The sequence below is a fragment of the Phocoena sinus genome, chromosome 11, assembly GCF_008692025.1.
Source record: "Phocoena sinus isolate mPhoSin1 chromosome 11, mPhoSin1.pri, whole genome shotgun sequence".
In the NCBI taxonomy this organism is placed as follows: Eukaryota; Metazoa; Chordata; class Mammalia; order Artiodactyla; family Phocoenidae; genus Phocoena; species Phocoena sinus.
Genome location: NC_045773.1, coordinates 51,048,993 through 51,193,171, shown reverse-complemented (window position 1 = coordinate 51,193,171; position 144,179 = coordinate 51,048,993). Strand labels below are relative to the sequence as shown.

The 144,179-nt window shown below is 39.5% G+C and overlaps 1 protein-coding gene and 1 pseudogene across 3 annotated transcripts; one reads left to right on the top strand and one right to left on the bottom strand.

The window, feature by feature from the left end:
- Positions 1 to 50,926: 50,926 nt before the first annotated feature.
- On the top strand, positions 50,927 to 113,021 carry PDCD6IP (programmed cell death 6 interacting protein). Of its 3 annotated transcripts, none has more exons than XR_004352068.1 (18): positions 50,927 to 51,280; positions 63,648 to 63,702; positions 65,180 to 65,249; positions 71,515 to 71,642; positions 73,829 to 73,982; positions 75,160 to 75,260; positions 77,526 to 77,642; positions 83,951 to 84,173; positions 85,742 to 85,865; positions 87,897 to 88,074; positions 92,409 to 92,520; positions 93,627 to 93,796; positions 98,506 to 98,754; positions 99,106 to 99,240; positions 100,426 to 100,520; positions 107,036 to 107,163; positions 108,288 to 108,481; positions 109,391 to 113,021. XR_004352068.1 is itself a non-coding variant. In XM_032647551.1 (18 exons), exons 1-18 carry the CDS (start codon positions 51,072 to 51,074, stop codon positions 109,589 to 109,591), a joined length of 2,613 nt encoding a protein of 870 aa, XP_032503442.1. In that variant the 5' UTR covers positions 50,928 to 51,071; the 3' UTR covers positions 109,592 to 113,021. The 3 variants fall into 3 exon arrangements, 2 of the variants coding, with proteins under 2 accessions (XP_032503442.1, XP_032503441.1); XM_032647551.1 differs by having other exon boundaries at positions 50,928 to 51,280; positions 107,036 to 107,159; positions 109,417 to 113,021; XM_032647550.1 differs by having other exon boundaries at positions 50,928 to 51,280; positions 77,511 to 77,642; positions 107,036 to 107,159; positions 109,417 to 113,021.
- Positions 113,022 to 132,751: 19,730 nt separating this feature from the next.
- On the bottom strand, positions 132,752 to 133,531 carry LOC116762920 (annotated as a pseudogene).
- Between the last annotated feature and the right edge of the window lie 10,648 nt (positions 133,532 to 144,179).

The window sequence follows — 144,179 nt, the reverse complement described above, 5'->3', positions numbered from 1 at the left end:
CATTACAGCTGTAATTTTTAAAACAATATTTTCTCTTATCCCTAAAACACTAGGAACAGTGTTCCTACAATACTCTTAACAACAAAGGAGTATTAAAACTATCTTTTAAAAATATTTATTTCATGTGTCTTTCCACAAGGGATTCAAACATCTTAAGGCATAATTAGGTAGCTCTAATTTATATAACTCTATACTCTCCAAAGATACATCTTTTTATGTGTCCAGGATATATTCACAAAATGTGATTTTAAAAAGTTAATAAATTTCAAAAAATAGGAATGATATAGGCAACATTCGTTTTTGACCATATTATTTTGTGCCTAATGCAATTAAATTAGAAATTAATAACAAGACTATACCAGTAAATCATAAACATTTATTGGATCAAAGAGGAAATTGAAACTGAATTTCACATAGGAAAACATGAGATACATACAAAATGCAAAGTCCTAATACTTACATTAATTTTTTAAAAAAGCAAAACTGACAATAAAAGAATTAATTGTTCAAATCAAGAAATTAGATGCAAATCAATCAATGTGATACACCATATTAACAAACTGAAGAATAAAAACCATATGATCATCTCAATAGATGCAGAAAACGCTTTTGACAAAATTCAACACCCATTTACGATAAAAACTCTCCAGAAAGTGGCATAGAGAGAACGTACTTCAACATAATAAAGGCCATACATGACAAGCCCACAGCACGCATCATTCTCAATAGTGCAAAACTGAAAGCATTTCCTCTAAGATCAGGAACAAGACAATGATGTCCCCTCTCACCACTATTACTCAACATAGTTTTGGAAGTCCTAGCTATGGCAATCAAAGAAGAAAAAGAAATAAAAGGAATACAAATTGGAAAAGAAGAAGTAAAACTGTCACTGTTTGCAGATGACATGATACTATACATAGAGAATCCTAAAGATGCCACCAGAAAACTACTAGAGCTAATCAATGAATTTGGTAAAGTTGCAGGATACAAAATTAATCCACAGAAACCTCATGCATTCCTATACACTAATGATGAAAAATCTGAAAGAGAAATTATGGAAACACTCCCATTTACCATTGCAACAAAAAGAATAAAATACCTAGGAATAAACCTACCTAGGGAGACAAAAGACCTGTATGCAGAAAAGTATAAGACACTGGTGAAAGAAATTAAAGATGATACCAACAGATGGAGAGATATACCATGTTCTTGGATTGGAAGAATTAATATTGTGAAAATGACTATACTACCCAAAGCAATCTACAGATTCAATGCAATCTCTATCAAATTACCAATGACATTTTTTACGGAACTAGAACAAATCATCTTAAAATTTGTATGGAGACACAAAAGACCCCGAATAGCCAAAGCAGTCTTGAGGGAAAAAAACAGAGCTGGAGGAATCAGACTCCCTGGCTTCTGACTATACTACAAAGCTACAGTAATCAAGACAATGTGGTACTGGCACAAAAACAGAAATATAGATCAATGGAACAAGTTAGAAAGCCCAGAGATAAATCCACACACCTATGGTCAGCTAATCTATGACAAAGGAGGCAAAGATATAAAATAGAGAAAATACAGTGTCTTCAGTAAGTGGTGCTGGGAAAACTGGACAGCTACATGTAAAAGAATGAAATTAGAACACTCCCTAACACCATACACAAAAATAACTCAAAATGGATTTGAGACCTAAATGTAATACTGGACACTATAAAACTTAGAGGAAAAAAATAGGAATAACACTCTTGATATAAATCACAGCAAGATTTTTTTTTTTTTCGGTACACGGGTCTCTCACTGTTGTGGCCTCTCCTGTTGTGGAGCACAGGAACGAAATTTGGTCATTTGTTGAGACGTGGATGGATCTAGAGACTGTCATACAGAGTGAAGTAATTCAGAAAGAGAAAACAAATATCGTATATTAACGCATGTATGTGGAACCTAGAAAAATGCTACAGATGAATCGGTTTGCTGGGCAGAAGTTGAGACACAGATATAGAGAACAAACGTATGGACACCAAGGGGGGAAAACCATGGTGGGGTGGGGATGGTGGTGTGCTGAATTGGGTGATTGGGATTAACATGTATACACTGATGTGTATAAAATTGATGACTAATAAGAACCTGCAGTATAAACAAACAAACAAACAAAAAACAACCAATACTAAACTTTCTTTGGGTTATTTGTATGGAAATATGTTAATATAAATGTTTCAGACATTACATGAAATTTCTAAAAATCTTATATGTTCTGGTATAATGTTATAAGTCATAATTCTAGTTATTAGGTTAAAATGTATATCTCAGAAATAACTAAATTTCCTTGTTAATTGCATTATTATGAACTTTTATCAAATCTTTAACCATGGTCTTTTGTCATTTACAGACAGTTCTGGGTGTACTCTGATGCTTTTGCAAATATGTTCCTATAAAAGTTTCATCTTCAAGGAATTCATGGAAATGACTCTGACAAGTACAGGTTTCTGGTAACTGACTATACTGCTGAACTGAATGAATAAGCATTTTCAGAACTCTATTGGAAATCTGATGAATTCATAAAAGTGCTAATAAAAGATCAAGATGAAAAAAAAATTAATTACGTGGGACTGAGTGAACTGATGAGGATGATTATAATTTTTGTGACTTTGTTTGAATAGAAAAAAATATCCCACAAGGACTCAGAGGAAAAAATATAGAAATTAATTTTCACTGCAAAGTAAAGGAGCTGTTACAGTGGAGGATTACTGGACTGAATGTCAATATTATGACATAGTATGAGTGTGTCTCATGTTTGGTAATTGCAATCATTGTTGCTTTTGTTGTTGTCATTCATTTACAATGCTTGGTGTCAGTTTATCTCTTCTAAAAGTAAAATACAGTGTGTGTGTGAAAAAAAAAAGAAATTAGAAAAACACAAGAAAACAATCCTAGTGTTATAAAAATTAATGAATTAAAGATAAAAGCAAAATTAATAACTTTTTAAAAAGTGTCAGATCTGAGAAATAAATCCAAAACTGAATTCTTCAAAAAGTAAAGCAAGATTAATGAACTGTTTTTTAATTTAATTGAGGTTAAAAGAGTGAAATCATAAGTACATAAAATAAGAATTTATATGAGGGAATTAAACATAGATACAGGAGAACTTAATAGATTCAGGAGAGACTAACTTGTATATCACTAGAAAAGAAATTTGAGAACCAGGTTCAAATGAGGGATTGCCAAAACTGATCTTAGAAGGGATAGAAAATATAAATAGACTGATTACCATAGAAAAAATGGGGGGGAAATATTAAAGAGCTATTCCCCCAAAACCACCCTGGCACAAATATTTTCACTGAACTTCTACCAAACCTTTAAGAAATAATGACTCTGTGCTGCTATGTTCTAAAGTATGGAAGGAAAAGACTTCTAAATTTTTAATGAAGTGAATATAACCACAAAGATAATACCAAAAAATAAAACTATAGCTCAATATCACTTATGAATATTTATATAAAAATTCAAAACTGCATATTAGCAAACAAGGAGTACATTAAAAGAATAACACAACTTCACTGAGTGGTATCTACTGCAGGAATTTGAAAATTGTTCAATAACTCACCATTCACTACAGAAAAAGTGGGAAAATCATTTCATTTCCACAAGTGCTGAAAGCGTTTGATGAAATACGACATTCATTTTTTATAATAGCTATTAATAAGATAGGAATAACAAGGTGGATTATTTAATAAATTATATTGAGATTACTGGCTATTCATCTGAAAAAAAGAGAAATGGATTTTTTCTTCTCAGATTAAACCAAAACAAATTACAGATGCATTAGATTAAATGAAAAAAAAAAGGAAATTCATAAAAGTATTAGAAGAAAATGTGGGAGAATTTCCAAAATCATTTGAACCAGGGAAGAACTTGCCCAGTAACACAAAAATCAAGAACCATGAAACAACAGGTTTATATATTCAAGTACCTAAAAACAACAATAGCAAAGAATTCTGCATAGCACTGAAACTTCATAAACAAAAGAAAAGGATAAATAATAAACTTGGAAAAAATATTTATGTCACAGAGTTAATTTTTCTTAAATATAGAGTGCCTATAAATTAAACAGCAAAATCCAATATAAAAATGGAAAAGAACATAAATAGTGCACAGAAAAGGAAATACAAATGGCTCTTAAATGTATAAATATATACATAATCTCATTCATTATAAAAGATACCATTTTTACACGTCAGATTGGCAAATATAAAACATATAGCTCTACATCATGTTGGTGAGGGTTGGAGAAACAGCCATTCCCATATATTTTCAGTGGTAGTGAAAACTGATTTAACTTCGGTGGAAAGCACTTCCGCAATATCTGCCAAAATACAAATGCATGTACCTTTTGACCCAGAAATTCCACTAATAGGAAATTATCCTACAAAAATATTCATAATTTATGATATTTCACACAAACAAGGATTCACCGTAGCATTGCTGTATATATTTATTTAATAGCTAAACTTTGGAAACAACCTACATGTCCATAATTAGGAGACCAATTTCCTAATTACAGTAGATACATACAACAGAATACTGAACAGCTTTCACAAATGGAACAGCACTGTGTATACTGGTTAGGAACTACTTCCAAGATACCTTATCAAATAAAAAGGCAACACAGTGATAGTGGATGATACCATTTGTTTATATAAAACAAAAATAAACCCACAAACATGCATATTTCATATATCTATTTTATATTTACATATTATATATATATATTTTAATATTTCTGTTAGTTTACCCAAGACACTGGCAACCTGGTTACTTCTTATGAGTGAACTGGGTGCCTGAAGGGAAGATGCAGAAAAAAAAAAAAAAAAAAAAGGAAAGAAGCTTACTATTCACTCTATCCTCTTGTCTTACATCAGGTTCCCTAGATGCAGAGATAGGGATTCTTGAGTATGTGCTTTCAGGGAAAAGGGGCGTGCAGGAAGCAAGATAGGGCAAGGGTCAAAAGCTAAGCAAGAATGTGTCCTACCTGGAGTCTAGCTTCTGCCTGACACCTTGAGGAGCTCTGGAGTGTTAACTGTGCCTTGAGACAGAGGGTACAGGCTTTTGTATCCTTATCAGTCAGTCACTGGTTGTGAGCTGCCTTCAGGTGGAGGAAATACCCTCTCAGGAGAAGTGGCTCCGAAGGCAATTCTCCAGAAAAAGGGCCGCTCTAAGCAATTCACAATCAATCTTTAGATCGGCCAAGGAACTAAACAAGAAAAAGGGATCTAGGCCCAATAGGTGTCTACTACAAACTCATTGTACTACCTCAGATCTGTAGAGTATGTATTTACGTCCTCAAGAAAAAAAAAAAATCAATTAAAAAATCAATATTACAGAAGGATCTCTTATTGTGCTTTGTCTAGATTCTAAATCCAGCATGAATGCCAAAATTTAAACAGTAATAGTTAGCCTTAGAAATCCTTAGCAAGTCTCCAATTTCAGACAACATGTTAGTCAATTTTCCCACCAGTATTGGAACAAACTGTTTTTCTGGATGAGCACCACATGAAATAGTTGGCTTGCATTTAGGGGACCTTCTGTTTGAAAACCCCACAACTTTAAACACTGGACTCATATTCATTGACCAGAGTTGCCAGCATACAAAGAGGAACTGAGTGAAGGGTAGATTTTTATCTCCTTTCCCAGGCTCACCCCAGGACGAATGGTAGGGGGACCAAGCATATGATTTGTCTCTATCCTTTATTTTTCCATACCAAATATAATTATGAATGTAGTAGATGTTGCACAGAAAAAAATTATCCAGAAATTGGACAAAAGGCAAAAAGACAATTAAGGGACCTTTTAATATCATGTTAGAGCATTTTCTAATAGACTCACGTGAGATCATGTCTCTCAGAAAGTGTAACTTTTTTGGCTAGCAATTGATTAGGGCCTAGATGTCTCACAACTCTGTAAGGTTAGATGTTAACTTGCAAAAACTGGTAAGATAGGCTTTTTTCCCCCATATGGTAGAGAAGACAATTCAAAGGCTTTGGTTTTATTGCTTCATAGGAGATAAACCAGCTTCATATCTAACTCAGCAATCTGATCTCAGCATTCCTTTTCCCACTGACATTTACACCCCGGGTTCTCATATCCTTATCCAACTATTTTCTCTGTCTTCTGGTTCCTTCATTAGTGAGTTAAATAAAACTTTGACATGTGCTCACTATTTATATGAGGATCATGCTTCTTAAATAATTTGAGAAAATATGCTTTTTCAGTGTAAATTAATATAGTGTAAAATTATATGGTTAAATTCACATACAATGTAGCTTGCTATAAAATAATACATCGAGTGATAGTGAATCCCTGTGGAATAAAATGCTACCAGATTCATTTTACATTATCTTCTCTCTTGAGGGCAGGATTGTATTTGTGTTTAAATCTGGGTTTGTACACTAACAAACGTAGTAAGGTAGATAGCTAGGGGGAAGCAGCCGCAAGGCACAGGGATATTAGCTCGGGGCTTTGGGACAGCCTGGAGGGGTGGGAGGGGGAGAGTGGGAGGGAGGGAGACGCAAGAGGGAAGACACATGGGAGCACATGTATATGTATAGCTGATTCACTTTGTTATAAATCAGAAACTAACACACTATTGTAAAGCAATTATACCCCAATAAAGATGTTAAAAAAAAAAAAAAAAAATCTGGGTTTGTGACTGTTAACCTGGCTGCTGAAATACTTAACATACTGATATAGGTAGTGCTTTGAAAAATGGCTTCACCAGGAAAGAGAATAAAAGTAAAAAATATTCATATATTTTTTCCTGGTGCATTTTCCCCCCAAATCTCCTTGGCAGAGCCCTGGAGCTAGGGTTGCCAAATTTAGCAAATACAAATACAAGACGTCTAGTTAAATTTGAACTTCAGATAAACATTTAGTAATTTTTAAATATGTCCCAAATATTGTAAGTATTTTCTGTGAAGAGCCTACCTGGAGCATCTCAAAGTACAGGGGTTGTAGGAAGCAGGTAAGTGGTTTCCAGTAGTGCCAGAAATGCAAAGGATCATAGGCAGAGTTTGAGTCCTGTGCTAGGGAATCCCAAAAGCCAAACCCAGCAAGTGGAATCCTGTTGTCAATTCCAAGGAGTGAAAGTTGAAGCCTTGGGTCAGAAGCTGGGTGACACTGTAATAGGGCAAACAGCTAGAGCCAGGAATGGGGCCAGTCAGGGGAACTGACAAAGCTGCTTTGAAGGTTAATGTGTTTAAAGTGGGCTTTTACTGCTCAAGGACTCTGGAGAGTCCATCCAGATGAGTGAGTTGACTACACATATTTAAAAAATTCAGACTCAAAGAGGATATATTTTTTAAATTGTGGTAAAATGTACATAACATAAAATTTATATGATGCCAACCATTATTAAGTGTACAACTCAGTAGCAATAAGTACATTGACAGTGTTGCACAACCACCAACACTATCTATTTCCAGAACGCTTTCACCTTCCCAGATAGAAACTCTATACTCATAAACAATAATTCCTTAGCCCCTGGTAACCTCTATTATACTTTCTGTCTCTATGAATTTGCCTATTCTAGGTAGCTCATATAAGAGGAATCATACAACGTTTGTTCTTTTGTGTCTGGTTTATCTCACTAAGCATAACATATTCAAGTTTTATCCACGTTGTAGCATGTATTAGAATTTCATTCCTTTTTAAGGCTAAATGACATTCCATTTGTGTTTGTGTGTGTGTGTTTGTTTATCCATAAAGAGGACATATTTTTGTGGACATTTCATTTTTTCAATTTGCCTATACAGTAAGTCTCCTACGTACAATCTTTCAAGTTACGAACTTTCAAAGATGCGAACATGTGTTCATATGTCCAATCACATAAATTAGTTCTCGTGTCTGGTGTACATTGACACATGCGTGCATCCTCTACAAGTAGTTGTGCTTTTGTGTACTTTACTGTACAGTACTGTATAGAATACAGTAGTACAGTATCTTTATTTCAAGCCCAGGATGTCTGGAAGCAAGTGTAGAAGCAGTGGTGATGAAGCTGGTAGAGCTAGGAAGCGCCAGGAATTGGAGGCCCAGAGAAAGGACGAAGAGAGACAAGAGGAAGATGTAACTGAAGAACCAGAGAGATTCACGATGCAGGAAATGGCAAGGAGATTTTCTTTATTTGAGGAGGCACTGTTAGTTTTTGAGGCACAGGACCCGAACGTAGAACGGTACATGAAGGTTGCAGCAGCAGTTCAGAATGCAATCCAGTGCTACCATGTCATCTATGACGAGAAAAAAGGATCTACTACCCAGACATCACTGGATCATTTTTTCAAGAGGGTAGATAGAATTGAATCCAGCAAGGAACCAGAACCTGTGCCATCAACATCAGGCGTGAGTGAACCTGCAGCTTGCCCTCCTCCTATTGCTGACGATCCTTCAGCTCTACCATCTCCCACCTCCTCTCCCTCCCCTAGTCAGTAACTCTTCTTGCCTGTTCACCTGATGCCAGTCCCTGTATGCCAGCTGCTGTAGTGTACCATTGTACTTTTCAAGGTACTGGACTGTAAGATTTAAAATGTTTTCTTTATTTTTTTTGGTGTGTTTTTTATGTATTATTTTTGTGAAAAGCATTATAAATCTATTACAATACAGTACTACATAGCCAATTGTGTTAATTGGGTACCTAGGTGAACTTTGTTGGACATACAAACATATTGGACTTATGAATGTGCTCTTGGAACGGAACTCGTTCGTATGCAGGGGACTTACTATAAACAGTTATTTATTGCTATATACAAAAATCACACCATAATTAAGTGTATTAAAATAACAACTTAAAAACAATTGCTCTTGAGTCTTTGGATAGACTGGGCAGTTCTGCTGATTTGGGCTAGGCTTCAGTGATCTCAGATGGCTTGCCTGTCATATCTGCGATACTTTCTAGGTTGGCTTGGAGCTGGCTGGTCTGGGGCAGCCTCATCTGGGTGGTCTGTTTCTGCTCCATGTGCTTTCTCATCCTCCATCAGGCTAGCCTGGGCTTGTTCATATGGTAGTAGAATAAGAACTGTACAAGGTATCTTTAAGCCTAGCACAATGTCACTCTTACCTCATTGTTTTTGGTCAAAGTGAAAAGGCCAGCCTGAATTCAAGTGGTGGGAAATAGATTCCACCATTTGATGGGAGGAACTAAAATATCATAGCATCTATCCATAGGTATGGGAAAGAGGATAACTGTGGCTATCTTTGCAAACAGTCTGCCATGACCTAGTAAGCTAGAGTAAAGTTATTTTAAAATTTTGTTGTGTATTCCCCAAATTGATCTACAGATTCAATGCAATCCCTATCAAAATTCTGTTTTTCTTTTTTTGCAGAAATGGACAAGCTGATTCTAAAATTCATATAAAATTTCAAGGGACCCAGAATAGACAAAAGAACCTTGAAAAAGAAGAACAAAGTTGGAGGACTCACATTTCCCAATTTAAAAACCGTAGCCAAGACAGTATGGTATCAGCATAAGGACAGACATAGAGAACAATGGAATAGAATTGAGACCCAGAAATAAACATATACATCATTGGTTGATTGAAATTTGACAAGCATGCCAAGACTATTCAATGGGAGAAACAAAAGTGTTTTCGACAACTGGTGCTGAGACACCTGGACATCCACATGCAAAAGAATGAAGTTGGATCCCTATCTCACATCACTTACAAAAATTAACTCAAAATGGATCAAAGACCTAAATGTAAGAGCTGTTAACTACAATGTTCTTAGAAAACATAGTAGTAAATTTTCATAACCTCAGATTTAGCAATGGATTCTTAGATATGACACAAAAAGCATGAGCAACAAAAGAAAAGATAGATTTTATCAAAATTGAAAACTTCTAGTGTCATGCTTCAAGTGACACTACCAAGAAAGTGAAAAGACAACCCACAGAATGGGAGCATACACTTGCAAATCATATGTCTAATTAGGGATTTATATCTAGAATATACAAAGAACACTTAAAACTCAATAATAAAGACATAAAACCCATTTTTAAAAACGGCAATGAGTCTGAATAGACATCCAAAGAAGATATTCAAATGGCCAATAAGCACATGAAAAGATACTCAACATAATTAGTCATCAGGGAAATGCAAGTCAAAACCACTAGGATGGCTATAATAAAAAAAAGTCAGATAATAACATGTAGGTGACAGAAAATAATCACAAAAGACCACATATTGTATGATGCCATTTATATGAAATGTCCAGAATAGGCAAATCTACAGGGACAGAAGATAGATTATTGATTGTTTGGGCTGGGAGGAATAGCTGGATAGGAGGATCATAGCTAAAAGGTACAGAATCTCTTCTGGGGGTGATGAAAATATTCTAAGATTAACCTTTATGATGGTTACATATATCTGTAAATATACTAAAAACTATTAAATTCTACACTTTAAATATGTGAATTGTATGGTATTTCAATTATGTACCAGTAAAGCTGTTATCTTTAAAAGGTCATATATTGTATGATTCCATGTATATGAAATGTCCAGATAGGCAAATACATAGAGATAGAAAGTAGATTAGTGGTTGCCAGGGACCAAGGGAAGAGGGAACCAGGATTAACTGTTAAAAGGCATGGAGTTTCTTTTGGGGATGATTTAAATGTTCTGGAATTAGACAGTGGAGATGGTTGCACAATATGTGAATATACTCACCATCACTGAATTGTACACTTTCATATAATGAATTTTATATCATAGGAATTTTATATTAATAAAAAAATTGTAGCTTGTTTTGTTTGTGACACAGAAAGACTAATGATTCATATACTTCTATTTAAGGTGAGTTATTGAGTAATTGATTAATTCATTAAATTGAAACAAATCTCAAAAAGTTTAAGTAGGGCTTCTCTGGTGGCGCAGTGGTTGAGAGTCCGCCTCCCGATGCAGGGGACGCGGGTACGTGCCCTGGTCTGGGAAGATCCCACGTGCTGCGGAGTGGCTGGGCCCATGAGCCATGGCAGCTGAGCTGAGCGCGTCCGGAGCCTGTGCTCCGCAAAGGGAGTGGCCACAACAGTGAGAGGCCCGCGTACCGCAAAAAAAAAAAAAAAAAAAAAAAAAAAAAAAAAAGTTTAAGTAAATCACTCTAGTTTTCTAACTTTCTGACTTAAACAGATTATAATTTGCATCACTATACATTCTTTTTTTTAAACATCTTTATTGGAGTATAATTGCTTTATAATGGTGTGTTAGGTTCTGCTTTATAACAAAGTGAATCAGCTATACATATACATATATCCCCATATCTCCTCTCGCTTGCATCTCCCTCCCACCCTCCCGATCCCACCTCTGTACGTGGTCACAAAGCACTGAGCTGATCTCCATGTGCCATGTGGCTGCTTCCCACTAGCTATCTATTTTACATTTGGTAATATTTGTAAGTCCATGCCACTCTCTCACTTTGCCCAAGCTTACCCTTCCCCTCACCCCGTGTCCTCAAGTCTATTCTCTACATCTGCGTCTTTATTCCTGTCCTGCCCCTAGGTTCTTCAGAACCCTTTTTTTTTTTTAAGATCCAATATATATGTGTTAGCATATGGTATTTTTCTGTTTCTGACTTACTTCACTCTGTATGACAGACTCTAGATCCATTCACCTCACTACAAATAACTCAATTTCGTTTATTTTTATGGCTGAATAATATTCTATTATATATATGTGTCACATCTTCTTTATCCATTCATCTGCGATGGACACTTAGGTTGCTTCCATGTCCTGGCTATTGTAAATACAGCGGCCATGAACATGGCGGTACATGACTCTTTGAATTATGGTTTTCTCAGGATATATACCCAGTAGTGGGATTGCTGGGTAACATGGTAGTTCTACTTTTTAGTTTTTTAAGGAACATCCATATGGTTCTCCATAGTGGCTGTATCAATTTACATTCCCACCAACAGTGCAAGAGGGTTTCCTTTTCTCCACACCCTCTCCAGCACTTATTGTTTCTAGATTTTTTGATGATGGCCATTATGACTGGTGTGAGGTGATACCTCATGGTAGTTTTGATTTGCATTCCTCTAATGATTAGTGATGTTGAGGATTCTTTCATGTGTTTGTTGGCAATCTGTATATCTTCTTTGGAGAAATGTCTGTTTAGGTCTTTTGCCCATTTCTGGATTGGGTTCTTTGTTTTTTTGATATTGAGTTGCACGAGCTGCTTGTAAATTTTGGAGATTAATCCTTTGTCAGTTGCTTCATTTGCAAATATTTTCTCCCATTCTGAGGATTGTCTTTTTGTCTTGTTTATGGTTTCCTTTGCTGTGCAAAAGCTTTTAAGTTTCATTAGGTCCCATTTGTTTATTTTTGTTTTTATTTCCATTTCTCTAGGAGGTGGGTCAAAAAGGATCTTGCTGTGATTTATGTTATAGAGTGTTCTGCTTATGTTTTCCTCTAAGAGTTTTATAGTGTCTGGCCTTACATTTAGGTCTTTAATCATTTTGAATTTACTTTTGTGTATGGTGTTAGGGAGTCTTGCAATTTTATTCTTTTACATGTAGCTGCCCAGTTTTCCCAGAACCACTTATTGAAGAGGCTGTCTTTAATCCATTGTATATTCTTGCCTCCTTTATCAAAAATAAGGTGACCATATGTGCGTGGGTTTATCTCTGGGCTTTCTATCCTGTTCCATTGATCTATAGTTCTGTTTTTGTGCCAATACCATACTGCCTTGATTACTGTAGCTTTGTAGTATAGTTTGAAGTCTGGGAGCCTGATTCCTCCAGCTCCATTTTTCTTTCTTAAGATTGCATTGGCTATTTGGGGTCTTTTGTGTTTCCATACAAATTGTGAAATTTTTGTTCTAGTTCTGTGAAAAAAGCCATTGGTAGTTTGATAGGGATTGCATTGAATCAGATAGTAGATTGCTTTGGGTAGTACAGTCATTTTCACAATGTTGATTCCACCAATCCAAGAACATGGTATATCTCTCCATCTGTTGGTATCATCTTTAATTTCTTTCATCAGTGTCTTATAGTTTTCTGCATACAGGTCTTTTGTCTCCTTAGGTAGGTTTATTCCTAGGTATTTTATTCTTTTTGTTGCAATGGCAAATACGAGTATTTCCTTAATTTCTCTTTCAGATTTTTCATCATTAGTGTATAGGAATGCAAGAGATTCCTGCGCATTAATTTTGTATCCTGCTACTCTACCAAATTCATTGATTAGCTCTAGGAGATTTCTGGTGGCATCTTTAGGGTTCTCTAAGTATAGTATCATGTCATCTGCAAACAGTGACAGTTTTACTTCTTCTTTTCCGATTTGGATTCCTTTTATTTCTTTTTCTTCTCTGATTGTTGTGTTAAAAACCTCCAAAACTATGTTGAATAAGAGGGGTGAGAGTGGGCAACCTTGTCTTGTTCCTGATCTGAGAGGAAATAGTTTCAGTTTTTCACCATTGAGAATGATGTCGGCTGTGGGTTTGTCATATATGGCCTTTATTATGTTGAGCTAGGTTCCCTCTATGCCTACTTTCTGGAGAGTTTTATCATAAATGGGTGTTGAATTTTGTCAAAAGCTTTTTCTGTTTCTATTGAGATGATCGTATGGATTTTATCCTTCAATTTGTTAATATGGTGTATCACATTGATTGATTTGTGTATATTGTAGAATCCTTGCATTTCTGGGATAAACCCCTCTTGATCATGGTGTATGATCTTTTTAATGTGCTGTTGGATTCTGTTTGCTAGTATTTTGTTGAAGATTTTTGCGTCTATGTTCATCAGTGATATTGGCCTGTAGTTTTATTTTTTTGTGATATTCTTCTCTGGTTTTGGTATCAGGGTGATGGTGGCCTCATAGAATGAGTTTGGGAGTGCTCCTCCTTCTGCTCTATTTTGGAAGAGTTTGAGAAGGATAGGTGTTAGCTCTTCTCTAAATGTTTGATAGAATTCACCTGTGAAGCCATCTGGTCTTGGGCTTTTGTTTGTTGTTAGATTTTAAATCACAGATTCAATTTCAGTGCTTGTGATTGGTCTGTTTATATTTTCTAGTTCTTCCTTTTTCAGTCTTGTAAGGTCATGCTTTTCTAAGAATTTGCCCATTACTTCCAGGTTGTCCATTTTATTGGCATAGAATTGCTTCTAGTAATCTCTCATGATCCTTTGTATTTCTGCAGTGTTGGTTGTTACTTCTCCTTTTTCATTTCTAATTCTGTTGATTTGAGGTTTCTCTCTTTTTTTCTTGATGAGTCTGGTGAATGGTTTATCACTGTCATTTATCTTCTCAAAGAACCAGATTTTAGTTTTATTGATCTTTGCTATTGTTTCCTTCATTTCTTCTTCATTTATTTCTGATATGATCTTTATGATTTCTTTCCTTCTGCTACTTTGGGTTTTTTTATTCTTCTTTCTCAATTGCTTTAGGTGTAAGGTTAGGTTGTTTATTTGAGTTTTTTTTGTTTCTTGAGGTAGGACTGTATTGCTATAAACTTCTTAGAACTGCTTTTGCTGCATCCCATACGTTTTGGGTCGTAGTGTTTTCACGGTCATTTGTTTCTAGGTATTTTTTGATTTCCTCTTTGATTTCTTCAGTGAATCTCTTGGTTGTTAAGTAGTGTATTGTTTAGCCTCTATGTGTTTGTATTTTTTACAGATTTTTTCCTGTAATTGATATCTAGTCTCATAGCATTGTGTTCGGAAAAGATACTTGATATGATTTCAATTTTCTTAAATTTACCAAGGCTTGATTTGTGACCCAAGATATGATCTATCCTGGAGAATGTTCTATGAGCCCTTGAGAAGAAAGTGTATTCTGTTGGATGGAATGTCCTATAAATATCAATTAAGTCCATCTTGTTTAATGTATCATTTAAAGCTTGTGTTTCCATATTTATTTTCATTTTGAATGATCTGTCCACTGGTGAAAGTGGGGTGTTAAAGTCCCCTACTATGCTTGTATTACTGTCAATTTCCTCTTTTATGGGTGTTAGCATTTGCCTTATGAATTGAGGTCCTCCTATGTTGGTGCATAAATATTTACAATGGTTACATGTTCTTCTTGGATTGATCCCTTGATCATTATGTAGTGTCCTTCTTTGTTTCTTCTAATAGTCTTTATTTTAAAGTCTATTTTGTCTGAGAATTGCTACTTCAGCTTTCCTTTGATCTCCAGTTGCATGGAATATCATTTTCCATCCCCTCACTTTCAGTCTGTATGTGTCCCTAAGTGTGAAGTGGGTCTTTTGTAGACAGCATATATACTAGTCTTGTTTTTGTATCCATTCAGCCAGTCTATGTCTTTTGGTTGGAGCATTTAATCCATTTACCTTTAAGGTAATTTTTGATATGTATACTCGTATTACCATTTTCTTAATTGTTTTGGGTTTGTTATTGTAGGTCTTTTCCTTCTCTTGTGTTTCCTGCCTAGAGAAGTTCCTTTAGCATTTGTCATAAAGCTGGTTTGGTGGTGCTGACTTCTCTTAGCTTTTGCTTGTCTGTAAATATTTTAGTTTCTTTGTCAAATCTGAATTAGATCTGTGCTGGGTAGAGTAATCTTGGTTGTAGGTTTTTCCCTTTCATCACTTTAACTATGTCCTGCCACTCCCTTCTGGCTTGCAGAGTTTCTGCTGAAAGATCAGCTGTTAGCCTTATGGGGATTCCCTTGTATGTTATTTGTTGTTTTTCCTTTGCTGCTTTTAATATTTTTTCTTTGTATTTAATTTTTGATAGCTTGACTGATACGTGTCTTGGTGTGTTTCTCCTTGGATTTATCATGCATGGGACTCTCTGTGCTTCCTGGACTTGACTATTTCCTTTTCCATGTTAGGGAAGTTTTCAACTCTATAATCTCTTCAAATATTTTCTCAGTCCCTTTCTTTTTCTCTTCTTCTTCTGGGCCCCCTGCAGTTCAAATGTTGGTGCATTCAATGTTGTCCCAGAGGTCTCTAAGACTGTCCTCCATTCTCTTCATTCTTTTTTCTTTATTCTGCTCTGCAGGAGTTATTTCCACTATTTTATCTTCCAGGTCAATTATCTGTTTCTCTGCCTCAGTTATTCTGTTATTGATTACTTCTAGAGAATTTTTAATTTCATTTATTGTGTTCTTCATCATTGTTTGCTCTTTAGTTCTTCTAGATCCTTGTTAAATGTGTCTTGTATTTTTTCCATTCTATTTCCAAGATTTTGGATCATCTTTACTATCATTATTCCTAGTTCTTTTTCAGGTAGACTGCCTATTTCCTCTTCATTTGTTTGGTCTGGTGGGGTTTTACCTTGCCTCTTCATCTGTTCTGTGTTTCCCTGTCTTCTCATTTTGCTTAACTTATTGTGTTTGGGGTCTCCTTTTTGCAGGCTGCAGGTTCGTAGTTCCCATTGTTTTTGGAGTCTGCCCCCAGTGGCTAAGGTTGGTTCAGTGGGTTGTGTAGGCTTCCTGGTAGAGGAGACTAGTGCCTGTGTTTTGGTGGATGAGGCTGGATCTTGTCTTTCTGGTAGGCAGGACCACGTGCGGTGGTGTGTTTTGGGGTGTCTGTGACCTTATTATGATTTGAAGCAGCCTCTCTGCTAATGGGTGGGGTTGTGTTCCTATCTTGCCAGTTGTTTGGCATAGGGTGTCCAGCACTGTAGCTTGCTGGTCATTGAGTGGAGCTGGGTCTTAGCATCGAGATGGAGATGTCTGGGAGAGCTTTCACTGTTTGATATTACGTGGAGCTGGGAGGTCTCTGGTGGACCAATGTCCTGAACTCGGCTCTCCCATGTCAGAGGCACAGACCTGACACCCGGCTGGAGCACCAAGACCCTGTTAGCCCCATGGCTCAGAAGAAAAGGGAGAAAAAAAGAATGAAAGAAAGAAAAAAATAAAGTTTTTAAAATAAGAAATGTAAAATAATTATTAAAATTTAAAAAGTAATTTAAAAAAGAAAGAAGAGAGCAACCAAACCAAAAAACAAATCCACCAATGATAAGAAACATTAAAAATTGTACTTAAAAAAAAAGACAGACAGAACCCTAGGACAAATGGTAAAAGCAAAGCTATACTGACAAAATCACACTAAGTAGCATACACATACACACTCACAAAAAGAGAAAAAGGAAAAAAATATATATTAAAAAAAAAAGGAAGAAGAGAGCAACCAAATCAATAAACAAACCTACCAATGATAATAAACTCTAAATACTAAACTAAGATAAACATAAAGCCAAGAACAAATTAGATGTAGAAAGCAAACCCCAAGTCTACAGTTGCTCCCAAGCTGTACCGCCTTAATTTGGGGATGATTTGTCATCTATTCAGATATTCCAGAGATGCAGGGTACATCAAGTTGATTTTGGAGTTATAATCCGCTGTTCCTGAGGCTGCTGGGAGAGATTTCCCTTTCTCTTCTTTGTTTGCACAGCTCTTGGGGTTCAGCTTTGGATTTGGCCCCGCCTCTGTGTGTAGGTCACCTGAGGGCGTCTGTTCTTCGCTCACACCGGAGGGAGTTAAAGTAGCAGCTGTTTAGGGGGCTCTGGCTCACTCAGGCTGGGGGGAGGGAGGGGTACGGAATGCTGGGCAAGCCTGCAGCGTCAGAGGGCTGTGTGACGTTGCAACAGCCTAAGGCACGCCGTGTGTTCTCCGAGGGAAGTCGTCCCTGGATCACGGGACTCTGGCAGTGGCGGGCTGCACAGGCTCCCGGGAGGGGAGGTGTGGATAGTGACCTGTGCTCGCACACAGGCTTCTTGGTGGCGGCAGCAGCAGCCTTAGCGTCTCATGCCCGTCTCTGGGGTCCGCGCTGTTAGCTGCAGCTCGCGTCCGTCTCTGGAGCTCCTTTAAGCAGCCCTCTTAATCCTCTCTCCTCGCGCAGCAGGAAACAAAGAGGGAAGAAAAAGTCTCTTGTCTCTTCGGCAGCTCCAGACTTTTCCCGGACTCCCTCCCGTCTAGCTGTGGCGCACTAGCCCCCTTCAGGCTGTGTTCTCGCCGCCAACCCCAGTCCTCTCCCAGAGATCCGACTGAAGCCGGAGCCTCAGCTGCCAGCCCCCGCCCACCCCGGCGGGTGAGCAGTCAAGCCTCTCGGGCTGGTGAGTGCTGGTCGGCACCGATCCTCTGTGCGGGAATCTCTCTGCTTTGCCCTCCGCACCCCTGTTGCTATGCTCTCCTCCGCAGCTCCGAAGCTTTCCCCCTCCGCCACCCACAGTCTCCGCCCGCAAAGGGGCTTCCTAGTGTGTGGAAACTTTCCCTCCTTCACAGCTCCCTCCCAGTGGTGCAGGTCCTGTCCCTATTCTTTTGTCTCTGTTTTTCCTTTTTTCTTTTGCCCTACCCAGGTACGTGGGGAGTTTCTTTCCTTTTGGGAAGTCTGAGGTCTTCTGCCAGCGTTCAGTAGGTGTTCTGTAGGAGTTGTTCCACATGTAGATATATTTCTGATGTATTTGTGGGGAGGAAAGTGATCTCCACGTCTTACTCCTCCGCCATCTTGAAGGTCTCCATCTGAATTCTTTAAATGACCGTGCTTACTTATGGGAAGAATAAGAAACCCAACAACCATTCTAGGCAAGTGGTTTTAGTTAATGTAATTATATCAATCTGAGATAATTTTTAAAAAGCATTTATTGGACATTAAAGTGGGTGTTAATAGTTATAATTTTCAGATTTAATCATTTGGCCTAAATATCTACTTACTTTTTTTTTAAGTGTTTAAAAATTTTTTTAATTTATTATTTATTTTTGGCTGCGTTGGGTCTTCATTGCTGCGTGTGGGCTTTCTCTAGTTGCGGTGAGCGGGGGCTACTCTTCGTTGCAGCGTGCGGGCTTCTCATTGTAGTGGCTTCTCTTGTTGCAGAGCACAGGCTCTAGGCGCACGGGCTTCGGTAGCCGTGGCACGTGGGCTCAGTAGTTGTGGTGGGCTTAGCTGCTCCATGGCATGTGGAATCTTCCTTGACCAGGGATCTAACCCGTGTCCCCTGCATTGGCAGGCAGATTCTTAACCACTGCGCCACCAGGGAAGTCTCTCTACTTACTTTTTTACATATATAAACTACCAAAAAGAAAGAACAAATTATAGTTACTTCTGTTTTTGGAGTCCTTTCCTGGGTCCACATTTTGACAAAGTTCTTTTATATTTAGGACAAAGAAGATCAATATAGAGTGGCTCAATACCAAATTGCTCTTGAATTCCAAGTATTGTCATAGTTACTTTACAGCTAACATTACAGAGTAATAGCATACCCTGCTTTGTATGAGAGGTTATGCAAATAAAATTTTAACTTGTTACTTTTTCCTTAACTAAAGCTTATTGCCTGAGAATTGCATCTATTGAAACTTACCTTGCTGAATGTTTGAGCAACTATTACTATTTTATACATTTTTTAGTTCTTTTTTTAAAAATTGAAGTATAGTTGACTTACAAAGTTGTGTTAGTTTCAGTTGTACAGCAAAGTGATTCAGTTACATATATGTAAGTATATATTTATCCATTTTTTAAAAAGTATCACTGGTATCTGGGACTGGGAAGATTCTTAACATTTTGAGTAAGAAATGAATTTGTTAATTTAAAAAATGATAATACCCAGAATTAATTAGAATGTGGAAAAAATAGACACTGTTAATACTTTGTTGCTCAAATATAAATTGGTACTAAACTTCTGGAGAACTTGGTAGTAAGCATTAAGATTCTAAAAATTTCTGTAATCTTTGACCCAACAATTCCAATTTTAGAAATATATCCTAAGAAAATAATTGAATTAGTGTGCAACGTTCAATGTTCATTGTATCACTGTTCTATACAAAAAGTCTCTGCAAGCAATCTACATTTCTATCAAGAGGCATTAAGTTTGACATATTTACAAAAGGAAATACTTTGTGGCCATAGATTGATATTCATTATCATGAAAAGATGTCCAGAATATATTATGATGAAAAAAGCGGGTTATCAATCAGTATTTGTCAACTAATCCCATTAAAATGCTACACAGAGTTTATACTTTTCTATTATTTTCTTAATTTTTGCAGTGAGCATGTGTTACATTTACAATTCTAAATCAGTAAACTAATTGCTATCTGAAGAAAAAGATGCCTTTCTTTGCCTTATCCTCTGTAACTACTAGACAGCATTTATATTCTGGCACTTCTCTGAGCTTCCCCACTACACTACCCTTCAAGGAAGGTAAAGTAGTATCTCCCTCCTCCATGACATCTTAAGAGATGCCAAGATCAGGCCAAAGGTCACACCAGAGAAGGGCAACGATGGCCAATTCCAGGGTCAATTAGCCAGCTGCCCTATTCAGGGTTCTTCAGTAGAAGGTTGCTGCAGTGTTTCACAATTAAGTGTGGGTGACACCCTCTCAGGAGCTTTAAGAAGCTAAACACAGGTCACCCCACTGACCTCACCAAATCCTATGCCTCCCTCAGCCTTGGGGACTCTCTGCATCCCCCTACATCACTCTCTACTAAACTGGTCCATCCCATCCCTCCTGTTCTCTCTCCAGGGGAATCCTGCATAAGCTTCCTTCAAAGAGCCTTTAATAACAGTGTTGGCTTCATTTTGGGGTTGGGGGCGTGTAAGAGCAGACAACTCTCTTTCCATCCTGGTAAGTACCAGGTATACTGAAACCACATATTAAATGCATTTGGTCACCTGGATAAAAAGTTCATTTCACCTGGCTACTCTCAGGAAGAGAAAATCCTATCCCTATGATTTTTTTCTGTAAACTTAAGCATGATTTATAAAATGTAAAAGGATAGGATATTCCCAAGTTTGACATAGCTGTATTAGTCATAGCTGTCCCTCCTCCCAGAAAGAAAAAAAAAAAAAACAGAAAAGAAAAAAAAGAAGGGGGAATGGTAGGGAGCAGATAGATCAGACTCAGAAATGCCATTTGTGCAAGAATTATGTGCAAGTCATCACTGTTCTTATACATTGTGGTACCCCCACTGTTTACTTTCAGTGAATGTCTATTAAATATAAATGGAGGTAACATTGCAGAGAGACTTAAGATGTATTTTACATATTCAGTTGTGCACCACAGTTGGATCTTGATATGCTGAATGTTTGCAAAAAGGGCTCTACTGTAACCAAATCAGATCCAAATCTGTAAACAGACTGACAAAATTTCTATTTATTAAGAAGAAAATTGCATCCTACAGAAAAGACCAAAGTCCATAATTCTGTAATTAAAAGCAGGATTTAGATAAGAGAAAAAAGTTTTAGTGATCAGGAGACATGAAAAAAGTGTAAAGTTTGTTTGGCTCAAAATAGCCAAGCTTGGGCATATTTCACAAAGCTTCCGCCAAAAATGGGTTAGAAAGCTGAAAATTAATGCAATTGAGTCCTAGATTATAAAAATGAGGCAAATCTCAGTTTTTAATGAACTATTATAAGCAGTGTCTTAGTGTGATTTTTCATGCTCACTCTGGGGCAGTCTGAAATAGGTAGTGTCTCCCTTGGGCTCCTCTAGTTTGCCCACCCAGTTATCTTCCCAGAACTGCGCTCTTCATATGACCTGTGATGCACTCTTTTCCTATCGCCTTTCCTGGATAACCTGATAAACAGCCCCAGGTTAATGGAGAGTAGACTTCTTTCACCTAGTGATTAAGTGCATTTTAATCAGGTGATTGTTCTTGTCAATGATAATTTGAAGTTTGTTACTTTCAGTTTGTTTCTGGACATGGGCTCCCTGTTGTGGTTCATAGGATAGGACTATGACATACAAGATATAGGAAACTATATCTTCATTTTTGCAGCTGCAAAGATTACTTGGGCCCTGATAGAGAAATGATTATAGCTGAATAGATCAATAATTTTTAAGGAAACATTGTAAAGACCTAAGTTAACTTATTTCATCCAGAATTATACATGTATAAAGACCCAGTATGTAAGAAATTAAACCACTTGAATAAAGAAAAATCTGGCTTATTCATCCTTCCAAAAATAATAACCAGCATTTATTGACTGTTTACTATGTTCCAGGTACTGCTATAAACGTTTTATGTAAAAAATTATGTAACTTTTTATTATGGGAAATTTTAAACTTAAGAAATAAAGATTATGAATAAACAGTAAGATCCTCCTGTATAGTACAGGGAACTATATTCAATATCCTGTGATAAACCATAATGGAAAAGAATCTGAAAAAGAAAATATATATCTATAACTGAGTCACTTTGCTGTACAGCAGAAATTAACACAACATTGCAAATCAGCTATACATCAATAAAATTTTTAAAAATTAAAGATCATTAAAAAACCTTTATGTATGCATTGCTCACTTTATTTATTTATTTATTTTTAACATCTTTATTGGAGTATAATTGCTTTACAATGTTGTGTTAGTTTCTGCTGTACAGCAAAGCGAATCAGCTATATCTATACATATATCCCCATATCCCCTCCCTCTTGCATCTCCCTCCCACCCCTCTAGGTGGTCACAAAGCACCGAGGTGATCTCCCTGTGCATCGCCCACTTTAAATCATTATCGGGGTTTCTCTGGTGGCGCAGTGATTGAGAGTCCGCCTGCCGATTCAGGGGACACGGGTTCGTGCCCCGGTCCGGGAAGATCCCACATGCTGCGGAGCAGCTGGGCCTGTGAGCCATGGACGCTGGCCCTGCATGTCCGGAGCCTGTGCCCCGCAACGGGAGAGGCCACAACAGTGAGAGGCCCACGTACCGCAAAAAAAAAAAAAAAAAAGAAAAAAAATCATTATCATCAACATTTTGCCATATATGTTTTATTTACCACCAACATTCTCCTCCCTCAATTTTTTTTTCTGGAGTATTTAAAGCAAATGCCACATGTCCTATAATTCACTCATAAATATCTTAAATACATTCTTAACTTTTAAAATATATTAGCTATTTTAGTCGTCAAAAGCAGATACTATTATTATTCCCATTTTACATATGTATAAACTGAGGCAAAGGTTATTGAGTGATTCAAACCCTGGAGTCTGATGGCCAGCCTCCAAGGTGGCCCCCGCCCCTGGCCTCCTGGTATCTATACGAGATGCTATGTCACTTCTGAGATTGGACTTGGGTGCCTCTCCCTTTTTTGGGAGACACCCACGTCCAGCTGCCATGTCCCGCAGCCCCATGGCGGGGTCCCGCATGGTGAAGAATGCAGGCGTCCAGTCAACAGCCAGCGAGGAGCTTAGGTTTGCCAACAACCACAGCAGAGAACTCGGAGGCAGATTCTTCAGCCCTATTTGAGCCTTGAAATGACCGCAGCCGGAGCTGACAGTTTGACTGTATCCTCATGAGAGACCCTGAACCAGGACCATCCAGCTAAACTGCTCCTAGATTTCCGATCCACAGAAATTGTGAGATAATAAATATTCATTGTTGAAGTCGCTATATTTTGGGGTAATTTGTTATGTAGCAATAGATTACTAACACATCCTGTATTCTCAATCACTGTTGTATCCTGTCCCCAGATACAAGTCTGGGGTGGCTTTTGCTTTGCCAGTACTCTGATACTTAAATGACAATGCTGAGGCAATGAACTGAAAGGATATATTTAGGGAGTTTAATATCACACACTCATTTAACTGATATTCTAATCTGTGAGTGGTGAATGTAATAAGGGGACTAATTAATTAAACCAAATATCCCACTTGCATATAATTTCCGTATCAGCACAAACTAAACTACTTCATAGTTTAAATTAAAAAAAAAAGACTGCAGAATATTCTCTTTTTTTTTTTTTTTTTTTTTGCCATGTGCCTTGCCGGATCTTAGTTCCCCAACCAGGGATCCAACCCTGCCCCTCAGCAGTGAAAGTGCAGAGTTCTAACCACAGGACCACCAGGGAATTCCCTTTCTATTAGTTATTAAAACAATACCCTATTAATTGCAATTTGATTGTTTCCAGGTTTTTTTTTTTTGTGGTTGTTACAAATGATGCTTCATTGAACATCTGTATACATCCTATCTTAATGAACTTTTGCAGGTATAGTCTTACGGAATATTTCTAGCAGTGAGCTTGATAGGCCAAGGTTATGTGCTTTCTACATTGGTAGTGACTGCCAGATCACCTTCACAAAAGTCCCACTAGTTACAATACCACCAATCCTATGCGAGTTTCCCCACCATCCCACACATTTGTTAGAACTAGATACCATTAAACTTCTCAATTTTGCCAATCCAAAAGGTGTTAAATATCTTCCATTCTTTGGATCTACATTTTTTTTTTAACTGTGGATGAAGTTAAGCCTCTCTTTATGAGTTTATTGATCATTAGTATTTCTTTTTCTCTGAACTATCTGCCCTTACAAGAGCTCTAGTAAAGTATGGACATGTTAATATTTTTCTCAGTCATTTGACCCTTGACTTTGTTTATGATTTATGGTTTTTGGACTTTAGATACTACTTAGTAAGGCTCCTTCTTCTACAGTAGCAAATATATGTTCCCATGCTTTCTTCTAGAAGTTTCTGTTTTTCATTAGTTACATAACATCTTTGCTCCCTCTGGAATTTACTTTGGTTTAAAGAATGAGATAGGGATTCAGTATTTTTGTCCTCCTCCCCATATGTATAATAATATAGTTGTTTTGATACCATATACATAATAATCTCTCATTCCTCATCAATTTGACATGACACCTTTATCACAAACTAACTCTCCATATATATTTGGATCTATTTTGGACCCTTTATTCTATTCCATGGATCTACCTATTTCTTTACAAGTTCTAAAGTACTTCAATTATTACAGCATCAATTTGTAGTAGGACCATCCATACCTTGTTTTGAATTTTCCTGGCTACCATGAATTATAGAACTATTTTTCAAGATAAAAATATCCTTTGTATTTTAATTGGGATTGGATTGAATTTATATGACAACTGAGGAAGAATTTATATACTTAACATATTTAGTCTCTTGCTCCAAGAAATGTTGTCTTTCAATTTACTTATCTTCTTTTATGTCCTCAAATAGAATTTTGAAGTTTTCTTCATTTAAATTCTATATATTTTTTGTTTGTGAATGCTTAGATATTTGATCAGTTTATAGTTTTTAAAATAAAATATCTTCTTCCACTAAATTTTGTCATAGTTATTAATTAGGGATATGTTGCTGATTTTTATATACTCAATGTATAACCTTCCGTTTTGATGAATTCTATGATTGCTTCTAATCATTTTTAGTAATTCTCTAGGGTTTTTATTTTCTAGATATATATTGTAAACACTGTTGGTGTCCCACCCAGACTCCCTTTACGTCCCCCAGCTGCTGTGAATGTTGACTACTAACTACTCACAGTTAGCCCCTTCTCTGGAGAATTGCCTTTGGTTGGATGGGAGCTGAGTTGCCTAGGAGATAACATTTCCCTCCACCGTAACCAAGCAGCTCGTAGTCAATAGCTAATGACTAATAACTAATTAATTTGGGTGAAAAATAAAAGCTTGCCCCCTTGTTTCAAAATGCAACCAACTCTGTGGTGCAATTCATAGTCTAGAGCTCTCTAGGGATCAGGCTGAGTATAAACTTCAGCTGAGACCACATCCCTCCTGAGTTCCTCTCCCTGCCTTACCCTGCTCCTTGAACTACCTTTCTCCAAAGAGCACTCCTCCAATAAATCACATGCTTGTGCATCCCTCTCTCAGGCTTTGCTTCTAGGAAACCCAATCAAAGATGATATACAATTCTATGAATTAAACAAATATTTATTAAACAAATATTATTGGGCATCCGTAATGTGCTAGCACTTTCTAGACAGGCATCTGAACAGACCAAGTTCCCTGTCTTGTAGAGCTTACACTTTAGTGGCAGACATTGACAATAAACAAGTAAACAAAGAAATAACTATATAATAAGGAGGATGAGGGGGCAGAGTGTTCTGGGGTGGGAGCACTATTTTTAAAAGAGCAATGAAAGGTGTATCACTTATTTTACTTTTGGTACAAGTAAACAGAAAACCCAACTCAATGTGGCTTAAGCAAAAAAGGCAATTTATTTTATCACAAAACAAAAAGTCCAGAGGTAGGAAGGCTCCATAGTTAGTAAAATACAGATATCATCAAGGAACCAGGTTTTTTGTCTTCCTGCTTTGCCATTCTTGGTGTATCAGTTTTGACCTGCCAACAAAAGAAACAAAGATTCCGAGGCAGAGTAAGTGTTAAACTGCAAAGAATACTTTGGAGACAAATTTAGTGTGAAGTCTTTGGGATTTACTCATTTATAGGTATATAAGAGAGAATACAGCCTTCTGAGATGGTGTCTCTGATCAAGGGCAAGGAGGGGACCTATAAAGGCAGAAGTCACAAGTTTTCACATAGAATAATGATTACGTGGTTTCAACAACTACTTCGATTGCCAGTTCAAAGTTGATTGGTGATAGTGGAGCTTGGCACAGCTGACTGCTATGCCCCAGGTCAGTTTGTTGAGTCTAGATAGTACAGTCACAAATTCCCCATCAGGTCGCTTTTCTACTGACTGACTAGTTTTCTGAAAACCAGTTGCTCTGGTTTCTTCTACTGCGGAAGCAGTTGCTCTGATTCTTTGCCATATTACAAGCTCAGGGTCATGCGGTAAGCAAGTCTGAATGCATATATTCAAGGTTCAGCAAAAGTTTCTTTTATCACTTTCCTCATGGTCACAAGATGGCTGCAGCAGTTCCAGAGGCCAAATCCATACACACAGTATTAGGAGGCTATCTTGTGTCATGCTGTAGCATAGCAATTTATCAAGTCTTCACAATTTCTTTCAATAGTTAAGACTAGATACAGTAGATAAAATGTGCTGGATTCAAAATGCAGTACTCATTTCCCCCCCAAGCAGTGAAGCAGAAAAATATTGGTCAGAATGAGAATCATGGTGACTCATAGTTTTACAAAGGGCAGGCTGAATCATGAAAGGACAGAAGATTCTAAATAAATTGCCCAAAGAAATACCCAATTCTGTTTGCATTGAATTATCTTCTTATCTAAGTAAATTTTTTTTAGGAGCTGTTGATTACACATTGAATAGTCCCTGAACCCCAGAACTTTTGTAATCGCTGAACATTTTAAAAGGCTAGGGCTTCCCTGGTGGCGCAGTGGTTAACAGTCCGCCTGCCAGTGCAGGGGACACAGGTTCAAGCCCTGGTCTGGGAAGATCCCACATGCCGCAGAGCAACTAAGCCCATGCACCACAACTACTGAGCCTGAGCTCTAGAGCCCGCGAGCCACAACTACTGAAGCCCGCGTGCCTAGAGCCCGTGCTCCACAACAAGAGAAGCCACCTCAAAGAGAAGCCTGCTCACCACAACGAAGAGTAGCCCCTGCCCGCCGCAACTAGAGAAAAGCCCATGCGCAACAGTGAAGACCCAACACAACCAAAATAAATAAATTTATTTTAAAAGAGGCTATACTTCTCTGCACTGCCTCCCCTAACCAATCCATGTCAAGTTCTAATTGCACTACTTGAGGAGGGAGCTGGGCTTTCAACAAGCACACTTCTGGAAAAAAAAAGTAGGAAATAAAGGCCAGAAATCCCAGCTCTTGCTTCTAGGAAAAATACTGGATTTTATTTCAACTCATCGGTGATGCCTTTACTGTCTATAGCCTGGGAAATTTGCCCTGAGGCCAATGCAATACATGGATTAGGGGTATTTTTGGAGCTAATTTCAACCTATCACCATTGCACTTTCCTTGTAATGTTAAAAAAAAGTTAGTGGGAGAGTGGAGAAAACCTGAAGGTATTGTTAGCCTGGAAAAGGGTTGAAGGAAAGAGAAGTTTGGGGACCACACAGACCAAACCAGTTTCATAGTTTTACCTGGGGCCAGGTTGAAATGGTTTACTTCAAATCTCCTGTAACTGGTTGAACCACTTCTTCTCTGTCCTGACTTTATAATGTCTTTGGTTATAAACTGCATTCATAATTGCAATGTGGCTTGTCATTAGCTAATTCAATTCTTCTTCTTAAAGTTCTTAAAGCTTCTTATCAAATCTACATTTCTAGTTTGGGTTATGTTTTTGTCTCCTTTTCACATAAGCAACACTTATCTCTTTCAAAAGATTTAAGAGCTTTATAGTCCAGTTTAAATTCTGGTTAACAAGTTACGAAGACTGTACTGGCAGAACAGATAAAACAGTTGGCCTAACATTTATTCATTCAAGAAATGTTTGCTGAGTGTCTGCTGTGTGCCAGCAGGGGTTGAGACAAGCAAGATAGCTCTTTCTTTCAGGTGTTCAGCAATTATTCTTTATTGCTACTGGAGTTGATAGATAATAAATCATTTAGGAGACACCATTTCATAGTGAGTATACATCTATTAGTAAACTTCGTTGTTTTGGGGCTAGAATTCAAAAGAAAGAGCGTCGTGCCAGCCTCTTCGGCTTTCCAGAGGAACTTGGTGCTTTTCCCCAAGGTATCCACCTCCATCATACAGTGAGGGCACAGCAGCAGGAAGCTTGGGTCTGAACGAAGTGGCATTATGCAGATGTACTGAATAAGTCCGTATTACGTATCTTTAGTTGACTCAGTCTCCCATCAAATAGTTTAAAAACTTCAGTTCACATGTGGGAACTTTCATTCGTTCTTCTATTTATTCATCCAAAAATATCTATTAAGCACCATTTGTGGATGGATGAGAGCTATCAGCATCATTCCCAAGATGGAGGCTTTTGGGAAACTGACCATTTCATTTCTGGTACCTCCACAGGCTGACTGGCTTTAGTTTGAGATGCTCTTTGAAATAAATGTTATCTCCGCAGGTCTGAGATTTGGGATGGGTCCCCTCAGCTTCCTGCAAATGAGTATATGGTAGTAAAAAGGAAGAGGGGGTGTTTCTGATGAAATCTTGAAAATATGCTGACCATGCGTATATCACCACTAGAAAGACATTCATAAGGAAGAAATGATATGCTGGTTGTTGTATATTTTCAAGCATTATCTCTTACTGTGATGTCCCTGGTGTCCTCCAAAGACCATTTTCCTTGATTACTGTACCCCAAGACCCAAGCTACCAGGTGCTTTGGAGACTTCCTGCCATATCCTCTTTCTGTCTCTCCTTAGTGTGGAAACCTGTAGTGATCAATTGTGTCATCATTGTCGTAGGTGCCTGGTTGTATAACCATCTTCCTCACTTCTGCTGACCTCCATCTAAAAGACATAGATGGCCAAACTGTACAAAATAACCAATCAGCATCCAAGCTCAGACAAAAAAAAAAAAAAAAAGGCAATGGATTTATTTGCTTAATTGTTTTCTCTTTAGGTTGTAAGAGTGAATCTTTATCTGTTCAATAAACTGTTGAGCATTTTTATATATAAGGCAAAATACTCTGCCTTTAGTAACAGTTTCACTGTCAAAAGTACCTCTTAGAACATTTACTCCTGTATGTGGGGCAACAGCAAGAATCCAAGATGGCCTTCCAGTGATGTTCACCTCCAGGTATTCCCACCTTTGTGTAGCCCCTTCCCATAGTGCATCAGGTCTGGCCTGTGAATATGGCAGAAGTGATGGTAGGTGGATTTCCAAGGCTCAGCCATAAAAAAAACTGTGGCTCGGCCTGGCCACCCATATGAACTATAACATAATCAATGTTCATTGTTTTAAGCCACTAAATTTTGGGGTAACTTGTCATGCGGCAATAGTTACCTCAGTATGGTGTGTGAGGCCAGAATTAATCCATTTGAAGCTTTAAAATGGGGTTTAGTGGGTCAAAATGATTTGCCACAGTAGAAATAACAAGTTGATAATTGCTTATAACAAAAGTAGTTTAGCAAGCTATATAGCTTTGAACAAGTAATTTATCTTTTATTGCTAAAGATGCCATGAAAAAAATGACTTTTTTCCTATAATAATCAACATATAGGAAGTACATAATGAAGTTATATATGCCAATTTTATAGGAAAAATTACCTGAAGATTTTAGAAATTGTAATAAATGGAGCCTGGTTTAGTGGACTTAAAAAAGATTTTTAAAGCAGTTAATAGTAAATATGAAAGAATATCAAAAAAGAAAATTGATATTCAATTTTTCAAAATTTAAAAATCAGTTTTCTTCTCTTAATAAGAGCTATCATTTTTATTAAGTCCTTAAAATAGCCTTGTGAGGAAAGTATTATGATGCCCAAATTTTAGCTAAGGAAACAGGCTTGGACAGCTTAAATAACCGGTTTAAAGTCACCCAGATAGTAGGTAATTGAGCTAGAATTTGAACCCAGTTTTGCCTGTCTCCTTATCCTATACTTTTTCCATTATAACAGGACACTTTTCTAAAATTAGCTTTAAGGTTTGACATGCATTGAATGTCATTTAGTCTACCACTACACATGGAAAATGAGTAGACCTATCAAATACTTATAATCTGGGTTTAAAAAAAAGTCCTACTGTTAAGTGCAAAGAAAGGGGTTGTTATTCTCAATTATTCAAAATGTCTTCATCTTTTATCCATTCCTTCCACTGGTTAATTGCTCATCTTCTTGTTTACCACATACAACTGTAAAACTGATAAGAACTTAAGCTTATATAGAGAGTACTTACCCCCAATTAACATTTAGTTGATAAAGATACTCTTATATAACATGTATAATATATGACCTATAACATAATTTACACATAACAAGAAATTATTCCCCAGCTAACATTTAGTTGCTACACTCTTATTATCTGCCTTTTTTTTTTTTTTTTGGTAGCAGATGTGATATTTTGATGCTTGGTAATCCATGCACAAGGAAACCTCAGAAGTGGCCACGTTAACCATGATATACTCATATGAATTAACAAACTTTCTCTTGCTTGTTTAGTTTTACTACTCTGAATATAATAAAACAATCAATGTCTATTCTGTAAGTATTTTTGTGAGTAAAATTGTCTATTCAATAAATATAGCATAACCATAGTATATATTTCATGATCCTATTTCTACAGAGAACTTCTGTTGTTTCTGTATGATGAGAACACCCTGAAGATGATGTGCTTTGCTGAAATGCTTTGGTTTTTGCTCATGAATTTGGCTTTTACTTTCTCTCAATGTGTCGTACAGTCTTCTATATATTTTTCCACACTGCTTTCTCTAGGAAGGGCCCACATTTTAGTTTTTTTACATCAATCACAAGTAAGTACTTTGAAGTACAATACTATGCTGTGACATTAATATAGTTTAGAGAAATAAATACAGTTTCACAGTGTTTGTGACCATAAGATGTAAGTTAAAGGCTTTTTGTTGAATAATTAGAATGTTCACTTAACATGAAACTCCTTTTCCTCCCTCCCTCCATATTTAACACCATCCATTACACCAATCCATCCCTTACTGCCAGCCTCAGTAGATGTGCGTTTTTGTTTGATGCATAAATCTGTGTGCTTGGCCTCACCTCCCCCATCTCCCTGTGGACTTTGGTTCATCAATTACCCCTTTCATTCCTTGGCCTCATTCTATCCCTCTCTGCTAGCTTTTGGACTGCTGCTTATAATTGAGCTCAAAATTCCCAGCCTGATAACAAAACCAAAGACCTCTCTACAAAAACTAACTCAAGAAGAAGTAGAAAACATTTGTAGGTCAATAACTAATAGAAGAAATTGAAAAAACCATTAAAGAAAAAAATAATTGATGATCATTAATGATAGTAACTACATTTAATGGTAGTGGAACATTTAGCCATATTTAAGTGCCATGCTGAACACAATATAAATTATCTTATTTAATCCTCAATAACAATATGAGTTAGATATTAACACCATTTTACAGAAAAGGAAATTGAGGTTCAAAGAAGTAATGTTGCCCAGTGTTAAACAGCTTTATAATTTCACTTACTGTGAAAGAGCTGGAGTAGGACTCAAGTTTGTTGGATTCTCTTACCTGTATTTCTTCACTTGGTCCAGCCAATCTAATGAATAACTTAACATCTTTGTGTGTCTTTTGAACACAGAAAACAATAAATATGTTTCTAATTTTCTTAGGAAAACTAGCTTATTCTTCCAAAGCTATACTATACATAGATGCAAAAATTTAACAAATTAAATCCAGGATCATTTTAAATGATTAATGCTGTCTAACTTGAGTTTATTTCAGGCATATATGTATATAAATCACATACCTGTCCTATAACATAATAGGTCATTCCCATCAACATTCAAATATTTTCATTTGAAGCCATACACACAGACTCACACTTAGATGCACAAAGCTCCCTGTTGACATACAAATACTCATCCTCTTTTCCTTACCAGTGAGTCGCTGTTCTTGCTGTTTTTACTTGTCATTCTCACTATACTCTGTAGAACTCACTTAGATGAGGCTTTCACTCCAACAAAATTGCTCTTGAAGATTACACTTGATGGTATCAAATTCAATGATCAATTTTCATTCTTTTCTTTTTAATTGAAGTATGAAGTACAGTTGATTTACAATGTTGTGTTACTTTCAGGTGTACAGCAAAGTGATTCATACATATATATATTTGAATAATACATTAATATATATTACATATATTAATAATATAATATATATAATTATGTTACAATTACAATACAATAATTATTTTATATTAATTATATTATAATTATATACAATAATTATCATTATAATATATTAAATAATATAATATATATTAATGATATATATATTTGAATATATATTTATATTCTTTTTCATGAATTTTCAGTCTTACTAATCGCACTTGGCATGCTTGACCATTCCCTTCTTCTTGAAATATTTCCTTCACTTGGTTTCCAGGCCACCACTCTCTTAAGTCCTCCTGTGATTCTGGCTGCTCCCTCTGTCTACTTGGCTGGTCCCTCTTCATCATCTTCCTGAGCTCTAAACATTGCAAGGGCCCTGGCTCAGGTATTAGAGTTCTTCTGTTCTCTGTCTACCTCATGATCTCATCCAGTCCTGGTTTTTTCATTTTTACTTTTTAAATTAATTTTTGTTTTATTGAAATAATATGTACATATTTAGAAAAGTCAAACAGTACTTGTGAGATAATGGAAAATATATATATTGGCCTCTGCCCCCATTTCCTGACACACAGCTCCTAAAACTGTTGTAATTTCCTAAGTGATAAGAACACTAGGAGCATCTCTTGTTTTACTATTTGTCTTTGATCCTGTCCTGACACAGGGCTCCTAAAACCCTAAGTGATAAGAGCCATAGGAGAATCTTTTGTTCTATTGAGGTGACTCTGAGTGAGCTCCTGGCTGGCTCCTGAATGGGGGCTGGTCACCAGGATTAGAAGCTTGGAATTTCCAGCCACACCCCTCATCTCCCAGAGGGGAGAACATAGCTAAAAACAGAGTGTATAATTGATTATGCCTACATGAGGAAGCCTCCATAAAATCCCGACAGTATGGGATTCGGAGAGCTTCCACGTTGGCAAACTCATGTGCACCTGAAGGGTGACATACCCCAATTCCATGAGGACAGAAGCCCCTGCGATCCGGACCCTCCCAGACCTCGCCCTATATATATCTCTTCATCTGGCTGTTCATCTGTATCTTTTATCATATCCTTTAATAAACTGGTAAAAGTGTTTCCCTGAGTTCTGTGAATTGCTCTATCAAATTAATCGAACCCAAGGAGTCTCTAATCTACAGCCAGTTGGTCCGAAGCACAGGTGACAACCTGGGCTTGCCCCTGGTGTCTGAAGTGCGGGGGGTAAGAACAGTCTTATGGGACTGAGCCCTTAATCTGTGGGATCTGACACTACCTCCAGGTAGATAGTGCTACACTTAAGTTGTAGGACATCCATCTGGTGCTGGAGACTAGCTTGCTGTTGTGGGGAAAAAAACCTCAAACATCTGGTGACCACAAGTGTCAGAAGTGAAGTATTCTCTGTGAAGGTAAAGGCAACACACAGGGAAGAAAGACACAGTAGGGAAGAACTGGGTTTTTCCCTACATAGGAAAGACAACAGCAACTGAGTTTTTCCTTTTCAGGACTACAAAGGCTTACGACAAACTACAGCATTTCCCTTTTTCCATCCCTCCCTACTTTCTTCATTCCTCTTCTCTGGAAGCAACTAATTTTTACTCCTTTAGCTGTCTCCTCTGGCATTTACATCTCTACCTATTTGTGAAAAACATGCACATGCTACTTTAGACGTTATCTACCAACTTCATATTATGGTAGATGCAAATTTATTCTCTCACAGTGCCATTTCCTCTCCTACTATCCTTCATCTTCTTTTCTTTTCTTTACAAAAAATTTTATTTTATTTTATTATCTTTTTACTGAGGTAATATTGATTTATAACATTATGTTTCATGTGTACAACAATCTATCTCTGCTTCTGTATACCCTACAGCATGCTTGCCACCTAAAATTTAGTTTCCATCCTTCGCCAGACCATTGATCCCCTTTACCCATTTTGCCCACTCTCCAACCCCTCCCCCTCTGGTAACCACTATTTTGTTCTCTTTATCTGCATGTTTGTTTTTGTTTGGTTTGTTCATTTATTACAAAAAGTTAATTTTTATTATTAGCATGGAGTCAATATTCAATAAGTTTATATTAAAGTATTTGGAAAAAATGTTAAATCAATCATTGAAAAAGACTGTACTCTTAAAACTGAGCTATCAAAATTTTGATATATTAATTGAATACTTTTTTGAATATCATTTTACCTTTGAATTCTTGGAATAAACCCAACCTGGCCATGATGATTATCCATTTTATATATCACTGCATTCAATTTTAAAATATCTTAAAAGAATTTTAAAATTTATTTGCATCAGAGGTATTGACATGTAATTTTTCTTTCTTATAACGTCCTTGTCAGATTTTTTTTTTAATGTGTTATTTTGATAGCATATAGTGAATTGGTAAACATTCTCCCATTTTCTATTCTTTGAAAGAGTCTGTGTGACGGTGGTGCTATTTCTTCCTTAAATGTTTTCAAAAATTCACTGTCATCTGGGGCTGGAGTTTTGTATGTGTGAAGGGGGGGAGTTTTTAACTGCAAATTCAATTTCTTTAATACATATAATACTATTCAAATGTCCTATTTCTTGCGTGTTTTGGTAAGTTGTGTTTTTCAAGGAAGTTTTCTATTTTATCTAAAATTGAAATTTATCATGTTTAAAATAAACTGTTATCTTTTTAATAACTGTAGGATCCTTAGTGGAATTCATTTTCTGAATATCATTATAATAGTTGGTCAAATCAACATGCAGTGTTTATATTATTATATATATGCAAATGTAACTCTCACCAGACTGTTGTAGTGCTTTATGATTCGGTTTTTAACATCTCTTCCAGTTTATCTGCTCGTAAACTCATTCACTTAACAAATTTGGTTATAGTATTTTTCTCTTGTCAAATTCTATTTGGTTCTTTTATAAGTGTGGTATGTCACTATTTATAGTTTCCAGTTTCCTGTTGAAATTTTCCAACATGGCTTGTGCGTCCTTTAGCATAGGAAGTGCCCTTGTTTTACTATTTGTGTTTGATAATTCCAAGATTTGGAGGCATCCAGGGCTGTGTCTGATGTCAGTTATTTCTGCTGGTTCTTGTTCATTTTTTCTTGGCTCCTCACATGTCTAGTTATATTTGATTGTGTGTTGAACAATGTATTTCAAAAATTAGTTCTAGAAATAAGTTAAGACTCAGGATGATGTTATCTCTCTCTAGAGAGGATTTCTATTTGTTTCTGCCAGGCTCCTGGGACCGCTAGTAATCTAGGATCACTTTAATCTGATTTCAAAGTCTTAGATTTGGGGCCCACCTCATCATTCAAAGCTGGTGACAATCTGTGTGAAGGCTGGTTTACTGTCAATTTACTCTGACTTCTAGGGTGCAGTACTTTGAGATCCTAATCCAAAGCAGGAGACTATTTACCAGGGTACCCCACCCTCAGTGGGCTCTGAACTCTGATTTGTATCCTCTAGTTCTGGGAAGCTTTCAAAAGTATCACAACTCAGCCACCCCTTTAGACTGGCAAATTCCCAGGATGTAAGCGCCCTGTGTACTATGTTCACCTTCCAGATTCCATCCTCTCCTGCATCCTACTGTAACCGAGCAGGACCCTATGGGGCCTTCCCAGGACAGGACCCCACCCCCACCATGTCTTCCGCCTGCCTTTTTGTCTGTAAAAAAAACTTTAGTCAAAGAATAAATGTAATCAGAGAAGTGATAAAATGCAGAAAGAAAGGGAAACAGTCAAACAAGACAAAATAATAATAGTTTAGCCGTTAAACAAAGTCAAGCACTTCTAGTTCCTCCTCAGGGGCTATAGAGAATATTCTGAGCCATGTCCTTTGAGCTGTTTTGCAGACACTGAAATCCTGACCGGGTGGAAGAAGAGAACTGTATGCTGCCCACAAGCACAGAGACCTCAGACCTGTTGGAACCAGAAGGTTGACGATGTTGACCCCCGGTGACCTCACTACCAACCAATCAGAAGAACGTCCATGAGCTGATCATACACCCCACACCCCACACCCCACCCTGTCTTTAAAAACCTTCCTTTAAAAACCTTCCCCTAAAAGCCTTCGGGAGTTCAGGTCTTTTAAGCACTAGCTGCTCTGGACTCCTTGCTTGGTGCCCTGCAATAAAGGCTACGCTCTCCTTCACCACAACCCTGTGTCTCCTTCACCACAACCCTCCCAGTAAAGATTGGCTTTACTGCGCCAGGGCAAGTGGACCCACATTTAGTTGGGTAACACAACCTCAGAATGTTGTTAGCTCATTAGTGCCTTAAGAAGTTTAATTTAAATATTCTATGCAGATGTTTTATTTGTCTTCGGTGGTAGGGTTGATCTGAATAAACCGGTTCTGCTATTAACAGACACTTAAGTCTTTATTTGGTTTCCTTTCTCAGTTTTTTTCCTTGGATATGTTAATTGCCTTGAAATGTATTAGTTCCAATCTTTTGGGAAATGTTTCCTCTGTAAATCTCCTTTTCTTGTCTCTGTTGGTTGCTCTCTAGGTGTTCTGTACAACCATAATGCTAGGACTTTCTTCTGATGTCAGTCTTGGAATTCCCTTTGTTTTTCTTCTGGGCTAGATTCCCTGGGTCCTTGATCTGTATTTTTACATTTAGATTTATTCCCTGTTTGGTGAAGCAGATCCTCTAGAAGTTTCATCAGGTTAAAAGTAAGTTACAGGGCTTCCCTGGTGGCACGGTGGCTAAGAAACTGCCTGCCAATGCAGGGGACACGGGTTCAAATCCTGATCCGGGAAGATCCCACATGCCGTGGAGCAACTAAGCCCGTGTGCCACAATTACTGAGCCTGTGCTCTAGAGCCCGCGAACCACAACTACTGAGCTTGCGTGCCACAACTACCGAAGCCCGTGTGCCTAGAGACCGTGCTCTGCAACAAAAGAAGCCACCACAATGAGAAGCCCGCGCACCGCAATGAAGAGTAATCCCTGCTTGCCGCACCTAGAGAAAAGCCCGTGCAAAGCAACAGACCCAACACAGCCAAAAACTATATATATAAAATAAAATAAATTTAGAAAAAAAAGGTAAGTTACAATGGCAGAACCATGGTGAGGACCACAGTCGATCCGCCTGTCACACTGCCCCAGTCAGGACTGTTGTGCAGTTGTTATCTGGACATTGTGACTTCACCATCATTTGTGACAACATGGATGGACCCTGAGGGCATTATGCTAAGTGAAATAAATTAGAAAGACAAATACTACATGGTACCACTTGTATGTGGAATCTAAATGCTTCTCTTCACAACATGTCCTTTAGTACAGGAGTTTGAAGGTTGATAGAAGAGGGTCAGCAAATTTTCCCAAAGCCTAAAGAGTCTTCTGGGAAGGAAGTTATTGAGATCCTGACCACTTTCTTTGGGAGGATCAGTGTTAATACATCACCTCTGATGCACTGAAGCATCCCTGACCTGAGATGGCAGCAAAAGACACCAAGGCTTACCCAGGAAAAATTCACCACGAAGGAGAGGGAAGCCTGGGCTGCTTACCTGTGCTTAACATTGCTGGTTGTGAGAACAGGTTTCTAGCTCAGCCCTTATAAATTTCCCTCTAGCACCACAGGTGTGCCCTAGGAAAAAGAGTCCTTCAGGTTTGTAACCTCAGACTATCAGAGCACTCAAGTTTTAATAGCTCCATCTTGTGAACAGTCCTGATATAGCAAATCTTCTGTGTTTCAATAGTGACACATTGTGGGGCAGGAGAGACTGGGGTCTGTGTGAACTGCAGCAGTTTTCCATCTTTTAGTCTTTCATTTTTCATCTCTCCATTTTTCACTTTTTCCCAGCCTTATTGAAGTATAATGACAAATAAAATTGTAATATTTTTAAAGTGTACCTACACACTGTGAAAAGTTTCTCACCATCAAGTTAATGAACACAGTCATCCTTTTTTTTTGTGGGGGGGCAGTGAACACCTAAGTTCTACTCTCTTGGCCTATTACAATCATACAATACTGTATTATTAACTACAGTCACCGTGCTGCACATTAGATCCTTAGGCATTATTCACCTTATAACTGAAAGTTTGTACCCTTTACCAACCTCTCCCTATTGTTCCCATCTCTCCTGGCAACCACCATTCTACTTTGTTTCTATGAGGTCAACTCTTGTTAAAATTTTTTTTTGATTCCACATGTAAGTGGTACCATGCAGTATTTGTTTTTGTCTGGCTTATTTCACTTAGCAAAATGCCCTCCAGATTCATTCATGTTGTAGCAAATAGTGGAATTACCTTCTTTCTTAGTGTATATATATATACACACATATATGTTATATATAAAATGGAATATTATTTGTATATATTATACATATTTTCTTTATCCATTCATCCATCAGCAGAAACTTAGCTTGTTTCCATACCTTGACTCTTGTGAATAATGTTGCAATGAACATGGGAGTACAGATATCTCTTTGAGATGATAATCTCATTTACTTTGAATATATATATCCAGAAGTAGGATTGCTGGACCAGATGGTAGTTCCATTTTTAATTTCTTGAGGAACCTCCATATTGTTTTCCTAAGCGGCTGCACCAGTTTACATTCCCATCAACAGTGTACAAAGGTTTTCTTGTCTCCACATTCTTGCCAGCATTTGTTATCTCTTGTCTTTTTTACAATGGCCATTCTAACAAGTGTGAGGTGATATCTCATTGTCGTTTTGATTTGCATTTTCCTGATGATTAGTGAGCATATTTTCAGACACTTGTTGGCCATTTGTATGTTTTCTTTGGAAAAAATGTCTATTGAGGTCCTTTGCCCATTTTAAAATTGGGTTGTTTTTATGTTTGAGTTTTTTATATACTTTGGATATTAATCCCTTATTGGATGAGTGGTTTGCAAATATTTTCTCCCACTCCATAGGTTGCTGCTTCGTTTGGTTGATGGTTTCCTTTCCTGTGAGGAAGTTTTTAGTATAATGCAGCTCTACTTGTTTACTTTTGCTTTTGTTGCCTTTGCTTTAGGTGTCAATTAAAAAAAAAAATCACTGTCAAGACCAAGGTTAAGGAGTTTACTCCCTATGTTTTATTCTAGGAGTTTTATGTCTTACACTCAAGATTTTAATCCATTTTTGAGTTGATGTTTGTGTACAGTGTAAAACATGGATTCAGTTTTGTTCTTTTGCATGTGGATATACAGTTTTCCCAACACCACTTATTGAGAAGACTATTCTTTCCCTATTGTATATTCTCATCTCCTTTGTCACAGATTAATTGACATATATGCATGGGCTTATTTCTGGGCTCTATTCTGTTCCACTGATCTATGTGTATGTTTTTATGCCAATATCATAATATTTTGATTACTATAGCTTTGCAATATAGCTTGAAATCAGGAAGTGTGTTATACCTCCAGCTTTGTTCTTCTTTCTCAAGACTGCTTAGCTATTCAGGGTCTTTTGTGGTTCCATACAAATTTTAGGATTTTCTATTTCTATTTTCTATTTCTGTGAAAAATGCCATTGGAATTTTGATAGGAATTGCATTGAATCCATAGCTCACTTTGGGCAGCATGGACATTTTAACAATATTCATTCTTCTAACCCATGAACACTGAGTTATCTTTCCATTTATTTGTGTGTTCCTAAATTTCTTGTATCAATGTTTAATAGTTTTTAGTGTACAGAGCTTTCATCTCCTTCATTAAATTTATTTCCTAAGTATTCGTTTTTGATTCTATTGTAAAATGGGATTGTTTTCTTAGCCCATAGTTCATTGTTAGTGTATAGGAATGCAACTGATTTTTATATATTGATTTTGTATTTTGCAACTTTACTGAATTCATCCATCTTTCATTATTAAAGCCAGTTATAAGCAAGATTAAGACTTTGGACTCTCTTCCTGAGTCTACTATGGAAGGACACAAACATACAGTACACATACTACACTGTGTACACCTGTTCTTCATGTATATTATTAAAGCCTACAGCACCAGATATTCCCACCCATGAACTAACCAGGTCCAACCCTGCTTAGCTTTTGAGATCAGGTGCATTCAGGGTGGTATGGTCATAGACACACCAGTTTAATTTCAATGTTAAAAACAGATATGTATACCAAAAGACAAATGACAAAATGGTAATGCAAAATATATGACAAAAGAATGATTTTATTAATAAAGAATACTTTTTTTTTTTTTTTTTTTTGCGGTACGCGGGCCTCTCACTGCTGTGGCCTCTCCCATTGCGGAGCACAGGCTCCGGACGCGCAGGCTCAGCGGCCATGGCTCACGGGTCTAGCCGCTCCGCGGCACGTGGGATCTTCCCGGACCGGGGCACAAACCCGTGTCCCCTGCATCGGCAGGCGGACTCTCAACCACTGTGCCACCAGGGAAGCCCAAGAATACTTTTAAGTCAATAAAGATGAGTAATCCAATAGAAAAATGGACGAAGGATAAAAATAAGTATCTAACAGAAGAAAAAAAAAACACTTAAAGAGTTTTAATTTTACTTATTAAATACTAAGACTAAAAGCATAATGAGATACTACTTTTCATCTAACAGGTTAATAAATATTTAAAAGTAGGATAAAGTGTAGTGTTAGTGATGGTGTGAAGAAACTCTCACAAACTGTTAGTGGAAATAAACATTAATGTAAAATTTTGGAAGGTAATTGACTAACATATATCCACATTTAAAATGCACATACCCTGTAATCTAGTAATTCCATTGTTAAGAATTCAGGAATATTTTCCAATTATTTTTTGTTTACATATCGCTTTGGATGCATTTATTTGTAAGTAACAGAAAATCCAATTTAAACAACAATGGAGGTTTACTAGGCCCTGGACATAGATCCCAGACACAAGGTGGGCTTAGCTCTGGTTTGATTCAGCATCTCAGTGATATCTTTGTTGACCCAGTTTCTTTCTAGCTCTCCTCTCTGACTTCTGGCATGTCAATTTCATCTGAAGCCTAATTCTCCATCAAGGTCATAAGATGGTTGTCAACAGCTTCCAAGGTATAGTGGACATATGCATGCTTAATGGCTGCAAGGCACCTTTGAAACCTTTCCTGGGGTTGTGGGGAAGTTCTCCATCTTATGAGTCCTTACTTCACCAATGTGGAATTCAGAAATTGTTTTCCAGACTCTCCTGTAGCTCTGCCAGTATGTTCAAATGGTTCTTGGTGTCAAAAAGTTGCAAAAACCATGCAGAGACTCCCTGGCAGAGGTGACAGTACTACCTTCAGAAGCAGCAGTGGTGGCGGTTCAGGCCCCCCAAGGGCCCCTCATTATCTGCTAGCGGGGTAGTCGTGCTCAGTGGGGAAGCAGTGGTGTTTTCCCCGGAGCAACAGGATATATTCTGCCGTGTGTCCTATAGTTCTCTGGCTTTCCCAGAGATTCTGCGAAGTTTCTGATATCTTTTAATAAATTCTCTTGCTGCTTAAACTATCCACAGTTCATTTCTATTGCGCACAATAAAGAACTCTGACGTACAGAAACATGTTTCCTCATCCACATCTAGGGAAAGAAAGGTCACTTTCAGAAATTCTCTCAAAATAGCAAAGAAATTCCCTTCTCTGAGACCTCTGGCAAACCTCTTTCATACCTCAATAGCTAGAATTGGGTCTTTTTTTTTTTTAAATTACTGAGGCTTGAGGATGGGATTATACTAATGATCTAAGGCCTGAGCCACATCCTTATCTGTTAAGGTTTAAGACAAAGGACAAAGAAAAAAAAAGGACAAAGAGAAAGGTGAGGATACCCAGATGAGGATTAGGATACTTAGAGAAGGGTGAATAGGTGAAGGTATACAGGAGGTAGGAAGACCTCAAAGTCTACTGGACAGAGTACAGTGGTCCCTTGGTATCCATGGAAGATTGGTTGCAGGACTCCCATGGATATCAAAATCCACAGATGCTCAAGTCCCTTATATACAATGGTGTAGTACTTACATATATCCTATGCACATCCTATCATATACTTTAAATCATCTCTAGATTATTTATAATACTTAATACAATGTAAATGCTACGTAAATAGTTACCATCATGGTAAATTCAAGTTTTGCTTTTGGGAATTTTCTGGAAGTTCTTTTCCAAATATTTTCAGTCTACTACTAGTTGAATCCATAGATGGGGAATGCGCAGATACAGAGGGCTGACTGCATGACTGCATGATTCTCAAGAGTGACTCTCACCCTCAGTACAACTGACATTTTGGGCAGGATGCATTTTTGTTGTGTAGGACTGTCTTGTGTATTGTAGGTAACATCCCTGCCTTTACCCACTATACACCAGTAGCAACCCCCCAAGCCCCAAGTTGTGACAACCAAAAATGTCTCCAGACATTGCTAAATGTCTCCTGGGGGGCAAAATTACCTGAAGTTGGAACCACAGGGCTAGATGAATACCCTGGGGGGGAGTGTGGTGGGTAAGGGCAGTGGAGTCCTCTCATACTCCCAAATTAGGGTGGGGAACTTCGACTATTCAGATCCTACAAAGTACAAGGTAGGTGAACAAACTCACTGCTACTGGGAGTTGTAGATGAGATTCTTTTTGTTTCTACGAAAGGTGTTGCAGGTGGCTGTTGAATCACCATCTCCAAAAAAACAAATATTATTTTTCATAGAGAATACAGCCTAACTGCAAAGTGGAAAATATATACTTTCTCAACTGCCCTATAATTTGCATGGCCACATCTCTCATAATGAGGTATTACACATTATTCAGAGAGGACATTATTCATCTATCTTGCCTCCAGATGTATCCTCTTTGCATCACCCCTGAGTGATATTCCTTTTAATTCTCTTAGCTACTCAAACATTTGGCCAAAAGGTTTGAAATTATTAGTTCAAAATTTAATCTTGTAGTTTCTCTTTTGTGATGGTGGTTGCTGTGTTGATACATAGATTTTTTGGGTTACCCAACACATAGATATTAAAAACCTGTAACTGTAGCTTTAGTTACACTTTTTTTCTGGACAATTTTATCCTTTAGCATTATGAAGTGTTCTTATTCATATTTATATCCTCTTGGCTTGAATTGTCTGATATCAAGATGATAACCTCTGCATTCTTATTGTTTCTATGTGCCTGGCATATCTCTATTTCTATTTATCCTTTCTGAATCACTTTGTTTAGGTGTACTGCTTATATGTGCCATGTTGGGGTATCAGTTAGCTTTTGCTGTATAACAAACTGTGACAAAACTTAGTGGCTTAAAACAAGAGCCATTTATTTAGCTCATGATTCTGTGGGTTGGTTGGGCATTTGTGGTCTAGGCTGGCTCAGCAAAACTCTGATGGGCTTGCTCATGTAACTAACATCAGCTGGGGGTTGGCTGGTGGCTGAATGATCTACAATAGCCTAATTCTCTTGTCTGCCAGTTAGTAGACTATTGGCTGAGGATAGGGGGATGACTGGGCCATCTTTCATAATCCAGCAGGCTGGTCTCTACAGAGAGATCACAGGGTTTCAAGTGCAGCAAGAAGGAACAAGCTCTGATGGCTGAAGTGTCGGCTTGCATCACGATTGCTAATGCCCCATTGGCCGAAGCAATTTACATCAACAACCCAGACTTAAGGGTGGTCAAACAAACTCCAGTTCTTGATGAGAGGATCTACAACATCACAATGCAAGTCATAGACGAAGGGAGAAGAACTTGTAGCCAATTTTACAATCTATCACATTTGGGTTTTCCTTTTTGATTCAATCTAAAAGTCTTTTTTCTTTCAATGTTGATTTAAACCCAATTACATTTATTACATGACTGTTAGGTTTGATCTCAATTTTTTATATCATCCTGTGCTGTATTTATTGTGTTGCTATTTTTATTATGTTTTTGCCTGTGTGGCCTGTTTGCTCTTTTAAATTTTCTTTTGGTTTTAGGAAAGTTTATATTTTTGTTTCAATGGTTATCTTTATAATAATGCCTTTTAGAAAATTATTTGGTCCCCTTTTTCTTTACTTCCTTATACTATTTGATTTGTCAGCTTTAAATGATATTTGTTGATATAATTTAGATAATATCTTTTGACTCCCATCTATTATCTATTCACCAATCAAGTTACTTATTTTACTTTTCCTGTCTGATGTTTGCAATGTACTGTGAAATGGATCCAAAAACGTAAGGCAGATTAATGGATGGATGGATAGAGGGATGATTAGATAGAGAGAGGTGTGATAAAGATAGATATGTGTGATAGTAAAATGTTAATGTTAGAAGCTAAGTGGGTGGGTATGTAGGTGTCTTCACTGTAAAATTCTATGCTGTGTTTGAAATTTACAAAATTAAAACGTTGGGAGAAAAAGAACATAGGAGCCAGCCTAAAGGTGCTTCCATTGGCCAACTCCTGGACAAGGTAGAGCATCAAAATAAATAATGATAGCAGTGGATTATAATCTACTGAATAAAAATCCATGAGTCTGTACTGATATAAATAAATATGTAACTGAATAAATTAATAAATTGGAGAGAAAGGAAAAGTTTTCCTTATAGAATAATGCCTACTAATAAACATAGGAGAAATGATGGATTAGAAAATCACCATTTTGCCACTATCATAGCAATATAGTGTCAGGTGAGAATCATCAAAGGATGCTAAAACTAGTAAAAAAAAGTTTAATGAGGAACAACACATTAATATAGTCTCAAAGTATATTTCCACAAATTATTTATTAATTACAAAGAGAATATAGTAATTTTTCAAACAACAAGGATTTACTATATAGTACAGGGACCTATATTCAATGTCTTGTAATAACTGTATTCAATGTATAATGGAATAAGAATTGAAAAATGTATAATGGAAAAGAATTGAAAAAAAGAATATCTATCTATCTATCTATCCGAATTACTTTGCTGTACACCTGAAACTAACAAAATATTGTAAAGCAACTATACTTCAATAAAGTATACTTCAATAAAAAATTTTTAAAAATAGGAATTTTTCTAGAAAGAAACCTGGTAGACACAACCTTAAACAATTAGTGTTTATTGTGACTGTAAACACCAAGAGATGCACAATGATTTTATTTCCTTTGCTTTCCTTAGTGTCACAGTCTTTTCTTCTTTGTAATAACTCTTAGTTTTTTCTGAAAGCTCCATCACATCAGGTATTCTATCTAATCCCCCTAATCTTTCTTTTTTTATTTTTTTGGCCACGCCACGTGGCATGCAGTATTTCAGTTCCCCGACCAGGAATCGAACCTGTGCCCCCTGCAGTGGAAGCATGGAGTCTTAACCACTGGACCGCCAGGGAAGTCCCTCTCTAATCTTTCTTTTTTTCTCTATGGGACCTTCCTTCTGCAGACCTTCATCTTCCTGTTTTATCTGGTCTGGCTACTCTGCTGCACAGCTACCATTGTAGGGCTTGCCTCCTGTCCTAAACCCCATCCTATAAACCATCTCCTGAACTATCTTCTATGAGTGTGGAACCAAGAACTTTGTAAATATATACAATAGATTGACATATTGGTTACAGAATTCTCCTGATTTAAATTTTGCTTGGCACACAGTGGAACCTGAACAGATACTTGCTGAATAACTTAGTTTGGCCATCCACACGTTATTGATACTTTCCTTTGTACCATGAAGCTTACGGGGAGGGTTTGGTTTTTTGTTTTTTTTTTTGTGGTACACGGGCCTCTCACTGTTGTGGCCTCTCCCGTTGCGGAGCACAGGCTCCGGATGCACAGGCTCAGCGGTGATGGCTCACGGGCCTAACCGCTCCGCGGCACGTGGGATCTTCCTGGACCGGGGCACAAACCCGTGTCCCCTGCATCGGCAGGCAGACTCTCAACCACTGTGCCACCAGGGAAGCCCTTGGTTTTTACTATATGATCATAAATATTAAATAAGTAAAGATAAATGAAATCACACATGTCTGTGTACATGCATAATTTTCTTACAAGGAAACTCAAGTATGTTTAATATGAAGAAATACCAATAACCATTTACTTACTGCTCCCTGAATCTGAAACAGAGAGCTAGTGTATGCCGGAGGGAACAGACTAAAGAAACCGCATATAACTCTAAAAGCAAATTAACAAAAGCAAGGGAGAGACGGTGAGGGAGCTCCTCTTCAACTTTGGATACTACTTAAACACATAACTGGATTTTGGTGAAAACAGGAGAAACCTGCCCTCGAACGTCGAGATACACACAAGATAATACGCACAGCTGTCCAGAATTATTTCTACTCTGTAAAGCAATTCTTTCAAAATAATGCTGATATTTATTCTCAGAAGTTATCTTACCCAAGTAAAACAACTCCTGTCTAAGAGACACTGGTGGCAAAGGGCAGGTTATTTAAATAGCTGTGAATGGTATTAGAGAACTGGCAGCTGGTGGAAATATGATCATTAGTATATGGGATGAGAATGGGCTTGCACAGGGAATAATTCTACATAAAAAGTTTAATAGTTTCCCTATTTCTCTTAAAAAAATTCGAGGCCACGTGGACCTCGAAATTTACACACCCATAAGTGGAAAGTGGGTAATTTTCTCTTCTTGCATTTTAAATTTTTTAGAAATATGCAAATAGATTAAGGAGACAAATAGTTCTCAAGCATGTTATATGTTGCAAAAAACTGAGTGCCCTGCCCCACACCATTCCCCTTTCCATTCCATACACATGATGTGTCTCCCAGGTGACATGTGGCAGTGGGATCTTAGTTCCCCAACCAGAGATTGAACCCTTCGCCCCCTGCAGTGGAAGCACTGGACCGCCAAGGAAGTCCTCTCCATCCTAATGTTATTGGTTTCAGCAAGTCTATTTGAACTCTTCTACTCCATGCCTCCTTTCCTGTAGGTCCTCCCCCATGACCCCCCAACACCCTTAAGTTTACCCCGAGAGAGTGGAGTAGGGGAGTGAAGACACCTCATTTACCTTTTGCCCTTCGCTTTCTCTCTCTTAGACCCTTCTTCTTAGCACCCAAAAGGGCTTTCTCTTTCTTACATTGCAGGGACTTCCCTTACATCAAATCCTTGTACTATTTACCCTCTCATTTACTGTAAAAACTCTTTGTTACAGTCCTCTGGGCTTGGCTTTGATAAACTTCTTTTCTCCTCAACAAGGCTTCGCTCCTCCCCAAAATCACAAGTGCTTACTTTCAGGCTACTGTCTCAACATGGACTTGAAAAGCTCTATTTTGAAACTCAAAGCTGTTTTCAGCAGGGTTCTGTCCATCCAGAGAGGTTTATTTCCATTGGTTCAATCAGTGGGGGTAATGATGGGCTCACCGGAACCAGGGATTATCAGGGAGGAAAAAACCTATAGATTTAATATTCCCTGAAACGTTACACTGCGGATACACTCTAAGAACACATTTTATGAAGTTTCATTACACAGATGGAAAATCAATGTTACCATAAGCGAGTTTGGAAACAGTGAAACGTATCTTTGGAAAGCATCACTAGGGCTCCCTAACATCCAGTTCTCCCTTCCCTCCTGGGCATACAGAAGACCACCCTTCCTGATCCCATTCCAGTCTGACGGAGCTATGTGAGAAGTTCTAGACAGTGAAAGGTAATGAAAGTGAGAGGGCAGAGGCAGTGAACAGTTGCTATGTGATGCTACAGATTCCCTCTTCCCATTTGAAATTGGAGTCTCAAGACAGTTAAGCTACAAGATCAAACTCGTCTGAATGACTGAGACACTGCTTGGAGGACAGCGACCCTGGACAGTTGCTTGTCCCACAGAAGACTTTGCATGAGCAAGGAACAAATGTTTATTATGTTAAGATGCTGAGATTTTGAAATTGTTTATTATCAGAACATGAGCTAGCCTACCCTTATATACCCTCCTTCTTTGGCCACTGGCCTAATGCCTATTTAATGAGGGTATTGAGGGGAAAGCTGTGTTATTTTGATAGCAGAAACCTTTTTATTTTTTTGCAAGCAGTGAAACTCATTGACTCATTCAAAAATATTTACTGAGTTGCCTACTAAGTGCCAAGTACTAGAGACTTAACAGTTACAAAACAAACACAGTTTTTGTCCTTAAGGAGTTTACATTCTAGTGAGAAAGTCAGAAAAAAATTAATCAGGTAACAAAAAACCTGCTAGTTAGGATAAGTGTTATGAAGCAAATAAACAATGGCTGAGTTAGACACTAACAAGGGGGGAATCTACTTTAGACGGTGTTATGGGGAGGAGACATTTCTTCCAAGATATGAAGAAAGGGGTAAATTATTTCAGGTCATATGAGGAAAGAAAGATCTCAGTGAGAGTTTGAGAAACTGAAGTAAGACCAACATGACTGGGCAGTAATACATGAGGAACAAGTGGCAAAACATAAAGTTTGAGAGACATGCAGAGACAGATCATGTTTTATCAGATAAGATCACCTTAATCTTTCCTCGATCAATGCCAAACTTAAACACATCTATATTCATTTCCTTTTTCCCTCCATCTGCCTCAACAAATGACACATCCCTCATCTTTCTGACAGTTAATCCCTTCTCTTGTACCCTCCCTACTCTGGTTACCCTTTCCTCTCCTCTTTTCATGCACTTGGCTCCTTTGGTTATCCTCAGCTCTTCTGAATCTTCATTCTCTCCCCAGTGGATCAGTCCTGTCAGCCAACCTACAAAATACTATCTTCTGTCTTAAAAAAACACATAATCTGATATTCTATTTCCTGACAGCTTCTGATCTATTTCTATTTCTTTGTGTTCCTTTCTAGGCCCAGAGGCTTAAAATTAATTTGTATGCCAACTGTTGATTCCCAAACAAGATCTCTTCTTGGAGCTCTAATCTCATATACCCAATTGTCAATTTAATGACTCCACTTGAATGCTTGGTATAAACACTTTCCATCCTCTGGGCCCATCAGTGGATTATCCATCCGTTTTTTATATTTTTTTAATATGTCAGTAAATGATTCCACTGACAGCTCAGATGTTCAGGCCCCAAATCTGGGAGTCTGGCTTACTACTGCTAATGCTAGCTTTCATGATCCCTTGCCTGGATTTCTGAAATGGTTTCATGATTTGGCTCCACGCTTCTACCCTGCCTTCCTCTAATACATTCTCTACATAGCACCCAGAGTGGCTACTTTATTTATTTTAACCTGGAACATTTTAACTAAAATAAACTTTTAAAAATTAAAAAAAACTGTGGCCAAATAAACTTTTGTAACAAAAGTAGTATATATTCTGTAAAAAATTACACAAAAAAGATAGGCAACAAATAAAGAAAATAAGACATTTCCACTTCTAAAGATTACAACTGCTAATTCCTTAGGGTATAATCCTTCTAGATCTTTTTTCATAGTAAATAAATACACATATGTGCATTTTATAATCAAAATGAGATATTGTAACATACATACTGTTTTGTGACTTGCTCTTTTCAGTTAATGATCTCCACCTTTCCATGGCAATACATTTTCATCTCATATTCAGTCCATCTATGTTCAAAGTTCTTCAATTGTCCTGAAAACGCATTTCATAGCTGGTCTGTTCAAATCAGGATTCAATCCAGATTCTATGTCCCTCAAATTTCTTTTACAGAGCAGTGGCTTTTTTATAACTATAATTTTTTAAAGAGATGGGGTCAGTTATTCTGCCTAATGTTCCACCTTCTGGATTTGTTTGGTTACTTTTCATGGTATCATTTAGTTTGCTCTTCTATCCCCTGTACTTCTTTATAAATTGTGTGTTAGATGCAAAGAATTGACAGATTCAAGTTAAACATTTTTGCCTGGAATAGATCATAGATGACGATATTGTATACTTCATATGACATCCCATCAGATTGATGCACAGAATGGCCTTTTAAAAATGTATTGATAAATTGTATCATGTCACCGTTTCTTAAATGGCATTTATAGCCTCCTTTCCATTTATTCTACAATACAAATTCTTTAACTTGGCTTACAAGGTTCTGAACGATTTGATGCCTGTTTACTCTTCCAACTTTATTTCATCCCATTCTCTACTTGTTTATTAAGTTTTTGCCACACTGTTTGCTTCCACTCCCTGAACATGGGAAGTGCTTGCCTCCTAGGGCCGTTGCCCCTTGGTCTGGGAGGCTCTCCCCAGCCACTACTCTCCCGGCCACTCTTCCCTTCTCCTAATGTCAAGCATCTTCTCAAATTGCAGGTCTTTTAAAGTTCACCTCCTCAGAAAAGACTTCTCTAATTATTTAATAATTATTATTGTTTAAACTAGGTTCTTTCGAGGGACCCTCATACCCTTACATGCCAAGCACCCTACTTTTTGTACCAAGATACTTTTTTGGTCCACCTTAATATCTGTGTCCTTACCTGACATTAAGCTGCACAATAGCCAGGACCTTGCCTACTCGGCTCACTGTGCACACGGTATTCATACACAGCAGCCCGCTGAATGAATTACCATAGGTCACAATAACCCTGAGGCTGCCAGGTCTTGGACGGGTGGCTGCAAACTCGCGCACGTGGCGGTAACTGGAGCACTTCCCCGGGAAATTGTTAGAGCGGAGGAAGAATTATCTTTACGTGAAAGCACTCTGCCCACCTGCCGAGGAAGTACGGAGGAATGAGAAAATTACGCCTGTGGAGAAAGCCGGCGCCGTAAGGCTGGGCGCAGGAAGAGTGGGGCCCCAGGTGAGCAGCGCCGGCGCCCGGTCTCCCTCACGTGACCGGAGGCGGCGCGCCGACTGCGCCTGCGCGATAGCTCCCGGAAGTGGCCAGACCCGAAGCGCAGGCCGAGCGGAGCTCTGTCAGCCCGTCAGTCCGCCCGTCCGGTACCCCGCGCGCCTCGGCCTTCGTCGCCGTCCCGCGGTCTTTGGCCAGAAGGGCGGCCGAGGCGCTCGCCATGGCGACGTTCGTCTCAGTGCAGCTGAAGAAGACCTCGGAGGTGGACCTGGCCAAGCCGCTGGTGAAGTTCATCCAGCAGACGTACCCGAGCGGCGGGGAGGAGCAGGCCCAGTACTGCCGCGCGGCGGAGGAGCTCAGCAAGCTGCGCCGCGCCGCGCTCGGCCGCCCGCTGGACAAGCACGAGGGCGCGCTCGAGACGCTGCTGAGGTGGGCCTGGGGCCGGGCGGGGGGAGGCCGTCGGCGGCCTGCTGCTCCCCTTGCTTCCTTCTCTCTTCCTGCGTCCCTCCTTCACACCCACTGCCCGGGCCGGCCGTCCTGCCCCTGGTGGCCGGGCGCGTAGGTGTGGTCTGCATTCCTTCCTGCTGAGCAGGAGCGGCCTCGAAGGCCCCGGGGACCCGACCCGCTTCCCCTAGCTGCCCGCCCTAGCCCTTGGTCCACCGAGGCTCGGGCCGTCGGCCACCTGGGAGGAACGGTCAGCCACGTACTGATCTCTCTTGCCACATTTACCCAGAACTGGTTTTCTTCACTTTTTGGTGGGGGGAGGGGGTCTCTGAGACTCCTCTCGTCCCCAGTTTTTGCATCACTGCGAAACTTTCTTGGCCAGGTTTGGATTTCGTAATCGTAGTTGCTTCAGGGAAGTGGCAGAATTGGAACACTGGAACCCATGTTTATTACGTACTACCCTGTCCACCGGAATGAGCCATCTTCCTAGGTTCATCGTAACTGAACGACAAATGGAGAATTCCATAGGTTAGGAGCTGCCATTATTTGAAGTTAAACTTGAGTGACATTAACGTTCAAGATAGATTGCTTTTAATCAGTTTGTTCACAAACAGGTATGCAGATATTGGAGTAAATTTGTTATCTTAGCAAATGTTTATTGAGTTCAGGCTGTATTTAAGGAGAGTTCCTTTTGTAGTTCTTTCTAGTTAGGATGGCAGAACATTTTTATAGCACTTTATAGTTAAAAAAATTTATTTCACCCATCTTGTTAATGATCTCATTTCCTATGTGTAACATATTCTCCTTGTTTCACAGGAAAAACACAGCTGTATTAGTATGCAGGTAGGAGCAGCTCAGGTCAAACTAGCTTAGTAACTGCAAAGTCAAGGAATATTGCTTCCTTATCTTTAGGCATTCCAGGAGATCATCCTGCCTCTATGATGATTACCTCTTAGGAGAGCTTTGTTTCTCTATTGGGAGAGATGGCCACTGGCTCTCCTGTAATTACAGTGGTCTTAGCACTCAGGATCTTGGCTCTCCTGTAATTACAGTGGTCTTAACACTCAGGATCTTAGGTAAGAGTGCTTTTCTCCTACACCCTGGCGAAAGTCCATGGAGGCCTCTGATTGGGTTGGCTTGTGCCCATGTATGATGGTGGGAAATGGCCTAATTTAATTGCCCTTGTCTGAGTCACTCTGCTGGTTTAATTTCTCCATGCAGCATGGATTAAAGTAATATTAGTATGGACTGGGGAAGAGCTGGTTCTCCAGAAGGAGGCTACTGAATAGATTGCTTAGAGAGATGATGACCCCTTGGTGTCAGTTTTAAAGATAAGACTGTTGGGTTGCAAAGACCACTAACTTGATACTTAGTATAAGCTTTTTAAAAAGTTAGGGCTTCCCTGGTGGTTCAGTGGTTAAGAATCTGCCTGCCAATGCAGGGGACACGGGTTCGAGCCCTGGTCCGGGAAGATCCCACATGCCGCGGAGCAGCTAAGCGCCACAACTACAGAGCCTGTGCTCTGGAGCCCATGAGCCACAACTACTGAGCCTGCGTGCCACAACTACTGAAGCCCATGCACCTAGAGCCCATGCTCCGCAGCAAGAGAAACCACTGCAATAAGAAGCCCGTGCACCACAGCAAAGAGTAGCGCCCACTCGAAGAGTAGCCCCCGCTTGCCGCAACTAGAGAAAGCCCGCGCGCAGCAACAAAGACCCAACACAGCCAAAAATAAATAAAATTTAAAAATATTTAAAAAAGAAACAAATATAAAAAAATTAACCTATGAATACTTAGCCATTCTTTAGAATTAACATACTTAAAAAAAATCTCCAGTACAATTCTTATGTAGACATGAGTGGCATTCAGTGACGATTTTTCATTAGTAGTATTAAAAAAGCTTAGGTTGTGTATAATGTACATATGAATACATTAGGTTTGGTCTCAGCCCTTAAGGAGTGTGTAGTCTTCAGAGACTAAAAGATGAGAGAATAGTGAGTAGTGGTTCTGTGAAGTTTAAAACTTTGTTCATTTGTTCATTCCTTTAGTCTTTTCCAAGGTGTAAATGTGAGAACTGTTCCTAGGTTCTAGGGCTGTTGAGGAGATAGTCTCTTTGAAACTATTTCTTTAGTTGTCTGTATTATCCTCATATTAACACATTTGTTCAACAACTACGCTTTTTTCACTTCTTGCTGTTCTAGGAGAGTTAGGGTAAACTAATAGATATTAGTACAGTCTATTAAATGGAGGTGTGTACAAAAGTACCTTTGGTATACATGCTGTAAAAATGAAACAATTGTGGGGTGTTCATCCAATCAAGCAGATTGTCTTACTTTTAATAATTATATTTGGATAATTGTGTAAACTGAACATTAATTTACATATTTTAAACTTAATGAACTTTTAAATAAAATTTTAAAAAAAGAGGGCTTAATCTAATTCCTAAAGAAGAGAAGCTAGCTTGGTAATGATACACAGCTCTACATATAGGTTCAGTGACTTGCCTTTTTTATTGTTACTAACTTCTAGATGACCTATTAAAATTTCCTAAAATATACATTTATGAGTTATAATATTAAGAGTGAATGTCATCCTTTGTAAAGTGACTTTAACTACAAATTGATTAGGAGAGCCTTGGTAAATAGTGAATTTTACACTAGGTGATCAGATGGGAACCCTGCTGGGTTTTTTGGGGGGGGAGGGGGAAGTTCCAGATACCACCTTCCATGTCTTTTGTTGTGATTAGTTTCTTTAGAGAGAAAGCTTCCAGTCTCGTTCCATGAAAAAGCCTGGTTGTCAGCTTTCTGAAATTTGGTCAGGGGGAATGGAGGTTGAGGATCTCAGCAGTCATGTATGCAGTTTTTTATATTACCTGTTTTAGTTTTATATTATTTATGTTGCTGTGTTAGGGGTGAAGTCATCTGCGTGTGGTAGATCTCAAATTGTCAGTGAGTTAAATTATGATTTTAGGACTTCCCTCGTGGCTCAGTGGTTAAGAATCTGCCTGCCAGTGCAGGGGACATGGGTTCGATCCCCGGTCTGGGAAGATCCCACATGCTGTGGAGCAACTAAGCCCGTGCACCACAACTACTGAGCCCGCACGCTGCAACTAGTGAAGCCCGTGTGCTCTAGGGCCCATGTGCCTCAATTACTGAGCCCATATGCTGCAACTACTGAAGCCTGCATGCATAGAGCCCAGTGCTCCGCAGCAAGAGAAGCCACTGCAATGAGAAGCCCGTGCACCACAACGAAGAGTAGCCCCCACTCGTTGCAACTAGAGAAAGCCTGCATGCAGCAATGAAGACCCAATGCAGCCAAAAAATAAATTGAAAAAAAATTATGATTTTACTCTGTGTGAAAAGTTGGTGGATGGGTAGTTCTGGTAGCCTAGGGATGGTGTAGTGGTTCTGTGAAGTTCATCAGGCTCAGGCTCTGGCTCCTCCAGTGAGCTGCTCTGTAAAACCTAGAGTCTTTGCTCTCAAGGTCCGGATAGCAGTCATACCCAAGTTTTAGGAGGATGGAGGGAGGGAGAAAGAAGGCAGAGGGCTCAGCCTCCACGATGTTTCCTGGAAACTGCCCCGGAATACCCTGCTCATGTGTTATTGGCCATTATGTGTGTCCACATCTAATAGAAGGGTAGGATAAGTAAAGGAATTTTTAAGAAAATTTTTATCAGAGTATAGTCACTTTACAGCGTTGTGTTAGTTTCTACTGTACAGCAAAGCGAATCAGCTATATGTATACTTATATCCTCCCTTTTTTGGATTTCCTTCCCATTCAGGTCACCGCAGAGCATTGAGTAGGGTTCCCTGTGCTATACAGTAGGTTCTCATTAGTTATCTATTTTATACATAGTATCAATAGTGTATATATGTCAGTACCCATCTCCCAATTCATCCCCCTCCCCGTGTCCATATGTTTGTTCTCTATGTCTGTGTCTCTATTTCTGCTTTGCAAATAAGATCATCTATACCATTTTTTTAGATTGCACATATACGCATTAATATACAATATTTGTTTTTCTCTTTCCGACTTAACTTCACTCTGTATGACTATCTCTAGGTCCACCCACGTCTCTACAAATGACCCAGTTTTGTTCCTTTTTATGGCTGAGTAGTATTCCATCGTGTGTGTGTATGTGTGTGTGTGTGTATATATATATATATATATATGTTACCACATCTTCTTTATCCATTCTTCTGTTGATGGATATTTAGGTTGCTTCCATGTCCTGGCTATTGTAAATAGTGCTGCAATGAACATTGGGGTGCATGTGTCTTTTTTTTTAAATAAATTTAGTTATTTTATTTTTTGCTGCGTTGGGCCTTTGTTGCTGTCCCTGGGCTTTCTCTAGTTGAGGCAAGCAGGGCTACTCTTCGTTGCGGTGCGTGGGCTTCTCATTGCGGTGGCTTCTCTTGTTGCAGAGCACGGGCTCTAGGCACACAGGCCCAGTAGTTGTGACGTGCAGGCTTCAGTAGTTGTGGCTTGTGGGCTCTAGATCATAGGCTCAGTAGTTGTGGTGCAAGGACTTAGTTGCTTCGCGGCATGTGGTATCTTCCCAGAGCAGGGCTCGAACCTGTGGTACCCTGCATTGGCAGGTGTATTCTTAACCACTGTGCCACCAGGGAAGTCCCCGGTATATAGTATTCTTGTTGACATTTTTTAATAGTTTGTAATTTTAGTTTTCTTTAACTCAAGAGTCCTTTATATGGATTTTGTAAAATTTCTAAATAGCTGTGTGTCACTTTTTTGTGGGTTAATACTTAGTTTGCTGCATTATGGTAGTATCTTTTTCATTTGTAAAATAAAGGTGATGGAATTAGTTTCATAATTTCTGAAATTTTATCCCAGCATTAGTGTTTTACAGATCAAGAAAGAAAATATTGCTGCTCCATTTTACTTCTCAAGCTGTTGCTTACATTCTGATTGTTGCTTAAGATATTGAGATAATATTAGTCCTAATGACGTTGCTACAATTTGTTAATAAAACAGTGTGGGGAATATAAAGATATATAATACCTGACCCTTGGTCTCAAGGAGTATCTGTAGTAGCCAGACCTTAAATTGGCTCAGTAATTTTATTGTGCATAAATGAATAAACTTGAAAATTTAAAGGAATATTTTAAATCTCTGCTTTTCTGTGTTCTGACTTTTCTAATGTTTAATAAATAAAGTAGCTTGTCAGGATTTTCTTCACTCTTTGTAACCCTAGAGAGAATCTTCTCAGAATCTTCTGCACACAGGAGGTTTAAGCCACGCAGCTAGCTTTGTGATAGAGTTAGACTAAGATCTTGACTTCTTGACTCCCGATTTACTTTCTGCCGTACTCTGCTGCAGTAGTGCTTCATTAGTGATTCTTCATGAGGTAAATTGGGCAAAGAAAGAAGTGTGAAAATAAGGTTCAGGAGGCATCTGTTAACTTTGATCAATATCTGGCCCAGCTCTCTTGTTTCTGTCTCTGGTTGGTGGGCTGGGAGTTGCCCAGCCCTCAGTACTGGCTGGAGCTGGATGGGTTACGTGAATTTGCGTTGCAGTATCACTTTGCCTAACGTAGATTGGTTGTTCTCAGTCTTCACAGCTTCCCCTTAAAAAAAACTTTAAAACTAGAATTTCTAATGGGAATTTGTCCTGTACCTATCACTGGTATATTAAAAGAAATATATTTATTTCCTTTTTATTTCCCCATGATTTTAAACGTTGAGTTCTTAGATATGTGCTCTAAAGTGATTGAGTTTTATGAAATACTGGAGAACATGTAAAACACTTATGAATAGTTGTAAAATAAGAATCTGTAGCTACCGTTTTTCCAACATGTGCAGTGTGTCCAGGCAATATTTTAAGCTTTGAGTATATATTGTATCATTTGTCCCTCATGCTTAAATTAAATGAGGTTTTGCCCTCACTTTAGGAAGGGTTTAGAGAGGTTGAGGAGTAACTTGCATGCAGTCACACAGCTAAGAGTTGGTGGCGTTGGGATTCAAACTCAGGGTTGTCTGACTTACCTTTTTATGTTTAGGATTTTATAGTTAATTTTTTTTTTTTTACTTATTTTTAAAATAAAATCTTTAACGGTACAGATTCTTTTTTTTTTTTTTTGCTACACCAGTACTCTGGTGTAGCATACTGCCTTTCTCTCTCCCCACTTGTGGAAAACTTGCAGCCTAGCTCTAATTTGTTAGAGGTACACCCTGGGATAGAAGCTGCTGATTGAGTAAAGCATATTTAAATGATAAAGAGAGGGGTGTGGTAGATTCTCTTGTTCTGCTCTTGTTCTGCTCTTGTTCCGTCTCTAGAGAGCTTTGATAGCTGAGAATTAGGCTGAACTATGAGGGGTCGTATGTGGTAGAATTATATTGAAAGGATAGCTTACTGTACTTCGTACTGTAGGAACAGCATTTTCCCTGGGGTACCTGCAGTTAGCAATGGCTATTTTCTTTTGAAAAGCATTAGTTGGTCTCTTTGTTGGAGTTTACTCCATATTATGAAGTCAGATATTATTGATTTCCAATGAGTGTTGTACAGTACTTATATTTCATTTTTTCATACTTACATTTCATATTATATAACCTGTCTTAAGACAGCTATTTTACTTTGAAGATTCCATCGCGTATCTTCCTAGTCATTTAAATGTAGGATAATACATGCGCTGTTACCCCACATACGTTTTCAGAGTTGACCCCAAAAAGCTTTGGAGTAAATAGGGTAGGTATAAAATTTTAGTACATTCTCTTTAGCCTTTCTTTTTTTTCCTGATTCACTTGCAGAGCAAGTAGCTTCATCTCCTCCTACTTCCTTCCTTGCTGTCTGTAGAGCAGAGGCCTGCCCAGCTGCCTGTTTTTGTATGGTCCAGGGCACCACTCTAGCGTTGTGAGCCTTGGAGAGTTAGCTGGGGTGCTCCCCTCTGCCCCATCCTCCCCTTTATTCCAAGTGTTTGCTTCTCTGGCCAGTAGCCGTGCCTCACTGCTGCCCAGGGCTTGCTCAGGTGGCCTACACGTTGGGTTTTCTGCTTGGCAGTGGCTTGGCAGTGAATGGTGTAATCTCACACCGGAACTTGGTGACTCAGCAAATTGCCCTCTCTCCTGCCAGCTGTACCAGCTGCCCAAGTTTGAGATGGCTGGACTCTCTGGCAGGAGAGAAGGGCGTGCTGATATTTGAGTGTCACTGGGGCAGAGAGTGAAACAGACTGTATTCGCCACTACTCACCTCCCTCCCCTGGGCTTCTTAACACCAGACTGGATCCTCTTCCCTCAGAGAAGTCTCCAGCTAATGGCAATTAGATAGCTGTGTACTTAGTGTACCCACCATCTGAGATGGCCCAACCCAGGTAAAAAGCACCCAGGGCAGGGCAGGAGTTTTCTTTCTTGTTATAACAAGTACCTACATTTTATCCTTGATTTTGCCTCTTTTTTGGCTAAGCCTAGAATAGCCCTTTTCAGAAAAAGTGTGCCAGTCCCCGCCCTATAGCCCTGTCGGCTTCCTTGCACATTGTTGCCTCAGGGTCTTGGTACTTGCTAGTCTCTCCTTATGGACACGTTCTTTGGTAGCTCCTGTTTATTACCAAAACAGAGAATCTCAGGTTTTACTTTTCAGAGATTAAAAAAAGCTGCCTTTTAAAAACTTTGCATTTTACTGATTCATTTGTTTGGAGCTAGCAATGAAACTGAGCAAATAGACCCAGTTTCTGTTACAGTCCTTTGAGAGAAAAGACATTAAACAAAGTCCCGCAAATAAATATATTACCAACTGTGGTAAATTCTGTGAAGGAAAAATTCAGGGGCCTAAGATTATAAATATGGAGAGGGGAACTAATTTAGAAAAGGAGTGAGATTGAGTGCCTCTATCATTTCTGCCACCACCGTGGATCATCTGTTTACTGGATTACTGCAGTAGCTTTCTGACTTGTCTGTACTTATGCCCTGGCACACCTGCAAGTCAGTTTTCTACATAGCAACCAGGGTGACTCTGAAAATGGATTAGCTCGTGTTACTCTTGTCCAAACCCTCTGGATGCTTCCTCCTCTTACTCTATAGTAGAAGCCAAAAGTCTTACAAGTTGCACTCCAGGCATCATTACTTCCTTGATTTAATGTCCCACGATTTTCTCCAGTGCTCACTCTCTGGCCATATGCCTCCTAATCATGGCAGAGATCTTTTCAGGCATACTCTGGTCTCAGCTTTTTGGCACTTGCTCTTCCCTTGACTGGTAATGCTTTTCCCTCACATCCCATCACTTCCTTCATGCCCTCTCTATTATTCATGATTGTTAAAAAATTTTTTATGTATTTTATTTATTTACTTTTGGCTGCCTTGGGTCTTCGTTGCTGCGCATGGGCTTTCTCCAGTTGTGGCAAGCGGGGGCTACTCTTTGTTGCAGTGAGTGGGCTTCTCATTGTGGTGGCTTGTCTTGTTGTGGAGCGCGGGCTCTAGGCGCACGGGCTTCAGTAGTTGTGGCACATGTGCTAAGTAGTTGTGGCACATGGGCTCAGTAGTTGTGGCTCGTGGGCTCTAGAGTGCAGGCTCAGTAGTTGTGGCACATGGGCTTAGTTGCTCTGCGGCATGTGGGATCTTTCCGGACCAGGGCTTGAACCCATGTCCCCTGCATTGGCAGGTGGATTCTTAACCACTGCACCACCAGGGAAGCCCCCAGGATGTTTCAAAATTTTTTATTTTTTACTTTTATGTAGTCAAATGACCATGTTATCTGAAAAAACTACAGCCTTCTCACCTCACCCCATACACATACCTTATTTCTCTCACTTCTTTAAGTGCCACTGCACTTAGCACTATCTACTTTACTACATTTTTACTTTATCTTGTTTTGTCTCCCACTCAAAAAGTAAGCTTTACAAGGGTGCAAATTTTTAAATGCTTATGTTCTGCTGAATTCCTATGTCCTAGAACTGTGTTTGGTGCATAGTAAACTTGTAGTATATGTTTGTTGAATGAGTGAATGAATGAGGACAAGAAAAAGGGGAAATTGTGATGGGAAAATTTCCAGGTATGGGGGAAAAAAATGGGTGAAAGCCCTGAGCCAGGAGAGAGCATAGCATTTTAGTGCCTAGAATGTGTAGTGAATATTCTGAGTTGAGGCTGGAGAGTTGAATGATGTCAAAAGTTTTGGATGTAATTATAAGTATAATGGGAATGCAAGAATACTCTCCTACATAACCAAAGTACAGCTTTCAAAATCAGGAAATTAACATTGATTGAATATTACCATTTAATCTACAAAACTCATTCAGATTTTGCTGATTTTCCCAATAATGTTGTTTACAGGTCCAGGATCTAATCCCAGATCTTGGCATTGCATTTAATTGCCTTTTTAGTCTCCTTCAATCTGGAATAGTTCCTCAGTTTTTCCTTGTCGTTCACCATGTTGGCATTTTTGAAGAGTACTGGCTGCTTACTTTGTAGAATGTCCCTCAGTAAGGGCTTGCCTCATATTTTCTTGTGTTTTACGCATTTGGGGGCTCTAGTACCACCCAAGTGATGCTGTGTTCTTTTTAGTGCATATTAGGAAAAACACGAGGTTGATTTGTCCCATTGCTGATAATGTTTAACTTTTATCACTTTGTTAAGATGCTGTCTGCCAGATTTTTTGGCCTTACAATTAATAAGTTATACTAATTAGTATTTTGTGGGGAGGTACTTTGCAACTTTGTAATATCCTGTTTCCATCAAACTTTTGTGTTTTAGCTTCCATTAATGATTTTACCTGAATCAGATATTATGTTATGAAAGATGCCAAATGGTGACATTTCTCACTTCATTGTTTCTTCTAGATTTATTAGTTGGCATTGTACAGTAGGGTAGAGCTTTCCCTATTCACCTGTTTGTTTTGTTTACTTTAGAACGGTGTTCTTATTTTCCTTAGTGGGTTATGATTTGTTATTTATTTGAATTATTCTGGACTTGGCTAGTAGGAGCTGCTTAAAGCTAGTTCCTGTGTTCTTCTGACATATCCTCATCATTTTTTGAGTCCTTAACTTCCTAGCATAGCTAGATGTTTTAGGCTTGCCGCTTGAATTTTCTCAGTTGCAGCCATGGAGCCAGCAATTTCTCTAAGGACTGGCTGGCTCCGTTTAATGCATAGTACTATTTATCTGGCCTCTAGGTGTGCTTATTGCTACTTAGGTATTATTGCTTCTAGGACCTCTCAGCATATACATTTAGGAAATACATACACACACATATTTATACCTCTTTTGTATCTGTATTACATTGTATTAAAAAATGAGTTCACACTGTTACCTCCCGTTCCGATCCAAAGCCAGCATTTCTTCTAGCTGTCCACCTTCCCATGCTTGTAACTCCTTTCTCTGGTAGTTAGAAGCCTGACTCCCATTATCTTCATTGTATTTACCTAATTGCTCAATTCTTCCTCTGTGTAACCAAACTTGTGGCCATGGCAGCCCCAAACTTGATCTCTGACATGTTGCTCCCACCCCTCTGGAAAACTTGGCCTCAGAAATAACAATTGCAAAGAGCCATGGTGATGGGGGTGGAGGAGCAGGGAGGTGATAAGGGAAGGAAGAAAGATTACAGGCCAGTTAGAAAGCTTGGCCTTGGACACCCCCCCCAACCCCCTTGCTAGCTCAGAGGTCAGCCTGATAGGGGAAGACTGCCTCATGTTTGATAATCATTCTGGCTGCTGTGTGGAGAACACATTGAAGAGAATGAGAAAGGAGAAGAGGAGACAGGGCGACTGGCTAGGGAACTTTTGGATTAGTTTACATTCAAGGGAGAGTGGAATTGTTGACTGTGTAGCAGTGGTGGAGATGGACAGGAGAGGACATACCCAAATCATATGGGAAAGTTGGTAAACCTGTTTTTAATCAGTAGTTTACCAGAGGTGTTAATCTGCCCAATGGATATAAAGTTATCTTAATAAGAAATAGTATTTTAAGATATACATTGGTTACCTAGGCAGATATTAGTTTGCTTTTAGCCAATAATAGTTGATAAGTATTTTTCTTTGGTGGTAAGAGGTTTTTTTTGACAGTTTTTTCATTGCATGCATTTTAGATACAGGTTTACACATTAAAAGACTGTGTGGGACTTCCCTGGTGGTGCAGTGGATAAGGTGCTGCGCTCCCAATGCAGCGGGCCTGGGTTCGATCCCTGGTCAGGGAACTAGATCCCACATGCATGTCGCAGCTAAGACCTGGTGCAACCAAAAAAAAAAAAAAAAAGACTACGTTAATTAACTTTAAAATGGCTGATTGAAATCTGATTTGTGGTCCACTCAAAGTTAACACGTATAATTTTAGTGTACTCCAGTTGTGTTTACATAAATGTGTGTAATATTTAGCTTTGGTAATTTAAAATTTTGACCGGTTTTTATATTTAATTAATAAATTATTTTTAAGGTTCTTTTTTCTTCCTGTTTTATTGAGATATAATTGACACATAGCACTGTATAAGTTTAAGGTGTACAGCATAATGGTTTGACTTATATGCATCATGAAATGATGACCACAGTAAGTTTAGTGAGTATCCGTCATCTCATATAGATACAATATTAAAGAAATAGAAAAAAGTTTTCTTTTAAGGTGTACAGCATAATGGTTTGACTTATATGCATCATGAAATGATGACCACAATAAGTTTAGTGAGTATCCGTCATCTCATATAGATACAATATTAAAGAAATAGAAAAAAGTTTTCTTTTCCTTGTGATGAGAACTCTTAGGATTTACTCTCTTAACTTTCATATAGAACACACAGCAGTGTTCATTATATTTATCATGTGGTACTTAACAATCCCTAGTACTTATTTATCTTGTAACTGGAAGTTTGTACCTTTTGACTGCCTTCATCCAGTTCCCACTCCCCTCAGCCCCCCACCTCTGGTAACCACACATCTGATCTCTGTTTCTATGTTTGTTTTTGGAATATAATTGACCTACAACACTATGTTAGTTTCTGTCACACAACATAGTGATTTGATATTTTGGTACATTTCAAAATAATCACCACAAGTCTAGATGCCATCTATCACCGTACAAAGGTATTACATAATTATTGACCATATTCCCCATATTGTACATTCCATATTCGTAACTCATTTATTTTGCAACAGGACATTTATACCTCTTAATCTCCTATGCAGTAAGGAAAAGACAGCCTCTTCAATAAATGGTGTTGGGAAAACAGGACTACTTTCTCACACCATGCACAAAAATAAATTCAAAATGGATTAAAGACTTTTAAATGTAAGGCTTGAAACCATAAAACTTCTACAAGAAAACATAGTACGCTGTTTGACATGAGTCTTCGTAATATTTTTTTGAATATGTCTCCTCAGTCAAGGGAAACAAAAAGAAAAATAAACAAATTTGCTCTTTTTTTAGATACTATGATCAGATCTGTTCCATTGAACCCAAATTCCCATTTTCTGAAAACCAGGTAAGTCATTAATTTTAATTTGTTTTAAACTTATATGATAATGGTAAATAACTCATTTCCTCCTACCCATGGTATTTTATTAAAATAAATGGTGCGTCTTCACTATCCCTAGGTTTTTATGAGACTTTAAAAATACAAATTAGAAACTTTTAAGCCCATTGTAAAGAGTCTCTTGGAAATTCTATTCATGCCATTCCTCAGTCACATCTGGGCTCATTTAGTGCATTGGACTGCATTTTTTTTCTTGCAGTTTTTAATCAATAGGATCTTTTGACTAATATAATCTGTGGTGCCCTTTCCTTTGGTTTTTACAGAATAAAGGAAACTGTATGATTCAGGGAGTACTAGTCTCATTTTATATGCTTTAAAAATTATTTGCACAAGTTATATTTGCATATGAATTTGCAGATACTATGATTAGATGTTACACTATAAGAATGTCAATCTTACTTTCTCTTAAAGGCTAGATATTGAAAATGCTGATGATTTATTACAGTTTTATTTGGGAGACTTGTTAAAAGTTTTTGTGTGGCATTTCTAAATTTTAAAATAGTTCATACAAAATACTTTAAACATTCTTGTACTAAAGTTTTTACAAGTCAAATAATATGGTAAGATTTGCTTTAAAATATTCCAGGAGAAAAAGTATGTGTGTAGTGGGGTTGGGGTCAGGAAGTGAGGGTAGATGAACCAAGAAGGGCAGAAGGCTAAAACTGCTAATGGGTGTATGGGAGTTCCTTGTGTTATTCTCTCTAGTTTTGTGTGTATTGAAAATTTCTCTAATCTAGAATTGAAAAATTTTGTATTGGATTGCAATACATAATTTAAAAGAGGCCAAGTTCTTTTTAACCTTCATGTGTGGAATATTTTAGAGTAGAGTGAGATGCAGTTTTTAATTAAGTAAACTTTTATTCGTATACATACATAAAAGTGAACAGTATCATGTATATAGCTTGAATCTTCAGAAAGTGAATATATATGTATAACCACCACCCAGATCAAGAAATAAAATATTGTCTCATTTTATCCTGGAAAGGTAATCATTCTCCTACTTCTGTCATCATGGAATAGTTTTAAATTTTATCCTCTGGGAAACCTGTAGAGCTTACTTCATTGCCTTCACTTCTCTTGGCTTATTTGATGATCGTTTATTAAGTATCTGTTCTGTTCAAGCCATTGTGTGTTTGTAAAGATGAGTAAGATTGTGTTTTCTGAAGAAGACAATAATGTATTCAGTTATTGAGGCAGAATGACCATTTGAAATATCCTAGTGCCAGTATCTTACTTTCAAAAAAGAAAATTTTATGGTCCACAAAAAGGAAAAGGAATTGGTTGGTTAGAGAATATAGTATTTTAGATGGGTTGAAGCTTTTGTCCTTTTCTTCACTGTGGATTTTTCTTTGAAAGAGACTTAATATTTAATGAGATTCAGGAAGGTAACATGAATTTCTTTTCTTTTTTTCCTCTTTTTATCAAGATCTGCTTGACATTTACCTGGAAGGATGCTTTTGATAAAGGTTCACTTTTTGGAGGATCTGTAAAATTGGGTATGTAATTTTTAAATAAAAAATGATAGGAAATTTGTTCTAAATACTTTGTATTGTTGTAGGTTTCTAAAATTGCTCTCCTTATGACTCTTTGTAAATAATAAAAATTTTTATGTTTTATTTTCTTTCTAACTTCAACTTTTAATGAAATTTCCGAATATTTGTAGAGAGCCTACACCTTGCCAGGCACTGTCATAGTTTTAAAAATGAATAAGATAGTTGTACTCAGTCAGGTTGGGAAGGTAGCTATCATTCTAAAATATTGTAGAGAGTATATTAGTCTGTGAACAAACTTCCGGGAGCATAGATGAGGGAGTGGTTAATTCTGCCTGTTTGAATGCAAGTGATGTTTAGTGAGGCCTTGAAGGATGAATTTGGTTTTTCCAGGTAGAAAATAACATTACAGGTAGAATATTATAACTGAAAGTCACAAGGCTTTTTGATCTACCAGCTCATCATGTTAACCTTTCTGTGTGTTAACTTTCTCCTCTGTGAAGTGGGGAATAGTACTGTGAAGTACTGTTTATTTCATTGGGTTCTTCTGTGGATAAAATGAGTGAATATGTGTAAAGTCCTTAGAACAAGGCTCAATAACTATTAGCTACAATCAATAATATGGGTATTATATTACATATGAAATACATATATATAATGTGTATGCATCATAGAATATATATTATATAATATTATATAACAGTGTCATATAGTGTGTTACTATATGTAATACATATTGATATAATTATTGTTAAGGCTTGAAACCTTAGGTGAATTGGGGATTATGGAGGGTGAAGACATTGGAGAGTAGATTGTGAAGAGCTGTAAGTGTACTGTGAATTTGTGCTCTTCCCTCTTATATGTTGATAGCTTATTCCACCCAGGCACTGTGGAAGGGGCTTTACACATATTATCTTAGTAAATTCCTTCTCAGCCCAATGAAGAAAGGCACTGTTATCACCAGTTGCACAAACTGGTTTAGAAAGATTAAGTGACTTTCCAAGATCATATGGCAAAGATTTAATGAAGCCAGATATAACTCCAGAAAGCCTAAGTCCAGAGACTAGAGAGAAATAGACCAGTTAGACTGGTGAGAGATGAAGAGATTTGACTAGGTATAGTGTATGTGGGTCAAGGAAGGGATGGGTTTGAGAGAGGGTTCAGAGATGAAACTGATGGATCTGCTGGCTGGCTGTCAGAAGAAAGAGTAGGAGTTGATGTTTGACTCTAAGGTTTGTAACTTGGTTTGACCTGTGGCTAATTATTCCTTTCAATAGACAGGTTGAGTTTGACTTTTCTGTGTTATATCTGGGTAGAAGTTTCTCTTTGGCATTTAGAAATAATATATTTAAAGCTCAAAAGAGGTCGAGATGTAGATTTGGGAACAATTTTCATTAAAAGATAATAAATTTATCTCCTCTGGTAGATTATAGATTGGGAAAAATATGAAAGCCAAGCTAGGGAATACAACGTTCAGGGGAATGAGAAGAAGAGGTTCCTGGGAATGAGGTTGAGAAAAGACTTTCAAATCTCAGAGGAACCAGGGTGAAATAGAGACAATGGGATTGAATGCCAGAAGAGTTTCAGAGATTGTGTCCAGTGGTTCCCAAATCTGGCTGCATATTACAGTTATCTGGGGAGAATGTTAGAAATACAGATTATATCTTTACAGACAAAGATACAGAATGCCAGATGTGATAGGAGGACATTTCAGGGTGGGCCACTGGAATTGATACCTTTGAAAATACCTTCAGGTGACTCTGATGTCGAAATGTCATTGACAGAGTCATTGTGGCCGAGGTCAAGAAATAGAAGGTTGTAGAATTCACTGGATTTGGCAGAGAAAGAAGTGTCACTAGGGGCATGCTGAAGTCAGATTGCGTCACGTCAAGGGGTGGACTGGAAGTGAAGTGCAAGCAGCATGTGTGGGTTTCTCAGTTCAGAAAATATACAGTAAAGAGTTGGGGACAAAGGGAGTGTTATGCTGAGAGGGAGGCAAAGTCAAGAAAAGGACTTCTAGTGCTGTTGTGACAAGCAAGTTGTTTGGCTGAGAATAAGGAGCAGGTAGCAGGAGAACCAGGAGACATTTAAGTGAGATAGGTTAAGTTGATGAACTGAGGTCCTAGAGGAATTGGGACACACAAAAAATTGAGAGCATAAGTAAAGCAGAAGGTAGATCATCAAGGCATTTCTAGTAGCAAATATTGGGAATTAAATGTCCATCACTAATGTTTTGGTTAAATAAAGCACAGGCTGCCCATTCATTAGAATATTGTATAATTTAGAATATTAAGAATGATAATGCAAATATATATTTGTTGACATAGACATCTCTGTCCATTGAATATCCAATAAAAGACCTGTTACAGGTGAGAGCTGTTGCCTTGAATTGATGTAACTCGGGGCCCCAGAGCTGGTCTCTTTGGAACACCTTTTATATAGAAACCAGGGTGATTGCTGCTTCCTGGAGTTGTGCATTCCAGGCACCCTGAATATGGTATAGTGTACTACTTGTGAAAAATTGGGTATGTGAGCATGTATGTACTTATTTGTCAAGATATTCACCAAAAATTAGTGGGTAACTCTGGGAGGATATTGAGTGATTTTTAATTTATTTTCTTTTTCTTTTGTGTGTGTGTGTGTGTGTGTGTTTAAACAATTGTTTGAATTTTAGAACAATTATTTTTATTTATAATCAAGCTGTTGTCATTTTGAAAAGCTCAGGTAAAAAAACAAGAATGAAGTTCAATATTAACAAAAAAGAGCTCTTTGAAGAAAGGAGAGTTGAACATTTATTTTAAAGAAACCCTGATTTAACTTTAGATGTGATAGAAGAAATCATAAAGGAAAAAAGATTTAATTACAGGAAAAAGTTTTCACAAAATCTCTTATACGTGAGAAATTGTCAAAATGAAAGACAACAGTCTGGGATGATAATGTTCATAGGAAATATAATAGGCTGGCATATATATCTTATATATAAAAAGTTTACTTTTATCTGTTGCTTGGAATATATTTCATTCTTCTTTAAGTTCACCGACTCTCTGTCATATATACTGGATGAGTTGCTTCATATTTAGACTGTGACTTTCTTGTATGGCTCTGCGTGCGTGTGTGTGTGTTTTTAGAAGTTTTAATTGCTCCACCACCACACACATTCTGTGCTTTTATCATATTCTCAAGACTTTGCAAACTCTTGGTCTTATTATTTATCTCTCTGGACTCACCTTTTCCTGAGTGACTCTTCTGTTCCCTTTGGCCTCGACTGTTTTCTTGCTTGAATCTGGACTGTTTGCTATCTAAATCTGCTGTATAACTATTATCCCTTAGTTTAGAGCCATTGTTTTCTGGCTACTGTGTCTTCCTCTTTTGCTGGAATATACTCTTAAGTAACTTTCTCAGAAAAGGTCACATTTCTGAATCTCTTCTTTGTGGAAATGTCTGTATTTTGCCCTCACATGAATTTGGTTTGAAATTCTGCTTAGGTCAGAAACCTTGGAGGCACTCTTGACATTGTTTCACTTCATTCCCCACATTCAGTGAATTCATCAGCAAATCCTATCAGATTTTCTTTTGAAAGGTATTAAAAATCCAGTCACTTCTCAGCACCTCTGCTCGTGCTGTTGTGGTCAGAGCCACCATCACCCCTTGCACCTATTGCAGCAGCTACCTGTCCTAATCTCTGGCCTCCACCAGTGCTGCTTCCCCACAGTCTGTTGTCCACCAGGCGGGCTGAATGTGTCTCTGTTCAAAACTCTGTTGACTTCTTGCCTCACTCAGAGTAAAAGCTAAAGCTTTACAGCAGAGTTGGCTCTCTTACCTCCCTGACATCATTGCTTCCCATTAGTCCCTTGTTCCCCTTTTTTTTAGCCATACTGGCTTTAATATATGTTGAATTAATTAGAATCATGTTTCTTCAGAACCTGAAGGCATTGTTCCCTTGCCTTTTACTATCCAGTGTTACTGATGAAAAGTCTGCTGAGTATTCTTTTGTAGGTGACCTGATCCTTTTTTCTTGGGAAGATTTTTACAATTTTCTCTTTATACTTCATGGTTAGAAATCTCAAAAGATCTAATTGGCTTTCATTTGGGGTATGGCATTTTATTGTTGGTCCTTTCAGTTTGAAGACTCATTATCTCCCTTCAGCCCTGGGAAATTTTCATACATTTCTTCGATAATTTCTTCATTTTTTACTCTCTTTTCAGAATGCTGTATTAACTGATATTAGTTGTTCTGAGCTACTCACTCACAACTTTTACACATTTCATTTTGTTTTCTCTTTATGGGCTACCTAGATATTTTCTAACCTTTCTTTTGAAAAACTTTTAGCAATCAAGTTTTTAATTTCCAGGGGCTTTTTCTTATTCATGGATTGTTCTTTTTTTAATAACATCATGTACTTGTTTATGGATGTACCATCTTTGAATCTCTTTAAGAATGTTAATGTGGATCTTTGAAATGTTTTCTGTTATTGGAATTGTTTACTCTGGGCTTAGAGTTTTAGTTCACCTTGATCTTTATTTTGCTGCATGTTCTACTCATATCCTGGTTATTCTAGATTTTTAATACATTTATTTAAGAAAGTAGGTTAGAGTAGCTGGTGTGTATGTCTGCTTTACTTTATGGTGAGGAGGCTAGAATTAGGTTGGAGGCAAGCTAAAAGCTGACCGTAATTACAAGGGAGACTACTAAAATGCTACATAACAAGGAGGGTTTTACTTTATGGCACTATTGTGTGGCACAAACACACAGCTGTAGTATTCTGATTTTCCTAGATGGTTTGTTCAGTATTTTTTGTAAGAAGCCTTCTGATTATTTTGCTTGGTGTTCAATACCTGGCACATTAGTAAGCCACTTGAATGTCACTATGATTTAATTTGTTCTTTTTTAAAAATTTTTTTGTGGTTAAAAAAAACCCGTAACATAAAATTTACTATCTTTACCAATTATTAAAAATTCTTTATTTTTTTTGGCCGCACCACATGGCTTGCGGGATCTTAGTTCCCCAACCAGGGATCGAACCTGAGCCCCAGCAGTGAAAGCGTCGAGTCCTAATCACTGGACCACTAGAGAATTCCCTGTCTTAACCAATATTAAGTGTACAGTTCAGAGGTGTTAAGTATATTCACATTGTTGTGAAACAGATCTCCAGAACTTTTTGATCTTGCAAATCTGAAACTCTGTACCCTTTAAACAACAACTTCCCTTTTCACCCTTTCCCCAGTACTCGGTAACCACCATTCTACTTTCTGTTTCTGTGAGTTTGCCTACTTTAGACATCTCGTATGGGTGGGATCATAGAGTGTTTGTCTTTTTGTGACTAGCTTGCTTCACTTAGTATAATGTCCTCAAGGTTCATCCATGTTGTAGCATGAGACCCGATTTCCTTCCTTTTAAGGCTAATATTCCATTATAAGTGCACACCACATTTTGTTTCTGTTCATGAATCAGTGGACACTTGAGTTACTTCCACCTTTTGGCTATTATGAATAATTCTGTTACAAACATGGGTATACAAATATCTCTGAGACTGAGACCCTGCTTTCAGTTCTTTTGGGTTTATGCCCAGAAGTGGAATTGATGGATTATTTAGTAATTTTATTTCTAATTTTTTGAGGGACCTCCATACTGTATTCTACATGGCTGCAACATTTTACATCCCCACCAACAGTACACAGTGGTTCTAATTTCTCCACATGCCTGCCAACAACTGTTATTTTCCATTTTGTTTGATAGTAGCTATCCCAGTGGATGTGAGGTGTGTAGATTCTTGGTTAGAATTGTATTTTAACCATATAATCTTCTCTACCTCTGAGAGATGTATTAGCTGGCCTTCCATGTCTCCTTTACTCTAGGAGGTACTTGCATTGGCATAGGTTTGTAGTAGTGAGGAACTGGTTTGAATGTCATGGGAAGATATCATTTTGAGAGAGGTGATGGAAGAATGGAAAGAATTTATTCCAATTGAATTTGAAATGACTTGAATGACTTTTCATTTTGAATCTGACTAATAGCAGTGTGGATGTAAAGGGAAGGAAAGATTAATTTATTGATCCTTGAGTTTTAGGTGATGAGAATATTGTTGTGGAAATAGATGCCTGGCAGGGCAACTAGGAATATGGGAGTGGTATTATGGGTCAGAAAACAGGTCTGGAAACTTGTTTTTGTGCGAGCCAGTGGGATAGAGGTCATAGTATTTCTCTTTGAAACATTCGTTTTCTTTAGAACAAAAATAATCTGATAAATTTTTCCTTCTCAATTTTTTTACAGCTCTTGCAAGCCTAGGATATGAAAAGAGCTGTGTGTTGTTCAATTGTGCAGCCTTAGCTAGCCAGATTGCAGCGGAACAGAACCTGGATAATGATGAAGGATTGAAAATCGCTGCTAAGCATTATCAGGTACGCAGAACAGAACATCAACACTAAGTTGGATTAAATTGAAAATAATTTGCGTTTAGGTTTATAAATGTTTCTTTACACATAGATGCTTTCTTGAAAAATAATGTACTTTTTAATGAATTGATACATATTTTGGAAGCCCTTAGATAAACTACTTACTTGTGGACCCAGCTCTGTTTTTCCTCACCATTGTATACCCAGCACCTAGCACAGTGCCTGGCACATAATAAAGGCTCAGTAGATGTTGGGAGAACAAATGATTAAATGTTTTGAGGTGAAATCCTTGGCAAATCCCTTTTAAATAAATGACCTCATTTAAAATATTTGTACGTTATTTTTACATAATTTTTCTTAGACACACTAAAAATTTTTACCAGTGTCACAAAAATTAAGACCTTTTGGCAAGAAAATTTTAACTCTGAGCTTGTGGAGAGGTCATAGTTAAATGTGGTCAGATGTGTAATGTTCTTAAATTAGCTAAATTTAGATTTTAGATACAGTCATTGACTAATATGGCATATTATTTGGCGGCAGTATGTTATTTACTCAGCTTTTCTTTTTTGTTTCAATTTAAAAAACAGTAAGTGATTATTGTTAAGTGATATCTGTAATTATGTTTTTATGTTTTATGTTCCTTTATAATTTACAGAGTATGTTGATGTTCACATAAACTTTTTGATGCATGTTATATAATGCCGTTTTCATTTTACAGACAAGGAGACTAAAGGGCAGAAGTGTTAATAAAGTGGTAGATTGGGGTTTCAGGTGTTCTGATTCCAAATTTTATGGAATTCCAAATGCTTCTTACACTGTCCCTCATGGCTCTGGAATTTGCTTGTCTCAGAGGTGGAGTTTGATCTTTCCCATTGTTTAAGTTTAGAAGAGAGGTGAAGAATGCTGTTCTAAGAAAGTGAGAGGAAAATGTACTTTAAACACACAACATGCTCCCAATTTTAGATGGGTGCAGATGACAAGCATGGTGCATATACCTTTCCTTTGTGAGGCTATAAATGGCAAATATTTTAAAATGTGAAAGTGAAGTAAAATTTTATTTAATTTTCCATTCATTGTAACTCCATTAGTTGGCATGTGAAATCTTAGAGGGCATTCTGAATTACTGAGGATATGTTCCATTCTGTGAGTCACCTCTGTGATTCACAGCAGGGTCCCCTAGTGTGATGGAAAGAGATCCTAGTTACCTGTCTGGGCTGTTTGCTACCAAGAAGCTCTGTGCCCTTGGCTAAGTGCTTTAAACTCTGTAGGTCTCCAGTCCATATTTGTGAATGAGAGACTGGATCCCTTGCAGTTCTAGTCTGTGATTCTGTGAGTTTACTAAGCAAGTCAGCTGATCACTCCTTGGAGACATTCTAGTTTTATGATACTTCATGACTGCAGCAATCATTGATGTTTACTTCAGTACAGTTAACCTTGAGTAACCAGCTCCTTAGTTGAGGCTCCAGGGCTCCTTAGTTGCAGCACATGGGCTCCTTAGTTGTGGCATGCGAACTCTTAGTTATGGTATGCATGTGGGATCTAGTTCCCTGACTAGGGATCGAACCCAGGCCCCCCCTGCATTGGGAGTGCAGAGTCTTATCCACTGCACTACCACAGAAGTGCCCCCCAGCACTTTTTAATCCCAGACTGCCACCTTTCTTTTTCCCAGGGTTATTTATTTCATAAAAGTGAAGTTATCTTAGTGTTAACCTCAGTGAAATATAATTGAGAAGAAAAATCTGATGGGGAACATGTCAGTAGGGAGCCCTGAAAGCCAAATAAAAGATCCGTAGCAATGGATAGTCATGCTGTTTCCCAGAGGACTAGGTATCAGTACTATTTAAGGTTTCCCCTAAGTATGGCATGTTTAGTTATTTGAGAGATGAATTTGGGACCAAAGCAAGAGCATTTCAGGACTAAAAACATTTTAATAATGTTTTATCCCTGCCTTTGTTCTCATGTTAGTTTTGAGGGAGTATTTCTAAAAAGTTTAATCAATTTTTCTCATCAGTTTACTTTGTTTGTTACTGCACTTGACTTTAATGTACATTAAATCTCTTGTTATTCTATAGTGTTTTAGAAAACTGTCCTTATTGTCTGTAGGTCAGATGTAAGTGGTTTTGTGTGTAACAGTAGAAAATTGTCTTGCTGAATTCTTACAGATTTAAAAGAAATTCTTTTCTTTCCTCTAGTTTGCTAGTGGTGCCTTTTTGCATATTAAAGAGACGGTTTTATCTGCCTTGAATAGAGAGCCTACTGTGGACATATCTCCAGATACCGTTGGGACTCTCAGTCTTATCATGCTGGCACAGGCCCAAGAAGTATTTTTTTTAAAAGCCACAAGAGGTAATTCCAGTTTGTCCTATATTTTGTTGCATGTGAAAAGAAGTGACAGGCTTTTAAAATAAGAAGGTGATTGTAATATGTTCAACACAGAACTTTCCTCTTTGAATTTGACCCACGGATTATTGAAAACTTTCAGCTTTCCTTTTCTGACCTTAAGGTGGTACAAATGCACATTTAAGAATGTAGGCTGTGTTTGAAGTCTTTTATGAAATATATAGTTACTGTCTTAAAACACTGAAATCTGGAATAGTATTTATATAGGTTTGTAGTGTGTCAAAAATTCGTTAATTCAGCAAATAAGTATTGGGTACAACTGTGTGCCAATCCCTGTGATAGGCTCTAGATAGAGTTAGCAGACAAACAAGATTTCTGTTTTCTGGAAGCTTACAATTTATTGTGGGGGAGGTGATAACAAGAAATTAAGTAGCCAAGGTAATTTTAAAGAGAGATAATTGCTGTGAAGAAAATAAGATGTGATAATGACTAGTGGTCTGGCAGTTGGGTAAGTATGTAGGGGGAGTCATGCTATTTTAGATTCATCATTCAAGAAGAGTTTCTTTGAGGAGGTCTTGTAACCAGACTTAACTGATAAGAAGGAGCCATCCAGGCAGAGTCCCTGGCCCTGTGAATGAGGGAATAAGAGCAATTCTTGTAAGGCTTGTGAATTAGTATGAGAGATTAGTATAAGACTGAATGAATATGTAAGTACAGAGAAATTGAAAATAAGGGAGCAGTCCATCAGGTGGAAGCTAAATGAACTGGAAAAGTTTTTCTTTTAAAATAACAGCTTATATTGAGGTAGAATTCATAAACAATAAAATTTAGCCTTTTAAAGTATACAGTTCATTAGTTTTCATTGTATTCAGAGTTTTGCAATAATCACCACTATCTTATTTTAGAACGTTATCATTACCCCCAAAAGAAACCCCATACCCACTGTCAGTCACTCTCCATTCCCTTTTCCCCCAGCTTCTAGCAACTGCTGATCTATTCTGACTCTTTGGATCTGCCTGTGGAATAATTAAGTTGTATGCAGAAGAATTGATTTCATCAATAAGAATTTTTTAAGACAAATGTACAAACTTGTGATCTCAATGTCTATACTGAGTTATTATGATATATCAGATTATTTTATATTTATTTTCATTATAATGGTCAATTTAATATTTTATTCCAGATAAAATGAAAGATGCTATCATAGCTAAATTGGCTAATCAGGCTGCAGATTATTTTGGTGATGCTTTTAAACAGTGTCAGTACAAAGATACTCTCCCCAAGGTCAGTTATTGTTTTTGTAAATACTTGGTTGTTTTGCATGTGGAAATATTTGGACATTTTTGTATATAAAAAGCAAATTAAAAATTATGTTTTTTAAAGAAATTTGAAATTTAAGGAGAGGCATTTGTAGAGTATATTTGTAGAAACAGTTTTTTTATTTAAGATGCATGACAAATTCTCTTTCATATTTAGGGGATGCCTTTGCTTCCACTCTTTACTAAACTTGTTTTTCCGAGCTAAAACTCTTGCTGGAAAATTTTGAACACCTGTCTCCAGTAATTTTATCACATCAGGGCATTGTGTAGTTTTGAATCATTGGTTATTTGGTACAGCATGAGTACTTGAGCATGTTGATTATTCACCCTTTTAATTATTGTCCTGTTTTCTTAGAGATGAATCTTAAAGCGCAGAAACAGACATAAAGACAAAAGGAAAAGGAAACTTAACAAATTCATCCAGTACTTTGATTAGAATTAAATTTTGCCAACAGGGCTAGAAAATTGGGCTGCTATTGGACAGCTAAGGAAAACAACCATCTAAAACCATGTATCACAGGAAGTATTAATTGTTTTAATATAAACCTTTCTGAAGTGGCATTTGAAGAGACTAGTCAGTGATGATCATTTGTAAATGACAAAGCAGATGATTAGACTAAGAAGTAAATTCAGAATGCTTAAAAACGGAAACTTACAGACTGAAATGTAGTATGATTCAACTGCTTTCTTTCAGAAACGTTCAAGGAATTAGTTTTGTCTGTATGATAGCAAATGATATTTGTTACATGCTCTTTTGTAGGGAAATTTATTGATTTATAAGTCATTCAGGAATCTTTATAAATTATGAAATTGCAGACAATTTTGTGGTGAAATAAAAAAGCATGTAAGTACATCAACACATTAGTCAGAATATGAGCACTAGGGAATTTGAAGATTCCTGGAGATTTAAAATTCACCAAGAGATCAGTAGAAATTTGCCCAGGACTCTTGGGTAGTAATAGTGTTGCTCTTAAAAAGAGACTTGGGATCTCCTCTCACCTTTTTTTCATCTGGAAGACCTCATGATCAGCTGCACAGTGTACCGTTACATCCTGTTGGGCCATTAGTTCAGTCCTGTCCCGAAGAGAAGAATGTCACCTACAAAGACTTGGAAACTACCTCTGCACCAATCCTGGTATTCCTTGAAAATCTCCTGTTTAAGTACCAAGTTGCTCCAGACTTACCTTGAGAACTGGCATGAGTACAGTTTGAGATTTAGATGTCTTTTATTTTTTGCCTTTTTACTAATAAATCTCATAAGATATTTTCATATTCTAGTTATAAAACTGGAATATCTGCAAGTAGTGACCCAGGAAGCTAGGAAATTATTCACTGGGAGACAGGAAAGCTCACAAGGTAGTAATTCAGTTTTTGATTCTCTTATTTTTTTGTCTAGACAGTGATTGTCTAGTATATTTCTTGGATATTATATGGCATGTACTTCCTAAAAACAATGAGGTTATAGGCTAGGATTTGACATTTTAGAAGATCCTCTGCTTTTTTGGTTCATGTTTTTGGATCTTCTAAAATTAATTTTGACTGGAATTTTTTTCAAAACAAATTAGGGCAAAATAGCACTTTATCATATTAGTCATTAGCTTAGTGCATTTGTCTGTTTGCTATGTGTTTTTGAGTATGTGATACTGAGTAATTTTTATATGGCTAAAAATCATCTTTATTAAAAAAGTCTCTTAGGACATGAATTTAAGAGGGAACTTACTTTACTGTCTTTTGTCTTTTAAACATGTTGAAACAGTCAGCTATAGAGCAATTTCATTAGTATATGTGAGTAATGGTGGTTTAGTTAACTCTTAAGGGCTGGGTAAGGGCTCACAAGAAAGCTTCTAAAGCCCTGTGCTTGGTATTCCTCTGTGAATGTCCATTCTACTTCTCTTTCTAATGCATGCTTTCCTTTCTTCTTTGTAAACAAAATGTTGACTTCATGGCTCAATTAAAGTGAATTGTAAAAGCTTAATTGGCTTCATTTAACAGTTAAAAAAGAAAAGAACCCAAACCTTAATTCTAATTGGAAGAAAAAAACTGAATTCATTGAATCCAGTCCATGCAAAATCATGTGGTCTTCTCTGTTTACACCTGACTAACCTATCTCTAAACCATTAATGGGGTGATTCTAATTTCTGTCTCCTTTTCCTTTTTCTTCCTGCATCCCATGTTGTCTGTGGTGGTTTGTGTGGTTGGACTCTCCCCTGGTCAGTATTTTTATTTCCAGGAGGTGTTTCCTGTCTTGGCTGCAAAGCACTGTATCATGCAGGCCTATGCTGAGTACCACCAGTCTATCCTGGCAAAACAGCAGAAGAAATTTGGAGAAGAGATTGCAAGGTTACAGGTGAGTTTCTCAGAAATAAATATTTAAGTAACTTGGATTTCTCTTTTTTTTGTTTTTTAAATAAATTTATTTATTTATTTTGGGCCGTGTTGGGTCTTCGTTTCTGTGCGAGGGCTTTCTCCAGTTGCAGCGAGCGGGGGCCACTCTTCATCGCGGTGCGCGGGCCTCTCACTGTTGCAGCCTCTCCAGTTGCGGAGCACAGGCTCCAGACGCGCAGGCTTAGTAGTTGTGGCTCACGGGCTTAGTTGCTCCGTGGCATGTGGGATCTTCCCAGACCAGGGCTCAAACCCATGTCCCCTGCATTGGCAGGCAGATTCCCAACCACTGCGCCACCAGGGAAGCCCGGATTTCTCTTTTTTTTAGTGAGATTCCCAAGTTTGCTCGTAAAAACCTTTCCCACTCATTTCCCCTGTCAACAGAGTCAGGTGATTGTTTTTATTTTCTAGGCTATACCTATTGTGTGCTTTTTGAAGTCTCATATTTTATCTAAAAATTTCATGCAAAATTTGCATTCAGTTTTCTTTTATTTATCCATGTTTATTGTAATATAAAATATTCTAAATTAATTATATGCTCCAGAAAGGATGTGGAGTACTTAACTTGTGGCCTAGCCTTGGTCTAAATTGGGTCATTACAATTCCACAGCTTGAAAAGGACAGTGGTAATAGATACATAAATAGATTTGGTAATCAGCAGAGTATCTTCTATGCTGTTGTATCAGCACTGGGTGTTGAGAAACTTGATGTGACATCTGGGGCAACTTTGCAGCAGGGGCAAGGGCTGTTTACATGAGTTGTTTGTATTTTGAGGGTTGGTAAGCAGAGGGTAGGAAGAGGACTGTTAAGGAAATTTAAATATGGACTGGTATTAGAAGATACATGCAAGTCTTATTTAGGAAGTTCAGTTTAATTAGTCTTTTCATGAGGAAAAAAACCCAAGTTTTATAAAAAATAAAATGTATGCTTGTATTATGCTCCACACCTCCACACTGACAAAATCAGAGACGGACACACTCAGATTATCAAACATACTTTATTTTTCCAGGGATTCACTTTGATTGTAATAACTTAGCATTATATGAAAATGCTTCTGAGAAAGGGGTTTCTGGGGGAGAGATTTTTTCAGGGTAGCATATTTAAAGTATTAGGAGTACTAGGAGTTTTTACTGAAAGAAGAACACACAACATAAGAGTTGGAGTTTAAGTTTTATTCAGGGACTTTACTGAGGACTGTGGCCTGGGAGACAGCCTCTCAGTAGCTCTGGGAAACCACTCTGAAGAGGTACGGGAGAAACCAGCTTATATATGATTTTGGCTAAGGAATATGTACAATCGGTCAGGCTTATGTCTCAGTAACATTACTGTTAGTCACAAAGAACAGATATCTCAAGTTAATGATTTTAGTGTTTTTCTATGTATGGGAAGATGTGGGAATCTGGTTTCATTAAAATTCTTCCTGAGATACGCATCTAACTGTCTAAGGGGGCTGTTTTTCGAAAGCATAGAGTACCTCATCTTGTTTTTCATCCTGAATTCCTCTCTCAGGGAGCAGTGTTGGTCAGCCACTGCACTGGATAATGACTGGGTGATGAGCACTGCTGTTTGTTTTACAGAAGTTTAGCTTTTTTATTTTGGGGGAATTCTGGGACTATTATATTCAAATAAGCCTTTATTCTCTATAAACCAGTTATATAAGAGGCTCTTTTGAAATTTTAATCTAATTTTTAAAACCCCTCTGGAAAAAGGAAACTTTCAAACTCAACATAACAAGAGATGAAGACTTTTTTCAGTTATAGACACACAAGAGTTTATGACTTCAGTTTTACACCTTTAGTCATAGGTCAGAAGTTAACATATAGAACACAAATACTTACTGATTCATATCTCCAAGGGCTGCTCCTCTTTCCATGAAGTATGAGATATTTTTCTACTTGATTTGAGCTCAGAAATAGGCAAACAGAACAAAACAGACAAAAAAGTTGACCAGCAAGTCATATTCTCCATAGTCTCTCCTGCCCCATGTACCTGATGGTTGCACCATTCAGTCAGCTTTGCAATCATTGTTAACAATAATGGGGAAAAGCTTATTAGTCACGAGCAAACCAGATATTAAAAACAAAATCACAAGAGTCAGGAATATCACAACAGTAGGTAAAATAACAAAGGGAAAAATTGTTGCTTGTGATTCACTTCTGGGGCCAAGAAAAGTTGAACCTGGACTTACACAGCTCATGAAGTGCGCTTATTGGACAGTGCAGTTCATTTGGCTCCAGAAGGTGGGTCCCCTTGATCATCCTGGTGGAGTCTCTAAAGTTGCCAAGGTATGATCTTCAAAAAGACATAAAAATACAGTTGACCCTTGAACAACACAGGCTTGACGTGTCCAAGTCCACTTATATGCAGGTTTATTTCAGTGAATAAATATTTGGCTCTCCGTATCTTCACGTTCTGAATTTATGGATTCAACCAAATGCTGGTCGTGTGCTATGTTTAATCTGCAGATGCAGAGTCTGGGTACGGAGGGCCAACTGTGGGACTTGAGAATTTGGATTTTGGTGTCTGTGGCAGGTCCTGGAACCAATCCCCCGCAGATACTGAGGGATGACTCTATATAGATAAAAAAATGTGACTCAGATAGAATGAATACATACATACATACAATAAATGAATTTGTTTAATTCATTAATGAGGGACCTAATGAGAGGATAAAACTGATTTTGTGAAAGTATTGTTTTTTTCTTTGTTATGATAGTAGCTTGTAGATATTAAGGAGATTGTTTATGCTTCTGTATGAATTTTATTTAAGTATTTACTATGGAAAATTTCAAAAATATATATATATAAAAGTAAGAATCATCAAATATCCATTACCCAGCTTCAGTGATTATCAATATTTTGCTTTGCGTTTCAGGTTTCCCCTTCCCCTCTTATTTTTTTGGAGTATTTTCAGCTGTCTTATGTATCATTTCATCCTTAAGTTACTTCAGTATATGTAAGTCTTAAAAAAATTAAAACCACAGTGTCATCCGATCTAGCACAATTAATACGAATTAATAATTCTAGTAATCTAATAGTATCCAAACATAGTTTAGCTTTCGCTGATTTTTTCTAAAATGTGTTTTTACAGTTGGTTTGTTCAAATTGAGGATTCATACATGGTCTTCATGTTGCATTTGGTTGATATGTCTCATGAATTTTTAATTTGTAATGGCCTCTGCTCCCCAACTGCCATGTTGAATTGTCCTCACTTTTTCTTGTTTTGTATGTTTCTTACACTGATTTCTGTGATGTCTGCTATCTCTTTCATGTTCCTTGCATAAATATTACAGTCTTCCTTAAACTATTTTCCTAGTTTTCTTCACTTTCTTTCCTGAGTTCTGCAGGTCCCGTTTCACATTTTCTTGCTATCTATCACCCACTGTTATCTGGGCCATCTGGTCCTCTGTTCATATTTTGTGTGTCTTTGGTACTGTGATTGCATCCTTAAGTTTTTAGCTTATTTTAGTTTTTTTAGTATGCTGTGTTCTTTGCTTTGTGGCAATATTTCTTTCTTTCTTTATTTTTTTTTTTTGGCTGTGCTGCGAGGCTTGTGGGATTTTAGTTTCCCGACCAGGGATCGAACCCGAGGCCACAGCAGTGAAAGTGCGAGTCCTAACCACTGGACTGCCAGGGAACTCCCTGTGGCAACGTTTCTTCAGTGAATTTTCATTATCTGTTGGAAAGTTAAACTGTTCTTTTTCATCCTTTTCCTTATGGTTTCTTAGTGTTGAGGCAGATGGGATGCCTTTTCAGTCACTTGTGTTTGAATGAGCTTGATTTTAGTCGGGGAATAGCAAGAGGTTCCTGGGTGGGGGAACTGCAGGGTATCTTTCCCAGCCTCCTTGTGTAGGGCCCTTCCTCCTCTCCTCTCTGCTTCTCAAAGCCTGGTGTAGGAAGGATTCCACTTCTGTGCCTGTATTTCCCTGAGTTCCTCACAGCCTTTGCTTTTCCAGGTGATGCATCTATTTTCAGAGTTTGTATTTTGTTGACATTTTCTGAGTGCTCATCCCCTTTCCTCCTTCTCCCCACTTTCAGTCCTCTGTTCTGCTTCCCCCAGCATCCCTGCCCTTGTAATTATCTGCCTCTGTGCTCAGCAGCTCCTTGGAACCAGGCTCCTCAGTATTCCATTTTTCCTGTGACCCCTGGGTGGCTCCAGGCAGGCCATTTGGCTTTACCGTTATTTTTGAGCTGGCAGCTGTCACCTCATTGCGTTTCATTGTTTTTAGATTTGCTTAATTAAGCACTTTCCCCTCAGGGTGGGGCCCTTAGCCTTCCCCTGTTTCTTCTGCTGTATTCAGCATTTCTTATGCTCCTAATAATTTTTCAATTTGGGGGAGCGTTTGACCACATTTACAAATCAAATTTGATGTACAGATCACTTTAAAAAGTGATTTAAATATGTGTATTTTCCCATCTCTTGGTTTACAGTAAAGGTATAGCTTTTTTCCTTGTTTTGGTTATCCTTGTTTCTATTTCATGTTAATCTTGTACATATATTTTAAAATTTATTCCTGGATATTTTGTCTTCCTGTTGCTAGTTAACAATGGATTTTTTCTTTAATTATCTTTTCAAAGTGGTGGTTATCTGTATTCGCTCTGTTGATTTTGAATCTAAGCTATCTCTTATTTAGAGTAGTTAATTCTCTTAGCTTTTGCTGGTATACAAATATATACCAGCAAAAGATGGTAAATAATAATTGTTCCTTTTCTTTTCTAAATTTTATACCTCTAATTTTATCCTTTTGTCTGGTTATTTTGACATGTTCTGTGTTCTATGTTCATGACAATACTGGTGATCTTTGTTTTATTTTGACTCCAGGAATGTTTCTTTTATTTTTCTGCTAAGCATGAGATTAACTTTGGAGGTTAAGATTTTAACATGTTAAGGAACTGGATATCTATTTTTATTTTACTAAAATTTTAAAAATTGTCAAGAGTGAATATTTTATCAAATGATTTTTCAGCATCTTTGGAGATAATTTGATTTTTTAAACTAAAACTTATTATTTGGAGAATTACATAAGTAGCTTTTTAAATATTAAACCCTTCTTGTAATTTTGGTGTTTTAGACTGCTTTATCTCTTCATGTGGTCGCTTTATATAGATGGTCTTTATATACCTGAGAATATTATGTATTCTCTAACTGTGGAGCCCAGGGTTCTCCATGTCTGGTAAATCAGACTCATTAATTGTGTTGTTCAGATCTTCTATAATCTTACACATTTTTTGTTTACTCCATTTATTTCTGAGACAGGAATGTTAAAATCTTCCACTCTAATGCTGGGTAGATTTATCAATTTTTCATTATAATTGTTTATATAAAGGCTTGCTTTTTTTTTTTTTTTTTTGCGGTATGCGGGCCTCTCACTGTTGTGGCCTCTCCCATTGCGGAGTACAGGCTCCGGACGCACAGGCTCAGCGGCCATGGCTCACGGACCCAGCCGCTCCACGGCATGCGGGATCCTCCTGGACCGGGGCACGAACCCGTGTCCCCTGCATCGGCAGGTGGACTCTCAACCACTGCGCCACCAGGGAAGCCCGATAAAGGCTTTTAAATACAATATTTAAGAGGTTTTATATCTTTCTGGCAAATTGGAAAGTGTTTTATATTGAATTTATCCCTAATAATGCTTTTGACTTTATTGTCTATTTTATCTGGTGTTACTATACCTAATACCACCTGAGTAATTTGAACCCTAACTTTATGTGAGGCATGTGTTCATCTTATGTATCACAAGGGCAGCCTTTAAAGAAAAAATTCCTATTGGTGCTGACACAGCATGCTTCCTTGTTGATTTCCTATGTTGCATAATTTTTTTCTGACTCATCCTTTTCATCACGGGTATAGCCCTTTGAGGTTACTGTCTTCATGTGGAGCGTGAAAGGGATGTGTCTTAGTTTTCTGTCTTATGTAGTTTCAAGACCCGTGTCTTAAGTCTCCCTGAGGGCTTTTAATGCATTTTAATAGCTTGTCCTTTGGGTACAGAAATACCCAACAGCCAGAGCCAGCTTTCCTCAATGTCAGTTTATAGTTTTGATTTCTTTTATTTTCTTGGTAATTCATTCATGTCTTTAAAGGGATATCTGCTCTGTATTATTCTTCATTTTTGATATTTTGGTATTTTGTGATGGGAGAATTTCTAGGCTGTTCTGTTGACCACACTTATAGTAATGCCAATCCTCAAAGATTTTTTTAAGAAAACAGTGCTTGGATACCTGGTTGAAAAAAAGAAAGAAAATATTCTCTTTTTCTTTTTACATTTTAACTAGCATGCGGCAGAATTGATTAAAACAGTGGCATCTCGCTATGATGAATATGTCAATGTGAAGGAATTTTCTGACAAAATCAACCGTGCCCTTACTGCAGCAAAGAAGGATAATGACTTCATTTATCATGATCGAGTTCCAGACCTTAAAGATCTAGACCCTATTGGCAAAGCCACACTTGTGAAATCTACGCCAGTCAGTGTACCCATCAGCCAGAAATTCACTGGTATGTCAAACTGTTCAGAGGCACTTTAATCTTATTTATATTTTCTGCAGTTTAATCTACTTTTTGTAGCTAAAATCACATAATTGGCGATTGTGTGTTTTGAATATAATTTGCTTTCATGTTGTTCAAAGTGAATATGAGAATAAAAATTACAGTGAAATTTTAAGATGGAAAGTAAATGGTAGTAAAGCATGAAGTATATATACAACAGAGTCAGAAAACTTGAAACTGTGTCTGAGTAATGATAACGACCTCAGTGAGCATTTGTCTTTATGTTAACATTTGTTATTTAAGATTCTGCTAATAAAAATAAACATACATAAATATGACTTTAAACATATAAACTTCTGGAGTCATGGTTGTATCAAATGTTATAGTATCCTTGAATATTGTAGGTATATGCAATATTATGGTAGCCTCTAGCTGAGATGCCAAGGATAATATTCTAAGTTATTGGGTGGTTATTTTACAGTTGGCCATCTGTATCTATAGTTCCACAGCCATGAATGCAAGCAACTGCTGATTGAAAAATATTCACATACAACATTTCCAGAAAGTTCCAAAAAGCAAAACTTGAATTTGCCATCCTCTGGCAACTATTTACATAGCATTTACATTGTATTAAATATCATAAGTAAGCTAGAAATGATTTAAAGTATTTGGGAGGATATGTGTAGGTTATATGCAAATACTGTGCCTTTTGTGTGTGTGTGTGTGTGTGTGTGTGTGTGTGTGTGTGTGTGTGTGTGTTACGCGGGCCTCTCACTCTTGTGGCCTCTCCCACTGTGGAGCACAGGCTCCGGATGCGCAGGCTCAGCGGCCATGGCTCATGGGCCCAGCCGCTCTGCGGCATGTGGGATCCTCCCGGACCGGGGCACGAACCCGTGTCCCCTGCATCGGCAGGCGGACTCTCAACCACTGTACCACCAGGGAAGCCCCTGTGCCATTTTTTATAAGGGACTTGGGCATCCACGGATTTGGTATCTGCTGGGGGTCCTGGAACCAATCCCCCCAGATACCAAGGGATAACTGTACTTATTTCTATTTAACAAACACAAAGTGTCTACCATGTACCAGAAACTCTTTTCAGCACTTTCCAAATATTAGCTCATTTATTTCTCAGAACAACTCCATGAGACAGGTACTATTATTATCCCCATTTGACTGATAAGGATACTGATGCAGAGTGGTTAAGCCATTTACCCAAGGTTACAGAACCAGGAAGTGGTAGAGCTGGAAACCATAGCACTGTGGCCCACTCAGTTTCATCAACAAATAAGCATTGTTTTCTCCTGTGTAGATCTTCACCAAAGATCCTTTAAACTTAATGACTAACACATCTTTAAAAGCTAAGAAAATTAAGTTCAAAGAAAAAGCTTTCGTTATCATTGTCCACGAATATGGTGATCTAAAAATTCTCTTCATCGTATTTTCAATAGTGATTTAGTTTTGTTCTTTAAATATCTGTAGACTTTTAATGTGAATATTGGAAAGGAAATATGAGTAGTCACTTTACAGTTTGAGTTTTTGTCTTAAAATTTTCTTGAAATTTTAATTCCTAATTTTAGATCTGTTTGAGAAGATGGTTCCTGTGTCAGTGCAGCAGTCTTTGGCTGCCTGTGGTCAGAGGAAAGCTGATTTAGTTAACAGATCAATTGCTCAAATGAGAGAAGCCACCACTTTGGCAAATGGGTCAGTAGAGCTTAACTTTCATAAATTTATCTCTAAAGTTCTGATGTTTCCTGATTGATTATTTATGAACGTTGTAGTTTTCTGAGCTCAGAGCTGAATGTCAAGGATATTTGAAATAACAAATACACACACATTTCTTGGGGACACTATATTTACTGAACCCTGGCAAATATATTATAGTTGGAAGAAATTTAATTACTGAAACAAAGTGAAAATATTTGACCACTAATTTGTATTTTAGGGGATTTTTTTTGAGGGAAATGTGAAGTAGAACTGAACTTTCAAGGTTAAGATACATGTACGTTCAGTATTCTGAAACAGTTTTTGTTTTTGGTGGATTGAAGCTAAGAAAATAATACGTTGTTTTAAAAAATATATTAAGTATAATTTTCACACAATAAAATACACCCATTTTAAGTGTATAGTTCAGTTCTTTTTGATAAATATGTATACCCATGTAACTACCAGCATCATGATCAAGATAGAGAACATATCCATCACCCTAAAAAATTCCCTCATGCTTTTCCATTCAATTCCTCCTCCTCTACCCTCTAGCCACTTCTGATCTGCTCCTTGTCACCATAGGTTAGTTTTACCTTTTATACAATTTACTATAAATGTAATCATTATAGCATGTGCAATATGTACATGACAGTATATAGTATATTATATACAGTAAATAGTACATTATATATGATATATATTGATAGTACATTATATACGGTGTATAGTATTGCTACAGTATGTATAATATGCAATACTTGCAGTATGCACAGCATATAACAGTATATATTAAAAATGTGTTGGGCTTCTTTCACTTAGCATAATCTATGTTTTATGCATCAGTTTGATTCTTTTTATTACTGAGCAGTATTCCTTTTTATGGTTAAATAGTTTGTTAATTCTTTCACCTTTTAATGGACGTTTCAGTTGTTATGAACATTGATGTACAGATTTTTGTGTGGACATGTTTTATTTCTCTTGCATAAGTAACCTAGGATTAGAATTGCTGAGTTGTATGGTTAGTGTATGTTTCACTTCGCATGAAATGTCCAGATGGTTTTCCAAAGTCATTGTTCCTGCACTGTGTGAGAAATGCACTTGCTCTGCATCCTCATCAGAACTTAGGATTGTCAATCTCTTTAATTTTAGCCATTTTAGTGTTTGTGTAGCAGTATCTCATAGTGGTTTAATTTTCATTCCCCTGATGACTGACGATGTTGAGCAACTCTTCATGTGCTTATTAGCCATTCATATATCTTTGTGAAGTGTCTGTTGAAATCTTTTTGCTCATTTTTAGAAACTGAGTTTTTCTTCTTAATAATTTTTAAAGAGTTCTTTACATATTTTAGAGGCAAGTCCTTTATCAGAAATGTTACTGAGAATTTTTTCCTAGTCTTGTTTGCTTTTTCATGTTTTTAATTTTGATGAATGCATAGGTTTTGACCTCATTTTACCTTTTCCAGTGAGAAAGCAACATAAGTTTACTCCAACATCCCCTCCATTTTGTAAATGAAATAATAGAATAATAGTTATTGTGCCACAAAACAGAACAGATGAAGATGCTGTGTTAATACATAGACCAACTATGTACTCTTGAAATTTTGCTTAGATGATATGAAATTATAACCATTTTGTGTATTACTTCTGTTTTGTCACTGACAGTATAACAATCAGGAGTGTGATAAAAGATTGCATTTTCAAAATAGAAGTTTTGACTTTTAATTACTTAGACTGAAAGAAGTTAAATTTACCTGTGAGCCAAAGGTATCTAGTATATTTTAATGCATATTTCTTACCTTTTAGCTTTCAGTTCTGAACTGTGAACCTAACTTAACTCTTTAATGATTTTGTTTTAATTTTATCATCACTGATTTTCTGTTTTTCCTCTATTTTTGCTTTATGTTTCCATTGACAGGGCTTACCCACTTTTTTGGAGTGCTAACTCTGCTGCTATTGATTTGGATACAGGATATCAGTGTTTTAAAGGAGGATTAGACCTCTAGATGACATACTATCTCATTTTTTCAGGGTGTTAGCTTCACTTAATCTTCCAGCAGCAATTGAAGATATATCTGGAGATACTGTACCTCAGTCTATACTGACTAAGTCCACATCTGTGATTGAACAGGGAGGCGTCCAGACTGTTGATCAGTTGATCAAAGAGCTACCTGAACTTCTACAAAGAAATAGAGAAATCCTAGATGAGGTATGTTTTAAGAGATTTGCTTTTCAAGTAAAAACTTTTCAGCCCCATGGTATCCAGCAGGGATTAGGACTCAAGGCTTCTTCCTATTGGGTTTTACAAGGTAGCACTCATCATTTAGGTGACTTTGCTGTGGCCCAGACAGAGTCTGCTCTTCAGCCTCAAGAGGAATTCTGAGTGAGTGAAAATGGGGTCATATGTGTCTTAAGGGTATATAAATGCACATTACTGAAACTCGTACGACCATTGTGTAAAACTAGTATACTGTGAGAAATTACTGTCACACAAACTGTTCACAATTAATGATTTTTTTTTTCCTATGAAAGATTAGGTCTCTGGTGAGCAACGAATCAGACTAAGGAAGTTAGGCTATCAAATGTTTTATAAGCCGACTATACCTATCTTTTAGTAGAAAGGAGATTTTTTTTATCAATAAGAATGGAACACTCAAGTTTTTGGCTAAAGACAACTATTTGCCAATGTTATTCTCCTTTTACTGTGCTTTCACCTCTTTCCCCTAATTGCTACATTTGTTTCTTTAGCTATAAATATATTCAGGCTGGTTATTTTGGCTTTTGTCAGTTTAGGAGTCACATCTTTTTTAGGTGACTTCTGTTCTCAGTGCTTTAATTCATATTTTGATCTTTCAGTTAACTATCAGAGGATGTTGTATTTACATCATATCCAAGTACTTTGGGGGCAGAGATGACAGTGTGAACCTTGAGGATAAGAATATATACCTTCCAGGGTTATTTAAAGGATTAACTAAAATAAAACAAATATTAATGTGAAAAAAAGCTCATCTCATAATTAAGGAAAAACTGGCTTTATTAGTGTATATGATATGTCTGTTGTCTGCCTATCTTAATATGAAGTATTTTTATTTATTTTATTTGATGTTCCTAACAGCCTTATGAGTCAGAGTCACTGTTATTCTGTCAGTTGTACTTGGAGAGTCTCATTTTAAGTAAGTTGTTAGTTGTGAAGCTGATACTGTTTTTGAGTGTTTATCTCTGTGGTTGCAAATTTAATTTTAGTCTTGATTTTGAGAAAATTTAAAGTGTCCACTAATTTATTTTTTAAATGATAAATTTATCTTGCTTGGGAGCTGTTGGGCCTTTTCCATCTTAGATTCATGGATTCTGTTTCTTCAGTTACTCTTTTTTCCTCCATTCTCCTAATGAATTCCTGTTAGATTGATTGTGGTGCTTCTGGGTCAGTTCTTCACATCTCTCTCTCTTTTTTCAAAAAAAAATAATTAATTAATTTGACTGCACTGGGTCTTAGCTGCAGCACTCGGGATCTTTGTTGCCACCTGCGAGATCTTCATTGCGGCATGCAGGATCTAGTTCCCTGACCAGGGATCGAACCCAGGCCCCCTGCATTGGGAGCATGGAGAGTTAACCACTGGGCCACCAGGGAAGTCCCACACCTCTTAAAGTTTCTATTACGTTTTCTCTTTGTGCTCTTGTTCTGTCTGGGAGGTTGTCTCAGGCTAGCCATCCAGCTTATTAATTGGCTGTTTAGCTGTGCCTTATTGTTTGTTTCCTGGTTTTCATTTCCAAGATTGGTTCTTTTAATAAATCACCTATATTAATCTCACAACTACATGTGTCTTTTTTTTTTTGAGATAAAATTCACATAACATAAAAGTTCACCATTTTAACCTCTTCAGACTTTTAGTACATTCACAGTATTGTGTGAGCACCAACACAATCTGATTTCAGAACATTTTCATCACCCCCAAAAGAAAGCCTGTACCCATTAACTCCTCATGGAGTTGAGTCACTCATTCTCCCTTTCCCCTTGCTCTTGGCAACCACAAATCTAATCTCGATTTCTATAGATTTATTTATTCTGGACATTTCAGATAAACGGAATCATGCCTTTGGAGTGTTTTTGTCATAAAGGGGTGTTGGATTTTGTCAAATATTTTTTCTGTATCTCAATGATTATATGGGTTTTTTCCCCTTCATTTTACTAATACAGAGTATTACATTAATTGATTCTTAGATGTGAACCACCCTTGTATTCCTAGTATATCCCACTTTGTCATGGTGTAGAATCCATTTTTTTTTTTTTTTTTTTTTTTTTGCGGTACATGGGCCTCTCACCACTGTGGCCTCTCCCACTGTGGAGCACGGGCTCCGGACACGCAGGCCCAGCAGCCATGGCTCACAGGCCCAGCCGCTCCGCGGCACGCGGGATCCTCCCTGACCGGGGCACAAACCCGCGTCCCCCGCATCGGCAGGCAGACTCCCAACCACTGCGCCACCAGGGAAGCCCTAGAATCCTTTTAATGTGCTGCTGGATTTGGTTTGGTAGTATTTTGTTGAGCATTTTGCATTTATATTCATAAAGGATATTGGTCTGTAGTTTTCTTGTTGTGTCTTTGACTTTCAACTTGTGTGTCCTTGTGGTTGTGTCTTTTGTAAATGGCGCATAGTAAGGTTTTTCCTTTTCTTTTAGTTTGACAATCTTCATCTCTGTTTGTAGAGGGTTAAATCTGTATATATTAGCTGTGATTATTCATATATTTGGAATCATGTTCTTCTATATTTTGTATTTTCTACTCGTCTCACTCTTTTGATTTCCTTCTTTTTTTGTCCCTCCTCACCCTTACGTTTTCCTGGTTTTATTGAGTTTCCTCCATTTCTTTCTTTTTTCTTTTCTTTTTAACAGCAAGGAAGTTGTACACTTATTTTTCTTTTTTAAAGTTCATTGTGATGTGTCTGGGTGTGGGTTTATTTTCATTTAAATTGCTTGATATTCTGTTGGATCCAGTGAATTTGAGGAGTTGTGTCTTTCATCCATCCCAGAAAGTTCTTAGTTTTCACTTCTTTCAATATTGCTTTTTCCCTATTCTCATTATTATCTCTTTCTGGATCTCTGATGTTGAATCTTCTCCCTTTATTTTCCAGGTCTTTTAACCACTTGTATTTTCTGTTGCTCTGTGCTTCATCTTGTGTGATTTCTTCTGGTCAGTCTTACAGTTCACTGGTTCTCTTCAGTTATATCTCAGCAGTTTTTAACTATCCATTAACTTCCTAACTTTTTATTTTTTTCATTTCCAGAAATTTTATTTGGTTCTTTTTCAATTCTTCTCATTCTCTTTCTCCTGTCATACTTTTATCTCTTATTCTAAATGTAGTAAATATATTTATTTTATTTTCTTTATTTTATCATCTTAGTATCTGTGGCCTTCGTGGTTTGGTTTCATGATTTGTTATTTTTGCTGATATTTTGCTAATTGTGGTTTGTTCCTCTTATTTCAGTGTTTTTTGTTTTGTTTTTGTTTTGTTTTGGTGTGTTCCTGTATTTTAAGACTGTCAATTTGGAGGGTTTTTTCTTTTTTTTTTTCTTTGTGGTTAATCTTTTACTCTGAAATTCATCTTAGGACTTTGTGTCACACAGGTTTTATGATTTTCAGTTCTAAGTTCCCTTCTCTTGGGCAGTTTTCCTTTTTAAAAATTTGTCCACCGAGAGTCACCCATTTGGAAGTGACCCAGTTTGAGGGAAGATCGTGCCCTTGATCTAACCTCCTCCTCTTATTAACTCCACCTGTGTTTCTTGTCTCCTATTCATGTTCTGTTAAATTCACACTCTAAGCCATTAGAGAATGTGTAGGAGGTGAACTATGGACAGTAGGCCAGTTCTACCTTGTGGCCTGTTTTTATATGGTTCACTCGTTAAGGATGATTTTTACCACTTATAGAGAATTGTAAAAAAAAAAAGGAGAAGAATATTTGACAGAAACTATAGTCCATAGAGCCTAAAATATTTACCCTAATGTTTGACACAAAAGTTTGCAGACCTCTGCTCTAAGCTATCAAGAATTAGCAGATACCATTGACTGGATTAGCACTTGTGTTTCAGGTGCTCTACTATCCTGTCCTCTCAGCTATGCATTAGAAAGGCATTTTTTTATATGTTAATTTTCAGTTTGTTGTATTGGGAGTGAAGTCTAAATCTTTTATTTTCATGAATTAATCAATTTTCTCTGTTTTGTTTATGGCTTCAGTGGTCTAAAGGCTATTTGTTTTAATCTTAAAAACATCTTTGTTCAAAGTAGTCTTGGTACATGGATGTGCATAATCTCTTAGTCTTCTTAATTTTACTCAGTAAGGTAATGGCTAACCTAGTCTTAAGTTTTTACAAGAGTTTTTGTTAAATATAACTTGGGTTTCTGCAACAGAAATTATTGTACTAATTTATATTCTAACCAGTACTGTAGGAGCTCACTAATTCTCACCTGTATTGAGTATGATCATTTAAAAACTGTTTTAAATTTTTTACACCAGAAATATTTCATTGTTGCTTTACCTTCTTTTTAAAAGTCATTAAGACTGTTGGATGAAGAAGAAACAACTGACAATGATTTAAGAGCAAAATTCAAGGAACGCTGGCAAAGGACGCCATCCAATGAACTCTATAAGCCCTTAAGAGCAGGTAAGAATGTGCATAAATGACTTTGACTTGAGTAAGTTCTGTTTGGATCTACGTTTTTTGCTTGATTGAAGTAGGCTCTGATGTAAACGTGTTTTTATTGAAACTGCTATTATGAAAATCCAGGTGTTTTTCTTCAGTTCCGTGTAAGACAAAAAATAACAAAGGTAATCGACGTTCATTATGAGAAGTTCGAATTCTTAAGAAAGTAAAAATTGAAATGATCCTGTAATACTCATTTCCTATTCCAGGCTCTATGCATATTTTAAAAACATAAGTGAGATTATATTATATATATGGTTTTGTAATTTCATTTCACTTAGTAGTGGGTAGTAAAAGATGAGGTTTTAACAGTTAACCTGAAACCAAATTGTTTTTTTTTTTTTTTGCGGTACGCGGGCCTCTCACCGTTGTGGCCTCTCCTGCTGCGGAGCACAGGCTCCAGACGCGCAGGCTCAGCGGCCATGGCTCACGGGCCCAGCCGCTCCGCGGCATGTGGGATCCTCCCGGACTGGGGCACGAACCCACGTCCCCTGCATCGGCAGGCGGACTCTCAACCACTGCGCTACCAGGGAAGCCCCAAATTGTTATTTTTAAGACTTTGAATATTAAGATTTTGTGCTTGTTAAGATAAATGATGTCTAGACTTGTTTTATTTCTCTGTAAAAGTAATTAATACTATTGAGATTTTTCTAAAAATATATCCGCCTTTCTTTTAAGTCAGATTTAAGGAGTGATCCTTTGAGAGAGGAATACTTTTGAAGTAAGTTGTAACAATTTTTGGAGTAAATGTTATCTTTCTATATTCACACGTTGTAGGAAAAGATTAGACTAATGTTGATTGGCTTTTATTTGGTGGACAGTAACCGCAAATGTATTTTAAGATATAACTGTGCTTTTGCTTTATAATTGATTTTGTCATTTTTCCAAAACCGAAAATGCAAAGACTAATAGGAGCTCAGTTTCTGTTATCTAGTGAATTGGGACTTATCGAAGGGGGAAACAAGTAAAGTTGGAGAACAGAATTAAAAGTACAACCAGCTTATATACATTACTGTTAAAATCAGTACTGTGCTCTGGTAACATTTTTTTTTTTTTTCCCTCCACAGAGGGAAGCAACTTCAGAACTGTTTTGGATAAAGCTGTGCAAGCAGATGGACAGGTGAAAGAGCGTTACCAGGCTCACCGGGACACCATTGCACTTCTGTGTAAGCCGGAGCTGGAGCTGAATGCTGCCATCCCGTCTGCTAACCCAGCAAAGACCATGCAGGGCAGCGAGGTGAGGACATGCATTTTGATGTGGGTGATCATCTGCTTATGAAAACTATGTTCAAGTCATTATATACAATGAATTACCAATTTTTTTTCTTACTGTCATCTTTTTAAAAATGCTGATGTACATTGAGGTGGTTGTTTAGAGTAGCATGATATATACACCGTGTAAAAAGTAATTATATTAATAATACTACTGTCCTGTAGTAATAATTTCCATTTATTGAATGTCTCCTATGAACTGGGTACTGTATTCTAGGTACCTCATATGTTCACAGGTTTAATTCAAATTTTATAAAAGGGAGAGGCTTGGAAGTATAGGAACTTCCTTGAAGTGGAAGGACTGGATTGGCCAGATACTCTTCTGACCACAGATTCTTTGTTTCTTACATCATTCTATACCACCTTCCACCATATTCCACTGGGAGTACCTCTGAAGGGAAAGTTGTCAAGGTGTGCTTGTTAATCTAATAAATGGATAACGTCATCATGACATTTCTACTGGTGACAGGAAGGAGAAAATCAGTAGTGGGGCGTGTGATTCGCTAAGTCCCAAAAGGGGAGTGTGGGCTGAACACTGTGAAGTTGTGTAGGCGAAGAGGAGACCCGAAGCATACAGGAAAATAAGCCAAAGGGCAAGAGATAGCGCTGAAAACTTATTGAAAAAGGTGAATTTCCTGGAATAGTAGATCTCAGAAGTTATCACTGTCATTCCTTATTTGTCTTTGCACAGAAATGTTTCATGTATTTACTCAGCCAAGACTTAATGGATAGCTACTGTGTAAGGCACTATGCTAGATGCACATAATAACCAGCCTTTACCTTCAATTCACGATCCAGTGTGGAAGATGAGACGTATACAAGGATTACTGTAATACAGGGTAGAAATTGAAAAGTGTCGCAACTATACTGTGAGAATTTAGGTGACGAAGTAGTTATGTTTCAGCATTTGGAGCTCCTTAGGCTTAGGAGGCTTAAGAAATTGGCACTTTATGAGAACAGTAGACAGGCAGGAAAGTGGACATGTGTAGGATCCGAGAAGATTGAGTGAGTGGGTGTGTCCAGAGCGGTTTCTGAGGTTCTGTGGAAGCAGCCCCCGAAGTGAAGAGAAGACGGCGCTGGTGGATGGGCACAGAGCTTGCGTCTCAAGGCAGGGGTGCCTGAGGGAACAGTGACTGTCAGTTAGATGCTTTGAGGACGTGGGGGAGAAAAGGAAGGTGGTTAGAAGATTAACTTGTGAAGAACAGAGCCTGCAGACCCATAGAACAGCAACACTTTCTGGCCCCTTTTTATTTTAGAAAAAAACATTTCTGTTTAGTATCCTCGTTTTTTCTTTTTAGTGTCACATGCATGACTCAGAACTTATAGGGCTTTTGTCCTTTTATTCTCCTGCTTTCTATAGAAAAGCAAAAATGGTTCTTGCTAAGCAAAATCAGAATGAGCATGTACTGATATGTTATTTTATTCAGTAATAGCTGCTTTGTTAATTCACAGTGGTGTTACATAGGGGAAGAAAACTTTTATAGTCAATATGAAGTTATTTTACTGAAACTAGATTTTCTGCATAGAGGTAATCAACAATTTTCAATGTTCTAAATATTCATTCATCATGTGCCTTTATCAGAAGAGGCAAACATCATGTGTTTATTAAAGCTATTTCAGATAGTTGTCATCGTAGTTGGTGACACATTAGCCAGAGTTTTTATGAGAAAAACTCAAGCATTTGAATTGCTGATTATTAAAGTGATACAAAGTACATGTTTTATTAAGAGGTCCAAGCATAACAGGTAGGGCTGTTTTTTTCTTTCATTATGAACAGTAACAATAACAAATAACTAACTAGTTATTTGTCTTTGTTCTGTTTGGGCATCTGGTTTTAGGTACTTAGAGGATCTTCGTTTTTATACTGTAAGAGACAGTCATCTATTTCAAGATAATAGTGTTCCTGACTTTCAGCTTTGTTTACTAGACTATTTTTTAAGACCAATTCTGCATATTCCTATTTCTCCCCCAGCTTTATTTCACTTGGCTACTTAAACATTTTCTAACTTTTGTTAGACATAACTTATATAGAGAGGAAAATGACCTTTCTTACTCTCCTAATAGCCAAGCAACCTTCACATAGGGTCATAGTCATGGTTGAGTTTCTGTTATCAGTTTAAATATGCCAACAGATAAAACTATTGCAGCCTTTTCAAATTTATATGCTGTTACATACCCCCAATACAAAATGTGTCACATAGTTACAGAAATAGTTATAATTCAGCAAAATAAGGGATACTTAATTCTTGGTCTGTTCCTTGTTGTTACTCTGTTCTTGTCTGAGTGCTCAGATGCCTAAGCCTCTTTAGTCCTCAACGCACATGAAGTATAGAGTTAAACCATGAAACCTAACTAACAGTTAATAATAATGGCTACTACTGACTGAACACTTAGCCTATGTTAGAAATTACATTGAGCACTTTATATGGATTGTTTCAGTCTTTACAACAGTCCTGACATATAGGTACTATTATTATTCCTGTTTTGCGATGAGAAAATTGAGTTTTCCAGGTAAACTGCCCTTGGTTACACAGTAACTAAGCCCATTATATTCACTAAGGGAGAGTAGTTAGAGTTGAAGTATTTTTTTCTATGTCATCATATTTCACTTTGCTAGACAACTAGTTTCATTTGTTTCTGTATTCACAATTTGATTTAATTTTGTGTTTTGGATGTGTAAAAGAATGTTCATGATTCAAAAGGTTCATGCAGAGAAATCTCACCCCTTTTTCTACCTTCTTCCCATCTGCTCTATGTAAGTAACAATATTCATTAGTTTTTGGTTTGTGCTTAGTGCTTTTATTTTTGTGAAAAATACATATGCACACAGATACATATCATATATTATGTGTGTGTATAGCTTTTATATTCTGATTTCCCTTCTCACTCAAAATGCGACATACCATACATAACGCTTTTGTACCTTTTTTCATTTAACAATATGTCCTGGAAGTCATTTGGAAGCAAGACTTTGCTCCACTTTGTCTAACATCAAATTCTACTAGATCCCTTTAATAGACTTTGCCATATCCATCCAGGTATGATTCTTTCTCCTCTTCCTTCCTTTTAAGAGTGTCTGTGGTTTGATGCTTCTTGGGCCTCTAAGACCATTTCTTTGCACTGCTCTGCATGTTAAGAGAGTGAATTTAAGATAGGAAGGACACTTAGGAGATACGGTGGTAACAGAGGCCAAAATATAGAAGAAACTTGAGACTTTTCCTCAGGGCTTTGGTTTTCACATGGGAAGGTCGCTCTGGACCCTCTTGTCAGGGAGCTAACTAAGGCCGTGGACTGAAGAGCCGGACAGAGCTTCTTAGAAACAGGCAGTAGGTGAGCAGATCCTTTGGAGCTGGAAGTGCTGCTGGTAAGAAGAGGTGTAGGTGGGGTTCATGGATGGCCCCTTCTTCCTGTCTTTCCCCACTTTCTTTCTATAAGCATCCCTGGGGCAAGCAGAATAGAGGGCTTGGGGTTGCTGTTCTCCCCTCTGGTCCTAGCAGAAGTGTGAAGAGATGTGAGTGAAAGGGGGCAGCTCATGTGTGGCCTTAGAGGGCGCTTGAACACTCTAACACTGTTACTACAACGGGGTGTTTATGAATCATGTGGATGTTAGAGACTGCCTGGACCGAGTAAGAAGCAGAACTCATGATGCGAAGAGAGATACAGAACCCGCCCACTCTTTCTCTCCCAGGATATAAAAGAAACATACAGCTTATAGCTTTCTGTCTGTCTGTTTCTCTCGAGTGCTCTCTCCGTGTATATCCGTATCTCTGTTTCTGTCTCCATGTCCCTCTCTCTCTCAGTCTCGCTAGGTCGGCAAAATAGGGTATCTCTTTACTTGACAAATACATACCTTCTGGGGACTTCCCTAGTAGTCCAGTGGTTAAGAATCCGCCTTCCAATGCAGAGGACATGGGTTCAATCCCTGGTCAGGGAACTAAGATCCCACATGCTGCGGGGGAACTAAGCCTGCGCGATTCAACTAGAGCGCCCGTGTGCTGCAAACTACAGAGCCCACTCACTCTGGAGCCCACCTGCCACAACTAGAGAGAGAAAACCCACACGCCACAACTAGAGAGAATGCTGTGTGCTGCAGTGAAGATCCCACATGCTGCAACTAAGACCCAACACAGCCAAAAAATAAATTAATTAATTAAATTAAATAAATATTTAAAAAAATATATATATATATACTTTCCTCTACCTCGTGACAAGGATGCAGTGTAGTGTAGCGAGGTTAAGAGATTGATTTGGAATTAGGCAGGCTTAGGTCTCAGATTTCACTTCTGCTCCTTTTAGTAGCTGTGCAACCTTAGGCATGTTAACTTAATTTTTCTGGGATGCAATTTCTCCATCTGTGGAATAGAGGTAATAAATATATACCCTATAGGGTGTTGTAAGGAATACATAAAATTATATTTGTAAAGTGTTTAGGACAGTACCTCGCACATAATAGATGTTCAGTAGATCTGTTATCATTATTGCTGGTGCTATTGCAATCTGAATCCACTAAAGGTACAGCAATGTCTGTATCTAAATAAACCTGATGTACAATTTATACTTGACTCTCTGAGAGATCGTCTCTCCCTGACCCTGGTGAACCTTTATATATAATTCCTTTCTTGAAATTGGCTTCTGTTTTTTGGGCAGTTAAACTAAGTTTCTTAAATTGTTTAGGTTGTAAATGTCTTAAAATCCTTACTGACAAATCTTGATGAAGTAAAGAAGGAAAGAGAGGGGCTGGAGAATGACCTGAAATCAGTAAATTTTGACATGACGAGCAAATTTTTGACTGCTCTGGCTCAAGATGGTGTGATAAATGAAGAAGCTATTTCTGTTACTGAACTGGATCGAATCTATGGGGGTCTTACAACTAAAGTCCAAGAATCTCTAAAGAAACAAGAAGGACTTCTTAAAAATATTCAGGTAAAGTTTATATACTTTAGTAAGATTTTTATTAAAAAAATTACAGGAAGGATAAACCTGGACTAAATCTGTATCCAATTAGGATTGTGTTTTTTGCAAATGTTACATATTAATAGAAATCTGTAAACATTATTGGTTATATTTTCATGCCCACTGAATTTGTGGTATTTTTACTTAAGGAAAGCTGTAAAGTACTGTGTTACTCCAAAAGGAATATATTAGGTAAATATCTAGTAAGAACTGCAGGAAATCATATATGATTTTCATAGTTGGGAAAGTATCAGTACAAATGTTATGAGCTATAGTAACTTGATAAATAAGTGTAACTGCATAAATCTTTCTTTTAACAAGGTCTCACACCAGGAATTTTCAAAAATGAAACAGTCTAACAATGAAGCTAATTTAAGAGAAGAAGTTTTGAAGAATTTAGCCACTGCGTATGACAACTTTGTTGAACTCGTAGCTAATTTGAAGGAGGGCACAAAGGTATGAAGCACAAAAGAAACAAGAGCTAACTAACCAGTGTGGATGTGAGGATATAATTGGGAAGTTAATTGGTATTTCCAGTTGGACCAAATCATTCTGTCTTGAATTTCTTAGCTTTAATGACTTTGGCTCTTGAGAGCTTTGGTATAAATGGGAGAAAGCTTAATGAAGGTGGGAGTATTTCATGGGAACTTTGCAGAATGAATTTTATATTTCACCAGGCAGAAAGAGGATGTGTAGGCATTCATTTCAGGTAGCAGGAATTAGCACAGAGAGGTCAAAAGGTCAGTGACACTTTGTTGGGGGGTAGAAAGTTGGCCAATCTGAGTGAATTATGAGGGAAGAGGAGTAGTAGTCAAAGCTGATACGTGGTGGGGAAGGGGGTGTGTATGGCTTTTATATTCTGTGCTGGTGGTGCGGATTATGATAGATTTGTGATCTGCTTATGACTCAGAGTGCTTACTAAATATGTTTAAGTATTTTCTTGCCTTTCCTTTAGATATTTTAGGGAAATGCTTATATTTGTTTTTACCAATTACTTTGCTTTTGAGGGAACAAGTGATTTTTAAGTTTTTCAAATACATAATTTCTTTTGGTACTTTAACTCCATAATGATCACTTAATAAAGTTATCTTGATGTAAATATGGTAGATATAATGTAAAACCCTCTGAAGAGAGCATAGAAATACTGCCAAAGCCTTCCAAAGAGAGAGGATAATAAAATGCCATTTTAATTTGGTTTAAAATGCTTTGTTGAAATAGATAAGCTGAGAAAACTCACCAGAGTGCCTTTGGAAATTCTTCTGAGGGTTTCTGAAATGATGCTTGCATTTCTGAAGTGAATGTGCAGATCTAATACTTCCACTTAAATAGGTTTAGAGTGTTTATTAAGAAGTTGACTTTAGGAATTGGGAACTTGTTCACGATCATGAAACTTTTAACTTGTTGCCACTTAATTTTTGGTGGCAGTGCTTTCTAACGATGATTTTATTATTTTTACTTTCTTAGGGAATCTTAGGTCATATTTAATATTAAGTTACTGGACTTAAGTGGTATGACTGTCTCTTATGCATAGGATTTTAGCTCTTTAACTTTAACTGTTATTGACAAAGGAGCTTTAGATTGTGTTCCTCTTAGATTAAAAATTGTTCTGGTTTATCACTTGTGTTTGTTCTTTACTTGTAGTTTTACAATGAGCTGACTGAAATACTCATCAGGTTCCAGAACAAATGCAGTGATATAGTGTTTGCACGGAAGACAGAGAGGGATGAACTCTTAAAGTAAGTTTATTTTGTGTATTAAATTGTACTTTTGAAGTATTTTTCTTTAAAAAAATCTTGCTACCTCTTTTAAAAAATCATATGTGGAGACTTTTGTGGTGAGTTGGCAGTTTCTTTGTTTCCTCCATGGTGTTTGTTTGTTTATTTGCTTTTTTATAAATTTATTTATTTATTTTTTATTCTTGGCTGTGTTGGGTCTTTGTCGCCGCACGCGGGCTTTTTCTAGTTGTGGCGAGCGGTGGCTTCTCTTGTGGAGCGTGGGTTCTTGGCATGCGGCCCTAAGTAGTTGTGGCATGTGGACTCAGTAGTTGTGTCTTGCAGGCTCTAGAGCGCAGGCTCAGTAGTTGTGGTACACGGGCTTAGTTGCTCCATGGCATATGGGATCTTCCCGGACCAGGGATCAAACCCGTGTCCCCTCCATTGGCAGGTGGATTCTTAACCACTGCGCCACCAGGGAAGTCCCCTCCATGGTGTTTTACAAAGCAGCAAGGAAATAACTGCATGATCTGAGAACCAAAGGGCGAAAAGGAGTGGAAACTCTAGATGTAGGAAGAACAGTGATGTCACAGAAGTGATAGCAGAATAGCTCAGGGTAACAGATCTTAGGAAATGCGAATAAACATAAGCAGTTTACTTTGAAGTGGCAAATAGATTCCTTACATGAAGCTAGAGGCACAGAACATGAGGGAGAGAGGGTTTATAGCTCAGAAAATGTCAGTAAAGTCACTTTCTGCAGGGGCCTACTGGAAAAGCTGGGCGAGTAACATAGGACTCATTACATGTGGAGTAATGAATAGAGAGTTGACACAGCATCGATACAAATATACTATATTCATTGAGGTGAGAAAGAGAACAAAATTTTACTAAACTTAATAGATGAAGAACATTCACCAGAATAATGTCGTCACAGAACAGATAAAAAATTTACCATGAATTAAAAAAAAAAAAAAAGAAAAGGCTAGGAAACAATCATTAAGGATCACCACAAACAAGTGCCAGAACTCAAGGAAAATGGTAAGAAAACAGGAGGCAGATGTCGGGATTCAGGAAACAAGTGGAAGAGAAGAACAAAGCCATCACAGGTATAAGATGAAATGGGAAGGAGCAAAATGGAGGATAGACGATGAAGAAAACACAGGAGCACAAAGTAGAAAAGAAGAAATCAAAGAAAATGAAACCAAAGTAAGGAAAGGATTAAAAAGGATTAGAGAAAGTGGGCAGAGGAGATCCAATATATGTAAAATTGAATTCCCTTCAAAGAAGAAAAACCAAAACAGTGAACAGAACAAATATTTAATGATATTACTCAAGAACATTTTTCTAAAATAAGGCTTGTTGAAAGGGTATATAATATGGTCAGGAGAAATGAACAAGAACTGTCAACACCCCAGCATATAAATTATTAGTCTTAAAAGATAATGGTAGGATCCTATTAAGGCAGTCAGGCAAAAAGATCAGGTAAGTTTATAAAAAGGTGAAAAAAATTCAGGCTGGCAGCACTGCATGCTAGAACAGAGTGGAATGATTGCTTGTTGGAACTCGAAGCAAATGTGAGGCAAAGATTTTATATCCAGTCAGCCTGTCCTTCAGGTGTATACAGAGCCATGTGCTCAATTAGTAATGAATGTAAAGGACCCAGAGACTATTATACTCATGAGCCTTTCTTGAGCCCTTCAGATGACCTGACCATTATTCTTGTCTCTGTCCATGTTTATACAGTTTCCCATTGAAGAAGTGGACGAAGTTAAGAGCTACTTTCTTCCACCCCCCAAGAAAGAGCAGGGCCAGTTGTTTTCAGTTTTTCTACTAAACCTTTAAAAAGCAAATAATTAGAATGCTTTTTAAATGGTTCTAGAGGTTTAAAAAAAAACCCTCCAAGTTAGTTTTACTGATAAGTGAATCTGACAAAGATTAAAACAAAAGTCTTCAGACCAGTTTCATTTATGAATATGGATGCGAAATTTCTAAATAAAATACTTGCCATTGATATTCTTTAGTATATTAATAAAGAAGCATGACCAAGGGGGAGTGGGTGGTTATTCCAGTAATGCAGTGATTGGTTCAGTATTTTTACATCTAAGGAGAGAAAGATTCTCTTCATAGATGAGGAAAAAGCATGAGAAAATAACTATTCTGGTACTCAAAATAGGAATTAATTGACTTCCTTAACATGAAAATATATGTGTATGTGTGTATATATACAATAGATCTATTTATCTGTTTATATCTGCACAAAACTCAGCTTCATGGTTAATGGAGAAATGCTATAAACATTTCCCCAAAAGACAAATGCCCATTATCAATGCTATTATTTAATATTATATTGGCAGTACCAGACTACACCATTAGAAAAGAAAAAGAAATTAGAGATAGAAAAATTGGAAAGGAGGAGGTAAAATTATCACTACTTACAGACTTTATGATTACACATCTTGAAAACCCAAAAGAATCAACCCTCAAACTCTGCAAATAATAAAGGAATTGTTACTGAAGATAGGTGATTATAAAAATAATTTGTAGAAATCAATAGCCTTGGGACTTCTCTGGTGGTCCAGTGACTAAGACTCCGCACTTGCAATGCAGGGGGCCTGGGTTCGATCCCTGGTCAGGGAGCTGAATCCCACATGCAGCAACTAAAGAAAGGTCCCACAGTGCAGCCAAATAAATAAATAAATAAATAAATAAATATTTAAAAGTAAATCAATAGCCTTCATACAAATAAACACATAGAAGATATAATGGAGGAAAAGACTTCACTTAAAATAGCAATAAGGAAGATAAAATACATAGGAATAAATTTGTCATTTATTAGACCGGTATGAAGAAAACTTTGAAACACTATTCAAGGACACAAAAGAGGACTTGAGCAAGCTGAAAGACGTATCATGTCCTTAGATAGGATGAGACAGCTTCATGAAGATGTCAGTTCTAAAGAAACTTATGTATTCAACATAATTTTTTTTTTTTTGTGGTACGTGGGCCTCTCACTGTTGTGGCCTCCCCCACTGCGGAGCACAGGCTCCGGACGCGCAGGCTCAGCGGCCATGGCTCACGGGCCCAGCCGCTCCGCGGCATGTGGGATCCTCCCGGACCGGGGCATGAACCCACGTCCCCTGCATTGGCAGGCGGACTCTCAACCACTGCGCCACCAGGGAAGCCCTCAACATAATTTGTTAAAATATTTATTTATTTATTTATTTTTTAACTGTTTTGGCTGCATCAGGTCTTAGTTGCGGCATGCGGGATCTTTCGTTGCAGCACGTGGTCTCTTTGTTGCAGTACTTGGGCTTCTCTCTAGTTGTGGTGCGCGGGCTCTAGGGCGCATTGCCTCTGTAGTTGTGGTGTGGGGGCTCCAGGACACGTGGGCTCTGTCGTTGTGGCACATGGGCTCTGTAGTTTGCGGCATGCAGGCTCTCTTGTTGAGGCACGCAAGCTCAGTAGTTGTGGCACGCGGGCTTAGTTGCCCCGTGGCATGTGGGATGTTAGTTCCCTGACCAGGGATCAAACCCGCGTCCCCTGCATTGGAAGGCGGATTCTTCACCACTGGACCACCAGGGAAGTCCCTCAACGTAACTTTGATTAAAAAAGGTATCAACAGATTTTCATGTAAAACTAGACAAGTTGATCCTAAAGCTCAAGTAGAAAAACAATTAAACAAGATTAGCCAGGAAAACTGAATAATAATAACAGTAAGGGGAAACTAATTTGCCAGACACTAAAATATGTAATAGTGTCTCTAAAACACAGTGATACTGGCACGTGATTAGACCAAAGACAGAATAGAAGATAGGAATAGATTCAAATACATATGTGAATTTAGTGAAAGAAAAAATCCTAAATCAGTAAGAAGTTAGAAACATGTGCTTAGCCGTTTAGAAAACAAAAGTTATTTTTACCTCAGAATAAGTTCTGAAAGGATCATAATTGAAATGTATAAAATGAAATGAAGAGAGAATATGAGAGAATTTCTTAGTAAAGCTGAAATAGGAAGGGTCTTTGTAATTCTGACTTCAAACCCAGAAGCCATAAAAAAAAAAGTTCATCATAACATGATAAGAGTCAAAATGTAATAAACTGGGGAAAAATATTTGAAACTTATTCATGGGCAAAAGGCAAATATACGTAATTTATAAAGAACTCCTAGATACTAATGAGGAGGAAAAAACTCAGTAGAAAAATTGGGAAAGGATGTGAACAGAAATTCTGCAGATGAAATATGAGTGGTTCTTAAGCATATGAAAAAATACTTACCCTCGCTCAATATAAAATAAATATGAATTAAAATTACTCTGAAATAACATTTTTCAGGGATTTCCCTGGTGGTCCAGTGGTTAAGACTCCGCGCTTCCACTGCAGGGGTCATGAGTTCGATCCCTGGTGGGGCTGGTGAAATAAAGCTACATCTGTGCAGTGAAATACTATGCAGCTATTAAAAAAAAAAAAAAGAATGTTTTCTATTTACCCATGTAGAAAAATCTCTGAGATAAATAATTAATGGTAAAAAAGAAATAAGGTTACAGACAGTGTAAAGTATGCTTCTTATGTAAAAACGGAGAAGATAAAAATACAGGGCTTCCCTGGTGGCGCAGTGGTTGAGAGTCCGCCTGCCGATGCAGGGGATGCAGGTTCGTGCCCCAGTCTGGGAAGATCCCACATGCCGCGGAGCGGCTGGGCCCATGAGCCATGGCCGCTGAGCCTGCACGTCCAGAGCCTGCGCGTCCAGAGCCTGTGCTCCGCAACGGGAGAGGCCACAACAGTGAGAGGCCTGCGTACCACAAAAAAAAAAAAAAACACATTTGAATTGGTTTATTTCTGATAAGGAAGCTCTGGTCAGGTTCATAAGAAATAAAAAATAGTGGCTGTCTGTTTGTGGTAGTGAATGGTGGAATGAGAATTTGTAGATAGCGAGTGGCCTGTCACTTTTTAAATCAAGTGAATATATTACCTTTTCAGAAAATTATATTAAATTAATATAAATAATTATAGGGATTTCATATTTCTTATAGTACCACCAACTAGTCTAACTTTATTTTTGACATTTTATCTGTACCCCTGGCCTTTTTTTTTTTTTAGCCATAGAACCCTTTGTTCAGACTGAATCTTGCAGAGAAGCCCAGTTTGTGAAACAAACAGAAATGGCTCTGTGATTTAATAGCTTTGATTTATATAATTAGTAAGTGCCTAGGAAATTCTCATTTGTCCTATAAATGTGTTATTTACTGCAACCATCTCTGGAGTCTATCAAAGGAAAAAATATTATGTCTTATGTGCTTTATAATATATTATAATCATACAGGCTAGATACTGTGTTTATGATTAAATATACTCAAAATCTAATTAAATAGTTGTAAAGATAATTATAATAAATAAAATATTTAAAATATTAAATATAATTGTTATATTTATTATATGTGAGTTATATATATACACACATATATATTAGATGTTTCAAAGTTTGACCTTTTTCAAATTTTAATATTGACTAAAAACTTACAGTTTATATTGTAAGCATTTATTACAAATTTACAAACATTATGAAGTAGTTTTGATTTCTTGATGAATGTGTGTAAGTTTTCTTTCTATGTGGAGTGTCTAATTTATCTTACAACTGGGATTGTTTTTGACAGTGAAAGTGTGGTCTGGGGGACTCAGAGTTGCTGTTAATTGTTACATCAAGACAGTAGGTCCTGTTGCAGACATTTCAGGACATGTCATGTTTACTGCTCTGTGCTTGTGAATCAGCACAGTGAGAAGTTGATCAATACCAAGTATTTCATAGAGTGTATTTTACTTTAGGGTTTTGTTTAGTGAGATTCCAATTTACTGTTAGAGGAGACTTTAAAATATTAACAAAATTTTTAATACTGTATTTTAATAGTCCTTTCAACCTCTATGTTTAATGAATTTACCTTAATAATAGATTATGAGGTATCTTTTAACATAAACTATCTCGGTGCCACATTTCGAATATCTTCCAGAAAGCTTTCATCAAGAAATTTGTACAACGGTTTTAAAGTTTTCATCAAGAAATTTGCTCAGTGGTTTCGAATAGGTTGTTGTTTTTTGTAAACACTGATACAATACAGCGATTAAAATATTAGCTAGGTATCTATGTACAGTTGTAGTTTTCTGATAATTATTAGATTATTATGTTACGAGTTTCTCATCTAGGGGACGACCTCCTGTTAGAGAGAGGGCAGTTTCTTAGGCTCACTTGCTCAGTTTGACATGTTCCTTAGTCTGGCTCTAACTGTGATCTCTGAAAAAGTTTACCTTTTTCCCTGGTCTTCAGAAACAGAATAAGAACTAACTTTATTCAATAGTAGGAAGAAAGAAGATTTCAGTTAGTTCTAGTCAAGAACAGAAATGTAGTATATTTTAAAATACCATCATTGTTTTGAGTATATTTTCTGTGTTTCATATGTGAAGAAAAGAAAGTAAGAAAAAGATCTGGTATTTTGTATGTGTTGGTTTTCAAAATTGTGTTAATTTCTAACACTTCTGTCTTTAATAAGGGACTTGCAACAAAGCATTGCCAGAGAACCTAGTGCTCCTTCAATTCCTACACCTGCGTATCAGTCCTCTCCCGCAGGGGGACACACGCCAATGCCTCCAACTCCAGCACCGAGAACCATGCCGGTCAGTAAGCAACCACATTGTTAAAATGCAAGTTTTACGTGTTCTTGACAGCTTGCTGCTTGCTGTAAAGGATAACACAGACTTTACATTGTAGAGGTCTGGTGGTCACCACTTTGATCAGATGACCAACCTCAACTTTCTGATGTTTTGCAGTATAAAGAACACAGCATCACTCATGGATTCTTGCCTAAAAATGTTTAACTAAATCTAATGAAGTCTTTAGAATCAACTTTCAGTTTATAGCAAATACAGTGATAAAACAAGAAATTAAATTGTGCTGTTAGGAACAGTTGGACGGTCTAGAACTGGAACATTCTGTGAGACACCTGGCTTGGTCTTTTCTAAAAGCAAATGTCATAGAAAAAAATAGACAGGGGGCATATTCTAGATTAAAAGAGAGGAATGATTCATAATAATCAAATGCAATACATGAACCTCAGCTGGATCTTGGTTCATAAAAACGCCTAGAAGAGATTTTGTGATAAATAGGGAAACTTGAATGTGGAGTGGATACTCAATGATATTAGGAAATAATTATTAATTTTCTCAGGTGAAATGGTATTGTGATTATGTAGGAGAATATTAGGACTTGTATGCTGAAGTCTTTCGGGCTGGTGTCCTGAAGTTTGCAACTTAACTTTCAAATGGTTCTGCAAATATATAGATAGATAAATATATGGATATAGATAAAGCAGAGATGGCCAAATATTAATAATTAATTTAATTGGTAAACGTGATTGTTTATAATAGTATTCTTTTAAGTTTTCTGGTGTTTAAAAATTTTCATATGAAAATTCATGGGGCCAGGAAGAGATAACAGGAATAAACGGTACCTGACCTGCTCCTTCCTCCCACCTCAAATGTCTAACCATTGATGGGAGCAGTAGTGAACAGTAAATGATTAAATATTAGGCATCAGGGAAAGAGCAGTGGCTATGGAGTATCCACAAATTGGAGAATTACTTTTCAGCTACAGTACATTTCTGGAGTAATAAGCCCACATTTAAGAATGGGAATTAGAAATATATTTGGTTGGATTCTAGAGTTTTTCATATGCCCTTTTATTTTGATTGATAGCAATTTGACAGAAACCTGACACATTTTGTCAGTGCTGACTTTTTCTTACAGCCTACTAAGCCCCAGCCCCCAGCCCGGCCTCCACCTCCTGTGCTTCCAGCAAATCGAACTCCTCCTGCTACTGCTCCAGCTCCAGCTCCAGCGAGCACTGGGACCACTGCACCAGCTCCATCACAAACTCCTGGTTCAGCTCCCCCTCTGCAGGCCCAGGGACCCCCATACCCCACCTATCCAGGGTATCCCGGGTAAGGCTGAAACTTTGTATATCCCAATGAATTGGCTAATGTTTCTAGCTCTGGTTAGTCTTTTAAAAACAAGCTCACCCCTTCTCTGAACGGAGGTGTCATGAATGAGTAAGCTACATTGTCAGCTCACGTAGAAATAAAAGTAAGTTATAGTCACTTTTTTTGAGTCGTTGAATAGCCATTTCCCAGACTTAATTTTAGTTTTTACTTACTGGGTTTATATTAAACATATCTCTTCTGTATGGAATTCAGAATGTTTCCTTGGTCTTCATTTAGGTGACAAACAGGTAGGTGCCTTTTCTGAGCTTAGCATAGCAAGGTTGATAAGGCCTTCTTTACATACCTGTACTTTGATGTCTTGGCATTCTGATCATCTCTTAAATAGAAATCTATCTAATTATGGCATGTATTTTCTTAAAGCTCAGCTGCCTTTGTGATAGTTTTTTTAGTCTTAAAAATCCAGACATTTAACTATCTTTTAAAATGTCTTCCAAACTTAGTAAAGTACATTGTATCTTCCAAACGTTAAAACTTTGTAAATAGTAAATTTATGAGCCTTACAGTGAACATTGAATCTTGTGAAACAGAAGTGTACTTAGATTGCCACATTAGATTTAAGGGCTTCCGTTTTTTTTTTTTTTTTTTTTTTTTTTTTTTTTTAGGGCTTCCGTTTTTATTCCTTGTTCATAGTTGAATATTTAGTCTTATTTCCTTCAACAATCTTATTTTTTGGGTAGCATTCAACACTTTTTTCTTGCATTTCAATTAATAACAGGATAGAACACTTTTCTCTAGCAAGTACCTTGAAACAGCTGTTTTTTCTCGCCATTGAATGGCTTTCTTGAAAAAACTTCATTTTAGAATAATTATTGTATGTTTCATTTTCTAGTGTTTGATTTACCAATCCAGCTTTCTTGTGTTCTTCTTCCCATCAGGTATTGCCAAATGCCCATGCCCATGGGCTATAATCCTTACGCGTACGGCCAGTATAATATGCCATATCCGCCAGTGTATCACCAGAGTCCTGGACAGGCTCCGTACCCAGGACCCCAGCAGCCTTCATACCCCTTCCCTCAGCCCCCACAGCAGCCTTACTATCCACAGCAGTAGTGTGTCAGCTCAGAAGCTCAGCTGGTTCAGCTCAGAGGGAAAGAAATACCAACCCTGCAATAAGTGTACTAAACCCTACGCTCTGGTTAATATAACGTACTCCGATGTACTGAGTGCAGTGTGTAATTTCTGTCTGCAGCTAGAAGCTGTGCCCCAGTTCCACATTTGATTGCACATGGGCCATTTGCTGCTGTTGCAGTATAAAGACTAAGTTTAATAGGATTTGAAATAAATTACATTACAGTTCATAAAAGTTGAAAATGAGAAATTAAACCCACAAGTGAAACGTTTGAAATTATTATACTTAGTTCTACATAAGACATGATGGGAACATCAGAGGCTTACAATGATGGTTTCAGTACTGATACTCAAGAAAACTAAGTTATCTTTCTCTTTTGGTTTATTGATTTGGTTTAATTTTCATTATGCTATTTTGCATAATCAAAACATTGTAAATCTTATAATTTAAAAATAAATTCCTTAAGAACAGTTGTCATTGTTATGTTTTGTCATTGATTCTCATTCCTGTCTAATTTCTTTCTGGTATTAGTCTCTCATTTTATGTGTACACAAGTTAAACAGATCATGAGTTAAGTGCATGATTAATGCAAGTTAATAGGTTCAAGTACATTTTATAGGAAAACCAAAAGAATAATAACCATAATTTATCCTTCATATGCTGGTTAGTAAATTAATTTTGACATTTATTTTGAAAAATCCTATAATGTGGAAGAAACACAATTGCTACCAAAGATTCTTCAAATAAATATACAAGTAAATATGTATATTTAATGTTTTATTATTAGCTTCTCCAAGAAATTGATACAAATTCTGGTAATTTTTTTCTTTTTTTCATAATCTGGTTAAAATAAATACATGTCATTAACAATGCTGTCTAATGTAATGGAATTGTTTAAAGAAAATTTACTGTACCCTTCCGTTCCTTTTTTTCACCTTACTGTCTTAACCTACTAACATTTAATGCACAATGTATATGAATAGATCTAAGCCCTTTCATTTTTATGCTCCTAAAAGATTGGACTATTTTATAATTCAGGGAGTGCACAAAACAGTTGTTGGGAGCATATGCCAATTCTGGAATAGGCTGTGTATTTAATATTAGTCTCTGCTGTTAGGATAAACTAATCACTGTATAAACCTCAGTGAGACTTGCCTAGTGGAGTGCATAGACATGCCTCATGGAATGAGAAAGTGAGAAAGGAATGAGTTGTCTCATATTCCAGTGGGGTCTGTTCTGTGTGAGGTTCATTTCAGAACATACCAGGCATATGAGTAGATGTCCAATGAATCTGTTTATTTTCTAAGTTTCAATGCTAACCTTCTCTTGAATTACTGTTTCATTTAAATGATACTATCAGTTGGTCCACTGTTGTTTTCATTTGACAGTTTGGGTTTATATTTTAAGTGTGGGACTGAAGGTGTGATTGTAAAGGGAGTGAATTGGTTTAAAATATATGTATATCTTTAAAAATCTTTGTTGTTGTATGTAGAAAACATGAAGGCATGTTACTTCAATATAAATGACCTTTACATGGAATACTGAAATTGGTTTAAAGTTCAGTAGTTAAAACCTTGGCAAAAATAGTTTTTTACATATCATAGCTAAGTTCTATTAATGTGGAATCATCAGAATATGACATGGGCTTGTTTGACTTGTGTAAATGGCACTTAAGTTCCTTATTATTACTCAAGTTATCATTTCTATCATAAGATACTCAGTGAGATTAGGGGTATTCCAAATTGCTAGTTTATAATTCTCACTAATGCAAAAACAAAACAAAACAAAACAAAATTGGCCTGAATATTCTCTTGGGGAAGGAAGGCACTAAAGAAAAGAGTAAGTGCATCGGAGGGCCACCAGAGAAGTTACAAGGCCATTTAGCCCATTCCCTGTGCTAGACTAGGCCTCCTCTGTTCTCTCAGAGGGCTCAGGAAGGTGGTTCAGAAACTTTAGGGAAGGAGGCTCCACAGCCCCTCGTGGCAGCCTCCTCAGCATACCCAGCTCATTCAGCTCTGTTAGCAAACCCAGGCCTATTCCCTCTTGTTGGTTCACTCATCTTTTAGATGATTGAGGATGCTTTCCTTTGGTCATCTAGTGTCTTAGGTACAGATGACCAAATTTCTGCAGCCCTTCATTGCTGGGTGTGTCTTCATAGGACTCTAGTTTCATTAAGGTGGCTCATGGAAAGAAGTTTCTCTGTCCGTTTTGCATTCTAGCAAAGAAGAAGCAAGCCCTTACTGGGATTATTTTTGTTACCAGACTTTTTTATCCTTTGCTTAACTTCCTGTATTCCACAAAATACCCTAAAAAGTTGTTGTGGATAATGCTTTTTATTTAGAGGTAGGAGAGTTATCACTCTGGTTCAGGTATGTTGTACCTATGTTTATAATTAGGCTTTTTGATTATCTTCCTAAACTAAAGAAAGGACACTATTTGTTTTATTTATTTATGTCAGGCTTTGGAATACTATTTTAAAATGGACTATAAGTAATGAAGCTCTGCATAAAGGAGCTGGTCTGAAGTGGGGGAAAAACTAACTTATTTCTTATTCCTAGTTGGAGGCAGATGGCTTGACTTCTCAGTCTGGTGTAAAGTATTGGTCTACTCCTGTGCCTCTTGGTCTTTATTTACATTTAAGAAAAATAGTCATACGTCACTGCAAACCAGTCAATCTTTGTGAGATCTGTGCATCCAACTTCTTTGCAATTTATAATCTCTCCCCAAATTTAAGTAGTTACCAAAAAAAAAATGTTTTCACAGAGCCTCTGTCCCTGGTTTTCTGTACCAGTCAGCAGCCTATCTAGTCAAAAAAGATTAAAAAGATATTTTCCATTAGAGCTTTACAGTTTGCAAAAGTGCTTTTTCTACACATTTTCTAATTTCATAAACATGGCAAAATGCAACTTGTTAAGTAGACTTCAGTTTGCTGATGGGGAATTTTTTTTTTTTTTGGATGATCAGGATATCTTGGAAAATCTTGCTACAACCTAGCAGCATCTATTTTTGTTTTTTTTGTTTTTACACTTCCGCAATTATTAGTTGATTCACAATACAGAACAGGATACAAAGTAGGAGAAAAACAGTGCTATAGCATTATAATTACTAGTTTAAAAATAGACTTTAGAACTAAATGGTTGATTATAAGATTTACATGGAAGAGCAAAGAAGGAAAAATTATATTTTTAGAGAAAAAGAGAATATTCAGGCTTTATTTCTGGTATGAAGTTTATATTTTTTAAGAAATCCTATATTATCACACCAGAGATTTTAGATTCTTTTCTGCTTACAAACATTGCTGGTAGTTGGATGATATTTTTATTGTATTCATTTCTCTTAGGGGGAAATTGTAAAGAAAACAAAAGGTTCCGGATGAAATGTATCCTAGAAATAAAAGTTGAAAGATTCTTACTTCCTTGTAGTATGAATTCTTATTTAAAGTGTTTATGCTTCAGCTTTTATATTTCTCTAATTTCTTTGACAAACAGTGGGTTGGGAAATAAAAAAATACCCACTTTGACTAACTGCATGAGACAAGAAGACGGTGTTGTTTAAATGTTTTCTTACAGCTGTCAACCCTATAATTGATCATGGATGGACCATGATTTTCATCACTTACGATTTGACCCAGATCTTTCAGATGAGTAATTGCTTCTTCAGGTGTCATTTTTGGGTTAAATTTTGGAAATGTTTGGCGAGCTTACCACAGTCAATTGACCAGGGAAAGGGGGATGGTGAAATGTGTTCGTCTTCTAAAACATTTATATTCTTTTCTTCCTACTTCTCCCATGTTTTAAGGTCAGATGCAGCTGTTCTCCTATGTAGCTCAGGATACACAATTTATCAGAGAATGTGTTGGCTTTGTATGTCTTTGAAGTGTGTTGAAGTTGAACAAGCTACCTCCAGGAATGAATCTATAGTCTGAATCCCTATTATATACATTTAAGATACATAACTATTGGGTATAGTTAAATCTTTTTTGTTTGTTTTCACTTATCTGGCATCTGGGTTGGACAGTAGAGTTCTCACAGAGGGGCTTGGGAACCTAGGCATGTGGGGTGGGAGAACACGGGGAACTAAGGGACCCTCCCATGAACTGGAGTTCAGCTGCAGCCTAAATCTAGGACAGTGACTTGAGCAGCTCTGCTGCTGGGGCTGTTTCAGTTTATGACCACAGGGTGGGTGGGGTTGGCCTGGGCACTGCCTGTGAGCAGACAGGAGCTTGCCTAGAACCTGTGTACCAGAGAGCCGCTGGCCCCTGCTAACCAGGGTCCCCATCCACTGACCGGTCTTGCCTTTGTAGTTAATTCAACTGGGGCACATCCAAGTTGTTTGCCTTAGTACTCTACCTGCAAGGGATCCTGGCTCGTGTCAACTCTGTGGCTCCTGATAACCTTCCTTTTTGCTTAAAAGCTGCTTACGTCCTTTTCAACTAGTGACACCAAGTGATACAGGTGGATATGTTCAAGTCTATAACCTTTGTGTTTCTTTTAAAGTTTTCCTGTATTTGTAACTCTTCTGGTCTCTACACATTTTGAAGCCACGTGATTCATATTCAAGCCAATTATTGTGAACATGAAGTGATCCTTTTTAATATATATTATTATTAATATCTCCACTGTTTTTTCTAGCTGGATACATTAGTGTTTTTTGTTTCGTTTTGTTTTTTGTTTTTGTTTTGTAATCTAATAGGAAAGTTTAAAATAATTTGCAACTTTGTTAAAATTATAATCATATAATCTTTGGACATTTTGTCTGTTTGGAATATTTTTGTCCTATTTCCTTTTCCTGTGTTTCATTGCTTGGATTATGCTTTCTTTTTTTCTAGTTATTTGGAACACTAATACTCTTATTTTCTTCCCTCCCATCCTCAGCTAAATCTTGTCTTTTTTATATATATTTTTGTAAACAGGGTTTGCACTTATATTGTTAATGTATTATTTTCTTATGACTTTTGGAATGTCAGCTTGGTTGCTTCTAGTTTTTGGCGATTATGAATAAAACTGTTTTGTGCTCAGGTTTGTGTTTTCCTCCAGGATTCTGGCTCCAATGGCTTCTGCTCCCAGTAACCTGTGATTCTCTGTCTTCGTCTGTGTCTCCAGTTTTGGGAGTTTTGCCCCTGATGACTTCACATCTCATCTTTACATTCTGATGCCCTGTGTACTGATCTCACCTTTCTCTCTCTAGTCCACTGCTGGCTGTGTTCCACTGATAGCATGGTTGCCTACTCTTATTTCATATAATAACTTGCTCAACATCAACTGTGTACTTACTGGTTCTAAGGACTGTACTGAGTCTTCAAATAATAATTCATTTGTTGCAGAAGAGCCCTATGAAATTGATATGTTTATTCATACGCTACACAGAGGAGTCAACTTGTTGGAGAGAAGCTGATCAACTTGTCCATGGTCACATGGCTGCCGAGTGGCTGAGCTGGGGATCTTTTCAGCGGCCATCTCTGATCTGAACATCTACAATGACAAACATAGCTTCCTCTTGCGTGCTGTTGTTACTGCTAAAAGTAGCTGACCTCTACTGAGTGCCTGCCACATTCCAGGTCCTCTTCTAAGCATTTAAGTTCCATTAACTTATTTTAGCTGAGCAGTCACTAGTGAGATGGCCAGTGACTTCATCCCATTTTGCAGGACAGGAGGAAAGAAGGCACAGAGGAGCTGAGTGATGGAGCTGGGATCTCACTGAGATGAAAAGTTAAAGGCTTTCTAAAGTTTATCCTGTCTCTTGGAGTATTTGTTTTATAGTAGGGCATTTGCTCTCATTCCTCACATCCATCTCTCCATTCACCTATTCATTTTTTTCTCCCCAATAATTCAAAATTGTATATTGAGAGATTATTGATTATTCTAGGTGCTGCGAATACAACTGTGCCCTCAAGGAATTAGTATTCCAAGGAAGAGTGAAATTGAACTGGGAACAATGATAGGTTTAAGTGTGAATTTGTGGGAGTTCTCCATTTCCTTCTCCCTCCTTTCAGTGCCAACCAGGTAGCTAAACCCCTTGCATGTTCCTATTCCAGGGGTTGTTTGCAGGGTGGAGTCTCTGGGGCCAGGAGTTAAAGGAAGCAGCAACACCTCAGAGGGGTTAGCTTTTTTAGAGGGATCACTGCAGGCCCAGTGGGTATCACACTCCAAATGAGGTGGAGCTTCCGTAACTGAAGGGACCATGAGTCTGGGCAGCATGGAATGGTGACCCAGGACTTGGCACCACATTGGATATTTGTGTGGGAAGCCAGTAATGACTGAGACTGAATTTCTCATCACCCTGTGGGATGGGCTTCAGAGTCAGAATTGAATCAGTCAATAAATAGATATTTCTTATGTACCTGGGCTGATCAGCTTCAATTCATAGCTGCCTATTGCATTCAGGCCACCTCTGGGAGGGCAAAGAATGTTCATGCCATGCATGCCATGCCGTGCTCCAACAATAGCACTGCATTCGTTTGGTTGAACTGGCTGAGACCCCACTGGAGAACTGGTGAGCAGAAATAACAGGGGCCCTGGAAGCCTCTGCTGATGTTTAAGAGTGATCTGAATGCTTTCACCTGCTGGTCAGATATGGGGGTTGGCAGGATGGAGAGAAGGTAAATCACTCATTAGACAGTGCTGAGGAGATTCATGTTTCTCATTCCCAGCTGAAAGTGCCCTCTACCTCAGAGGGAGCCGCCTGAATCCTAAAATGGCCCCAGCCTGGTCATGCCATGTAAGGCCAAGCCAAGGGGTTGCCCCAGTTGTGGGGAAGCCTGTTTTGCTATGGTAGAGATGAGCCCACTAGAAGCTGTGGGTGCTGGGGGATGAAGCTCCAACTTGGTCCCAGAAGAAGAGTCTGCCTGTCTTTGGGGCTCATTCCTGAGATGCAGCAGGTTGGTAGCACCTTGTGTATGAGAAACTGTAGAGTTGAATGAAATCCCAGGGGTGACGTCCTGGGCCTCCGGGGCTCTCGGAGCAAAGGAGGCTCAGTGGGTGATGCGGACTCCCCAGCAGGCTTTCAGGGGCTGCACCCCTTATGAGCACACAGCAGTCTGCTGAAACGTGTCTGCACCCACTGGTCAGGAGAGGAGGTCAGAAGGGCCTTTTTCCCCAGAGCTCTGGACTTCACAGGCAAGGCCTGGACACTCAGAACAGGTGTTGACAGACCTGAGTGGCACCTCCCATCCCAAGCTCTATCTGACCGACCCTCACACCTTCTCCAACCACTGATGCCATAAAGGCTGGTACTAGAGGGTGGGGAGATCCAGGCCCTGCCACTGAGGCCAACACATGGGGATATGTCTCAGACTCTCAGGAAATGGGTGTGGAGCCTGCATCCCAAGTGTGAGGGCAATCCTCAGCCCGTCCTCATGGGGTGGCCTGGGCACTCTGGGGAGATACCTGCTTAGGACAGACAGCGGGGTGAGGCAGGTAAGGGACACCCTGCTTCAGAAAGGATGTCCTAAGGAGGCAACCGTGTGCCTGTGGGGAGGCCTGGGGCATTTCACGAGGTTTCAGCCATGGAGCTTGCAGCTGGTGAGCTGGCTGAGGAGGACTTGGGGTGGATCAGGAATCCAGGGGGTGCATGCAGAGCGTGGGCGGTGGGGCACCACTGTGTTACTTCCCGCCATGCTTATCCGAGACCTTGGCTCGCTTTTACTATCATTACTCTGAATTCTTTATCAGGTAGATTGCTTATCGCCCCTTAATTTAGTTGTTCTTCTGGGGTTTTATCTTGTTCCTTCGTCTGGAACATATTTCTCTGTGGTGTTTTTCTAACTTTCTGTGTTCGTGGTCTTGGTCCCGCAGGCTGCAGGATCACAGCTCCTCTGGCTTCTGGTGTCTGTCCCATGGTGGGTGGGGTTGGTCCAGGGGCTTATGCAGGCTTCCTTGTGGGAGCAGCCAGTGCCTGTCCACTCTTGTGGGGAGCTGGGTCTTGTCCCTCTGGTGGGCAGGGCTGTGTCAAAGGGTGTGTTTGTTTAGAGGTGGCCTTGGGGTCAGAAAGACTTTAGGCAGCCTGTCTGCTGATGGGTGGGGCTCTGTTCCTGCCCTGTTGGTTGTTCCGCCTGAGGCATCCCAGGCTGTTGGGTGGAGCCAGATCTTGGTGAGAAAATGGCAGCCTCCAGGAGAGCTCACGTGGAGGAATATTCTCTGGGGCTTCTGCCACTAGTGTCTTTGTCCCCACAGTGAGCCGCAGCCACCCCCGCCTCCCCAGGAGACCCTCCAAGACCTGCAGGTAGGTCTGGCCCAGGATCCTTTGGAGTCGCTGCTTTGCGCTGGATCCCAGTGCACGTGACACCTTGTGTATGCCCTCCAAGAGTGCAGTTTAAGGGGAATTCCTTGGCGGTCCAGTGATTAAGACTCCACGCTTGCACTGCAGGGGGCACGGGCTCGATCCCTGGTCAGGGAACTAAGATCCCGCAAGCTGTGCGGCATGGCCCAAAAAAAAAAAAAAAAGGAAGCGTGGCGTCTCTTTTTCCCCCAGTCCTGTGCAGCTCCTGCACTCAAGCCCCGCTGGCCTTCAAAACCAAATGCTCCCGGGGCTCCTCCTCCCGCTGCCGGACCCCCAGGCTGGGAAGCCAGACGTGGGGCTCAGAATTCCCACTCCCGTGGGAGAACCTCTGCAACAGAATTATTTTCCAGTTTGTGGGATTTGATTATATTGCAATTGTGCTCCTCCTGCCGTCTGGTTGTGGCTTCTTTGTCTTTGGAGGTAGGATATCTTTTTTTGGTAGGTTCCAAGTCTTTTTTGGTTGATGGTTGTTCAGCAGTTAGTTGTGATTTTGGGGTTTTCGTGAGAGGAGATGAGCTCAAGTCCTGCGACTCTGCCATCTCATCTCCATCCCTTCCCACCGTGTCTAGATGACCAAGGGAGAGCCCCCTCACCGTGTGTGTGTGTGTGTGTGTGTGTGTGTGTGTGTGTGTGTGTAGCGGGCAGGCGGTGGTGGGCTGGTTGGGCAGAGTTTAGACAAAGGCAATGTGTGAGGAGTCCAGGGGTGAGAAAGGGCAGCAGTGAGAGAGCTCCGTTGGCAAGGGCCCCAAGAAGGTTTGGGCAGGAGAGGGGTGCAGGCAGGTGAGGTCTGGGGAGTCCAGCAGGGAGAAGGGGCACATTTGGACGGGCTGTGGAATTGCTTGGTGGATGAGAGGCTTGTGGAAAGTGGGCGGGACACTCCAGCCAAGGGGTCCTTGGTTGCCCATGTTGTTGTGTCATTCGCCACGGCTGGGAGAACGCTGGGTTCTGCTCACGTGCTGCCTTTCCCAGAGGACACACTTCCCCTTCAACTTCTCATTCCAAGTTGTGGGTATCACTGGGGTCTCCTGGGGTCAGGGTCCCTCCCACTGAGGCAGCTTTTGGGGGAGGTCATCTAGAGACTGGGACCTGCAGTTGAGCCAGGCAACAGGAGGTTCCCCACCCCCTGCAGTCCTTGAAATGCACGCGCCATCTGTGGTGCCCACAGTGGAGAGGGTTTCAAGGATGCAGCCTTGAGAGGGTACGCGGTGTTGAGACCCTCTAGACGGTGTACATGATCGAACCCAGCATGCCTCTACATAAACGTGTAAAATTCTGGTGGGTGGGTGTGCAGACCCACTCACCCTGCGGCGCCCAAGACCAACCTCTCAGGTAAGCTCCTCCGCTTGTTAACACGCCGCCTACGATCTGGACTGGCTGCCGCTTTGTTTGCTCTTCCCCTGCCCTCGAGTTCGGGGCTAGTTTCAGATTTCATCCCTGAAAGTCCCAAATTTACAAACCACCAGCAGCGCTGTGTAAAGGCTAAAGGCTGGTTGTTAGAAGCAGCCTGACCTGGTCTGGATCCTTTGTGATTCTGGCCTTTAGCCTCCATCTCCCTGATGGTGCAGCAGCAAAGGAGCAGCGCCCAAAAGACCGACCCGGGTAGGTGCTCAGAGCTGCTGGCTGTTATAATTGTTCTCAGCACCTGCAAACTCCCCATAACTTGGGGAGAATTTGGTGAGATTGTTGGCCCTTCTCTGACTTTAGGCTTATATGTATTTTATCTTGCTGAAATTTGCTTCCATTTCTGCAAGTTTAGCCAGGATGGAAGAGAAACTGGTGTCCTGGTTTTCAGAGCAGTGTTGTTTCAGTTACATGAAGTGTTGGAATGGCCATTGCATTCAGATTCCCCAGTTCTCACACCCTGGAGGTAACAATAGCATTTTCCCCCTGAAATACTACAAAATTGGTACCTCCTTGCCTCAGGTGCGGAAACTGCTCCATGAATAGATTAAGGTGGAGAGACTAGCTGGGCTCCACCAACCCCAAAGGGGTCCCCAAGGGAATGGAATTCAGGAGGTCTCTTCCTCTACTAGAATGGGAAAAAACTGAGGCTTTGTGTTTACTACGCTCTAACTGAAATACAGAATTCCTTCAATTATAAATGGTGACAAAAGGTCAAATATTGACCTTTGTGGTATTATTAGAACCTGTGATTTTGGCCCGTCTCAAAATCCTAGCTATTTGTATATCACGTTAAAGTTGCCACTGATTTCTCAAAACGTCATTTATACTTATCACTACTTTGCATTTATGGTAAATAGACCTGCCACTAAGTCTTGTTATTTACTGTCAAAAAGCACATATATTAGTATAGACCCCACTTGTTTAATAATTGGATAAACAAATCTAAATATAATTACTTTCCTTTGTAATTTTATGTATTTTACTTTATGCACTTGGGAAGAGGTCCATAGGCTTTACCTGACTGCCCATATGGTTCATAGCAGCACACAAAATTTATTAACCTCTAGACATTGGAAAACTTTCCAATGGGTAAGAGCGGCAATTTCCACTTACACCACAGGAGGGAACTATTTCCCAACTAATGCTTTAAAACTTCACGGCGGGGATCTTTATTCCTCTTAACTCTTGTTCTAAAATTGGTTCAAGCTTTCTTCTTTACTGTTAACAATGTAATTGGGGTCCTGTGATAAGGCTCTGAAGCTGATACCCCGCCAAGAGCTGAAGCATCCTTTATTGTGAGTCCAGGAAGACGTGATGCGAAAAAGTGAGTCTCCCAGGCACCAGATGAGAACTAGTTTAGTGCCCACAGCTCATTTGCTGTCTCCCCCCGCCCAAAGAAAAACAAAAAACACCCAAACTTGTGAAGCAGAGAGCATACTTGGTTTGTTATTCTGGTAGGAACAGATCCGCTGTTAGGGTGGAAACAAAGCTGAAGGGTTTTCATTAAGTCAGCGGCTGTTGGAAGTGTCTGCACTTGTGTGGGGGAGGGGAAGGGGCAGAGGTGGGAGATGCGGTAGGAGAGAGGGACTTTGTAAAACCGGAACTTTACAGGCGCAGAGAGACCGCGATCCTATACTACAAACCGAGGACCCAGCCAGGCCTGCCACTTGGCGACGCGGTGGTTGCCCCAGGGCTGATTTTAATGGGAACAATTTCACATGTTCCTCCTTCTTTGGCTACATCAGCGCATAGGTCACTGTATATATTTAAGGGCTCAGAATGGAGGTCTAAGAGTGTCTAATTGAAAAGGGCAGCAGCCACTTTTACAAGTCAGCCTGGGACAGAGGAACAGGTATGCAAACCCTCACTCGCCCAGAAGTAGGTCGGCCTGGAGGAAAATGACTTGGTGGGCGGGGTGATTCTGTGTTCCAGCCTCCCGCAGTGACTCTAAAATTAACCTTTGTTACACTTCCTGCTCTTCTGACCTTTAAGGATTGTTGGCTGTTATGTTATTTTTTAAATTATAAAATACTAGCTTTATTTAATATCACAACATTAAATAATCTCTAGGATATGGGTACCCTGTACTTTTTGGTTCAATATAAGCTCGAACTTTTCATTTCTTTTTCTTTTTTTAAAAAAATTTTTATTGTAGTATAGTTGATTTACAGTGTTGTGGTACTTTCTGCTGCACAGCAAAGTGAGTCAGTTATGCATATACATATAGCCCCTTTTTTTAGACTTTTTTCCCCATATAGGTTACAGAGTATTGAGTAGAGTTCCTTGTGCTATACAGCAGGTCTTTATTGGTTATCTATTTTATAAATAGTAGTGTGTACATATCAATCCCAATCTCCCAATTTATCTCTCCTCTGTTTCTCCCCCGGTAATCATGACTGCTTTCTACATCTGTAACTCTATTTCTGTTTTGTAAATAAGTTCATTTGTACCATTTTTTTAGATTCCACGTATAAGCGATATCATAAGATATTTGTCCTTCTCTGTCTGACTTACTTCACTCAGTATGACAATCTCTAGGTCCATCCATGTTGCTGCAAGTGGCATTATTTCATTCTTTTTTTATTCCATTGTATATATGTATCACATCTTCTTTATCCATTCATCTGTTGATGGACATTTAGGTTGATTCCATGTCCTGGCTATTGTAAATAGTGCTGCAATGAACATTGGGGGTGCATGTGTCTTTTCTAACTATGGTTTTCTCCAGGTATATTTGGCTCTTATTTTAATTATGAGCAACACTGTTTCATTCAATCATTCATTCCTTCCTGCAAGCATGCATGCCTTCATCTACAGGAGCTGACCTTTCAGGCTCCATCCTGGGTGCTGAGGCCATAGCACAGACCGGACCGAAGGGCTGTGGCTTCTAGCTCCTTATAGAACTCAGCACAGGTTGGGTCCAGGTGACCGCTCTGAACAGGATTTTTTCAGGTATGTCTATTGCATGCCCATCAGGCAAGTTGTTGATCTGAGCCTCAGTTTCTTCTTGTATAAAGTGGGATCAATATCACCTACCTCACGAGATTATTGTGAGAATAAAGAAAACCAAGTGTGTACACGGTTAGCACCATGCTTGGCTGTTGCCACCAAGGATCGTAGCTTAGTCCTTGAGCGTGTGGTGTACTTGGGGCATGCAAATACCAGTAGCCCAGAGTGTGAGCGGCTGCAACTTCTGCTTGGCTTTCTGGCACGGGTACCCCAATAACCCGGTGAACTTAACAAATGCTCTTCACTAACGTGCCCTAGATTTATTTTGTGAGATGACAGTGTGACAAAGTGGGCAAAGGCATGGGCTCTGTGGCTGGAGGTCTGACACTTTATTAGTTGCAGGACTTGAAGCAAATGACTTCGCCTCTGTGCTTCCCCAGATCCAAAATAGGCACAGTAATGGCGCTTTCTGCCTGAAGTTATTATGAGCTAATGCATGAAAAGATCTTAGAATGGTCTCTGACACATAGTAAGCTCTCAAAATTATTAGCTATTATTATTATTGCCCTAGGCAACTTGTTAAATGTTGTCTGATGACAAATGTAAAGGTTTGTGTGAATCTACTAGACAGTCTGGACCAGTGGTCTCAGGTCCCTGGACCCTGTTTCCTCTGAGGTTGACATGAGAGCTGCACCCCCTCCCCTACCTCCCCTGTCCTTGGAATGTACCTTCCACTCGCCATCCCCCAGTGGAGCCGGTTTCAAGGACACAGCCTTGAGAGAATAAGGTGTTGGAACCATCTGGACAGTATATGTGACTGAACCCAGTTAAGGCCTCTGTATAAACTTGTAAAATTCTGGCAGGCGGACGGGAGATCCCCTTGTGTGGTGCCCAAGACCAGCCTCGTGTGCAAGTTCCCTGGCTTGTCACACCTGCTGCCTCCTCATCTGGAGTGGCTGCCTCTAAACTTGATCCTTCTCTGCCCTCCGTGTGTAGGGTTAGTTTGCAAACCAGCATGTGCTGGTGGGGGTGGGGAGGTGATGGTGGGTGATGAGGGTTGTGGGTGGAGTGATGGTGCGTCTTTGCTGGTAGTCTAGGTGGGGAATGATGATGAGTAGCTGGTGTTGACGGTGAAGCAATGAGTCAGCAGCAGTGGTGCTCAGGCACCAGGAGGACTCAGTGGTGAGGTAGGAGGACGGCCCCTCCCCTCTGACTCCCTGGAGGCCCACCATGCTGTGACTACAAAGCAGACCCTTGTTCAGGAATCAGGTTTGTCTCCGATTCCAGTGCATTTCAGGTGCAGAGCTCTGTGGGACGCTGGACAGTGCTCCCCAGGAGCCCAGGTGTTTCCCCAGCTGTGGTCAGTCGTGGCCAGGCTGGCATTCTGAGCAGCAAGGCCAGTGTAGCATGTAGTCTAAGAACTTGTTTCATTTGCTTTTGGACAGGCCTGCGCTTTATTTTACAGTCTCACCTCATATTCAATTTTTTTTTTCTCTGAGAAATCACAAGCACTTTAAAGATATTGTACCAGGGTTTCCCTGGTGGCGCAGTGGTTGAGAGTCCGCCTGCCGATGCAGGGGACACGGGTTCGTGCCCCAGTCTGGGAGGATCCCACATGCCGCGGAGCGGCTGGGCCCGTGAGCCATGGCCACTGAGACTGCGCATCCGGAGCCTGTGCTCCGCAATGGGAGAGGCCACAACAGTGAGAGGCCCGCATACTGCAAAAAAAAGCGCTATTGTACCAATGTTTCTTATAACATCCCTTTGATGTTGGGGTCAGATAAAAGAACCCAGCTTTACGGGTGACAAAACTGAGATGATCCTCCAGATCACATGTTTCTTAAACTATTGAGAGGAGGCATCTGGTTTACAACCCTTTCCGTGGCTGCAGAATTAATTTTTGTTGAAAAAAAAAAAAAGAGGCCATTTTGTTATATTTCAACTTCCCCTCAACAACGGCAGAAGAGACAACAAGAAAAACTCTTCTTTTTCAGAGAGTCATCCTGGGCCCCTTCTCTCCGGTGTGTATGTCTGTGACCCTATTTCCTTTCTGATGAGGTACTGGAGTATGGAGGCTAATACTGCAGGAGTGAGTGGGGAAATGGGAGCAGACAAGAAATTTTCTTTTTTAAAAAAAATTTATTGGAGCAGAGTTGATTTACAATGTTGCATTAGTTTCAGGTATACAGCAAAGTGATTCAGTTATACGTATATATACATATTCTTTTTCAGATTCTTTTCCATTATAGGTTATTACAAGATCTTGAGTAGAGTTCCCGGTGCTGTACAGTAGGTCCTTGTTGATTTTTTATATATATATATATATATATATATATATATATATTTTAAAGTTTGCATTTTCTGATTGTGGGAATTTGTAAGAGTAGCTGACCGTTGAAATTGGAACTCTTTTTTAATATTTATTTATATATGGCTGTGTTGGGTCTTCGTTTCTGTGCCAGGGCTTTCTCTAGTTGTGGCAAGCGGGGGCCACTCTTCATCGCAGTGCGGGGGCCTCTCGCTATCGCGGCCTCTCTTGTTGCGGAGCACAGGCTCCAGATGCGCAGGCTCAGTAGTTGTGGCTCACAGGCCTAGTTGCTCCGCGGCATGTGGGATCTTCCCAGACCAGGGCTCAAACCCGTGTCCCCTGCATTGGCAGGCAGATTCTCAACCACTGCGCCACCAGGGAAGCCCGATTATCTATTTCATATATAGTAGTGTGTATCTGTTAATCCCAACCTCCTAATTTATCCTTCCCCCACTCCCTTTCCCCTTTGGTAACGATAGTTTGCTTTCTATACCTGTGAGTCTCTTTCTGTTTTGTATATAAGTTCATTTGTATCATTTTTTTAGGTCCCACATATAAGCGTTATCATATATTTGTCTCTCTCTGTCTGACTTAAGAAGTTTTCATTTTAAGCTTTGGTAAGTGAGTGGTGTTTGCACTACACCTTGTCATCTAGGGAACCATTTTGGAGAGGGAGAAAAACCCCAACCAAACCTGTCATTTTTTAAAAAAAGTATTTGTTCCACATTCCATAAGGCTGAGCAAAATCACATTTTCCTTGGTAAAAGCAGATGCAGTTTCTCGCAGAGAGCCTTTGAAAATGGGCTGCTGCCGCCGTTCCTGGTGGTGTCCTGTTGTGCCAGGGCCAGGACAAATGCAGCTGGCCTCCACGTCGATGTGTTTTAATTGAAAAAGAAATAGAAAGGTACACTTCAGGCCATACTGATCTCTAAAAGGCTGCTTCCTAGAATTGCTGTTTGCTAGGCTGCCAGCAGCCCCTCCGACTCCTCTTTGCAGATGTTTTATGGACGTGATTTAAACCTCAGGACTCTTCCTTTCTTCCCTCTGGTGAAGGAGCTTGGTGCTCTCAACTCATTAACTTATGTTCCTGTTATTTGCCTGCCGTTGCAATCCTCCGCTTGCAATAACGTGGCATCGCACTGTCAGGGGAGGTTCATGTCACAGAGGTGGCCTCGATGGGCGATCAGCAGTGATGGCAAATTTGCAAGTTTAAGAACAGTGCACACGGCAAAAATGAGATGCGGCATGGGAAGTGCTGATGAAGACAGACTTTCTAATATTCCCGTCCTGTGGTTCCACGTGATGTGTGGTCCGGGAAGGGGGAAGAGTTATGAACATTTTGGTGCTTGGGGTTGAGACTCTCGGGGGCCTAGCCATGCTGATTTGTGGTGTGGGGTCTCGGGACATTTGTTCCACAGACACCCGAGGGACCTGCTCAGTGCAGAGGAAGATGTGAACCCTGTCATGAGAGGATGAACAGGCTTTGGGGAGAGGTAGTGAGACAGTGGAACTGGGGAGAGATGTTCCAGCAGAGTGTTCCAGCAACTAGAGGTGTGTACAGGGGATGTAGATGTCCATGGGAGAGGAGATTTGCTCTGCTGGATTAGAGCAGGTCAGATAGGAAGAGATTGTCACTGACCACCTGCCAAGGGCACCAGGAGTACACATGTAGTTGAACTTGGGTTTGTAACCTGCTCCATGAAAAGAGAACATGCACCCCACGGAACCATGGAGTGTCTGGGTAAGAGCGGTTCGGAGGGGCTTCATAGAGGCTTGGGCTTGTGTTTGGTGATTTGAGTACAAGGAAGTGGGGTCTCTTCTGGGTCAGTCTTGTTAGAAAGAGGGGCAATTTGGTGACTGGGCATCTTAATACCTTTAGTCTAGGAGGTGGGATGAATGGAGTGGGGATAGAGATGTCCTTGGAAAAGAAGCCATGGCAGCTCACGTCAGCCTCAGGAGGGGAGGTGTGGTCCTTCTCCTTGTTGCACAGTGTCTTTGTTTTCAATTTCTATTCAGGTATGATTCCCAAGTGGTATCATTTGTGTCTTGTTGGAGTTCTCGACTGGCATTGATAGTCTATGAAATTGTTAATTTCATCAGGGGAACATCACAGCCTAGCTGGTAGCACCTGGGCCAATGACTAGCTGCTTTTATTCTTCTCAAAATGCTTGGTCTGGGCACTGAAGGGTGAGTAGGATTTTTCCAGGTCAAAGAGGGAAGGCATCTCCCGTGGAGAGAGGGTATAGCTGGAGGAGATTGAGGGAGGCGTGGAGTATCACAAGAGGCTGAGGATGCTGTGAGCAGCTTGAGTGTCAGAAGTGAGGATGTGTGTGGGAGACAGGGGGAGAAAGGCCCTGGATTAGAGGGGGCCGGGTGGGGAGGACTTTGCCCCTGGCTACGGAGCTTAGACTGTATTCTTTGGCCATCTTCATCGGAGTGCTCAATTCAGAGCAGCTGGTCAACAGATGTTTATTGATGTGGGATGGCCTTCATTTTCCCTGCACACGCTTCTTTTCTTCACACCATGGATTGCCATCAAAGCCCAAAAGGAAGGCTACCCAAAGGGGGGATATCCTTCTAGGAGTCTAGATATGCTTCTCTTGCTGTAACGCTTGGACTACTATAGGAACAGAGATGGAAGGCTTCTTCCGGCACGTTTGATCTGCTCCCCTTTTTCACAAAGGGGGGACCTGAAGCCACACTTGGCAATGTACTGGCTTGAGATTCCACAGCAAATCATGAAAGGATGAGGACTTGACCTCACATCTCCGGCTGCCTTGTCTCTGCTCTTTCAAAACTTCCCTGAATTGATGCTTTCATAACCCTAGTAAATCCTGGGGCTCTACATGGCTGGGTCACTGCAGAGACACCCCCCCTCCCCCCGCCAATTCACAAAAATAAAATGAAGCAGCCAGAGGTAATTGAGAAGGAATTCCATTGTTACAGGACTCTGTTGAAGACCTTTAAGGGGATGTGATTCCTGAGCTCTAGTAACACTTCCAAAGGACTTTCCTCCTCTCCCCTCTCAGCTTCTCCAGGTGGCCTCTGTGCCAACACCCACACGGCTCCCTAACCACAGACTGGGGCTGGATCTTCTCTTGCTCCTTCCTTCCTCTCGTCTACTTCTTTCATAAATGGATTGGCCTGGCCTCTCTGTCCATACCCTCTGTCCCATCCTCCTTTTTCTCAGTGCCCATCCCACCTTTATATCAGTCAGGGTTGTGTCTGGTTACATGTTACAGAAGCCTCCCTACGGTGGCTAAAACAAGTAAGAGGTTTCTTTTTCTCCCCGCAAAAAAGTCCATAGCAAGGTGCTCCACAGCTGGTCCAGCAGGTCCTTCTGCTTTTCTGCTCTGCCATTTATGCTGTGTAGCTTTCTTCATTCTCACAGATGGATGCTGCGTCTGTAGGCATCGAGTTTGCATTCCAGGCCAGAAGAGGGGAAATGGACAAAGGCAGAAGACATGTGCCTGATGAATAGTTTATTAAAAAAAAATTTTTTTTTAATTGAAGTATAGTTGGTTACAGTGTTGCATTAGTTTCTGGTGTACAGCAAAGCTATCCATATATATATATTCTTTTCCAGTATGGTTTATTATAGGCTATTGAATAAAGTTCTCTGTAGTATACAGTAGGACCTTGTTGTTTATGTATTTTATATATAGTAGTTGGTACCTGCTAGTTCCAAACTCCTATTTTATCCTTTCCCCACCCCCTTTCCCGTTTGGTAACCCTAAGCTTGTTTTCTATGTCAGTGAGTCTGTTTCTGTTTCGTAAATAAGTTCATTGTGTCATACTTTAGATTCTACCTGTGTTATCATATATCTGTCTTTCTCTGTCTGACTTACTTCACTGAGTATGGTAATCTCTGGGTCCATCCATGTTGCTGCAAATGGCATTACTTCATTCCTTTTGATGGCTGAGTAGTATTCCGTTGTATATATGTACCACATCTTCTTTGTCTCTTTATCTGAATGGTTTCTTTATATTGGGAAAACAGTTACTTTCCCTGAAGCCTCATCCAGTAGATTGATACTTACATCCCACTGGCCAGAAATGGTCACATGGCCATCACTAGCTGCAAGGGATCCTGGGGAAGTAAGTATAATTGTTACCTTGCAACCCTGGGGAAAAAAATCAGGGTCCTGTTAATAAAGATGGGAAGAAGAGATATTGGGTAAGAAGTTGGCAATGTCTGGTATACTCATCCTCTAGATTTTGCATCACAAGAATTTTGAGGGCGGATTTAGTAAAAACAGGGCTCTTGTCCACATTGGGATGTGGGAGAGAAGCTGATGGAGCAAAGTTATCCACACGTGAATTAGTATTTGCTTAAATAAGCAAGATCTATTCTAGAACACATTGACTTAGTTTTCATTTTGTGACTTTTTAGCTTTTAAAAGTAAGTTAGAGGGCTTCCCTGGTGGTGCAGTGGTTGAGAGTCTGTCTGCCGATACAGGGGACACGGGTTCATGCCCCAGTCCGGGAAGATCCCGCATGCCATGGAGTGGCTGGGCCCGTGAGCCATGGCTGCTGAGCCTGCGCGTCTGGAGCCTGTGCTCTGCAACGGGAGAGGCCACGACAGTGAGAGGCCCGCGTACTGCAAAAAAAAAAAAAAAAAAAGTAAGTTAGAAATCTAAGTAGACATTTAGGATATATTGCCTATAGGAAATGAAATCTTTTTTCTTAATGCATTCTACTCAATGTCAGGACTTTGCTCTGAGAAAATTCAATTCCAAGAAGACAAGTTTCCAAAACGCATTCTACTAAGAAAGATTAGAGTTGTTTCTGTCTTATTATGCACTAGAATAAAATAATTACAGAGAACAAAAACACCAAGCTCTTGGTACTATAATTTCAATTCTCATTTTTGTCATTGTGTACACAGACATTTGATGTTATTACAGTGGGTGCATACCAATTGGTAGTGATCTGTTCTTTTCCACTTCACAGTATTTTATAGACAGGGTTTTACGGACTGACAGTTCATATGGTTATTTTTAGTGACAATGTAATATTGTGATATGCTATAGCTTACTTAGTCATTCCCCTTTGATCAGAGGTTATTTGAAAAAGTATTTAATAACCGATACCTCATTAACATCGATTAGTCAGAAGAAACCAGGCTATAGAAACAGAGCATGTACTGAAGGCCCCTGCTGGACCTGGCATTAGCTCTTGTTGCTGGGTGTAGAGTGGTCAGGGGTCCATTTGGTCATGGCAAATTTGGTAGTGGATATTTACTAACTGATATGGAAGGACTGCAACAATTCAATAACCAGTTGTAAATTAGCTTTTGCTGTATAGTAAGCCATTCCAAAACCTAGTGACTTAAAAAAAAGCAGTATGCTTAGCTCATGCTTCTGTGGGTCAGCAATTTGTGCTGGGGTTTGGGTGATTCTACTGGTCCTGACTAGGGTTAGTTGTATGCCTGTGGTTTGCTGCTGGTCAGTTAGACAGTCTGCTGCTGGGTGCTGCAGGGTCACCTGGTGTGATGGAGATGACTTGACTGTATGTATTTCATCTTCCAGAAGGCTAGATGGAACTTTTCACATGACTGGATGGAGTTGCAAGAAAACAAGCAAAAAATGTGCAAGGACTCCTGAGGTCTGGGCTTGGAATGGGAACAGTGTGTCTTCTGCCACGCTTAATTAGCTAAAGCAAGTTCCAAGGTCAGCCACAAGGACTCCACCTCTGTATGGAAGATGCTGCAAAATCACACTGAAAACAGGTATGGATACAGGGAAGAGCATAATTTGGGCCATTTTTGCAAAAACTACCATGCTGTTGTATACCAGAATGGCAGACTGAGTATCACTCTGTTAGAAATGAAGCATTTATAGTGTACATCACTCTGCACATTACATGTATCACTGCTATGAACATCACATTCTTCCTGATGATTTTACCATTCTCGGCATTAGAAAAATACTTACTAAGGGAGCAAGGTGGGAAGATCTTCACTCATTCAGGAGTCATTCATTCAGCGTCCCTCTGCACTAGTTTGGGGGAGGGCAGAAGCAGCGGGTACATTTGTCTGGAGTCCAGCAGGGAAGATACACAGTAGTGGACTGCACAATGTGGAATGTGGCTTCTGCTTTGGTAGTGATGTGTGTGGAGGGGTCTGGGGCATGTGCCCGTGGCCCAGAGGGAGAGATGTGGGTGGGGAATGTGTGTGTGTGTGTGTGTGTGTGTGTGTGTGTGTGTGTGTGTGTGTGTCTGTCTGTCTGTCTGTCTTATGTAAGGCAAGGCAGCTCAGGAGTAGGTAATGACTGACTTTTTTTTTTTTTTACATTTTATTTATTGGCCATCCCGCAAAGCTTGTGGGATCTTAGTTCCCCAACCGGGGATTGAACTCGTGCCCCCTGCAGCAGAAGCGCCGACTGCCAGGGAATTCCCTGTAATGACTGACTTTAGATTTGAAAAATGAGTTAGCCAGACAAAGAATGTGGTGAAGAGTGAACCTCAGTATTCACAAAGCATTTTATCCAGATAATGAATGAGGGTGCTCTGGGGCGGGGAGCCAGCCAGAGGGATATTGCACTGAAAAGCAGGGCAAGGTCGAAGTGCTTTCAGCCTGCCTTTGACCTTTATCTTGGAGGCAGTGCAGGGCCACTGGTGACTGCACGTTTTATTGTGAAGATTCTCAGGATTAGAGCTGAAGAGGTGGTTTGACCAGTGCAGGCTGTTTGATTCTCTGCAGTTGGGAGCAGGTTCTTGTCCTAGAAGCAGAAGAAGAATCACTTTTCTTTTCTGAACACACCTTAGTTCTCCGAGAAATCACACTAGGAGAAATAAACTTGGCCTCACGTCACATCTTCCATTAAGATAAGATCTAGGTGGAGCAAAGATTTAAGTATTAAAAAAATAAGGTCATAAAGTATTAGTAGAAAATATGAAAATAGCTTTAATCTCAAAATGGGCAAGACTTTCCCAGAAGTCATAGTAAAAGAGATTGATGTATTTGACCACCTAAAGCAAAATAGAAATAAAAAACACCTGCACTGCAAAAAAACACCACATACAAAGTAAAAAAACCAACAACAAATTAGGAAAAACTATTTGCAATGTGTGGCAGTCTTGCTATCTGGCTATTTAGTTTTCCTAACATTATTTTGTTGAAAAAAATCTTTTTCTTACTGATTCAGAATATCATCTTTATCATATGTTAAATGTTTATCTATTTATACACACATTTACTGATGGATATTTTGGGGGGCTTTAAATTCTGTTCCTTTCATCTATCTGTCCTTTCATGTACCAGCACCATATTAACTTAATTACTGTAGTATTGTAATATATCTTAATATCTGGCAGTCCTCTCACATTGCTTTTATTTTTTTATTGAAGTATCATTGATTTACAGTGTTGTGTGTTTCAGGTGTACAGCACAGTGACTCAGTTACACAGATATATATACATACACACACACATATATATACTTTTTCAGATTCTTTTCCATTATAGGTTATTACAAAATATTGGGTATAGTTCCCAGTGATATACAGCAGGTCCTTGTTGGTTATCTATTTTATATATAGTAGTGTATGTTAATCCCAACCACCTAATCTATCCCTCCCCCCCTTTCCCCTTTGGTAAGCATAAGTTCATTTTCTGTGTCTGTGGGTCTATTTCCATTTTCACATTGCTTTAAAAAAAAATAACCATTAAGATTCTACTTTTCTATAAAAGGCGTTGGGGGCTTCCCTGGTGGTGCAGTGGTTGAGAGTCCGCCTGCCGATACAGGGGACGCGGGTTTGTGCCCCGGTCCGGGAGGATCCCACATGCCGCGGAGCGGCTGGGCCCGTGAGCCATGGCCGCTGAGCCTGCGCGTCCGGAGCCTGTGCTCCGCAACGGGAGAGGCCACAGCAGTGAGAGGCCCGCGTACCGCAAAAAAAAATAAATAAAAGGCGTTGGTCGAACAGCCCTGAGTATGCCGACCGGGAGCACACCCAGCGCCGCCTGGGCCTCACCTGGCTGCAGCTTTGCCCGGTGCCCTCCAAAGCCCCCGGTAGCCCCAGTGCTAGGCCCACACCGTGCGCTGTTTCGTGACCGAGGGCTTCGGCCGTGGGGTCTGAGCCGTCCTCCCGCCGAGTGAAGGGGGCGGGGCAGTGATTCTGCGCAGAGTAAATGGTCCTACGAGGAGCACAGGTGTTTACACTTGACCCAGCTGCAGCCTCACTCTCAAAATCAGGTCCTCCCTTCAGTACGGTGAGAACTACGGAGAGAATCTGCCACGCCCCAGGTTCCGCCCTCGTGGTCCGACACGGGCCCTACCCTGGAGGCTGCTGTGGGGAGAGGGTCCGCCCCGGCGCCTGGGTGTCTCTGAAGGCCCCCGCGGTCCGTGGAGCTGATTCCTGGTAAGTTGTTTCTTTTGGATAGCACCTTGAAAGATGCTCTTGTTCGGCTCCACGGTGGCCTGGGCCGAGCTGTTGGTGGCAAACTTTATGCAGGCATAGCCCTTGGGGTGTTGGGAGAGCTTGTTGCACAGGATGGCCACCTGGAGTATCTCGCCGCAGTGGTTGAAATAGGCCTCCAGCTCCTGGGCCGTGCCGCCGTAGTCCACATTGCCCATGTAGTTGGATCTGTGGTTGGCCTCCACCTTCTCCATGGGGGTGTCTGGCTCGGGGCTCAGCAGCTGCCCGGCCAGCAGGGCCCTGGCGTCTTCCTTTTCCCCCTCTGGGCCCTGGGCCTGCTCCATGGCCCACAGCTTCAGTTTCATGGCCTCCAGCTCCCGGTCCGGTACCGGGCACTCGGCCAGGTCCTCCTCCTCCAAGAGAGACGGCAGGAAGCCCGCGTCTTCCTCGTCCTTTTCCCCCGCTTCCCCTGTCTCCTCCTCCTCCCTGTCTGCAGCTCTGGGGCCCAGAGAGGTCTTCCCGGCCCGGCGGCACCAGGCCCCCCAGCCCTGGGCCTCGGGGTTGGAAGCCCTCTGTCAGGCCTCTGTGGTGTGTGGGAAGAGAGCACGGCTGAGGAAGGACCACATGGCGGCCGGGGCAGAAGGGGAGATAGGCCAGGCCTCTGCTCACCTTCACGCCCTCACACTGTTTTTATTTATTTTTTAATTTAAAAAATTATTTATTTTATTTATTTTTGCCTGCATTGGGTCCTGTTGCTGCGCTTGGGTTTTCTCTAGTTGCCGCGAGCTGGGGCTACTCTTTTTCTTTTTTTTTTTTTTAGTGGTACGTGGGCCTCTCACTGTTGTGGCCTCTCCCGTTGCGGAGCACAGGCTCCGGACGCGCAGGCTCAGCGGCCACGGCTCACGGGCCTAGCCGCTCTGCGGCATGTGGGATCTTCCCAGACCGGGGCACGAACCCGCGTCCCCTGCATCGGCAGGCGGACTCTCAACCACTGGGCCACCAGGGAAGCCCTGGGACTACTCTTTGTTGCGGTGCGCGGGCTTCTCGTTGCGAGGCTTCTCTTGTTGCAGAGCACGGGATCTAGGCGCGCCGGCTTCAGTAGTTGTGGCTTGTGGGCTCTAGAGCTCAGGCTCAGTAGTTGTGGCGCACGGGCTTAGTTGCTCTGCGGCATGTGGGATCTTCCTGGACCAGGGCTCGAGCCCGTGTCCCCTGCATTGGCAGGCGGATTCTTAACCATCTGCGCCACCGGGGAAGCTCCCTCACATTGCTTTTAAAAGGAGACTTTTCTTAAAAACGTTTGCTTGGGTTTTTTGTTTTGTTTTTTTGCATTTGAGGTATTTCCTATTTAAGAATATGGCACATCTTCCCATTAATGCAAGTCGTTTTTTGGTGTGCATCCCTCAGGGGTAGTTTAAATTTTCTTCACATCAATTTTGCACATCTTAGGTTATTTCTGTATATTTTATCCTTCTTGGTTACTATAAATGAGATATTTTCTTCCTTGATAATTCTAACTGGCTATTAAATTCTTTATATTAATTTTGTATCCATCCAGCCTACAAATTTTTTTTATTGTCTTGGACTTTTATTGGTTGATAATCATACCAACTACAAATAACTTTGCCTCCACTTTTAAATTTTTTTATACTTTATATTTCTCTTTATTGTTGATTGCTTTGATTAGTATATCCAGAACCATTGTAAATAATAAGGGTGATCGTGGACGTTCTTATTTTGTTCCTGGCTTTAATGGGAGTGCTTCTTGTGTTTTCCCATTAAACGTGAGGCTGGTTTAAAAAATAGATATAGATATATACCTGTTACATTAGGTAAGCATCCATCATTAGTAACCTTCGGTATAGCCAATTCTTTGGGTTAGCCAAGTATCTGTGTGTGTACCTTTTCCCTCTGTAGAACATCCCCACCCCCTAATGGGAATAGAGTCCCACTTGGGTCAGCTTCTGGGTGAACAGCCAGGATCTGTGGGTGATGCTTAGTCCTGTCCATCAGACCAGGATAGTCTTCCCTTGATTTTTTTTTCAGAAATTGTCAGTTGGTCCTATCTTTATTTTATAAGAGATTAAGTTTTTTTCAGTCCACGGTATGAGAAGATCAAATTTAGAATCATAATTTATTTTGTTGAGTTGTTTTGTTTTTAAAAAAATAAAATTCATTATTGAGGTTAATTGTGTCATGGAGGGAACAATATATGCTAGGAACCAAAATAATTAAAAATGTAAAACTTTTTACAAATATATAAAATATTCAACTCTTTATTGAAGAGGTTTGGCTCTGAATGTCATAGCACAAATCCTACAGACTCACTAGGTGGAGATATCTGAGGACCAACAGAAAGCAGGCTGTTTCCTCAGAGCATCTCCCACCCATCCTCCCAAAAAGATAGTCTTCCCTTGATCTGGTGGTCTTTAAACTAAAAGGGAAATGATCTAATCACAGCATGGCCAATATGTAGTAACTCAGTGGACACAGGTTAATCACAACAGGAACTCCTTGTTGAAAAGGGAAAATGGGAGATATGATAGACATTGGTCCATGGCAGAAATTACACTGGGCTATGACAAATATTTCCTTTTCTGGCTGTAGAACACATTTCACTGGTTCGTCCATTTGGACCACTTCATTCTGCTCCCTGGGAAAAAGTCATTGTCTTCTGAAATCCCCAGCTCTGCCTGTGGGCAACTTTCTTCCTTGTCTTTTATTGTTAAAGACCATAAATGCACTGACTTCCAGTCAACTTAGATTGCTAGCCACAGACAGAAAGTACCTCTCCTAGCAGAATTATGTCCTCTTCCATCTGTGTTTGTGATTGGCTGGCTTTAGACTGAGTTAATCTCCCTTGTAATGTTGGGTGGAAGGAAAGAAAAAGACAGCTAAAGTCCATCAAAATTTGGAATTTTCCCCAATGCTTCACCTTCATTGGAAGGTTGTCTGTCTTCCAAGGTACCACGAGTGATGATTTAACCAAGAGCTCTGTGTGGAATAACAAGTCATCATATGACCAGCTTGTGACGCCATATTTTATGTGAGATGTTAGTAATTGCTGGGTACCTCTTACTCAACAATGTTAAAATGTAAAAAAATGGCCCGTGGCGATTGTAATGTGCCCTCAATTATAGGATGCAAATCAATTTCAGAAATGTTAAAATGGACAAAAAAATGTGCACCTTAGATATGATGAGATATCACGTCTGCACCTTTGCCATCGGCTGTCCCACTGGCTCCACTTGGACAGCGTCTCATTTATGCTTTGCTATCTGAGGCTCCCCACCTGCGGGTACCAAATTCTGTTTAAATTAGAATGAACTATTGTTGTTCTGTTATCTACAACATTCCTTTTCCACTTGTGGTCCGAGGCAGCTGCTCCAGCTCCAGGAGTCATGACCACTTTTCCAGCAGCAGGAAGGAGAGAAGGGAATAAAAGGGACATTCTCTTTCCCTGTAAGTATATGTCCAGGAAGTTGCTCAGACCATTTCTGCTTTATATCCCATTGTGTGGAACTTGGTTACATAGTCACACTTAGCTGGGAGAATGTAATTTTATTCTAGGTAGCCAAGTACCCAGCTAATATTCAGGTGTTTGATTACTGTAGAAAGAAAGGATGAAACCTGGGGAGAACTAACTGTTTCTAAAGGTTTGTAAGATAATCTGTAAAAAAGTTCCTCTTTTTCTGTGGGCAGGGGGTGCCCATGCCATGCGGCTTATGGGATCTTAGTTCCCCGACCAGGGATTGAACACGGGCCCTTGTCAGCGGAAGTGTGGAGTCCTAACCACGAGACTGCCAGGGAATTCTCAAAAAATTCCTCTTTTTATTAAGAATGAAATCATCCTAAGAATGTATGTAATTGCATTACATGCCTTTTAAGCATCTCTGGAGATGATTAATCCCGAGCCCCCGACTCAGTCTGGGTCCCTTGTCCTATAGTGTAGGACACAGGCTGTCACTCTGAAGTCCATAGCAGCTTTGCACAGTAGAATCAAGCTTTTGTTTTTGTGATTCCTTGATTCAAATCCGGTCTCACCAGCAGCATGCGGACCCCACCAGCGAGAAAAGGGATCATGTTTGCTTTGCTCACCACTGGTAGTCTAGCATCTAACACAGAACCCCGCATATAGTGGGCGCTTGGTAAATTTCCAAAGAATACACGAGTGAATGAACAGTTTCGGTTTTGTGTGAGGTTTTTCAGGAAAACAGCGAATATCTCTCTGCCCCCTGCCCCCCAGCCCACGGCTCCTTCCCACGTGCAGTAGCTCTGATGAGACAGTTAATAGGACAGGTGGGTGGCTTCTGGTGTGAAGGCTGCAGCTTCCAGGCCCACCTCCCAGGGTCTGTGTGGACATGAGGAACTTTGAATTAATGGTGGAGGGGAGCCCTGAGAGCTTTTGCAGACAATTCTGGGGAGAGTGCACAGAGCCGTCGGCGGGGCCAGGCTGTGAGGCCATTCGCCCTGGGGACAGGGCCTGACGGAGAGCCCTGTCCAGTTACCGGGAGTGCAGGTGGCAGGAAGGTGTGGCCAGGTTCACATGAGTCCCAGGCTGCTGGCGTGTCATCTAACGTGGCAGGCCCAGCATGACCCTCCAGCCTTGTGGAGCAGAGCGATGCCAGTTAGCATTTTTTGACTCTGGCAGGACCAGCAAACCGGGCCGAGGCATCTTTTCTTGCCAACTCATTAAGGGTTGGGCTGGGGCCACAGGAAACCTGCAAATTCAGGCCTCTTAGCAGGAGAGAAGGCCTGGGGCATTTCCTCAGCTGCTCATCCTCTCCCTTCTTTGTGGCTTCCCTCTTGCTCTCTTGGGGTTGGCAGGGGGCTCCAGGGGAGGCTGGAGGAAAGAGAGTGTGGGGTGGTAGGGAAAAGATGGCACAGAGGCTACCTTCCTGAAGTCTCAGTGTCTCCCTGCCTTTCTCAGAGACCCACAGGTCTGAGCGGCTGTGAACCTGCAGCTGCAGACCTTTTATCAATCCAGAATGTTCTCTTGACAAGTTGGTTCAGTGTTACCAGCATTTATAGAACTTCTGCTGTGTACCAGGCCCTGTGTTGGGCTCTGGAGGTCCCGCGGTGTCCAGACATGTAAGCAGGTGTCCTCGATGTGATGAGACATGGGAAGTGATAGAGGCATATCCTTGACAGCAGGTATACCCAGGAGAAGATGCTTGGGTCGAAGCAGATATCCGGGAAGCGTCTAGGGGAGTAGGGACTTGAGCAGGCTTCACAAAATGAATGATGCTTGGCCAATGGACAGGGGTGTCCAAACAGAAAAGTCACAGGGGAGCCAAGCAGCATGGCGCACTTTGAGAACTACCATACCCCGTGCTGCTCCGGGTTAAAATGTACTGTTCACTTACCAAGCACCGGGGAGGGGAAGGTTCTCAGTGTTTTCAAGGCTCCATCTCTTTTAGTCCTCACAGTATCCCTGAGAAGGAAGAACCATTGTCCCATCTCATAGTTCAGGGCCTGGGGCACAGGGAGGTTAAGTGACGTAGCCAGGATTCATCATTAATTAGTAGTTAGTAAGGAGTGGCCTAGGCTTGCTGGACCTTAAAGCCCAGAGTGATGATAGCGGTGGCAGCAAGAATCTAACAGTAGTAGTTGACACTCACTGCATACTCACTAAGCGCCAGATACTGCGCTAAGCATTATTTCACTGAATTCTCAGCACATGCAGGTCTGTCCTGTTTTATCCCCACCTCACAGAAGAGGACGCTGGGGAATGGTTAAGGGATTGAAGCCCTTTACCCGTGGGTGAAGGTCTGCTCCCAGGCAGCCTTAAAGCAAAGCCTGTGCTCCTAACCACTGCCCTTTTCCGGGTGTCTTTTCCTGGAAGGGCAGAGTGAGGGAAGGCGAGTCTGGAGAGGCAGGCTGATAGGCCCCAGACCCCGGAGGGCCTTGTGTGCAGCACACAGGCCCACAGGCCACGAAGCGTGGTAGTCATGGAGTCGGGCTGCCCGCTGCAGGGCCCACGGCTGCAGTGGGGGCCTGCTTTGGAAGGGTGGCCCCAGGATCTCTTCCATGAGTCCAGCTGGGGTCCAGTGTCCTTGAGTTCCACTTTTCTTCTCGAACTAGACTGTCAGGATCTGCCGGGGTGCGGGGCTGTGCCGTCTGCTTCGCCGTGGTCTCTTCAGTGGCTGCTGAGCTCTTAGGGTCACATCACGATCTAGTGATGGAGTGACTGCAAGGGTGGAAGCAACTAGCCTCACTGCTCAGGCTTCCCTGGGTTGCCTTGGTCCCGGCCAGAGCGGCCTCTGTCCATTGAGCCTCGTGCTTCCTGAGCTCGGCACCTTAGCTCACGAGCCTGCTCCTCCAGCCTCCCCGTTTCAGTAACTGGCGGCACCAGTGTGATGGTTAATTTCATGTACCAACTTGACTGGGCCACAGGGTGCCCAGATATTTGGTCAATCATTATTCTGGATGTTTCTCCAAGGGTGTTTTTGGATGAGATTAACATTTCAATTGGTAGAGTAAAGCAGATTGCCCTCCGTAATGTGGGTGGGCCCCATCCAACCAGCTGAAGGCCTGAGTAGAACAAAAGGACGGACCCTTCCCTAAGTAAAAAAAATTCTCCAGCAGACTTCTTTGGGCTTTATCTGCACCATCGGTTCTCCCGGGTCCCAAGCCTGCCCACCCACACTGCAGATCTGTACTGCGGCCCCATAATTGCATGAGCCAATTCCTTAAAATAAATCTCTTTCTTTCTCTCTCTCTCTCTATACACATTCTATGAATTCTGTTTCTCTAGAGAAGCCTGACTAATACAATTGTCCTCCCAGCTGCTCAAGCAGAAACAGAGGCGTCATCCTCTCTCATTACCTACAGCACTGAATCAGTCACCAAGTCCTGTGGCTATCACTTCTCAAAGCGCTCCCGTGCCGTCCACTTCTCATCACATCACTGACACCTCCTAGGCCAGGGCAGCAGCCCCTCCCCCTGGGTGGCAGCAGCACTCACTAATTGGTCTCTGAGCTAGTCCTGCCCCTTCTCCACCCAATGTTCACACAGCAGCCAGAGTAGTTCTTACAAAGGCACATCTCACCCTGTCACTCGGCTGTTAAATCCCTTCAGAGGCATCCCATGGATCTCAGGATAAAGCTGTGATATCAGTTAGGTTTTGCTGCCTAACAAGTGATGGCAAACATAGATACTAACAGGCATGTATGGCTTATGATTGGTAACTTGGTCTGGACTCACCACGGTGGTTCTTCTGGGCTTGTCTGGGCTGACTCATGATTCTAGGGTCAGCTGGGAACTGGCTGGTCTAGGAGGGACTCAACTTGGATGGCTGGGCTTTGTTCCACATAATCTCTCATGCTTCAGGATCTGGGAAGTGTTCTAAGAGAAAGAGAGAGTAGAGGCTCAAGGCATCTAGAGGCCCAGGCTCAGAACTGGCATATCACTTCCTCTGCATTCTTCTGGCTCAATCAAGAGAAAAGTCCAGGTAAGATTCAAGGGGTGGGGAGGTGGATTCCAGTTCTTTTTTTTTTTTTTTTTTTTTTTTTGCGGTACGTGGGCCTCTCACTGTTGTGGCCTCTCCCGTTGCAGAGCACAGGCTCCGGATGTGCAGGCTCAGCGGCCATGGCTCATGGGCCCAGCCCCTCCACGTCATGTGGGATCTTCCCAGACCGGGGCATGAACCTGTGTCCCCTGCATCGGCAGGCGGACTCTCAACCACTGCGCCACCAGGGAAGCCCGGATTCCATTTCTTGATGGGAGGAGCTGCAAAATCACATTGCAAAGGGGCTAGACTCTGGTAGGGGAATAACTGTAGCCACTTTTGCAACCGACCACAGCCCCAAACCCTTACCCTGGCCTATACAATTCTTTGTGATTTGGTCCCTGTCCTCTCCTTCTTGGCATTCCAGCCCCAAAGGCCTCCTTTCAGTCCCTTGAACCTGCCCAGCTCTTCCCACTCCCGAGACTACACACATGCTGATCCTTTTGCCTGAAATGCCATTCCTTCATTCAGCTGGACAATTGGTCGTCATCTTTGAGGTCTCAGCTCAAATGTTGCTTTTTGGGGAAAATCTTCGTTGACTAATCTGGACTAAGTAGATCAGGTTCTCCAGTTATAAATTTGCAGTGTGCATCATTCTTTTCTCAGTAGCACTCACAACAGTTGGAATTAAATAATTATTATTTTGAATGTTTGTGTCATATGTGTTTTCTCCTAGACTGTAAACTCCATGGACTTCAATTAATTAACTCATCTGTTTACCGAATGTTTATTGAATGCCGATTCTGTGCTAGGCCTTGTGCTGAGGTGCTGGGGATATGGGTGGTGAAAAAATAGACCCAATTCCTTTCTCAGGGAGTTTGTAATCAGATGGGGACACCAACATTAAGAAGTAATTACCAAAGCAAAAGTAAAATTGCAGTGGAGATAGTTCTACAAAGAAGGGTTACATGGTGCCATGGGGCAATTTGACAGGTAGGAGGGCAGGGAAGGTTTTGCTGTGGGCTGAGATGTGGAAAGTAAGTGTCAGTTAGGCAGAGGTGGAGGGGGGAGTGGGTGGAGTGAGACAGCTGTGACCCCAGTTCTGGTGGGAGGGAGAATGTGGGTACAAAGGGCTGACAAGGGAGGCTGGAGGGCAGAGACAGAGGGCCAGACATAGTTACAGCACAAGCTTTGGGAGTTAGACTGGGTGTTCTCTGCTGGGTTGGGGGATACCATGAACTTGGCTTTGAACATGATGAGTTTAGGGTAATTTGGAGATATTCAAAGGTTTCTCTAGAGCAGGCAGTTTTACAGGTTTGGAGTTCAGAGGAGGGGTCTGAGCTGAAGATATATGTGGGGTGGTCATAACTAAAGCTGCAGTCATACATAAGACCCTCTGTGGGGTGGCATATGAAGGGTGGCAGCTCTTCGTTTTTTTTTTGCGGTACGCGGGCCTCTCAGTGTTGTGGCCTCTCCCGTTGCGGAGCACAGGCTCCAGACGCGCGGGCTCAGCAGCCATGGTTCACGGGCCTAGTCGCTCCACGGCATGTGGGATCTTCCCGGACCGGGGCACGAACCCATGTCCCCTGCATCGGCAGGCAGACTCTCAACCACTGTGCCACCAGGGAAGCCCAGCTGTTCATTTTTTGTGTGCCTTGGATTCCTTTGGTAGTCTGGGAATGCCTATGATTTTAAATGTGTGAGATAAAATGTATAAGATAACAATGGAAACCAATTATGTTGAAATACAGTTATCAAAATACTAAAAATAAATTTGTGATATAGAAGTATAGATATTTCTTTATTAACTCATTAAATAACAATACCCAGTGGCAGTTCTAATAATTACTATAATTGTAAAGTAGTGATGAATGCAGATTTCGAGAAGTCTGCTACAGCTGTTGTGTGGGATGAAGATCCCTGGAATTTTTCTTGGGGACGAGGTGACAGGTTCTGATAATACTGCTGTGGTTTGTTGTTTGCATTCATAATTGAAGGAATTGCTAAATGTCAGTAAGAGGAAAGTGAAAAAGAAGATGCAGTTTTTTTCACATCCAAGTTCACTGACCCCCTAGGGGCCTGGGGACCCCAGGTTAAGACCCTTCGGTCTAAATCAAGAGGAAGAGAGTGCTTTCCTAAGCTAGGATAGGGTCTTGGGCCAAGCAGAGGAGGATAAGGCTGAGAAGGGCTGGAAGGGAGACCTGGCAGGTAGGTGGGAAAATGAGTTTTGTCTGTAAAATCCATGGAAAACCAGTGATCCATGAAGGGGGTGGTCAGTTATGTCAAATGCTAAAAGTGCCACGACGTAAGGACTGATAAATGTCTGTTGGATTTGGTGGCTTTGCAGGGAATATTTGTCTTGCTTATTGCTTAATTCCTGGTGCATTTCAGGGCTCATGGTGGGCATTCAGGATTTGTTGAAGGTGAGGATGAGTTGCTATCTCTCCTCATCAGGTCCTGTGGGAACTTGTCTGCCTGATGGAACAGTCAGTGGAGCCTGCAGATACTTCCTGAAATCGATTTCCTGACCAAGGGTACTGTCTACAGGGATCAGTGAACCCCCAGAGTTTTGGAGGCTCTCATCTGTGAGCCACGCCCTTGGGATGGAAGATAAAGCGGCCCCTCCCCATCTAGGATGGTTGGGTTTCAGGCCATGGCCCTCAGGATGGCGCTCACTCTGCCCTGTCCACAGCCACCAGGTTCTCCCATAGAGTTACTGATACTCAGAGCTGGATGTCACCCAGCGGAGAACACCCAGTCTAACTCCCAAAGCTTGTGCTGTAACACTATCTGGCCCTCTGTCTCTGCCCTCCAGCCTCCCTTGTCAGTCCTTTGTACCCCACTTTCTCCCTCCCACCAGAAGTGGGGTCACGGCTGTCTCACTCCACCCACTCCACCCTCCACCTCTGCCTAATTGACACTTACTTTCCACATCTCAGCCCACAGCAAGCCCACTTCCTCTGAGGACTCACCTTCGTCTCTGCATTCTCTGCTAGTGCCTGGTGCCCGCGGGGTGGACCCCTGTTTTTGAGAGGTGCTCTGTGTGTGCTGGGAGGTCTGGATTATCAGATCTCAAGCCATTTGTCCAGTCTCCCCACTCAACGGCATCTTCCTGTGAAGTGGGTCACTTCTGCTCCAGTGCTACGGGGTGAGGGAACCTCACTGAGTCGTGCAGGGTCACCATAAGTGAAGTGGCCGTTACGAGTTTCTGTCAGGAAGGTTTTGCTTGTAGATCTGAACTGTTTAAAACAGCAGAACAGCCTATGATGGTGGCTGTGCCAGTGGAGGCAAGAACTTGGCAATGAGAATAACACAGCTTGGGATTTAGTAAGGATTTAACACTCATTCAGTTCAGGGGTTTCAAGCTGTGCTCCAGCGATCCCAGAGGGCTCCAGGATGGGGATAAGAGAGACCCACCAGGTGGGACTCAGGACCTGCACGACCCACTGGAGCATCTCCCTTATATATTGGAACATCTCTTATATACACTGAGCACCTCTACAATCTCATTGGTCTCAAGAAAGAATTTGGCTGCTCAAAATTTTGAAAATCACTGATTTAGTCCAACTCCCTTATTTGATACAAAAGGCGACTTAAGCCCAAAGAGATAGAAGGCTGAGCCCAAGGTCATGTAGATAGTTGACAGCAGAGCTAGAACTGGAACTCAGGTCACACAGATAGTCTTTTTTTTTTTTTTTTTTAAACATCTTTATTGGAGTATAATTGCTTTACAATGGTGTGTTAGTTTCTGCTTTATAACAAAGTGAATCAGCTATACATATACATACATCCCCATATCTCCTCCCTCTTGTGTCTCCCTCCCACCC

Excerpts from the sequence above, each read along its gene's own strand:
- PDCD6IP (XM_032647550.1), top strand. The coding sequence starts at position 51,072 with ATGGCGACGTTCGTCTCAGTGCAGCTGAAGAAGACCTCGGAGGTGGAC. Across the intron at positions 85,866-87,896 it reads GCCACCACTTTGGCAAATGG|GGTGTTAGCTTCACTTAATC; the intron begins GTCAGTAGAGCT and ends TCATTTTTTCAG. Across the intron at positions 99,241-100,425 it reads ATTTGAAGGAGGGCACAAAG|TTTTACAATGAGCTGACTGA; the intron begins GTATGAAGCACA and ends CTTTACTTGTAG.